At 47.4% G+C, this 135,291-nt stretch overlaps 1 protein-coding gene across 1 annotated transcript; it reads left to right on the plus strand.

The window, feature by feature from the left end:
• Window positions 1-51,206: 51,206 nt before the first annotated feature.
• LOC144685664 (uncharacterized) lies at window positions 51,207-119,284 on the plus strand. Its single transcript, XM_078550430.1, has 9 exons — window positions 51,207-51,349; window positions 53,021-53,187; window positions 69,150-69,293; window positions 72,427-72,705; window positions 75,038-75,123; window positions 96,387-96,544; window positions 99,953-100,694; window positions 111,041-111,232; window positions 118,660-119,284. The coding sequence occupies exons 1-9, from the start codon at window positions 51,216-51,218 to the stop codon at window positions 118,867-118,869; spliced, it is 2,112 nt and encodes a 703-aa protein (XP_078406556.1). The 5' UTR covers window positions 51,207-51,215; the 3' UTR covers window positions 118,870-119,284.
• Window positions 119,285-135,291: the final 16,007 nt, after the last annotated feature.

Raw genomic sequence — 135,291 nt, forward strand, 5'->3', positions numbered from 1 at the left:
GGGGTAGAGTTCCGCACACGCTGACTGCTTAATGTGGTAGAATTCCGCACACCTTGACTGCTTACTGGGGTAGAGTTCCACACACCCTGACTGCTTACTGGTGTAGAGTTCCACACAATCTGACTGCTTACTGGCACAGAACTCCACACACCCTGACTTCTTACTGGGGTAGAATTCCACACTCCCTGACTGGTTACTGGGGTAGAGTTCCACACTCCCCGACTGCTAACTGGGTTAGAGTTCCACACACCCTGACTGCTTACTGGGATAGAATTCCACACACCCTCGCTGCTTTCTGGTGCAGATTTCCAGACACCCTGACTGATTACATGGGTAGAGCTCCACACACCCTGACTGCTTACTGTGCCCGAGCTCCACAGACTCAGACTGCTTACTGGCGTAAAATTCCACACAGGTTGACTGCTTACTGGGGTAGAATTCCACAGATTCTGACTGCTTACTGGGGTAGAATACCACACACCCTTACTCCTTCATGGGGTAGAATTCCACACATCTGACTGCGTACTAGGCTAGAATTCCACACACCCTGACTGCTTTCTGGCGTAGAGCTCCACACACCCTGACTGTATACTGCGCTAGAATTCCACACACCCTGACTGCTTACTGGGATAGAATTCCGCACACCCTGACTGCTTAATGGGGTAGAGTTCCATACACCCTGACTGTATACTGGGATAGAATTCCACACACTCTGACTGATGACTGGGATAGAATTCCGCAGACCCTGACTGTTAGTGGGATAGAATTCCACGTACCCTGACTGCTTACTGGGATAGAATTCCACACACACTGACTGCTTACTGGGATAGAATTCCACACACCCTGGCTGCTTACTGGGATAGAATTCCACACACCCTGACTGCTTACTGGGATAGAATTCCACACACCCTGTCTGCTTACTGGGATAGAATTCCACTCACCCTGACTGCTTACTGGGGTAGAACTCCACACACCCTGAATGCTGACGGGGGTAGAATTCCACAAACCCTGACTGCTTACTGGGGTAGAATTCCACACACCCCGATGCTTAATGGGGTAGAAGTCCAAACACCCTGACTGATTAATGGGGTAGGATTCAACACACCCTGACTGCTTACTGGGGTCGAATTGCACACATCCTGACAGCTTATTGGGTTAGAATTCCATACACCCTAACTGTTTAGTGGGGTGATGCTCCATGCCCCCTGACTGCTTACTGGGGTAGAGCACCACACACCCTGACTGCTTACTGGTGTAGAGTTCCACACATTCTGACTGCTTACTGGGGTAGATTTCCACACACCCTGACTGCTTACTGGGGTAGAATTCCACACACCCTGACTGCGTAATGGGTTGGAATTCCACACACCCTGACTGCTTACTGGGCTAGAATTCGACTCACCCTTACTGCTTACTGGGGTAGCATTCCACACACCCTTCCTGCTTACTGGGGTCGAATTCCACAGACTCTGACTGCTTCCTGGGGTAGAATTCCACACACTCTGACTCCTTACTGGGGTAGAATTCCACACGGTCTGACTGCTTAATTGGGTAGAATTCCACACACGCTGAGTGCTTACTGGGGTAGAGCTCCACACACCCTGGATGCTTACTGGGGTTGAGTCCCATACACCCTGACTGCTTACTGGGGTTGAATTCCACACACCCTGACTGCTTTCTGGGGTAGAGCTCCACACACCCTGGCTGCCTACTGGGGTAGAGTTCCACACATTCTGACTGCTTACTGGCGAAGAACTCCACACACTCTGACTTCTTGCTGGGGTAGAATTCCACACTCCCTGACTGGTTACTGGGGTAGAGTTCCACACTCCCCGACTGCTAACTGGGTTAGAGCTCCACACACCCTGACTGCTTACTGGGGTAGATTTCCACACACCCAGACTGCTTACTGGGGTAGATTTCCACACACCCTGACTGCTTACTGGGGTAGAATTCTACACACCCTGACTGCGTAATGGGTTGTAATTCCACACAACATGGCTGCTTACTGGGTTCGAATTCGACTCACCCTGACTGCTTACTGGGTTGGAATTCCACACTCCAAGCTGCTTAGTGGGGTAGTGCTCCACACACCCTGACTGCTTACTGGGGTAGGATTCCACACGGCCTGACTGCTTTCTGGTTTAGAAATCCACTGACTCTGACTGCTTACTGGGGTAGAATTCCACACACTCTGACTGCTTACTGGGGTAGGATTCCACACGCCCTGACCACTTAATGGGGTAGAATTCCACAAACCTGAGTGCTTACTGGGTTAGTATTCCGCACACCCTGGCTGCATACTCGGGTAGAATTCCACACACGCTGAGTGCTTACTGGGGTAGAGCTCCACACACCCTGGATGCTTACTGGGGTAGAGTTCCGCACACGCTGACTGCTTAATGGGGTAGAATTCCACACACCCTGACTGCTTACTGGGGTAGAGTTCCACACACCCTGACTGCTTACTGGGGTAGGTTTCCACACACCCTGATGCTTAATAAGGTAGAAGTCCAAACACCCTGACTGCTTACTGGGGCAGATTTCCACACACCCTGACTGCTTACATGGGTAGAGCTCCACACACCCTGACTGCTTACTGTGCCCGAGCTCCACAGACTCAGACTGCTTACTGGGGTAGAATTCCACAGATTCTGACTCCTTACTGGGGTAGAATTCCACACACCCTGACTCCTTAATGGAGTATAATTCCACACACCTGACTGCGTACTGGGCTAGAATTCCACACACCCTGACTGCTTTCTGGGGTAGAGCTCCACACACCCTGGCTGCTTACTGGGGCAGAGTTCCGCACACGCTGACTGCTTAATGGGGTAGAGTTCCACACACCCTGACTGTATACTGGGATAGGATTCCACACACCCTGACTGCTTACTGGGGTTGAGTTCCACACACCCTGACTGCTTAATGGGATAGAATTCCACAAACCTGAGTGCTTACTGGGTTAGTATTCCACACACCCTGACTGCATACTCGGGTAGAATTCCACAAACCCTGACTGCTTACTGGGGTAGAATTCCTCACAGCCTGATGCTTAATGGGGTAGAAGTCCAAGCACCCTGACTGCTTAATGGGGTAGAATTCAACACACCCTGACTGCTTACTGGGGTCGAATTGCATACACCCTAACTGCTTAGTGGGGTGGTGCTCCACGCCCCCTGACTGCTTACTGGGGAAGAGCACCACACACCCTGACTGCTTACTGGGGTAGAGTTCCACACATTCTGACTGCTTAATGGCATAGAACTCCACACACCCTGACTTCTTACTGGGGTAGAATTCCACACACCCTGACTGCTTACTGGGGTAGAGTTCCACACTCCCCGACTGCTAACTGGGATAGAGCTCCACACACCCTGATTGCTTACTGGGGTAGATTTCCACACACCCTGACTGCTTACTGGGATAGAATTCCACACACCCTGACTGCTTACTGGGGTTGAGCTCCACACACCCTGACTGCATACTGGGATAGAATTCCAATCACCCTGAATGCTGACGGGAGTAGAATTCCACAAACCCTGACTGCTTACTGGGGTAGAATTCCACACAGCCTGATGCTTAATGGGGTAGAAGTCCAAGCACCTTGACTGCTTAATGGGGTAGAATTCAACACACCCTGACTGCTTACTGGGGTCGAATTGCACATATCCTGACAGCTTATTGGGTTAGAATTCCATACCCCCTAACTGCTTAGTGGGGTGGTGCTCCACGCCCCCTGACTGCTTACTGGGGTAGAGTTCCACACACCCTGACTGCTTATTGGGGTAGAGTTCCACACTCCCCGACTGCTAACTGGGGTAGAGCTCCACACACCCTGATTGCTTACTGGGGTAGATTTCCACACACCCTGACTGCTTACTGGGGTAGAATTCCACACACCCTGCCTGCGTAATGGGTTGGAATTCCACACACCCTGACTGCTTACTGGGTTAGAATTCGACTCACCCTGACTGCTTCCTGGGTTAAAATTCCACACTCCAAGCTGCTTAGTAGGGTAGTGCTCCACACACCCTGACTGCTTAGTGGGGTAGAATTCCACAGACTCTGACTGCTTACTGGGGTAGAATTCCACAGACTCTGACTAATTACTGGGGTAGAATTCCACACACTCTGACTGCTTACTGGGGTAGAATTCCACACACTCTGACTGCTTACTGGGGTAGAATTCCACACTCTCTGACTGCTTACTGGGGTAGAATTCCACACACCCTGACTGCTTACTGGGGTAGAATTCCACACACCCTTACTGCTTACTGGGGTTGAATTCCACAGACTCTGACTGCTTACTGGGGTAGAATTCCACACACTCTGACTGCTTACTGGGGTAGAATTCCACACGGCCTGACTGCTTAATGGGATAGAATTCCACAAACCTGAGTGCTTACTGGGTTAGTGTTCCACACACCCTGACTGCATACTCGGGTAGAATTCCACACACCTTGACTGCTTATTGGGGTAGAGTTCCACACACCCTGACTGGTTACTGGTGTAGGATTCCACACACACTGATGCTTAATGAGGTAGAAATTCCGCACAACTTGACTGCTTTCTGGGGCAGATTTCCACACACCCTGACTGATTACATGGGTACAGCTCCACACACCCTGACTGCTTACTGTGCCCGAGCTCCACAGACTCAGACTGCTTACTGGCGTAGAATTCCACACAGGCTGACTGCTTACTGGGGTAGAATTCCACAGATTCTGACTGCTTACTGGGGTAGAAAACACACACCCTGACTCCTTCATGGGGTAGATCTCCACACACCCTGACTGTATACTGGGATAGAATTCCGCACACCCTGACTGCTTAATGGGGTAGAATTCCGCGCACCCTGACTGCCTACTGGGATAGAATTCCACACACCCTGACTGCTTACTGGGATAGAATTCCGCGCACCCTGACTGCCTACTGGGATAGAATTCCACACACCCTTTCTGCTTACTGGGATAGAATTCCACTCAACCTGAATGCTGACGGGGGTAGAATTCCACAAGCCCTGACTGCTTACTGGGGTAGAATTCCACACTTCCTGATGCTTAACGTGGTAGAAGTCCAAACACCCTGACTGTTTAATGGGGTAGAATTCAACACACCCTGACTGCTTACTGGGGTCGAATTGCACACATCCTGTCAGCTTATTGGGTTAGAATTCCATACACCCTAACTGCTTAGTGGGCTGGTGCTCCACGCCCCCTGACTGCTTACTGGGGTAGAGCACCACACACCCTGACTGCTTACTGGCGTAGAGTTCCACACGTTCTGACTGCTTACTGGCGTAGAACACCACACACCCTGACTTCTTACTGGGGTAGAATTCCACACGCCCTGACTGCTTACTGGGGTAGAATTCCACACGCCCTGACTGCTTACTGGGGTAGAATTCCACAGACTCTGACTGCTTACTGGGGTAGAATTCCACACACCCTTACTGCTTACAGGGGTAGAATTCCACAGACTCTGACTGCTTACTGGGCTAGAATTCCACACCCCTCCCCCCCCGCCACCCTCCTTAAACCAATTTATACTTCTCCCTTCTTCTAACTATGCTTCAGTTCTGCCGAAGGGCCATGAAGGCTCAAAACGTTAACTGATTTCTTCTCCTCCAATACTGCCAGACCTGCTGAGTTTTTCCATGTAATTCTGTTTTTGTGTTTAGAATTCCACACACTCTGACTGCTTACTGGGGTACAATTCCACACACTCTGAGTGCTTACTGGGGTAGAGCTCCACACACCCTGGATGCTTACTGGGGTAGGATTCCACACACCCTGATGCTTAATGAGGTAGAAGTCCAAACACCATGACTGCTTACTGGGATTGAATTCCACACACTCTGACTGCTTTCTGGGGCAGATTTCTACACACCCTGACTGATTACATGGGTAGAGCTACACACCCTGACTGTTTACTGTGCCCGAGCTCCACAGACTCAGACTGCTTACTGGTGTAGAATTCCACAGATTCTGACTGCTTACTGGGATAGAATTCCACATACCCTGACTCCTTAATGGGGTAGAATTCCACACATCTGACTGCGTACTGGGCTAGAATTCCACACACCCTGGCTGCTTTCTGGGGTAGAGCTCCACACACCCTTGCTGCTTACTGGGGTAGAGTTCCGCACACGCTGACTGCTTAATGGGATAGAGTTCCACACACCCTGACTGTATACTGGGATAGAATTCCAGACACCCTGACTGTATACTGGGATAGAATTCCACACACCCTGACTGCTTACTGGGCTAGAATTCCACACACCCTGACTGCTTGCTGGGGTTGAGCACCACACACCCTGACTGCTTACTGGGGTAGAGTTCCACACATTCTGACTGCTTACTGGCGTAGAACTCCACACACCCTGACTTCTTACTGGGGTAGAATTCCACAGACTCTGACTGCTTACTGGGGTAGAATTCCACACGCCCTGACTGCTTACTGGGGTAGAATTCCACAGACTCTGACTGCTTACTGGGTTAGTATTCCACAGACCCTTACTGCTTACTGCGGTAGAATTCCACAGACTCTGACTGCTTACAGGGGTAGAATTCCACACACACTGACTGCTTACTGGGGTAGAATTCCACATGGCCTGACTTCATACTCGGGTAGAATTCCACACACGCTGAGTGCTTACTGGGGTAGGATTCCAAACACCCTGATGCTTAATAAGGTAGAAGTCCAAACACCCTGACTGCCTACTGGGGTTGAATTCCACACACTCTGAATGCTTTCTGGGGCAGAGCACCGCACACCCTGACTGCTTACTGGGGTAGAGCACCACACACTCTGACTGCTTACTGGGGTAGAGTTCCACACATTCTGACTGCTTACTGGCGTAGAACTCCACACACCCTGACTTCTTACTGGGGTAGAATTCCACAAGGCCTGACTGCTTAATGGGGTAGAATTCCACAAACCTGAGTGCTTATTGGTTAGTATTCCACACACCCTGACTGCATACTCGGATAGAATTGCACACACGCTGAGTGCTTACTGGGGTAGAGCTCCACACACCCTGGATGCTTGCTGGGGTTGAATTCCGCACACCCTGACTGCATTCTGAGGCAGATTTCCACACACCCTGACTGATTACATGGGTAGAGCTCCACACATCCTGACTGCTTACTGTGCCCGAGCTCCACAGACTCAGACTGCTTACTGGCGTAGAATTCCACACAGGCTGACTGCTTACTGGGGTAGAATTCCACAGATTCTGACTGCTTACTGGGCTAGAATTCCACACACCCTGACTGCTTTCTGGGGTAGAGCTCCACACACACTGACTGGTTACTGGGGTAGAGTTCCACACTCCCCGACTGCTAACTGGGTTAGATCTCCACGCTCCTGACTGCTTATCGGTGTAGATTTCCACACACCCAGACTGCTTACTGGTGTAGAATTCCTCACACCCAACTGCTTACTGGTGTAGAATTCCTCACACCCTGACTGCTTACTGGGTTAGAATTCGACTCACCCTGACTGCTTACTGGGTTAGAATTCGCCTCACCCTGACTGCTTACTGGGTTAGAATTCCACACTCCAAGCTGCTTAGTGGGGTAGTGCTCCACACACCCTGACTGCTTACTGGGGTAGAATTCCACACGCCCTGACTGCTTTCTGGGGTAGAATTCCACAGACTCTGACTGCTTACTGGGGTAGAATTCCACAGACTCTGACTGCTTACTGGGGTAGAATTCCACATACTCTGACTGCTTACTGGGGTAGAATTCCACACACTCTGACTGATTACTGGGTCAGTATTCCACATGCCCTGACTGAGTACTCGGGTAGAATTCGACACACGCTGACTGCTTACTGGGGTAGAGCTCCACACACCCTGGATGCTTACTGGGGTAGAGTTCCGCACACGCTGACTGCTTAATGGGGTAGAATTCCACAAACCTGAGTGCTTACTGGGTTAGTATTCCACACATCCTGACTGCATACTCGGGTAGAATTCCATGCTCGCTGAGTGCTTACTGAGGTAGAGCTCCACACACCCTGGATGCTTACTGGGGTAGAGTCCCACACACCCTGACAGCTTACTGGGGTTGAATTCCACACACCCTGACTGCTTTCTGGGGTAGAGCTCCACACACCCTGGCTGCTTACTGGGGTAGAGCACAACACACTCTGACTGATTACTGGGGTAGAGTTCCACACATTCTGACTGCTTACTGGCGAAGAACTCCACACACCCTGACTGCTTACTGGGTTAGAATTCGACTCACCCTGACTGCTTACTGGATTAGAATTCGCCTCACCCTGACTGCTTACTGGGTTAGAATTCCACACTCCAAGCTGCTTAGTGGGGTAGTGCTCCACACACCCTGACTGCTTACTGGGGTAGAATTCCACACGCCCTGACTGCTTTCTGGGGTAGAATTCCACAGACTCTGACTGCTTACTGGGATAGAATTCCACAGACTCTGACTGCTTACTGGGGTAGAATTCCACACACTCTGACTGCTTACTGGGTTAGTATTCCACAGACCCTGACTGAGTACTCGGATAGAATTCGACACACGTTGACTGCTTACTGGGGTAGAGTTCCGCACACGCTGACTGCTTAATGGGGTAGAATTCCATACACCCTGACTGCTTTCTGGGGCAGATTTTCACACACCCTGACTGATTACATGGGTAGAGCTCCACACCCCCGACTGCTTACTGTGCCCTAGGTCCACAGACTCAGACTGCTTACTGGGGTTGAATTCCACAGATTCTGTCTGCTTACTGGGGTAGAATTCCACACACCCTGACTCCTTAATGGGGTAGAATTCCATACACCTGACTGCTTTCTGGGGTAGAGCTCCACACACCCTGGCTGCTTTCTGGGATAGAATTCCACTCACCCTGAATGCTGACGGGGGTAGAATTGCACAAACCCTGATGCTTAATGGGGTAGAAGTCCAAACACCCTGACTGCTTAATGGGGTAGAATTCAACACACCCTGACTGCTTACTGGGGTCGAATTGCACACATCCTGACAGCTCATTGGGTTAGAATTCCATACACCCTAACTGCGTAGTGGGGTGGTGCTCCACGCCCCCTGACTGCTTACTGGGGTAGAGTTCCACTCATTCTGACTGCTTACTGGGGTAGAATTCCACACGGCCTGACTGCTTAATGGGGTAGAATTCCACAGACTTTGACTGTTTACTGGGGTAGAATTCCACACACTCTGACTGCTTACTGGGGTAGAATTCCACACACTCTGACTGCTTACTGGGGTAGAATCCCACACACCCTGACTGCTTACTGGGGTAGAGTTCCACTCATTCTGACTGCTTACTGGGGTAGAATTCCACACGGCCTGGCTGCTTAATGGGGTAGAATTCCACAGACTTTGACTGCTTACTGGGGTAGAATTCCACACACTCTGACTGCTTACTGGGGTAGAATTCCACACACTCTGACTGCTTACTGGGGTAGAATCCCACACACCCTGACTGCTTACTGGGGTAGAATTCCACAAACCTGAGTGCTTACTGGGGTTGAATTCCACAGACTCTGACTGCTTACTGGGGTAGAATTCCACACACTCTGACTGCTTACTGGGGTAGAATTCCACAGACTCTGACTGCTTACTGGGATAGAATTCCACAGACTCTGACTGCTTACTGGGGTAGAATTCCACACACTGACTGCTTACTGGGTTAGTATTCCACAGACCCTGACTGAGTACTCGGATAGAATTCGACACACGTTGACTGCTTACTGGGGTAGAGTTCCGCACACGCTGACTGCTTAATGGGGTAGAATTCCACACACCCTGACTGATTACATGGGTAGAGCTCCACACCCCCAGACTGCTTACTGTGCCCTAGGTCCACAGACTCAGACTGCTTACTGGTGTAGAATTCCACACAGGCTGACTGCTTACTGGGGTTGAATTCCACAGATTCTGTCTGCTTACTGGGGTAGAATTCCACACGGCCTGACTGCTTAATGGGGTAGAATTCCACAAACCTGAGTACTTTCGGGGTTAGTATTCCACACACCCTAACTGCATACTCGGGTAGAATTCCACACACGCTGAGTGCTTACTGGGGTAGAATTCCACAGACTCTGACTGCTTACTGGGGTAGTATTCCACAGACCCTTACTGCTTACTGGGGTAGAATTCCACAGACTCTGACTGCTTACTGGGGTAGAATTCCACACGGCCTGACTGCTTAATGGGATAGAATTCCACACACGCTAACTGCTTACTGGGTTAGAATTCGACTCACCCTGACTGCTTACTGGGTTAGAATTCGACACTCCAAGCTGCTTAGTGGGGTAGTGCTCCACACACCCTGACTGCTTACTGGGGTAGAATTCCATATGCCTTGACTGCTTACTGGGGTAGAATTCCACAGACTCTGACTGCTTACTGGGCTAGAATTCCACACACCCCCCCCACACCCCCCCACCCACCTTAAACCAATTTATATTTCTCCCTTCTTCTAACTATGCTTCAGTTCTGCCGAAGGGCCATGAAGGCTCGAAACGTTAACTGATTTCTTCTCCGCCAATGCTGCCAGACCTGCTGAGTTTTTCCAGGTAATTCTGTTTTTGTGTTTAGAATTCCACACACTCTGACTGCTTACTGGGGTAGAATTCCACACGGCCTGAATGCTTAATGGGGTCGAATTGCACACACGCTGAGTGCTTACTGGGGTAGAGCTCCACACACCCTGGATGCTTACTGGGGTAGAGTTCCGCACACGCTGTCTGCTTAATGGGGTAGAATTCCACACATCCTGACTGCTTACAGGGGTAGAGTTCCACACACCCTGACTGCTTACTGGGTAGGATTCCACACACTCTGATGCTTAATGAGGTAGAAGTCCAAACACCGTGACTGCTTTCTGGGGCAGATTTCAACACACCCTGACTGTTTACTGTGCCCGAGCTCCACAGACTCAGACTGCTTACTGGGGTAGAATTCCACAGATTCTGACTGCTTACTGGGGTAGAATTCCACACACCCTGATTCCTTAATGGGGTAGAATTCCACACACCTGACTGCGTACTGGGCTAGAATTCCACACACCCTGACTGCTTTCTGGGGTAGAGCTCCACACACCCTTGCTGCTTACTGGGGTAGAGTTCCGCACATGCTGACTGCTTAATGGGATAGAGTTCCACACACCCTGACTGTATACTGGGATAGAATTCCACACACCCTGACTGTTTACTGGGATAGAATTCCACACACCCTGACTGCTTACTGGGCTAGAATTCCACACACCCTGACTGCTTACTGGGGTTGAGCACCACACACCCTGACTGCTTACTGGGGTAGAGTTCCAGACATTCTGACTGCTTACTGGCGTAGAAATCCACACACCCTGACTTCTTACTGGGGTAGAATTCCACAGACTCTGATTGCTTACTGGGGTAGAATTCCACACGCCCTGACTGCTTACTGGGGTAGAATTCCACAGACTCTGACTGCTTACTGGGGTAGTATTCCACAGACCCTTACTGCTTACTGGGGTAGAATTCCACAGACTCTGACTGCTTACTGGGGTAGAATTCCACACGGCCTGACTGCTTAATGGGGTAGAATTCCACACACCCTGACTGCTTTCTGGGGTAGAGCTCCACACACCCTTGCTGCTTACTGGGGTAGAGTTCCGCACACGCTGACTGCTTAATGGGATAGAGTTCCACACACCCTGACTGTATACTGGGATAGAATTCCACACACCCTGACTGTTTACTGGGATAGAATTCCACACACCCTGACTGCTTACTGGGCTAGAATTCCACACATCCTGACTGTTTACTGGGGTTGAGCACCACACACCCTGACTGCTTACTGGGGTAGAGTTCCAGACATTCTGACTGCTTACTGGCGTAGAAATCCACACACCCTGACTTCTTACTGGGGTAGAATTCCACAGACTCTGATTGCTTACTGGGGTAGAATTCCACACGCCCTGACTGCTTACTGGGGTAGAATTCCACAGACTCTGACTGCTTACTGGGGTAGTATTCCACAGACCCTTACTGCTTCCTGGGGTAGAATTCCACAGACTCTGACTGCTTACTGGGGTAGAATTCCACACGGCCTGACTGCTTAATGGGGTAGAATTCCACAAACCTGAGTGCTTACTGGGTTAGTATTCCACACACCCTGACTTCATACTCGGGTAGAATTCCACACACGCTGAGTGCTTACTGGGGTAGGATTCCAAACACCCTGATGCTTAATGAGGTAGAAGTCCAAACACCCTGACTGCCTACTGGGGTTGAATTCTACACACTCTGACTGCTTTCTGGGGCAGAGCATCACACACCCTGACTGCTTACTGGGGTAGAGCACCACACACCCTTACTTCTTACTGGGGTAGAATTCCACACACCCTTACTTCTTACTAGGGTAGAGTTCCACACTCCCCGACTGCTAACTGGGTTAGAGCTCCACACACCCTGATTGCTTACTGGGGTAGAATTCCGCACACCCTGACTGCTTCCTGGGGTAGAATTCCACACACCCTGACTGCGTAATGGGTTGGAATTCCACACACCCTGACTGCTTACTGGGTTAGAATTCGACTCACCCTGACTGCTTACTGGGTTAAAATTCCACACTCCAAGCTGCTTAGTGGGGCAGTGCTCCACACACCCTGACTGTTTACTGGGTTAGAATTCGACTCACCCTGACTGCTTACTGGGTTAAAATTCCACACTCCAAGCTGCTTAGTGGGGCAGTGCTCCACACACCCTGACTGCTTACTGGGGTAGAATTACACAGACTCTGAATGCTTACTGGGGTAGAATTCCACAGACTCTGACTGCTTACTGGGGTAGAATTCCACACACCCTTACTGCTTACTGGGGTAGAATTCCACTCACCCTTACTGCTTACTGGGGTTGAATTCCACAGACTCTGACTACCCCAGTAAGCAGAATTCCTCACACTCTGACTGCTTACTGGGGTAGAATTCCACACGGCCTGACTGCTTAATGGGGTAGAATTCCACAAACCTGAGTGCTTATTGGTTAGTATTCCACACACCCTGACTGCATACTCCGGTAGAATTGCACACACGCTGAATGCTTACTGGGGTAGAGCTCCACACACCCTAGATGCTTACTTGGGTAAAGTTCCGCACACGCTGACTGCTTAATGGGGTAGAATTCCACACACCTTGACTGCTTACTGGGGTAGAGTTCCACACACCCTGACTGGTTACTGGGGTAGGATTCCACACACCCTGACTGCTTTCTGGGGCAGATTTCCACACACCCTGATTGATTACATGGGTAGAGCTCCACACACCCTGACTGCTTACTGTGCCCGAGCTCGACAGACTCAGACTGCTTACTGGCGTAGAATTCCACACAGGCTGACTGCGTAATGGGTTGGAATTCCACACACCCTGACTGCTTACTGGGTTTGAATTCGACTCACCCTGACTGCTTACTGGGTTAAAATTCCACACTCCAAGCTGCTTAGTGGGGTAGTGCTCCACACACCCTGACTGCTTACTGGGGTAGAATTCCACACGCCCTGACTGCTTACTGGGGTAGAATTACACAGACTCTGACTGCTTACTGGGGTAGAATTCCACAGACTCTGACTGCTTACTGGGGTAGAATTCCACACACCCTGACTGCTTACTGGGGTAGAATTCCACACACCCTTACTGCTTACTGGGGTTGAATTCCACAGACTCTGACTGTTTACTGGGGTAGAATTCCTCACACTCTGACTGCTTACTGGGGTACAATTCCACACGGCCTGACTGCTTAATGGGGTACAATTCCACAAACCTGAGTGCTTATTGGTTAGTATTCCACACACCCTGACTGCATACTCCAGTAGAATTGCACACACGCTGAGTGCTTACTGGAGTAGAGCTCCACACACCCTAGATGCTTACTGGGGTAAAGTTCCGCACACGCTGACTGCTTAATGGGGTAGAATTCCACACACCTTGACTGCTTACTGGGGTAGAGTTCCACACACCCTGACTGGTTACTGGGGTAGGATTCCACACACCCTGATGCTTAATGAGGTAGAAGTCCAAACACCCTGACTGCTTACTGGGGTTGAATTCCGCATACCCTGACTGCTTTCTGGGGCAGTTTTCCACGCACCCTGACTGATTACATGGGTAGAGCTCCACACACCCTGACTGCTTACTGTGCCCGAGCTCCAAAGACTCAGACTGCTTACTGGCGTAGAATTCCACACAGGCTGACTGCTTACTGGGTTGAATTCCACAGATTCTGACTGCTTACTGGGGTTGAATACCACACACACTGACTCCTTCATGGGGTAGAATTCCACACACCTTACTGGGCTAGAATTCCACACACCCTGACTGCTTTCTGGGGTAGAGCTCCACACACCCTGACTGTATACTGGGATAGAATTCCACACACCCTGACTGCTTACTGGCATAGAATTCCGCGCACCCTGACTGCTTACTGGGATAGAATTCCACACACCCTGACTGCTTACTGGGATAGAATTCCAGGCTCCCTGTCTGCTTACTGGGATAGAATTCCACTCACCCTGAATGCTGACGGAGGTAGAATTCCACAAATCCTGACTGCTTACTGGGGTAGAATTCCACACATCCTGATGCTTAACGCGGTAGAAGTCCAAACACCCTGACTGTTTAATGGGGTAGAATTCAACACACCCTGACTGCTTTCTGGGGTCGAATTGCACACATCCTGACAGCTTATTGGGTTAGAATTCCATACACCCAAACTGCTTAGTGGGCTGGTGCTCCACGCCCCCTGACTGCTTACGGGGGTAGAGCACCACACACCCTGACTGCTTACTGGGTTAGAATTCGACACTCCTAGCTGCTTAGTGGGGTAGTGCTCCACACACCCTGACTGCTTACTGGGGTAGAATTCCATATGCCTTGACTGCTTACTGGGGTAGAATTCCACAGACTCAGACTGCTTACTGGGCTAGAATTACACATACCGCCCCCCCCTCCCCACCCACCTTAAACCAATTTATTTTTCTCCCTTCTTCTAACTATGCTTCAGTTCTGCCGAAGGGCCATGAAGGCTCGAAACGTTAACTGATTTCTTCTCCGCTAATGCTGCCAGACCTGCTGAGTTTTTCCAGGTAATTCTGTTTTTGTGTTTAGAATTCCACACACTCTGACTGCTTGCTGGGGTAGAATTCCACACGGCCTGAATGCTTAATGGGGTCGAATTCCACACACACTGAGTGCTTACTGGGGTAGAGCTCCACACACCCTGGATGCTTACTGGGGTAGAGTTCCGCAAACGCTGACTGCTTAATGGGGTAGAATTCCACACATCCTGACTGCTGACAGTGGTAGAGTTCCACACACCCTGACTGCTTACTGGGTAGGATTCCACACACTCTGATGCTTAATGAGGCAGAAGTCCAAACACCGTGACTGCTTTCTGGGGCAGATTTCCACACACCCTGACTGTTTACTGTGCCTGAGCTCCACAGACTCAGACTGCTTACTGGGGTAGAATTCCACAGATTCTGACTGCTTACTGGGGTAGAATTCCACACACCCTGACTCCTTAATGGGGTAGAATTCCACACACCTGACTGCGTACTGGGCTAGAATTCCACACACCCTGACTGCTTTCTGGGGTAGAGCTCCACACACCCTTGCTGCTTACTGGGGTAGAGTTCCGCACATGCTGACTGCTTAATGGGATAGAGTTCCACACACCCTGACTGTATACTGGGATAGAATTCCACACACCCTGACTGTTTACTGGGACAGAATTCCACACACCCTGACTGCTTACTGGGCTAGAATTCCACACATCCTGACTGCTTACTGGGGTTGAGCACCACACACCCTGACTGCTTACTGGGGTAGAGTTCCAGACATTCTGACTACTTACTGGCGTAGAAATCCACACACCCTGACTTCTTACTGGGGTAGAATTCCACACACCTGACAGCGTACTGGGCTAGAATTCCACACACCCTGACTGCTTTCTGGGGTAGAGCTCCACACACCCTTTCTGCTTACTGGGGTAGAGTTCCGCACACGTTGACTGCTTAATGGGATAGAGTTCCACACACCCTGACTGTATACTGGGATAGAATTCCACACACCCTGACTGTTTACTGGGATAGAATTCCACACACCCTGACTGCTTACTGGGCTAGAATTCCACACATCCTGACTGCTTACTGGGGTTGAGCACCACACACCCTGACTGCTTACTGGGGTAGAGTTCCAGACATTCTGACTGCTTACTGGCGTAGAAATCCACACACCCTGACTTCTTACTGGGGTAGAATTCCACAGACTCTGATTGCTTACTGGGGTAGAATTCCACATGCCCTGACTGCTTACTGGGGTAGAATTCCACAGACTCTGACTGCTTACTGGGGTAGTATTCCACAGACACTTACTGCTTACTGGGGTAGAATTCCACACACTCTGACTGCTTACTAGGGTAGAATTCCACACGGCCTCACTGCTTAATGGGGTAGAATTCCACAAACCTGAGTGCTTACTGGGTTAGTATTCCACACACCCTGACTTCATACTCGGGTAGAATTCCACACACGCTGAGTGCTTACTGGGGTAGGATTCCAAACACCCTGATGCTTAATGAGGTAGAAGTCCAAACACCCTGACTGCCTACTGGGGTTGAATTCTACACACTCTGACTGCTTTCTGGGGCAGAGCATCACACACCCTGAATGCTTTCTGGGGTAGAGTTCCACACATTCTGACTGCTTACTGGCGTAGAACTCCACACACCCTTACTTCTTACTGGGGTAGAATTCCACATACCCTGACTGCTTACTAGGGTAGAGTTCCACACTCCCCGACTGCTAACTGGGTTAGAGCTCCACACACCCTGATTGCTTACTGGGGTAGAATTCCGCACACCCTGACTGCTTACTGGGGTAGAATTCCACACACCCTGACTGCGTAATGGGTTGGAATTCCACACACCCTGACTGCTTACTGGGTTAGAATTCGACTCACCCTGACTGCTTACTGGGTTAAAATTCCACACTCCAAGCTGCTTAGTGGGGTAGTGCTCCACACACCCTGACTGCTTACTTGGGTAGAATTCCACACGCCCTGACTGCTTACTGGGGTAGAATTACACAGACTCTGACTGCTTACTGGGGTAGAATTCCACAGACTCTGACTGCTTACTGGGGTAGAATTCCACACACCCTTACTGCTTACTGGGGTAGAATTCCACACACCCTTACTGCTTACTGGGGTTGAATTCCACAGACTCTGACTGCTTACTGGTGTTGAGCACCACACACCCTGACTGCTTACTGGGGTAGAGTTCCAGACATTCTGACTGCTTACTGGCGTAGAACTCCACACACCCTTACTTCTTACTGGGGTAGAATTCCACATACCCTGACTGCTTACTAGGGTAGAGTTCCACACTAACCGACTGCTAACTGGGTTAGAGCTCCACACACCCTGATTGCTTACTGGGGTAGAATTCCGCACACCCTGACTGCTTACTGGGGTAGAATTCCACACACCCTGACTGCGTAATGGGTTGGAATTCCACACACCCTGACTGCTTACTGGGTTAGAATTCGACTCACCCTGACTGCTTACTGGGTTAAAATTCCACACTCCAAGCTGCTTAGTGGGGTAGTGCTCCACACACCCTGACTGCTTACTTGGGTAGAATTCCACACGCCCTGACTGCTTACTGGGGTAGAATTACACAGACTCTGACTGCTTACTGGGGTAGAATTCCACAGACTCTGACTGCTTACTGGGGTAGAATTCCACACACCCTTACTGCTTACTGGGGTAGAATTCCACACACCCTTACTGCTTACTGGGGTTGAATTCCACAGACTCTGACTGCTTACTGGTGTTGAGCACCACACACCCTGACTGCTTACTGGGGTAGAGTTCCAGACATTCTGACTGCTTACTGGCGTAGAAATCCACACACCCTGACTTCTTACTGGGGTAGAATTCCACAGACTCTGACTGCTTACTGGGGTAGAATTCCACACGCCCTGACTGCTTACTGGGGTAGAATTCCACAGACTCTGACTGCTTACTGGGGTAGAATTCCACACGGCCTGACTGCTTAATGGGGTAGAATTCCACAAACCTGAGTACTTACGGGGTTAGTATTCCACACACCCTGACTGCATACTCGGGTAGAATTGCACACACGCTGAGTGCTTACTGGGGTAGAGCTCCACACATCGTGACTGCTTACTGTGCCCGAGCTCCACAGACTCAGACTGCTTACTGGCGTAGAATTCCACACAGGCTGACTGCTTACTGGGGTAGAATTCCACAGATTCTGACTGCTTACTGGGCTAGAATTCCACACACCCTGACTGCTTTCTGGGGTAGAGCTCCACACACCCTGGCTGCTTACTGGGATAGAATTCCACTCACCCTGAATGCTGACGGGGGTAGAATTCCACAAACCCTGATGCTTAATGGGGTAGAAGTCCAAACACCCTGACTGCTTAATGCGGTAGAATTCAACACACCCTGACTGCTTACTGGGGTCGAATTGCACACATCCTGACAGCTTATTGGGTTAGAATTCCATACACCCTAACTGCTTAGTGGGGTGGTGCTCCACGCCCCCTGACTGCTTACTGGGGTAGAGCACCACACACCCTGACTGCTTACTGGGGTAGAGTTCCACACATTCTGACTGCTTACTGGCGTAGAACTCCACACACCCTGACTTCTTACTGGGGTAGAATTGGACAGACTCTGACTGCTTACTGGGGTAGGATTCCACACACCCTAATGCTTAATGAGGTAGAAGTCCAAACACCCTGACTGCTTACTGGGATTGAATTCCACACACCCTGACTGCTTTCTGGGGCAGATTTCCACACACCCTGACTGATTACATGGGTAGAGCTCCACACACCCTGACTGCTTACTGTGCCCGAGTTCCACATACTCACTGCTTACTGGGGTAGAATTCCACAGATTCTGTCTGCTTACTGGGGTAGAATTCCACGCACCCTGTCTCCTTAATGCGGTAGAATTCCACACACCCTGACTCCTTAATGGGGTTGAATTCCACACACCTGACTGCTTTCTGGGGTAGAGCTCCACACACCCTCGCTGCTTACTGGGGTAGAGTTCCGCACATGCTGGCTGCTTAATGGGGTAGAGTTCCACACACCCTTACTGTAAACTGGATAGAATTCCACACACCCTGACTGCTTACTGTGGTAGAATTCCACAAACCCTGACTGCTTACTGGAGTAGAATTCCACACACCCTGATGCCTAATGGGGTAGAAGTCCAAGCACCCTGACTGCTTAATGGGGTAGAATTCAACACACCCTGACTGCTTACTGGGGTCGAATTGCACATATCCTGACTGCCTATTGGGTTAGAATTCCATACACCCTAACTGCATAGTGGGGTGGTGCCCCACGCCCCGTGACTGCTTACTGGGGCTGAGCACCACACACCCTGACTGCTTACTGGGGTAGAGCACCACACACTCTGACTTCTTACTGGGGTAGAGTTCCACACATTCTGACTGCTTACTGGGGTAGAACTCCATACACCCTGACTTATTACTGGGGTAGAATTCCACACACCCTGACTGCTTACTGGGGTAGAGTTCCACACTCCCCGACTGCTAACTGGGTTAGAGCTCCACACACCCTGATTGCTTACTGGGGTAGATTTCCACACACCCTGACTGCTTACTGGGGTAGAATTCCACACACCCTGTCTGCTTACTGGGGAAGAGTTCCACACACCCTGACTGCTTACTGGGATAGAATTCCACTCACGCTGACTGCTTACTGGGGTAGAATTCCACACATCCTGATGCTGAATGGGGTAGAGCACCACACACTCTGACTGCTTCCTGGGGTAGAGTTCCACACATTCTGACTGCTTACTGGCGTAGAATTCCACACACCCTGACTTCTTACTGGGGTAGATTTCCACACACCCTGACTGCTTACTGGGGTAGAATTCCACACACCCTGACTGCGTAATGGGTTGGAATCCCACACACCCTAACTGCTTACTGGGGTAGAATTCCACACACCCCTACTGCTTACTGGGGTTGAATTCCACAGACTCTGACTGCTTACTGGGGTAGAATTCCACAAGGCCTGACTGCTTAATGGGGTAGAATTCCACAAACCTGAGTGCTTATTGGTTAGTATTCCACACACCCTGACTGCATACTCGGGTAGAATTGCACGCACGCTGAGTGCTTACTGGGGTAGAGCTCCACACACCCTGGATGCTTACTGGCGTAATGTTCCGCACACGCTGACTGCTTAATGGGGTAGAATTCCACACACCTTGACTGCTTACTGGGGTAGAGTTCCACACACCCTGACTGCTTACTGGGGTAGGATTCCACACACCCTTTTGCTTAATGAGGTAGAAGTCCAAACACACTCACTGCTTTCTGGGGCAGATTTCCACACACCCTGACTGATTACATGGGTAGAGCTCCACACATCGTGACTGCTTACTGTGCCCGAGCTCCACAGACTCAGTCTGCTTACTGGCGTAGAATTCCACACAGGCTGACTGCTTACTGGGGTAGAATTCCACAGATTCTGACTGCTTCCTGGGCTAGAATTCCACACACCCTGACTGCTTTCTGGGGTAGAGCTCCACACACCCTGGCTGCTTACTGGGATAGAACTCCACTCACCCTGAATGCTGATGGGGGTAGAATTCCACAAACCCTGATGCTTAATGGGGTAGAAGTCCAAACACCCTGACTGCTTAATGGGGTAGAATTCAACACACCCTGACTGCTTACTGGGGACGAATTGCACACTTCCTGACAGCTCATTGGGTTAGAATTCCACAGACTCTGAATGCTTAATGGGGTAGAATTCCACAAACCTGAGTGCTTACTGGGTTAGTATTCCACACATCCTGACTGTATACTCGGGTAGAATTCCACACACGCTGAGTGCTTACTGGGATAGAGTTCCACACACCCTGAATGCTTACTGGGGTAGAGTTCCACACACCCTGACTGCTTACTGGGGTAGGATTGCACACACCCTGATGCTTACTGTGCCCTAGCTCCACAGACTCAGACTGCTTACTGGGGTAGAATTCCACAGATTCTGACTGCTTACTGGGGTAGAATTCCACACACCCTGACTCCTTAATGGGGTAGAATTCCACACACCTGACTGCGTACTGGGCTAGAATTCCACATACCCTGACTACTTTCTGGGGTATAGCTCCACACACCCTGGCTGCTTACTGGGGTAGAGTTCCGCACACGCTGACTGCTTAATGGGGTAGAGTTTCACACACCCTGACTGTATACTGGGATAGAATTCCACACACCCTGACTGCTTACTGGGATAGAATTCCACACACCCTGACTGCTTACTGGGGTAGAATTCCACACACCCTGACTGCTTACTGGGCTAGAATTCCACACACCCTGACTGCTTTCTGGGGTAGAGCTCCACACACCCTGGCTTCATACAGGGGTAGAGTTCCGCACACGCTGACTGCATAATGGGGTAGAGTTCCACACACCCTGACTGTATACTGGGATAGAATTCCACACACCCTGACTGCTTACTGCGGTAGAGTTCCACACACCCTGACTGCTTACTGGGATAGAATTCCACTCACCCTGAATGCTGACGGAAGTTGAATTCCACAAACCCTGATGCTTAATGGGGTAGAAGTCCAAACCCCCTGCCTGCTTAAAGGGGTAGAATTCAACACACCCTGACTGCTTACTGTGGTCGAATTGCACACATCCTGACAGCTTATTGGGTTAGAATTCCATACACCCTAACTGCTTAGTGGGGTGGTACTCCACGCCCCCTGACTGCTTACTGGGGTAGAGCACCACACACCCTGACTGCTTACTGGGGTAGAGTTCCACACATTCTGACTGCTTACTGGCGTAGAACTCCACGCACCCTGACTTCTTACTGGGGTAGAATTCCACACTCCCTGACTGGTTACTGGGGTAGAGTTCCACACTCCCCGACTGCTAACTGGGTTAGAGCTCCACACACCCTGACTGCTTACTGGGGTAGATTTCCACACACCCTGACTGCTTACTGGGGTAGAACTCCGCACACCCTGACTGCGTAATGGGTTGGAATTCTACACACCCTGACTGCTTACTGGGTTAGAATTCGACTCACCCTGACTGCTTACTGGGTTAGAATTCCACACTCCAAGCTGCTTAGTGGGGTAGTGCTGCACACACCCTGACTGCTTACTGGGGTAGAATTCCACACGCCCCGACTGCTTACTGGGGTAGAATTCCACAGACTCTGACTGCTTTTTGGCGTAGAATTCCACACACCCTTACTGATTACTGGGGTTGAATTCCACAGACTCTGACTGCTTACTGGGGTAGAATTCCACACGGCCTGAATGCTTAATGGGGTAGAATTCCACAAACCTGAGTGCTTAATGGGTTAGTATTCCACACACCCTGACTGTATACTCGGGTAGAATTCCACACACGCTGAGTGATTACTGGGCTGGAGCTCCACACACCCTCGCTGCTTACTGGGGTAGAGTTCCGCACATGCTGCCTGCTTAATGGGGTAGAGTTCCACACACCCTTACTGTACACTGGGATAGAATTCCACACACCCTGACTGCTTACTGTGGTAGAATTCCACAAACACTGACTGCTTACTGGGGTAGGATTCCACACACCCTGATGCTTAATGGGGTAGAAGTCCAAGCACCCTGACTGCTTTATAGGGTAGAATTCAACACACCCTGACTGCTTTCTGGGGTCGAATTGCACACATCCTGACAGCTTATTGGGTTAGAATTCCATACACCCAAACTGCTTAGTGGGCTGGTGCTCCACGCCCCCTGACTGCTTACGGGGGTAGAGCACCACACACCCTGACTGCTTACTGGGTTAGAATTCGACACTCCTAGCTGCTTAGTGGGGTAGTGCTCCACACACCCTGACTGCTTACTGGGGTAGAATTCCATATGCCTTGACTGCTTACTGGGGTAGAATTCCACAGACTCAGACTGCTTACTGGGCTAGAATTACACATACCGCCCCCCCCTCCCCACCCACCTTAAACCAATTTATTTTTCTCCCTTCTTCTAACTATGCTTCAGTTCTGCCGAAGGGCCATGAAGGCTCGAAACGTTAACTGATTTCTTCTCCGCTAATGCTGCCAGACCTGCTGAGTTTTTCCAGGTAATTCTGTTTTTGTGTTTAGAATTCCACACACTCTGACTGCTTGCTGGGGTAGAATTCCACACGGCCGGAATGCTTAATGGGGTCGAATTCCACACACACTGAGTGCTTACTGGGGTAGAGCTCCACACACCCTGGATGCTTACTGGGGTAGAGTTCCGCAAACGCTGACTGCTTAATGGGGTAGAATTCCACACATCCTGACTGCTGACAGTGGTAGAGTTCCACACACCCTGACTGCTTACTGGGTAGGATTCCACACACTCTGATGCTTAATGAGGTAGAAGTCCAAACACCGTGACTGCTTTCTGGGGCAGATTTCCACACACCCTGACTGTTTACTGTGCCTGAGCTCCACAGACTCAGACTGCTTACTGGGGTAGAATTCCACAGATTCTGACTGCTTACTGGGGTAGAATTCCACACACCCTGACTCCTTAATGGGGTAGAATTCCACACACCTGACTGCGTACTGGGCTAGAATTCCACACACCCTGACTGCTTTCTGGGGTAGAGCTCCACACACCCTTGCTGCTTACTGGGGTAGAGTTCCGCACATGCTGACTGCTTAATGGGATAGAGTTCCACACACCCTGACTGTATACTGGGATAGAATTCCACACACCCTGACTGTTTACTGGGACAGAATTCCACACACCCTGACTGCTTACTGGGCTAGAATTCCACACATCCTGACTGCTTACTGGGGTTGAGCACCACACACCCTGACTGCTTACTGGGGTAGAGTTCCAGACATTATGACTACTTACTGGCGTAGAAATCCACACACCCTGACTTCTTACTGGGGTAGAATTCCACACACCTGACAGCGTACTGGGCTAGAATTCCACACACCCTGACTGCTTTCTGGGGTAGAGCTCCACACACCCTTTCTGCTTACTGGGGTAGAGTTCCGCACACGTTGACTGCTTAATGGGATAGAGTTCCACACACCCTGACTGTATACTGGGATAGAATTCCACACACCCTGACTGTTTACTGGGATAGAATTCCACACACCCTGACTGCTTACTGGGCTAGAATTCCACACATCCTGACTGCTTACTGGGGTTGAGCACCACACACCCTGACTGCTTACTGGGGTAGAGTTCCAGACATTCTGACTGCTTACTGGCGTAGAAATCCACACACCCTGACTTCTTACTGGGGTAGAATTCCACAGACTCTGATTGCTTACTGGGGTAGAATTCCACATGCCCTGACTGCTTACTGGGGTAGAATTCCACAGACTCTGACTGCTTACTGGGGTAGTATTCCACAGACCCTTACTGCTTACTGGGGTAGAATTCCACACACTCTGACTGCTTACTAGGGTAGAATTCCACACGGCCTCACTGCTTAATGGGGTAGAATTCCACAAACCTGAGTGCTTACTGGGTTAGTATTCCACACACCCTGACTTCATACTCGGGTAGAATTCCACACACGCTGAGTGCTTACTGGGGTAGGATTCCAAACACCCTGATGCTTAATGAGGTAGAAGTCCAAACACCCTGACTGCCTACTGGGGTTGAATTCTACACACTCTGACTGCTTTCTGGGGCAGAGCATCACACACCCTGAATGCTTTCTGGGGTAGAGTTCCACACATTCTGACTGCTTACTGGCGTAGAACTCCACACACCCTTACTTCTTACTGGGGTAGAATTCCACATACCCTGACTGCTTACTAGGGTAGAGTTCCACACTCCCCGACTGCTAACTGGGTTAGAGCTCCACACACCCTGATTGCTTACTGGGGTAGAATTCCGCACACCCTGACTGCTTACTGGGGTAGAATTCCACACACCCTGACTGCGTAATGGGTTGGAATTCCACACACCCTGACTGCTTACTGGGTTAGAATTCGACTCACCCTGACTGCTTACTGGGTTAAAATTCCACACTCCAAGCTGCTTAGTGGGGTAGTGCTCCACACACCCTGACTGCTTACTTGGGTAGAATTCCACACGCCCTGACTGCTTACTGGGGTAGAATTACACAGACTCTGACTGCTTACTGGGGTAGAATTCCACAGACTCTGACTGCTTACTGGGGTAGAATTCCACACACCCTTACTGCTTACTGGGGTAGAATTCCACACACCCTTACTGCTTACTGGGGTTGAATTCCACAGACTCTGACTGCTTACTGGTGTTGAGCACCACACACCCTGACTGCTTACTGGGGTAGAGTTCCAGACATTCTGACTGCTTACTGGCGTAGAAATCCACACACCCTGACTTCTTACTGGGGTAGAATTCCACAGACTCTGACTGCTTACTGGGGTAGAATTCCACACGCCCTGACTGCTTACTGGGGTAGAATTCCACAGACTCTGACTGCTTACTGGGGTAGAATTCCACACGGCCTGACTGCTTAATGGGGTAGAATTCCACAAACCTGAGTACTTACGGGGTTAGTATTCCACACACCCTGACTGCATACTCGGGTAGAATTGCACACACGCTGAGTGCTTACTGGGGTAGAGCTCCACACATCGTGACTGCTTACTGTGCCCGAGCTCCACAGACTCAGACTGCTTACTGGCGTAGAATTCCACACAGGCTGACTGCTTACTGGGGTAGAATTCCACAGATTCTGACTGCTTACTGGGCTAGAATTCCACACACCCTGACTGCTTTCTGGGGTAGAGCTCCACACACCCTGGCTGCTTACTGGGATAGAATTCCACTCACCCTGAATGCTGACGGGGGTAGAATTCCACAAACCCTGATGCTTAATGGGGTAGAAGTCCAAACACCCTGACTGCTTAATGCGGTAGAATTCAACACACCCTGACTGCTTACTGGGGTCGAATTGCACACATCCTGACAGCTTATTGGGTTAGAATTCCATACACCCTAACTGCTTAGTGGGGTGGTGCTCCACGCCCCCTGACTGCTTACTGGGGTAGAGCACCACACACCCTGACTGCTTACTGGGGTAGAGTTCCACACATTCTGACTGCTTACTGGCGTAGAACTCCACACACCCTGACTTCTTACTGGGGTAGAATTGCACAGACTCTGACTGCTTACTGGGCTAGTATTCCACAGACCCTGACTGAGTACTCGGGTAGAATTCGACACACGCTGACTGCTTACTGGGGTAGAGCTCCACACACCCTGGATGCTTACTGGGGTAGAGTTCCGCACACGCTGACTGCTTACTGGGGTAGTGTTCCACACACCCTGACTGCTTACTGGGGTAGAGTTCCACACACCCTGACTGCTTACTGGGGTAGGATTCCACACACCCTAATGCTTAATGAGGTAGAAGTCCAAACACCCTGACTGCTTACTGGGATTGAATTCCACACACCCTGACTGCTTTCTGGGGCAGATTTCCACACACCCTGACTGATTACATGGGTAGAGCTCCACACACCCTGACTGCTTACTGTGCCCGAGTTCCACATACTCACTGCTTACTGGGGTAGAATTCCACAGATTCTGTCTGCTTACTGGGGTAGAATTCCACGCACCCTGTCTCCTTAATGCGGTAGAATTCCACACACCCTGACTCCTTAATGGGGTTGAATTCCACACACCTGACTGCTTTCTGGGGTAGAGCTCCACACACCCTCGCTGCTTACTGGGGTAGAGTTCCGCACATGCTGGCTGCTTAATGGGGTAGAGTTCCACACACCCTTACTGTAAACTGGATAGAATTCCACACACCCTGACTGCTTACTGTGGTAGAATTCCACAAACCCTGACTGCTTACTGGAGTAGAATTCCACACACCCTGATGCCTAATGGGGTAGAAGTCCAAGCACCCTGACTGCTTAATGGGGTAGAATTCAACACACCCTGACTGCTTACTGGGGTCGAATTGCACATATCCTGACTGCCTATTGGGTTAGAATTCCATACACCCTAACTGCATAGTGGGGTGGTGCCCCACGCCCCGTGACTGCTTACTGGGGCTGAGCACCACACACCCTGACTGCTTACTGGGGTAGAGCACCACACACTCTGACTTCTTACTGGGGTAGAGTTCCACACATTCTGACTGCTTACTGGGGTAGAACTCCATACACCCTGACTTATTACTGGGGTAGAATTCCACACACCCTGACTGCTTACTGGGGTAGAGTTCCACACTCCCCGACTGCTAACTGGGTTAGAGCTCCACACACCCTGATTGCTTACTGGGGTAGATTTCCACACACCCTGACTGCTTACTGGGGTAGAATTCCACACACCCTGTCTGCTTACTGGGGAAGAGTTCCACACACCCTGACTGCTTACTGGGATAGAATTCCACTCACGCTGACTGCTTACTGGGGTAGAATTCCACACATCCTGATGCTGAATGGGGTAGAGCACCACACACTCTGACTGCTTCCTGGGGTAGAGTTCCACACATTCTGACTGCTTACTGGCGTAGAATTCCACACACCCTGACTTCTTACTGGGGTAGATTTCCACACACCCTGACTGCTTACTGGGGTAGAATTCCACACACCCTGACTGCGTAATGGGTTGGAATCCCACACACCCTAACTGCTTACTGGGGTAGAATTCCACACACCCCTACTGCTTACTGGGGTTGAATTCCACAGACTCTGACTGCTTACTGGAGTAGAATTCCACACACTCTGACTGCTTACTGGGGTAGAATTCCACAAGGCCTGACTGCTTAATGGGGTAGAATTCCACAAACCTGAGTGCTTATTGGTTAGTATTCCACACACCCTGACTGCATACTCGGGTAGAATTGCACGCACGCTGAGTGCTTACTGGGGTAGAGCTCCACACACCCTGGATGCTTACTGGCGTAATGTTCCGCACACGCTGACTGCTTAATGGGGTAGAATTCCACACACCTTGACTGCTTACTGGGGTAGAGTTCCACACACCCTGACTGCTTACTGGGGTAGGATTCCACACACCCTTTTGCTTAATGAGGTAGAAGTCCAAACACACTCACTGCTTTCTGGGGCAGATTTCCACACACCCTGACTGATTACATGGGTAGAGCTCCACACATCGTGACTGCTTACTGTGCCCGAGCTCCACAGACTCAGTCTGCTTACTGGCGTAGAATTCCACACAGGCTGACTGCTTACTGGGGTAGAATTCCACAGATTCTGACTGCTTCCTGGGCTAGAATTCCACACACCCTGACTGCTTTCTGGGGTAGAGCTCCACACACCCTGGCTGCTTACTGGGATAGAACTCCACTCACCCTGAATGCTGATGGGGGTAGAATTCCACAAACCCTGATGCTTAATGGGGTAGAAGTCCAAACACCCTGACTGCTTAATGGGGTAGAATTCAACACACCCTGACTGCTTACTGGGGACGAATTGCACACTTCCTGACAGCTCATTGGGTTAGAATTCCACAGACTCTGAATGCTTAATGGGGTAGAATTCCACAAACCTGAGTGCTTACTGGGTTAGTATTCCACACATCCTGACTGTATACTCGGGTAGAATTCCACACACGCTGAGTGCTTACTGGGATAGAGTTCCACACACCCTGAATGCTTACTGGGGTAGAGTTCCACACACCCTGACTGCTTACTGGGGTAGGATTGCACACACCCTGATGCTTACTGTGCCCTAGCTCCACAGACTCAGACTGCTTACTGGGGTAGAATTCCACAGATTCTGACTGCTTACTGGGGTAGAATTCCACACACCCTGACTCCTTAATGGGGTAGAATTCCACACACCTGACTGCGTACTGGGCTAGAATTCCACATACCCTGACTACTTTCTGGGGTATAGCTCCACACACCCTGGCTGCTTACTGGGGTAGAGTTCCGCACACGCTGACTGCTTAATGGGGTAGAGTTTCACACACCCTGACTGTATACTGGGATAGAATTCCACACACCCTGACTGCTTACTGGGATAGAATTCCACACACCCTGACTGCTTACTGGGGTAGAATTCCACACACCCTGACTGCTTACTGGGCTAGAATTCCACACACCCTGACTGCTTTCTGGGGTAGAGCTCCACACACCCTGGCTTCATACAGGGGTAGAGTTCCGCACACGCTGACTGCATAATGGGGTAGAGTTCCACACACCCTGACTGTATACTGGGATAGAATTCCACACACCCTGACTGCTTACTGCGGTAGAGTTCCACACACCCTGACTGCTTACTGGGATAGAATTCCACTCACCCTGAATGCTGACGGAAGTTGAATTCCACAAACCCTGATGCTTAATGGGGTAGAAGTCCAAACCCCCTGACTGCTTAAAGGGGTAGAATTCAACACACCCTGACTGCTTACTGTGGTCGAATTGCACACATCCTGACAGCTTATTGGGTTAGAATTCCATACACCCTAACTGCTTAGTGGGGTGGTACTCCACGCCCCCTGACTGCTTACTGGGGTAGAGCACCACACACCCTGACTGCTTACTGGGGTAGAGTTCCACACATACTGACTGCTTACTGGCGTAGAACTCCACGCACCCTGACTTCTTACTGGGGTAGAATTCCACACTCCCTGACTGGTTACTGGGGTAGAGTTCCACACTCCCCGACTGCTAACTGGGTTAGAGCTCCACACACCCTGACTGCTTACTGGGGTAGATTTCCACACACCCTGACTGCTTACTGGGGTAGAACTCCGCACACCCTGACTGCGTAATGGGTTGGAATTCTACACACCCTGACTGCTTACTGGGTTAGAATTCGACTCACCCTGACTGCTTACTGGGTTAGAATTCCACACTCCAAGCTGCTTAGTGGGGTAGTGCTGCACACACCCTGACTGCTTACTGGGGTAGAATTCCACACACCCTTACTGCTTACTGGGGTAGAATTCCACACACCCTTACTGCTTACTGGGGTTGAATTCCACAGACTCTGACTGCTTACTGGTGTTGAGCACCACACACCCTGACTGCTTACTGGGGTAGAGTTCCAGACATTCTGACTGCTTACTGGCGTAGAACTCCACACACCCTTACTTCTTACTGGGGTAGAATTCCACATACCCTGACTGCTTACTAGGGTAGAGTTCCACACTAACCGACTGCTAACTGGGTTAGAGCTCCACACACCCTGATTGCTTACTGGGGTAGAATTCCGCACACCCTGACTGCTTACTGGGGTAGAATTCCACACACCCTGACTGCGTAATGGGTTGGAATTCCACACACCCTGACTGCTTACTGGGTTAGAATTCGACTCACCCTGACTGCTTACTGGGTTAAAATTCCACACTCCAAGCTGCTTAGTGGGGTAGTGCTCCACACACCCTGACTGCTTACTTGGGTAGAATTCCACACGCCCTGACTGCTTACTGGGGTAGAATTACACAGACTCTGACTGCTTACTGGGGTAGAATTCCACAGACTCTGACTGCTTACTGGGGTAGAATTCCACACACCCTTACTGCTTACTGGGGTAGAATTCCACACACCCTTACTGCTTACTGGGGTTGAATTCCACAGACTCTGACTGCTTACTGGTGTTGAGCACCACACACCCTGACTGCTTACTGGGGTAGAGTTCCAGACATTCTGACTGCTTACTGGCGTAGAAATCCACACACCCTGACTTCTTACTGGGGTAGAATTCCACAGACTCTGACTGCTTACTGGGGTAGAATTCCACACGCCCTGACTGCTTACTGGGGTAGAATTCCACAGACTCTGACTGCTTACTGGGGTAGAATTCCACACGGCCTGACTGCTTAATGGGGTAGAATTCCACAAACCTGAGTACTTACGGGGTTAGTATTCCACACACCCTGACTGCATACTCGGGTAGAATTGCACACACGCTGAGTGCTTACTGGGGTAGAGCTCCACACATCGTGACTGCTTACTGTGCCCGAGCTCCACAGACTCAGACTGCTTACTGGCGTAGAATTCCACACAGGCTGACTGCTTACTGGGGTAGAATTCCACAGATTCTGACTGCTTACTGGGCTAGAATTCCACACACCCTGACTGCTTTCTGGGGTAGAGCTCCACACACCCTGGCTGCTTACTGGGATAGAATTCCACTCACCCTGAATGCTGACGGGGGTAGAATTCCACAAACCCTGATGCTTAATGGGGTAGAAGTCCAAACACCCTGACTGCTTAATGCGGTAGAATTCAACACACCCTGACTGCTTACTGGGGTCGAATTGCACACATCCTGACAGCTTATTGGGTTAGAATTCCATACACCCTAACTGCTTAGTGGGGTGGTGCTCCACGCCCCCTGACTGCTTACTGGGGTAGAGCACCACACACCCTGACTGCTTACTGGGGTAGAGTTCCACACATTCTGACTGCTTACTGGCGTAGAACTCCACACACCCTGACTTCTTACTGGGGTAGAATTGCACAGACTCTGACTGCTTACTGGGCTAGTATTCCACAGACCCTGACTGAGTACTCGGGTAGAATTCGACACACGCTGACTGCTTACTGGGGTAGAGCTCCACACACCCTGGATGCTTACTGGGGTAGAGTTCCGCACACGCTGACTGCTTACTGGGGTAGTGTTCCACACACCCTGACTGCTTACTGGGGTAGAGTTCCACACACCCTGACTGCTTACTGGGGTAGGATTCCACACACCCTAATGCTTAATGAGGTAGAAGTCCAAACACCCTGACTGCTTACTGGGATTGAATTCCACACACCCTGACTGCTTTCTGGGGCAGATTTCCACACACCCTGACTGATTACATGGGTAGAGCTCCACACACCCTGACTGCTTACTGTGCCCGAGTTCCACATACTCACTGCTTACTGGGGTAGAATTCCACAGATTCTGTCTGCTTACTGGGGTAGAATTCCACGCACCCTGTCTCCTTAATGCGGTAGAATTCCACACACCCTGACTCCTTAATGGGGTTGAATTCCACACACCTGACTGCTTTCTGGGGTAGAGCTCCACACACCCTCGCTGCTTACTGGGGTAGAGTTCCGCACATGCTGGCTGCTTAATGGGGTAGAGTTCCACACACCCTTACTGTAAACTGGATAGAATTCCACACACCCTGACTGCTTACTGTGGTAGAATTCCACAAACCCTGACTGCTTACTGGAGTAGAATTCCACACACCCTGATGCCTAATGGGGTAGAAGTCCAAGCACCCTGACTGCTTAATGGGGTAGAATTCAACACACCCTGACTGCTTACTGGGGTCGAATTGCACATATCCTGACTGCCTATTGGGTTAGAATTCCATACACCCTAACTGCATAGTGGGGTGGTGCCCCACGCCCCGTGACTGCTTACTGGGGCTGAGCACCACACACCCTGACTGCTTACTGGGGTAGAGCACCACACACTCTGACTTCTTACTGGGGTAGAGTTCCACACATTCTGACTGCTTACTGGGGTAGAACTCCATACACCCTGACTTATTACTGGGGTAGAATTCCACACACCCTGACTGCTTACTGGGGTAGAGTTCCACACTCCCCGACTGCTAACTGGGTTAGAGCTCCACACACCCTGATTGCTTACTGGGGTAGATTTCCACACACCCTGACTGCTTACTGGGGTAGAATTCCACACACCCTGTCTGCTTACTGGGGAAGAGTTCCACACACCCTGACTGCTTACTGGGATAGAATTCCACTCACGCTGACTGCTTACTGGGGTAGAATTCCACACATCCTGATGCTGAATGGGGTAGAGCACCACACACTCTGACTGCTTCCTGGGGTAGAGTTCCACACATTCTGACTGCTTACTGGCGTAGAATTCCACACACCCTGACTTCTTACTGGGGTAGATTTCCACACACCCTGACTGCTTACTGGGGTAGAATTCCACACACCCTGACTGCGTAATGGGTTGGAATCCCACACACCCTAACTGCTTACTGGGGTAGAATTCCACACACCCCTACTGCTTACTGGGGTTGAATTCCACAGACTCTGACTGCTTACTGGGGTAGAATTCCACACACTCTGACTGCTTACTGGGGTAGAATTCCACAAGGCCTGACTGCTTAATGGGGTAGAATTCCACAAACCTGAGTGCTTATTGGTTAGTATTCCACACACCCTGACTGCATACTCGGGTAGAATTGCACGCACGCTGAGTGCTTACTGGGGTAGAGCTCCACACACCCTGGATGCTTACTGGCGTAATGTTCCGCACACGCTGACTGCTTAATGGGGTAGAATTCCACACACCTTGACTGCTTACTGGGGTAGAGTTCCACACACCCTGACTGCTTACTGGGGTAGGATTCCACACACCCTTTTGCTTAATGAGGTAGAAGTCCAAACACACTCACTGCTTTCTGGGGTTGAATTCCACACACCCTGACTGCTTTCTGGGGCAGATTTCCACACACCCTGACTGATTACATGGGTAGAGCTCCACACACCCTGACTGCTTACTGTGCCCGAGCTCCACAGACTCAGACTGCTTACTGGGGTAGAATTCCACAGATTCTGACTGCTTACTGGGGTAGAATTCCACACACCCTGACTCCTTAATGGGGTAGAATTCCACACACCTGACTGTGTACTGGGCTAGAATTCCACACACCCTGACTGCTTTCTGGGGTAGAGCTCCACACACCCTGGCTGCTTACTGGGGTAGAGTTCCGCACACGCTGACTGCTTAATGGGGTAGAGTTCCACACACCCTGACTGTATACTGGGATAGAATTCCACACAAAAACAGAATTACCTGGAAATACTCAGCAAGTCTGGCAGCATCGGCGGAGAAGAAATCAGTTAACGTTTCGAGCCTTCATGGCCCTTCGGCAGAACTGCAGCATAGTTTCAACAAGGGAGAAATATAAATTGGTTTAAGGTGGGTGGGGGGGGGAAGAGACACATTGAGGGTGTGGTGTGAGCAGATAATCAAAAGATGTCACAGACAAAAGGGTCAAAGAGGTGTTGATGGTGGTGGTCTTTGTCTGAGAAAAGTGCTAATTAAGAATGGAAAACAGGATATTCAAAGTACAGCTCTAGTGGGGGTGGGGTGGAAAGACTAAAGGTTTTAGTTTTAGATTTAAAAATAATGGAAATAGGTGGGGAAAGAAGAATCTATATAAATTATTGAAAAAAAAAGCGGGTGGGGGGGGGAAAAGAAACGGGGTGGGGATGGGGGGAGGGGGAGTTTAAGATCTAAAGTTGTTGAATTCAATATTCAGCCCAGAGGGCTGTAAAGTGCCTAGTCGGAAGATGAGTTGCTGTTCCTCCAGTTTGCGTTGGGCTTCACTGGAACAATGCAGCAAGCCAAGGACAGACATGTTGGCAAGAGAACAGGGTGGAGTGTTAAAATGGCAAGCGACAGGGAGGTTTGGGTCTTTCTTGCGGACAGACCGCAGGTGTTCCGCAAAACGGTCGCCCAGTTTGCGTTTGGTCTCTCCAATGTAGAGGAGACCGCATTGGGAGCAACGAATGCAGTAGACTAAGTTAGGGGAAATGCAAGTGAAATGCTGCTTCACTTGAAAGGAGTGTTTGGGCCCTTGGACGGTGAGGAGAGAGGAAGTGAAGGGGCAGGTGTTGCATCTTCTGCGTGGGCATGGGGAGGTGCCATAAGTGGGGGTTGAGGAGTAGGGGGTGATGGAGGAGTGGACCAGGGTGTCCCGGAGGGAACGATCCCTACGGAATGCCGTCAAGGGGGGTGAAGGGAAGATGTGTTTGGTGGTGGCATCATGCTGGAGTTGGCGGAAATGGCGGGGGATGATCCTTTGAATGCGGAGGCTGGTGGGGTGATAAGTGAGGACAAGGGGGACCCTATCATGTTTCTGGGAAGGAGGAGAAGGCGTGAGGGAGGATGCGCGGGATATGGGCCGGACACGGTTGAGGGCCCTGTCAACGACCGTGGATGGAAAACCTCGGTTAAGGAAGAAGGAGGACATGTCAGAGGAGCTGTTTTTGAAGGTAGCGTCATCAGAACAGATGCGACGGAGGCGAAGGAACTGAGAGAATGGGATGGAGTCTTTACAGGAAGCGGGGTGTGAGGAGCTGTAGTCGAGGTAGCTGTGGGAGTCGGTAGGCTTGTAATGGATATTGGTGGACAGTCTATCATCAGAAATTGAGACAGAGAGGTCAAGGAAGGGAAGAGAAGTGTCAGAGATGGACCATGTGAAGATGATGGAGGGGTGGAGATTGGAAGCAAAATTAATAAATTTTTCCAGGTCCCGACGAGAGCATGAAGCAACACCGAAGTAATCATCGATGTACCGGAGAAAGAGTTGTGGGAGGGGGCCGGAGTTGGACTGGAACAAGGAATGTTCCACATACCCCATAAAGAGACAGGCATAGCTGGGGCCCATGCAGGTACCCATAGCCACACCTTTTATTTGGAGGAAGTGAGAGGAGTTAAAGGAGAAATTGTTCAGTGTGAGAACAAGTTCAGCCAGACGGAGGAGAGTAGTGGTGGATGGGGATTGTTGGGGCCTCTGTTCAAGGAAGAAGCTAAGGGCCCTCAGACCATCCTGGTGGGGGATGGAGGTGTAGAGGGATTGGACATCCATGGTGAAGAGGAAGCGGTTGGGGCCAGGGAACTGGAAATTGTTGATGTGACGTAAGGTGTCAGAGGAATCACGGATGTAGGTGGGAAGGGACTGGACAAGGGGAGAGAGAAGGGAGTCAAGATAACGAGAAATGAGTTCCGTGGGGCAGGAACAGGCTGACACGATCGGTCTGCCAGGACAGTTCTGTTTGTGGATTTTGGGTAGGAGGTAGAAGCGGGCCGTCCGAGGTTGGGCGACTATCAAGTTGGAAGCTGTGGGAGGAAGATCTCCAGAGGAGATGAGGTCATTGACAGTCCTGGAAACAAGAATTCCACACACCCTGACTGCTTACTGGGATAGAATTCCACACACCCTGACTGCTTACTGGGGTAGAATTCCACACACCCTGACTGCTTACTGGGCTAGATTCCACACACCCTGACTGCTTTCTGGGGTAGAGTTCCACACACCCTGACTGCTTACTGGGATAGAATTCCACTCACCCTGAATGCTGACGGGGGTAGAATTCCACAAACCCTGATGCTTAATGGGGTAGAAGTCCAAACACCCTGACTGCTTAAAGGGGTAGAATTCAACACACCCTGACTGCTTACTGGGGTCGAATTGCACACATCCTGACAGCTTATTGGGTTAGAATTCCATACACTCTAACTGCTTAGTGGGCTGGTGCTCCACGCCCCCTGACTGCTTACTGGGGTAGAGCACCACACACCCTGACTGCTTGCTGGGGTAGAGTTCCACACACCCTGACTGCTTACTGGCGTAGAACTCCACACACCCTGACTTCTTACTGGGGTAGAATTCCACACTCCCTGACTGGTTACTGGGGTAGAGTTCCACACTCCCCGACTGCTAACTGGGTTAGAGCTCCACAAACCCTGACTGCTTACTGGGGTAGAATTCCGCACACCCTGACTGCGTAATGGGTTGGAATTCCACACACCCTGACTGCTTACTGGGTTAGAATTCGACTCACCCTGACTGCTGAATGGGTTAGAATTCCACACTCCAAGCTGCTTAGTGGGGTAGTGCTCCACACACCCTGACTGCTTACTGGGCTAGAATTCCACAAACTCTGACTGCTTACTGGGGTAGAATTCCACAGACCCTTACTGCTTACTGGGGTAGAATTCCACAGACTCTGACTGCTTACTGGGGTAGAATTCCACACACTCTGACTGCTTACTGGGGTAGAATTCCATACGGCCTGACAGCTTAATGGGGTAGAATTCCACAAACCTGAGTGCTTACTGGGTTAGTATTCCACACACCCTGACTGCATACTTGGGTAGAATTCCACGCACGCTGAGTGCTTACTGGGGTAGAGCTCCACACACCCTGGATGCTTACTGGGGTAGAGTCCCACACACCCTGACTGCTTACTGGGGTAGGATTCCACACACCCTGATCCTTAATGAGGTAGAAGTCCAAACACCCTGACTGCTTACTGGGGTTGAATTCCACACACCCTGACTGCTTTCTGGGGTAGAGCTCCGCACACCCTGGCTGCTTACTGGGGTAGAGCACTACACACTCTGACTGCTTACTGGGGTAGATTTCCACACATTCTGACTGCTTACTGGCGAAGAACTCCACATACCCTGACTTCTTACTGGAGTAGAATTCCACACTCCCTAACTGGTTACTGGGGTAGAGTTCCACACTCCCCGACTGCTAACTGGGTTAGAGCTCCACACACCCTGACTGCTTACTGGGGTAGATTTCCACACACCCAGACTGCTTACTGGGATAGAATTCCACACACCCAGACTGCGTAATGTTTTGGAATTCCACACACCCTGACTGCTTACTGGGTTAGAATTCCACACTCCAAGCAGCTTAGTGGGGTAGTGCTCCACACACCCTGACTGCTTACTGGGGTAGAATTCCACACGCCCTGACTGCTTTCTGGGGTAGAAATCCACAGACTCTGACTGCTTACTGGGTTAGAATTCCACAGACTCTGACTGCTTACTGGGGTAGAATTCCACAGACTCTGACTGCTTACTGGCGTAGAATTCCACACAATCTGACTGCTTACTGGGGTAGAATTCCACACACCCTGACTGCTTACTGGGGTAGAATTCCACACACCCTTACTGCTTACTGGGGCAGATTTCCACACACCCTGACTGATTACATGGGTAGAGCTCCACACACCCTGACTGCTTACTGTGCCCGAGCTCCACAGACTCAGACTGCTTACTGGGGTAGAATTCCACAGATTCTGACTGCTTACTGGGGTAGAATTCCACACACCCTGACTCCTTAATGGAGTAGAATTCCACACACCTGACTGCATACTGGGCTAGAATTCCACACACCCTGACTTCTTTCTGGGGTAGAGCTCCACACACCCTGGCTGCTTACTGGGGTTGAGTTCCGCACACCCTGACTGCTTACGGGGATAGAATTCCGCACACCCTGACTGTTTACTTGGGTAGAATTCCACACACCCTGACTGCTTACTGGGATAGAATTCCACACACCCTGTCTGCTTACTGGGACAGAATTCCACTCACCCTGAATGCTGACGGGGGTAGAATTCCACAAACCTTGACTGCTTACTGGGGTAGAATTCCACACACCCTGATGCTTAATGGGGTAGAAGTCCAAACACCCTGACTGCTTATTGGGTTAGAATTCCATACACCCTAACTGCTTAGTGGGGTGGTGCTCCACGCCCCCTGACTGCTTACTGGGGTAGAGTTCCACACTCCCTGACTGGTCGCTGGGGTAGAGTTCCACACTCCCCGACTGCTAACTGGGTTAGAGCTCCACACACCCTGACCGCTTACTGGGGTAGAGTTCCACACACCCTGACTGCATACTCGGGTACAATTCCACACACCCTGACTGCTTACTGGGTTAGAGTTCCACACACCCTGACTGTTTACTGGGTTAGAGTTCCACACACCCTGTCTGTTTACTGGGTTGGAATTCCACACACGCTGACTGCTAACTGGGATAGATTTGCACTCACCCTGACTGCTTACTGGGATAAGATTCCACACACCCTGACGGCTTACTGGGGTAGAATTCCACACACCCTGATGCTTAATGGGGTAGAAGTCCAAACACCCTGACTGCATAATGGGGTAGAATTCAACACAACCTGACTGCTTACTGCGGTCAAATTGCACACATCCTGACTGCTTATTGGGTTAGAATTCCATAAAGCCTAAATGCTTAGTGGGGTGGTGCTCCACGTCCCCTGACTGCTTACTGGGGTAGAGCACCACACACCCTGACTGCTTACTAGGGTAGAGCACCACACGCCCGACTGCTTACTGGAGTAGAGTTCCACACATGCTGAATGCTTACTGGCGTAGAACTCCGCACACCCAGACTTATTACTGGGGTAGCATTCCATACTCCCTGACTGCTTACTGGTGTAGAGTTCCACACACCCTGACTGCTGACTGGGGTAGAGTTCCACACACCCTGCCTACTTACTGGGGTAGAATTCCACACACCCTGATGCTTAATGGGGTAGAAGTCCAAACACCCTGACTGCATAATGGGGTAGAATTCAACACAACCTGACTGCTTACTGCGGTCGAATTGCACACATCCTGACTGCTTATTGGGTTAGAATTCCATAAAGCCTAAATGCTTAGTGGGGTGGTGCTCCACGTCCCCTGACTGCTTACTGGGGTAGAGCACCACACACCCTGACTGCTTACTAGGGTAGAGCACCACACGCCCGACTGCTTACTGGGGTAGAGTTCCACACATGCTGAATGCTTACTGGCGTAGAACTCCACACACCCAGACTTATTACTGGGGTAGCATTCCATACTCCCTGACTGCTTACTGGTGTAGAGTTCCACACACCCTGACTGCTGACTGGGGTAGAGTTCCACACACCCTGCCTACTTACTGGTGTAGAATTCCACACACCCTGACTGCTTACTGGGCTTGAATTCCGCCAACCCTGACTACTTACTGGGGCAGAATTCCACACACCCTGACTGATTACATTGGTAGAGCTCCACACACCCTGACTGCTTACAGTGCCCAAGCTCCACAGACTCAGACTGGTTACTGGGGTAGAATTCCACACAGGCTGACTGCTTACTGGGGTAGAATTCAACACACCCTGACTGCATACTCGGGTACAATTCCACACACCCTGACTGCTTATGGGGTAGAGTTCCACACACCCTGACTGCTTACTGGGGTAGGATTCCACACACCCTGATGCTTAATGGGGTAGAAGTCCAAACACTCTGATTACTTACTGGGGTAGAATTCCACACACCTGACTGCGTACTGGGTTAGTATTCCACACACCCTGACTACTTACTGGGGTAGAATTCCACACAACCTGACTGCTTACTGGGGTCGAATTCCACACACCCTGACTGCTTACTGGGGTAGAATTCCACACACCCTGACTGCTTACTGGGGTAAAATTCCACACACCCGTACTGCTTACTGGAGTAGAATTCCACACGCCCTGACTGCTTACTGGGGTAGAGTTCCACACGCCTTGACTGCTTACTGGGGTAGAATTCCACACGCCCTGACTGCTTCCTGGGGTAGAATTCCACAGACTCTGACTGCTTACTGGGGTAGAATTCCACAAACCTGAGTGCTTACTGGGTTAGTATTCCACACACCCTGACTGCATACTCTGGTTGAATTCCACACACGCTGAGTGCTTACTGGGGTAGAGCTCCACACACCCTGGATGCTTACTGGGGTAGAGTTCCGCACACGCTGACTGCTTAATGGGGTAGAATTCAACACACCCTGACTGCTTACTGGCGTTGGATACCGCACACCCTGATGCCTAATGAGGTACATGTCCCAACAGCCTGACTGCTTACTGGGGTTGAATTCCGCACACCCTGACTGCTTTCTGGGGCAGATTTCCACACACCCTGACTGATTACATGGGTAGATCTCGACACACCCTGACTGCTTACTGTGCCCGAGCTCCTCAGACTCAGACTGCTTACTGGGGTAGAATTCCACACAGGCTGACTGCTTACTGGGGTAGAATTCCACAGATTCTGACTGCTTACTGTGGTAGAATTCCACACACCCCGACTCCTTAATGGGATAGAATTCCACACACCTGACTGGGGACTGGGGTAGAATTCCACACACCCTGACTGCTTTCTGGGCTAGAGCTCCACACACCCTGACTGCTTTCTGGGGAAGAGATCCACACAACCTGCCTAGTTACAGGGGTAGAATTCCACATACCCTGACTGCTTACTGGGTCAGAATTCCCCACACCCAAACTGCTGAGTGGGGTGGTGCTCCACACACCCTGACTGGTAACTGGGGTAGGATTCCACATACCCTGACTGCTTACTGGGTTAGAATTCCTCAAAACCTGACCGCTTACTGGGTTAGAGTTCCACACACCCTGACTGCTTACTGGGGTAGAATTCCACACACCTTGACTGCTTACGGGGGTAGAGTTCCACACTCCCCGGCTGCTAACTGGGTTAGAGCTCCACAAACCCTGACCGCTTACTGGGGTAGAGTTCCACACAACCTGACTGCTGACTGGGGTAGAGTTCCACACACCCTGCCTACTTACTGGGGTAGAATTCCAGACACCCTGACTGCTTCCTGGGCTTGAATTCCGCACACCCTGACTGCTTACTGGGGCAGAATTCCACACACCCTGACTGATTACATTGGTAGAGCTCCACACACCCTGACTGCTTACTGTGCCCGAGCTCCACAGACTCAGACTGCTTACTGGGGTAGAATTCCACACAGGCTGACTGCTTACTGGGGTAGAAATCCACAGATTCTGACTGCTTACTGGGGTAGAATTCCACACACCCTGACTGCTGACTGGGGTACAATTCCACTGACTCTGACTGCTTACTGGGGTAGAATTCCACACAGGCTGACTGCTTACTGGGGTAGAATTCCACAGATTCTGACTGCTTACTGGGGTTGAATTCCACAGACTCTGACTCCTTACTGGGGTAGAATTACACACACTCTGACTGCTTACTGGGGTAGAGCACCACACTCCCTGACTGCTTACTGGGGTAGAGTTAAATACACCCTGACTGCTTATTGGGGTAGAGTTTCACAAACCCTGACTGCTGACTGGGGTAGAGTTCCACACACCCTGCCTACTTACTGGGGTAGAATTCCACACACCCTGACTGCTTCCTGGGCTTGAATTCCGCAAACCCTGACTACTTTCTGGGGCAGAATTCCACACACCCTGACTGATTACATAGGTAGAGCTCCACACACCCTGACTGCTTACTGTGCCGGAGCTCCACAGACTCAGACTGCTTACTGGGGTAGAATTCCACACACCCTGATTGCTGACTGGAGTAGAATTCCACAGACTCTGACTGCTTACTGGGGTAGAATTCCACACACCCTGACTGCCTACTGGGGTAGAATTCCACAGACTCTGACTGCTTACTGGGGTAGAATTCCACACACCCTGAATGCTTACTGGGGTAGAATTCCACACGCCCTGACTGCTTACTGGGGTAGAATTCCGTAAACCCTGACTGCTTAATGGGGAAGAATTCCACAGACCCTGACTGATTACATTGGTAGAGCTCCACACACCCTGACTGCTTACTGTGCCCGAGCTCCACAGACTCAGACTGCTTACTGGGGTAGAATTCCACACAGGCTGACTGCTTACTGGGGTAGAATTCCACAGATTCTGACTGCTTACTGGGGTAGAATTCCACACACCCTGACTGCTTACTGTGCCCGAGCTCCAGAGACTCAGACTGGTTACTGGGGTAGAATTCCACACAGGCTGACTGCTCTACTGTGGTAGAATTCCACACACCCTGACTGCTTACTGGGGTAGAGCTCCACACACCCTGACTGCTTATGGGGTAGAGTTACACACACCCTGACTGCTTACTGGGGTAGAATTCCACACACCCTGTCTGCTTACTGGGGTAGAATTCCACAGATTCTGACTGCTTACTGGGGTAGAATTCCACACACCCTTACTGCTTACTGGGGTAGAATTCCACAGACTCTGACTGCTTACTGGGGTAGAATTCCACATGCCCTGACTGCTTAATGGGGTAGAATTCCTCAAACCTGAGTGCTTACTGGGGTAGAATTCCACACACCCTGACTGCTTACTGGGGTAGAGTTCCGCACACGCTGACTGCTTACTGGGGTCGAATTGCACACCCCCTGACTGCTTATTGGGTATGTAATTTATGCGCCCTGACTGCTTACTGGGGTAGAATTCTACACTCCCTAACTGCTTAGTTGGGTAGTGCCCCACGCCCCCTGACTGCTTACTGGGATAGAGCAATGCACACTGTGACTGCTTACTGGTGTAGAATCCACACACCCTGACTGCTTACTGGGGTAGAATTCCACACACCCTGACTTGTTACTGGGATAGAGTTCCACACAGCCTGACTGCTTACTGGTTTAGAGTTCCACAAGCCCTGGCTGCTTACTGGGGTCGAATTCCACACACTTTGACTGCGTACTGGGGTTGAATTCCGCATACCCTGACTACTTACTGGGGTAGAGTTCCACACACCCTGACTGCTTACTGGGGTTGAATTCCACACACCCTGACTGCTTACTGGGGTTGAATTGCACACACCCTGATACTTACTGGGGTCGAGTTTCACACACCCTGACTGCTTGCTGGGTTTGAGTTCCACACACCCTGACTGCTTACTGGCTTAGAGTTCCACAAACCCTGACTGCTTACTGGGGTTGAATTGCACACATCCTGACTGCTTACTGGGTTAGAATTCCACACTCCCTAACTGCTTTATGGGGTAGAGTTCCACACACCCTGACTGCTTACTGGGGTAGAGCTCCACACACTCAGACTGCTTACTGGGTTAGAATTCCACACTCCCCAACTGCTTAGTGGGGTAGTGCTCCACGCCCCCTGACTGCTTACTGGGGTAGAGCAATGCACACCCTGACTGCTTACTGGGGTACAGCTCCACAGACTCAGACTGCTTACTGGGGTAGAATTCCACACACCCTGACTGCTTACTGGGGTAGAGTTCCACACACCCTGACTGCTTACTGGAGTCGAATTCCACACACCCTGACTGCTTACTGGGGTAGAATTCCACACACTCTGACTGCTTACTGGGGTCGAATTGCACACACCCTGACTGCTTATTGGGTATGAAATCCATGCACCCTGACTGCTTACTGGGGTAGAATTCTACACTCCCTAACTGCTTAGTGGGCTAGTGCCCCATGCCCCCTGACTGCTTACTGCGGTGGAGCAATGCACACACTGACTGCTTACTGGTGTAGAATTCCACACATCCTGACTGCTTGCTGGGGTAGAGCTCCACACACCCTGACTGCTTACTGTGTTAGAGTTCCCCACACCCTGACTGCTTACTGGGGTAGAATTCCACACACCCTGACTTGTTACTGGGATAGAGTTCCACACAGCCTGACTGCTTACTGGTTTAGAGTTCCACAAGCCCTGGCTGCTTACTGTGGTAGAATTCCACACACTCTGACTGCTTACTGGGTTTGAATTCCGCATACCCTGACTACTTACTGGGGTAGAGTTGCACACACCCTGACTGCTTACTGGGGTTGAATTCCACACACCCTGACTGCCTACTTGGCTAGAATTCCACACACCCTGACTGCTTGCTGGGTTTGAGTTCCACACACCCTGACTGCTTACTGGGGTCGAATTGCACACATCCTGACTGCTTACTGGGTTTGAATTCCACACTCCCTAACTGCTTAGTGGGGTAGAATTCCACAAACTCTGGCTGATTACTGGGGTAGAATTCCACACATCCTGAGTGCTTACTGGGCTAGAATTCCACAGACCCTGACTGCTTACTGGGGTAGAATTCCACACTACCTGATGCCTACTTGTCTAGAATTCCACACACCCTGACTGCTTACTGGGTTAGAGCTCCACACAAAATCAGAATTACCTGGAAAAACTCAGCAGGTCTGGCAGCATCGGTGGAGAAGAAATCAGTTAACGTTTCGAGCCTTCACGGCCCTTGGCAGTTCTGCCGAAGGGCCGTGAAGGCTCGAAACGTTAACTGATTTCTTCTCCACCGATGCTGCCAGACCTGCTGAGTTTTTCCAGGTAATTCTGTTTTTGTTTTGGATTTCCAGCATCCGCAGTAGCTTTTAGCTTTTTGTTTTTATCTCTAGAGTTCCACACACTCTGACTGCTAACTGGTGTCGAATTGCACACATCCTGACTGCTTACTGGGGTAGAATTCCACACACCCTGATACTTACTGTGTTAGTGTTCCGCACACCCTGACTGCTTATTGGGTTAGAGTCCCACACACGCTGACTGCTTACTGGGGTCGAATCGCACACATCCTGTCTGCTTACTGGGTTAGAATTCCACACTCCCCAACTGCTTAGTGGGGCAGTGCTCCATGCCCCCTGACTGCTTATTGGGGTAGAATTCCACACCCCATGGAAGCTTACGGGAGTCGAATTCCACACACCCTGACTGCTTACTGGGGTAGAATTCCACACAACCTGACTGCTTACTGGATTTGTATTCCACACACCCTGACTGCTTACTGGGGTAGAATTCCACACAACCTGACTGCTTACTGGAGTCGATTTCCACACATCCTGACTGCTTACTGGGGTAGAGTTCCACACACTCTGACTGCTTACTGGGGTAGAATTGCACATACCCTGACTGCTTACTGGGGTAGAATTCCACACACCCTGATACTTAATGGGGTCGAGTTTCACACACCCTGAATTCTTATTGGGTTAGAGTCCCACACACTCTGACTGCTTACTTGGGTCGAATTGCACACACCCTGACTGCTTATTGGGTATGAAATCCATGCACCCTGACTGCTTACTGGGGTAGAATTCTACACTCCCTAACTGCTTAGTTGGGTAGTGCCCCACGCCCCCTGACTGCTTACTGGGGTAGAGCAATGCACACCCTGACTGCTTACTGGTGTAGAATTCCACACATCCTGACTGCTTGCTGGGGTAGAGCTCCACGCACCCTGACTGCTTACTGTGTTAGAGTTCCCCACACCCTGACTGCTTACTGGTGTAGAATTCCACACATCCTGACTGCTTGCTGGGGTAGAGCTCCACGCACCCTGACTGCTTACTGTGTTAGAGTTCCCCACACCCTGACTGCTTACTGGGGTAGAATTCCACACACCCTGACTTGTTACTGGGATAGAGTTCCACACAGCCTGACTGCTTACTGGGGTTGAATTCCGCATACCCTGACTACTTACTGGGGTTGAGTTCCACACACCCTGACTGCTTACTGGGGTTGAATTCCACAGAATCTGACTGCTGACTGGTGTAGAATTCCACACACCCTGACTGCTTACTGGGGTAGAATTCCACACACCCTGACTGCTTACTGGGGTAGAATTCCACACACCCTGACTGCTTACTGGGGTAGAATTCCACACTATCTGATGCCTACTTGTCGAGAATTCCACACACCCTGACTGCTTACTGGGTTTGAGTTCCACACACCCTGACTGCTAACCGGGGTTGAATTGCACACATCCTGACTGCTTTCTGGGGTAGAATTCCACACACCCTGACTGCTTACTGGGTTTGAGTTCCACACCCTGACTGCTAACCGGGGTCGAATTGCACACATCCTTACTGCTTACTGGAGTAGAATTCCACACACCCTGACTGCTTACTGGGTTAGAGTTCCACACACTCTGACTGCTTACTGGAATCGAATTCCACACATCCTGACTGCTTACTGGGGTAGAATTCCACACACCCTGACTGCTTACTGGGGTAGAGCTCCACACACTCTGACTGCTTAATGGAGTCGAATTCCACACACTAACTGCTTTCTGGGGTAGAATTGCACACACCCTGACTGCTTACTGGGGTAGAATTCCACACACCCTGATCCTTACTGGGGTCGAGTTTCACACACCCTGACTGCTTACTGGCTTAGAGTTCCACACACCCTGACTGCTTACTGGGGTCGAATTGCACACATCCTGACTGCTTACTGGGTTAGAATTCCACACTCCCTAACTGCTTACTGGGGTAGAATTCCACACACCCTGACTGCTTACTGGCGTAGAGCTCCACAGACTCAGACTGCTTACTGTGTTGGAATTCCACACTCCCCAACTGCTTAGTGGGGTAGTGCTCCACGCCCCCTGACTGCTTACTGGGGTTGAGCAATGCACACCCTGACTGCTTACTGGGGTAGAATTCCACACACCCTGACTGCTTACTGGTGTAGAATTCCACACATCCTGACTGCTTGCTGGGGTACAGCTCCGCACACCCTGACTGCTTACTGGGGTAGAATTCCACATACCCTGACTTGTCACTGGGGTAGAGTTCCACACAGCCTGACTGCTTACTGGGTTAGAGTTCCACAAGCCCTGGCTGCTTACTGGGTTAGTATTCCACACACTCTGACTGCTTACTGGGGTTGAATTCCACACACCCTGACTGCCTACTGTTTTAAATTTCCACAGACTCAGACTGCTTACTGGGGTACAATTCCACACACCCTGACTGCTTACTGGTGTAGAATTCCACCAGCCCTGGCTGCTTACTGGGGTTGAATTCCGCACACACTGACTACTTTCTGGGGTAGAGTTCCACATTCCCTGACTGCTTACTGGGGTAGAATTCCACACACCCTGACTGCCTCCTGGGGTAGAGTTCCATACACCCTGACTGCTTACTGGGGTCGCGTTCCACACACCCTGACTGCTTACTGGGGTCGAATTCCACACTCCCTGACTGCTTACTGGGGTAGAAATCCAAACACCTTGACTGCTTACTGTCGTAGAATTCCACACACCCTGACTGCTTACTGGGGTTGAATTCCACACATCCTGACTGCTTACTGGGGTTGAATTCCACACACCCTGACTGCTTACTGTGGTAGAATTCCACACACCCTGACTGCTTACTGGGGTTGAATTCCACACACCCTAACTGCTTACTGGGGTGAAATTCCACACTCTCTGACTTCTTACTGGGGTCAAATTCCACACACCCTGACTGCTTACTGGGGTCGAATTCCACACACCCTGACTGCTTATTGTGGTAGAGTTCCTCACATCCTGACTGCTTACTGGGGAAAATTTCCACACCACCTGGCGTCTTACTGGGGTACTGTTTATCAGACTCTGACTGCTTATTGGGGTACATTTCCTTTGGAACTGACAATGCCATATGACTTTGTCCAAGTTTGTCGTTTCTGTTCTGCTGTTGATGTGGGTGTAATTGTAGGGAACCTGTCTTATTCAGTCTTCTATTTCTAAATGCAAATTGCTGCCTGGCACACACTGGGAATTAACTGTGAGACCTGCTGTTTAGTATAGCTCTATGCTAATTTATTGCATACATATATGATTGGATTTGCTCCCCGAGAGAGCCTTCGTTGGCTTCTATAGAAAAGGCAGTGAGCTGGGCCGTTAGCCGGACAGCATCCCCACATCAGACTGGACCTCTCTATATAGAACAGAAACACAGTCTGTCAAATTCATTTAGCAGGTCAGGCAGCCTGTATGGAGGGAAGTGGGGAGTTGATGTTTCAGGTGTCACTTCCATTCTGCAGTCGATGTGGGTGTAATTATAAGATTCTATTAAGGTCGAGGCACAGAACAGAACATACCAGCTTTCTACCCCATTGCTCAAGTGATAGCAAATTCAACCCTGGGTGAGAGGGGAAGAAGGTGCTCACCCCCACCAAATCCCAATAGCTTGAAGGGGCACAGGTAATCCTGAGCCATCTTATGAACCCCACCAGATACAACATCACTAGACTCAGAGCCTGGACTGCAGAGTGCAGGCCCCACATTGTTCGGGGCTGCAAATGAGCATTCCACAGTTTCCAGTGTCATTCAACCCTGAGGCCTGCAATTGGTAAAAGGTCACATCACCTGACATCTTCAACCTTACTCTGGCTTATGTCTGTCCCTTGAAGTGGCAGCTGTGAGATTCTGCTCAGGGGAGAATCACTGCCAATAGCCACAGCTCCCTATCTCATTTGTGTCAATGATCCATCCATGAGACAAAGCAGGCCAAGATTCCATCCCCATTGGGGTGGAAGGGGATGGGTCAGGGGGTGGAGGGGAGATGCTGCCTGTTTCTGACGAGGGTCTCAGTGCAGGATAACAGGCCTAATAATATGTCAGGTTGAGGGTGGATAAGTTTTCTGCTGTGTTACTCCATTATTTTTATTCATTCTCGGGATGTGCACATTATTGGCAAGGCCAGAATTTATTAGCCATCCCTAATTGCCCTTGATCCGGTGGTGGAAAACCACCTACAATTAAATGGTTTGTTCAGCCATATTCAGTGGGTAGTTAAGAGTCAACCACGTTGCTGTGGGTCTCGAATCACAGGTAAGCCAGACCAGGTAAGGATGGCAGATTTCCCTCCCTGAACATAAGAACATAAGAAATAGGAGCAGGAGTAGGCCATTTGGCCCCTTAAGCCTGCCCCGCCATTCAATAAGATCATGGCTGATCTACCCCAAGCCTCAACTCCTCTTTCATGCCAGCTCCCCATAACCCTCAACTCCCCGATATTTCAAAAATCTATCTACCTCCTCTTTAAATACTTTCAGTGATCTAGCCTCCACAACTCTCTGGGGTTGAGAATTCCAGACATTCACTACACTCTGAAAGAAGCAATTCCTTCAGCATCTCAGTTTTAAATGAGTTTCCCCTTATTCTGTAACTATGTCCCCTAGTTCAAGATTCCCCCACTAGTCAAAACACCTTCTTAACATCTACCCTGTCAAGCCCCCTCAGAATGTTGTACATTTCAATAAGATCACCCCTCATTCTTCTAAACTCTAATGAATAAAGGCCTAACCTGTTTAGCCGTTCTTGATAATTCAACCCCTTCATCCCAGGAATCAGCCTAGTGAATCTCTCTTGAACTGCATCCAATGCCAGTATATCCTTTCTTAAATACGGGGACCAAAACTGTTCACAGTGCTCCAGGTGTGGACTCACCAACACCCTGTACAGTTCTAACAAGATTTCCCTATTTTTAAACTCCAACCCCCTAGCAATACAGGCCAAAATTCCATTTGCCTTTTTAATTAATTGCTGTTACCTGCATGCTAACTTTGTGTTTCATGCACAGGAACACCCAGATCCCTCTGTGTTTCACTTTTTTGGAGTCTCCATTTAAATAATAGTCTGCCTTTTGATTCTTCCTACCAAAGTGCATGACCTCACACTTTCCTACATTAAACTCCATCTGCCAAGTTTTTGCCCACTCACTCAACCTGTCTATATCCCCTTGCAGATTCCTTATATCCTCATCACAACATGCCCACCCACTTATTTTTGTATTGTCAGCAAATTTGGATACATTACACTCTGGCCCCTCCTCCAAGTCATTAATATAGATAGTAAATAATTGAGGCCCTAGGACTGAACCTTGTGGCACTCCACTAGTTATGTCTTTCCAAACTGAAAAAGACCCATTAATCCCAACTCTGTGTTTTCTGTTGAAGTTGATCAGTGAACCAGGTGGGTACTTAGAACAGTCCGGTAGTTTCATAAATATCGTTACGGAGACTAGCATTTTATTCCCAACTTACTAATTAAATTTAAATTCCCCTACCTGCTGTGGTGGGATTTGAACCCATAGCCAGAATTTTTCCCACACGGCAGGAGTGGGCGGGAAGCCGTCCGCCGCCCGCGATTGGCTCTGTACCGCGACTTCACGCCAATTAAGGCCCGCCCTGTGTGGTTCACGAGCGGCAGCGCTCAGTGCGGCCTGTGCGGGCGGGGGGAGGAGGGAGAGGGGGCCTGGTGCGCAGTTCATGCATACGCACGAAAGAGCGCTTCAATCTCCCTGAGGCAGCTCCGTGCCTCAGGGAGATTGAAGCACTTTTTAAAAAATGAATAAAGGCAGTAAAAATTTTAAAAAACATGTCCCCTCATGTGACTCTGTCACATAAGATGGGACAAGTTTTTAATTCCAAAATAAAGTTTTTATTTAATGCTGATTTGCTTTAGGAAATCTCATCGCGCTCGTGGATGACGTTTCCTAAAAAATGTAAAGGCCACTTGGCCTTTTCGCCTGCCCACCAACCGTAAGGTTGGACGGGCAGCGTTAATTTGAATTTAATTAGCTTGTTAATGGCCTCAATAGGCCTTTCAATTGTCAGCGCGCACACAGCCGACTCCAGCGCCCGCCCGCCAAACAAAATATCGCGCAAGTGCACAATGACGTCGGGACGCGCACCCAACATCATTGCGCATCATTTTACGGTCGGGGGTGTTGGGTGTGCACCAGCATGCCGAGCATGAAATTCTGCTCCATATCTCTGGAGGATTACTCCAGGCTTCTGGGTTACTAATCCAATAATATTGTCACCATGCTACTAACCCCTTATCCCTTCTTTTGAGACGTGAGGGAAGTTTTATCCCTCAGGAGCGTAGGGTACATGATAGAGCGGTTTCTACATAACAGGAGGCGTCAACAAGCTATGACTCCTATTGATGCCCAGTGCTTGCTTATCATTAAATCCTGTGATAAACCAGTCAATCAGTGTGGGCAGGAACACTCAGCCCCTACGTATTAAACCTGTCTCTCATCTTTCAACAGGGGCTTCTTCTGTGATGATGCAGATTAAACCAGTTCCAGTACAGGCCTCGCTTACCTTCTATCACCACTTCTACATCGCTCTGTGGAGTGGCTGTTACATCACTAGTGCCATGGAATATGCAAAGTACCAGATGCAGAATGATGCCAGGTAAAAGCTAGCTGCTTCAGGTTACTGAGCTGAAAGCCCCACCACTGGATTCAGTCTTCAACCAGATCCCGAACATTGCCCCATCAGCTTAGCATGAGGTGCAAGGCTCATCATAACTCGAACATCAGAGACCCTCTTTCACACTGGTGCATTCTTGGGAAGGATCACAGCTTCAATAAGGGGCTTCTCACAGCCTCCATTCAGAAACCACAGCCCTCTGAGTTTCCTCTGCCAGCCACCATTGCAATGCACAGATGCCCCTTAATTCATCATTCACTGTTCACACTCACTCCATCTACACTCAGTAAGTCCGTACTCACTCCCCATCCCCACTCAGCCCCCATCCGTACTCCCTCCCCATTCGCACTTTATTGGTTTCCATTTGTAAAATTCTAAGTAAGGGACAGGAAGCCTTGCTGCAATCTTGAAATGCTTTTTACATGATCTTCAGTAACAATGTCTTTGAACACAACACCTTCACTGACTTCTTGTTCCCACACTTCAGGGCCTGATAACAGGATCTCCTGGTTCTGTCACTATTACTCAGTGGCTACCTGATGACCCATTGAACCCATTGCCTTCGGTTCTGGTGGCTCATTGATAGTTTCTACCTTGTACCCATTCCGGTGTAAGTGAGATTACCCAGCGGGTCACTCAACATCTGTGAAGGTAGAAGACAAGATCAAATTTCAGATGTGATCCCTTGGTCAGAAAGTGAGCTGAAGTGTTACCTTTTGTTCTTATTCATTCTTGGGATGTGGGTGTCACTGGGAAGACCAGCATTTACTGACCATCCCACATTATCCTGAGAAGATGGAGGTGGCACCTCACAACTGGCTAATTTTCTAGAGCATTACAGGACAGCTAGGAGACAACAATGTTAGTCAGAGTCACAACAGCAACAACTTGAATTTATTTAGCCCCTCAACATAGTAAATGCCCTAAGGTGCTTCACAAGAGTGTAATCAAGCAAAGTTTGAGGACAAGCCACATGAGGAGATCAAAGGCCAGATGCCCTCAACTTGGTCAAAGAGGTCAGTTTTAAGAAGAATCTTAAAAGGGGAAAAAAGAGGCAGAGAGGGGAAGAGGTTTAGAGAGGAATTCCAAATCTTGGGGCCATGGCAGCTAAAGGCACGACTACCAATGGAGCAAATAAAATTGGGAATGCACAAGAGACCAGAATTAGAAGGGTGCAGACATCTTGTAGGGTTTTAAGATTGGAGGATGTTACAGAGAAAGGGAGCGGTGAAGCCATGGAGGAATTTGATGACAAAGATGAGAATTTTAAAACGAAGATGTTGCTCAATCGGGAGCCGATATATGTCAGTGAGCAAAGATTGATGGATGATTAGGATTTTGGTGCAGGTTAGGATATGGGCAGCAGAATCACATAGAGGCTAGAGCATTGAGAACAGCAGGTTTCTTTCCCTGGAGGGTATTAGTAAACTAGGTTGGTTTTGACAACACCTGATTGATATCAGATTTTCATTCCCAAACTTTTATAACTGAATACAAATTCTTAGGGTGCCATTACATGATTTTACTTCACATTCTCCAGATTACCAGTTCAATAATAGAAACACTGTACTAGCTAGAGTTGCCTGACCTGTGCTTGTTTCTGATTTCTAACTTTGTTTTGCTGGTGTAAGTGGAATGTTTGTATCTCTGCAGATTCGGGAGATACTGGTGTAACTTTGTATTACTCGGATTGGACACGTTTGTCAATTTACTGGATATCAAACATAACATGTTGCACCAGAACATGCAGAATGTTGAAGAAGAGATGGCTCAAAGTAGCAAACAGGACTGGCTGAATCCTGCACCATACACCTCTCCAGGTAACAGCACACCGAGACTGTGGCACTCAGCCTGCACATGTGCTTTAAAGCTGAGAAGGTTAAGAGGTCTGATAAACAGTTTTGATAGAATAAACAAGGAAAAACTGTTTCCTGAGGAGGATTGAGAACCTGAGGATACAGATTTGAGGCAATTGGCAGAAGAACCAGAAGCGACTTGTGGAAACATTTTTTTTACAGCGTGGATTGTGGTAATCAAGAACGCTCTGCCTGAAAGGGCGGTGGGAGCCGATTCAATAATGCATTTCAAAATGCAATTGGATAAGTACTTGAAAAGGAAAAATTTGTAGTGCTGTGGGAAAGAGCGGGAGAGTGTGATTAATGTGTAGGGCTCTGGGGAAAGAGCGGGAGAGTGGGATTAATATGTAGGGCTATGGAGAGTGAGCGGAGGAGTGGGATTAATGTGCAGGGCTATAGGGAAAGAGCGGGGGAGTGGGATTAATGTGTAGGGCTATAGGGAAAGAGCGGGGGAGTGGATTAATGTGTAGGGCTTTGGGGAATGAGCGGGGAAGTAGGATTAATGTGCAGGGCTATGGGGAATGAGCGGTGGAGTGGGATTAATGTGTATGGTTCTGGGGAAAGAGCGGGGGAGTGGGATTAATGTGTAGGGCCAAGGGAAATGAGCGGGAGAGTGGGATTAATGTGTAAGGCGATGAGGAAAGAGTGGGGGAGTGGGATTAATATATATGGCTCTGGGGAAAGAGCGGCGGGGGGTGGGATTAATCTGTAGGGCCAAGGGGAAAAAGCGGGGGAATGGGATTAATGTGTACGGCTATGAGGAAAGAGTGGGGGAGTGGGATTAAAGTGTAGGGCTTTGGGGAATGAGCGGGGGAGTGGGATTAATATATATGGCTCTGGGGAAAGAGCGGCGGGGGGTGGGATTAATCTGTAGGGCCAAGGGGAAAAAGAGGGGGAATGGGATTAATGTGTACGGCTATGAGGAAAGAGTGGGGGAGTGGGATTAAAGTGTAGGGCTTTGGGGAATGAACGGGGGAATGGGATTAATGTGTAAGGCTATGAGGAAAGAGTGGAGGAGTGGGATTAATGTGCAGGGCTATGGGGAATGAGCAGGTGAGTGGGATTAATGTGCAGGGCTATGGGGAAAGAGCGGGGGAGTGGGATTAATGTGTAAAACTATGGGGAATGAGCGGGGGAGAGGGATTAATGTACACGCCTATGGGGAATGAAGGGGGCAGTGGGATTAATGTGTAGGGCTATAGAGAACGAGCAGGGGAGTGGGATTAACGTGTACGGCTATGGGGAACGAGCAGGGAGAGGGATTAATGTGTAGTGCTATGTGGAACGAGTGGGGGAGGGGGATTAATGTATATGGCTACGGTGAATGAACGGGGGAGTTGGAATAATGTGTAGGGCTATGGGAAACGGGCGGGGGAGTGGGATTAGTGTGTAGGGCTATGGGGAACGAGCGGGGAGTGAGATTAATGTGTAGGTCTATGCAAACAGAATGGGAGAGTGGGATTAACGTGTTCGTCAATGGGTAACGTGCAGGGAGTAGGATTAAGGTGTAGGACTATGGGGAAAAATCGGGGGAGTGGGTTTAGTGTGTAGGGCTATGGAGAATGACTGGAGGAGTTGGAATGATGATGGGATTAACCTGTAGTGCTATGGGGAAAGAGCAGGGGAGTGGGATTAATGTGTAGGGCTGTGGGGAAAGAGCGGGGGAGTGGAGTATTGTGTAGGGCTATGGGTAAAGAGACGGGGAGTGGGATTAATGTGCAGGGCTATGGGGAAAGAATGGGGGAGTGGGATTAATGTGTATGGCTATAGGAAAGAACTGGGGAGTGGGATTACTGTGTAGCGGCTATGGGGAATGAGTGGGGCAGTGGGATTAATGTGTAGGGCTATGGGAAATGAGCGGGGGAGTGAGATTAATATGTAGATCTATGCAAACAGAATGGGAGAGTGGGATTAACATGTTCGACAATGGGGAACATGCAGGGAGTGGGATTGATGTATAGGGCCATGAGGAACGAGCGGGTGAGTGGGTTTAGTGTGTCGTGCTATGGAGAATGACTGCAGGAGTTGGAATGATGTGCAGGGCTATGGTAAATGAGCGGGGGAGTGGGATTAACCTGTAGTGCTATGGGGAAAAAGCGGTGGAATGGATTATTGTGTAGGGCTATGGGGAAAAAGAGGGGGAGTGGGATTAATGTGCAGGGCTCTGGAGAAAGAGCTGGGGAGTGGGATTAATGTGTAGGGCTATGGGGAACGAGTGCGGGAGTGGGATAAATATGTAGGGCTATGGGGAGTGAGCGGAGGAGTGGGATTAATGTGCAGGGCTATAGGGGGAAAGAGCGGGGGAGTGGGATTAATGTGTAGGGCTATGAGGAACGAGTGCGGGAGTGGGATAAATATGTAGGGCTATGGGGAGTGAGCGGAGGAGTGGAATTAATGTGCAGGGCTATCGGGGGAAAGAGCGGAGGAGTGGGATAAATGTGCAGGGCTTTGGGAAAAGAGCGCGTGAGTGGGATAAATATGTAGGGCTATGGGGAATGAGCGGAGGAGTGGGATTAATGTGCAGGGCTTTGGGGAATGAGTGGGGGATTTTGATTAATGTGTAGCGCTATGTGGAACGACCGGGGAGGGGGATTAATGTATATGGTTCTGGGGAAAGAGCGGGGGAGTGGGATTAATGTATATGGTTCTGGGGAAAGAGCGGGGGAGTGGGATTAATGTATATGGCTACGGTGAATGAACGGGGGAGTTGGAATAATGTGTAGGGCCAAGGGAAAAGGGCGGGGGAGTGGGATTAAAGTGTAGGGCTTTGGGTAATGAACGGGGGAGTGGGATTAATGTGTAAGGTTATGAGGAAAGAGTGGGGGAGTGGGATAAATGTGCAGGGCTATGGGGAATGGGCAGGTGAGTGGGATTAATGTGCAGGGCTATGGGGAATGAGCAGGTGAGTAGGATTAACGTGTAAGGCTATGGGGAAAGAGCGGGGGAGTGGGATTAATGTGCAGGGCAATGAGGAAAGAGTGGGGGAGTTGGATTAATATGTAAGGCTATGGGGAATGAGCAGGTGAGTGGGATTAATGTGCAGGGCTATGGGGAATGAGCAGGTGAGTAGGATTAACGTGTAAGGCTATGGGGAAAGAGCGGGGGAGTGGGATTAATGTGCAGGGCTATAGGGAAAGAGCGGGGGAGTGGGATTAATGTGTAAGGCTATGAGGAAAGAGTGGAGGAGTGGGATTAATGTGTAAGGCTATGGGGAATGAGCAGGTGAGTGGGATTAATGTGCAGGGCTATGGGGAAAGAGCGCGGGAGTGGGATTAATGTGTAGGCCTTTGGGGAATGAGCGGGGGAGTGGGATTAATGTGTAAAACTATGGGGAATGAGCGGGGGAGAGGGATTAATGTGCACGCCTATGGGGAATGAAGGGGGCAGTGGGATTAATGTGTAGGGCTATAGAGAACGAGCAGGGGAGTGGGATTAACGTGTACGGCTATGGGGAACGAGCAGGGGAGAGGGATTAATGTGTAGGGCTATGGGGAATGAGGGGAGGGAGTGGGACTAATGTGTATGGCTACGGTGAATGAACGGGGGTGTTGGAATAATGCGTAGGGCTATGAGAAACGGGCGGAGAGTGGGATTAGTGTGTAGGGCCGTGGGGAACGAGCGGGGATTGAGATTAATGTGTAGGTCCATGCCAACAGAATGGGAGAGTGGGATTAACGTGTTCGTCAATGGGGAACATGCAGGGAGTGGGATTAAGGTGTAGGACTATGGGGAACGAGCGGGAGTGTGGGTTTAGTGTGTACTGCTATGGAGAATGACTGGAGGAGTTGGAATGATGTGCAGGGCTATGGTAAATGAGCGGGGGAGTGGGATTAACCTGTAATGCTATGGGGAAAGAGCTGGGGAGTGGGATTAATGTGTAGGGCTGTGCGGAAAGAGAGGGGGAGTGGGATTAATGTGTAGGGCTGTGGGGAAAGAATGGGGGAGTGGGATTAATGTGTAGGGCTGTGCGGAAAGAGAGGGGGAGTGGGATTAATGTGTAGGGCTGTGCGGAAAGAGAGGGGGAGTGGGATTAATGTGTAGGGCTGTGCGGAAAGAGCGGGGGAGTGGATTATTGTGTAGGGCTATGGGGAAAGAATGGGGGAGTGGGATTAACGTATATGGCTATGGGGAATGAGCGGGGCAGTGGGATTAATGTGTAGGGCGATGGGGAATGAGCGGGGCAGTGGGATTAATGTGTACAGCTATGGAAAATGAATGGGGGAGTGGGATTAATGTGTAGGGCGATGGGGAAAGAGCAGGGGTGTGGGATTAGCGTGTCGCGCTATGGAAAATGACTGCAGGAGCTGGAATGACATGTAGGGCTCTGGTAAATGAGCTGGGGAGTGGGATTAACCTGTAGTGCAATGAGGAAAGAGTGGGGGAGCGGGATTAATGTGTAGGGCTATGGGGAAAGAGAGGGGAAGTGGGATTAATGTGTAGGGCTATGGAGAATGAACGAGGGGGTGGGATAATTGTGTAGTGCTATGGGGAATGAGTGGGGGAGTTGGAATAATGTGTAGGGCTATGGCGAATGAGCGGGGGAGTAGGATTAATGTATAGTGCTATGGCGAATGAGCGGGGGAGTAGGATTAATGTATAGTGCTATGGGGAATGAGCGGGGGAGTTGGAATAATGTGTAGGGCTATGGGGAATGAGCGGGGGAGTGGGATTATTCTGTAGGGCTATGGGGAAAGAGAGGGGGAGGGGGATTAACGTGTAGGGATATGGAGAATGAACGAGGGAGTGGGATTATTGTGTAGTGCTATGGGGAATGAGTGGGGGAGTTGGAATAATGTGTAGGGCTATGGCGAATGAGCGGGGGAGTAGGATTAATGTGTAGTGCTATGGGGAATGAGCGGGGGAGTTGGAATAATGTGTTGGGCTATGGGGAAAGAGAGGGGGAGGGGTATTAACGTGTAGTGATATGGAGAATGAACGAGGGGGTGGGATTATTGTGTAGTGCTATGGAGAATGAGTGGGGGTGTTGGAATAATGTTTAGGGCTATGGGGATTGAGCAGGGGAGTGGGATTAATGTGTAGTGCTATGGGGAATGAGTTGGGGAGTTGGAATAATGTGCAGGGCTACGTGGAACAAGTGGGGATGTGAGATTAACGTGTAGTGCTATTGGGAATAAATGGGGAAGTTGGAATAATGTGTAGGGCTATGGGGAATGAGCGGGGGAGATGGATTAATATGTAGGGCTACGGGGAATGAGTGGGGGACTGGGATTAGTGTGTACGGCTATGGGTATCGAGTGTAGAGTAGGACTAATGTGTCGGGCCATGGGGAATGACCGTGGGAATTGGAATGATGTGTAGGGCTATGGGGAATGAGCAGGGGAGAGGGATTAATGTGTAGGGCTATGGGGACAGAATGGGAGAGTGGGATTAATATGTTCGTCTATGGGGAACGTGCAGGGAGTGGGATTGATGTATAGGGCCATGAGGAACGAGCGGGTGAGTGGGTTTAGTGTGTAGTGCTATGGAGAATGACTGGAGGTGTTGGAATGATGTGTAGGGCTATGGTAAATGTGCGGGGGAGTGGGATTAACCTGCAGTGCTATGGAGAAAGAGCTGGGGAGAGGGATTAATGTGTAGGGCTATGGGGAATGAGCATGTGGGTGGGATTAATGTGTAAGGCTATGGGGAAAGAGTGGGGGAGTGGGATTAATGTGCAGAGCTATGGGGAAATAATGGGGGAGTGGGATTTATGTGTACGGCTATAGGGAAAGAGTTGGGTGTGGCATTAATATGCTGGACTATGGGGAATGAGGGGGGGAGTGGGATTAATGTGTATGGCTACGGAGAATGAACAGGGGAGATGGAATGATGTGTAGGACTATGGGGAACGAGCAGGGGAGTGGGATTTATGTGTAAGGATATCCAGAAAGAGTGGGGGAGTGGGATTAATGTGTAGGGCTATGGGGAATGAGCAGGGGAGTGGGATTAATGTGTATAAGTATGGGGAATGAGCGGGGGAGTGGGATTAATGTGCTCGCCTATGGGGAATGAAGGGGGCAGTGGGATTAACGTGTAGAGCTATAGAGAACGAGCAGGGGAGTGGGATTAATGTGTACGGCTATGGGGAACGAGCAGGCGAGAGGGATTAATGTGTAGGGCTTTGGGGAATGAGTGGGGGAGTTGGAATAATGTGTAGGGCTATGGGGAAAGAACGAGGGAGTTGGAATAATGTGTAGGGCTATGGGAAACAGGCGGAGAGTGGGATTAGTGTGTAGGGCCGTGGGGAACGAGCGGGGAGTGAGATTAATGTGTAGGTCTATGCAAACTGAATGGGAGAGTGGGATTAACTCTATGTGTAGGGCTATGGCGAATGAGCGGGGGAGTGGGATTAATGTGTAGGGCTATGGGGAATGAGTGGGGGAGTTGGAATAATGTGTAGGGCTATGGGGAAAGAGAGGGGGAGGGGTATTAATGTGTAGTGATATGGAGAATGAACGAGGGAGTGGGATTATTGTGTAGTGCTATGGAGAATGAGTGGGGGAGTTAGAATAATGTGCAGGGCTACGTGGAACAAGTGGGGATGTGAGATTAACGTGTAGTGCTATTGGGAATGAGTGGGGAAGTTGGAATAATGTGTAGTGCTATTGGGAATGAGTGGGGAAGTTGGAATAATGTGTAGTGCTATTGGGAATGAGTGGGGAAATTGGAATAATGTGTAGGGCTATGGGGAATGAGCGGGGGACTGGGATTAGTGTGTAGGGCTATGGGTATCGAGTGTAGAGTGGGACTAATGTGTCGGGCCATGGGGAATGACCGTGGGAATTGGAATGATGTGTAGGGCTATGGGGAATGAGCAGGGGAGAGGGATTAATGTGTAGGGCTATGGGGACAGAATGGGAGAGTGGGATTAATGTGTTCGTCTATGGGGAACGTGCAGGGAGTGGGATTGATGTATAGGGCCATGAGGAACGAGCGGGTGAGTGGGTTTAGTGTGTAGTGCTATGGAGAATGACTGGAGGTGTTGGAATGATGTGTAGGGCTATGATAAATGAGCTGGGGAGTGGGATTAATGTGTAGGGCTATGGGGAATGAGTTGGGGAGAGGGATTAATGTGTAGGGCTATGGGGAATGACCGGCGGAGTTGGAATAATGTGTAGGGCTATGGGGAACGGGCGGGGGAGTGGGATTAACCTGTTGTGCTATGGGGATAGAGTGTAGGGCTGTGGGGAACGAGCGCAGAGTGAGATTAATGTGTAGGTCTATGGGAACAGAATGGGAGAGTGGGATTAACGTGTTCATCTGTGGGGAACATGCAGGGAGTGGGATTAAGGTGTAGGACCATGGGGAACGAGCGGGGGAGTGGGATTAGTTTGTCGTGCTATGGAGAATGACTGGAGGAGTTGGAATGATGTGCAGGGCTATGGTAAATGAACGGGGGAGTGGGATTAACCTGTAGTCCTATGGGGAAAGAGCTGGGGAGTGGGATTAATGTGTAGGGCTGTGTGGAAAGAGTGAGGGAGTGGGATTAATGTGTAGGGCTGTGGGGAAAGAATGGGGGAGTGGATTATTGTGTAGGGCTATGGGGAAAGAATGGGGGAGTGGGATTAATGTGTACGGCTATGGGGAATGAATGGGGGAGTGGGATTAATGTGTACGGCTATGGGGAATGAGCAGGGGTGTGGGATTAATGTGTACGGCTATGGGGAATGAATGGGGGAGTGGGATTAATGTGTACGGCTATGGGGAATGAATGGGGGAGTGGGATTAATGTGTACGGCTATGGAAAATGAATGGGGGAGTGGGATTAATGTGTACGGCTATGGGGAATGAGCAGGGGTGTGGGATTAATGTGTACGGCTATGGGGAATGAGCTGGGGAGTGGGATTAATGTGTAGGGCGATGGGGAATGAGCAGGGGAGTGGGATTAATGTGTACGGCTATGGAAAATGAATGGGGGAGTGGGATTAATGTGTAGGGCGATGGGGAATGAGCAGGGGAGTGGGATTAGTGTGTAGGGCCGTGGGGAACAAGCGGGGAGTGAGATTAATGTGTAGGTCCATGCGAACGGAATGGGAGAGTGGGATTAACGTGTTCGTCTATGGGGAACGTGCAGTGAGTGGGATTATGATGTAAAGCTATGGGGAAAGAGCAGGGGTGTGGGATTAGCGTGTCGCGCTATGGAGAATGACTGGAGGAGTTGGAATGACGTGTAGGGCTCTGGTAAATGAGCGGGGGAGTGGGATTAACCTGTAGTGCAATAAGGAAAGAGTGGGGGAGCGGGATTAATGTGTAGGGCTATGGGGAATGAACGAGGGAGTGGGATTATTGTGTAGTGCTATGGGGAATGAGTGGGGGTGTTGGAATATTGTGTAGGGCTATGGGGATTGAGCGGGGGAGTGGGATTAATGTGTAGTGCTATGGGGAATGAGTGGGGGAGTTGGAATATTGTGTAGGGCTATGGGGATTGAGCGGGGGAGTGGGATTAATGTGTAGTGCTACGGGGAATGAGCGGGGGACTGGGATTAGTGTGTAGGGCTATGGGTATCGAGTGTAGAGTGGGACTAATGTGTAGGGCTGTGGGGAATGAGCGGGGGACTGGGAGCAACGTGTAGGGCTATGGGTATCGAGCGGAGAGTGGTATTAATGTGTCGGGCCATGGGGAATGACAGTGGGAATTGGAATAATGTGTACGGCTCTGGGGAATGAGCAGAGGAGAGGGATTCAACTGTAGGGCTATGGGGAAAAAATGGGAGAGTGGGATTAATGTGTTCGTCTATGGGGAACGTGCAGGGAGTGGGATTGATGTATAGGGCCATGAGGAACGAGCGGGTGAGTGGGTTTAGTGTGTAGTGCTATGGAGAATGACTGGAGGTGTTGGAATGATGTGCAGGGCTATGGTAAATGAGCGGGGGAGTGGGATTAACCTGTAGTGCTATGGGGAAAGAGCAGGAGAGTGGGATTAATGCGTAGGGCTATGGGGAAAGAGCTGGGGAGTGGGATTAAAGTGTAGGGCTTTGGGGAATGAGCAGGGAAGTGGGATTAATGTGTAAGGCTATCAGGAAAGAGTGGGGGAGTGGGATTAATGTGCAGAGCTATGGGGAACGAGCAGGGGATAGGGATTAATGTGTAGGTCTATGGGGAAAGAGCTGGGGAGTGGGATTAAAGTGTAGGGCTTTGGGGAAATAGCAGGGAAGTGGGATTAATGTGTAAGGCTATCAGGAAAGAGTGGGGGAGTGGGATTAATGTGCAGAGCTATGGGGAACGAGCAGGGGATAGGGATTAATGTGTAGGTCTATGGGGAATGAGCGGGTGAGTGGGATTAATGTGTATGGCTACGGAGAATGAACGGGGAAGTTGGAATAATGTGCAGGGCTATGGGGAACGAGCATGGGAGAGGGATTAATGTTTAGGGTAATGGGGAAGGAGCAGGTGAATGGTATTAATGTCTAAGGCTATCGGGAAAGTGTGGGGGAGTGGGATTAATGTGTAGGGCTTTGGGGAATGAGTTGGGGAGAGGGATTAATATGTAGGGCTATGGGGAATGACCGGCTGAGTTGGAATAATGTGTAGTGCTATGGGGAACGGGCGGGGGAGTGGGATTAAACTGTTGTGCTATGGGGAAAGAGTGTAGGGCCGTGGGGAACGATCGCAGTGTGAGATTAATCTGTAGGTCTATGGGAACAGAATGGGAGAGTGGGTTTCAAATAATCATCCAATGCCTTCTTGAATGTCTTGATTGGACCTGCCTCCACCACACTTCCAGGCAGTGCCTTCCAGACCTGAACCACTCGTTGTGTGAAAAAGTTTTTTCTCATGTCACATTTGCTTTTTTTGCAAATCACTTTAAATCTGTGCCCTCTCGTTCTTGATCCTTTGACAAGTGGGAACAGCTTCTGATCTGCTCTGTCCAACTCCCTCATGATTTTGATCACCTCTATCCAATCTCTTCTTAGCCTTCTTCTCTCCAAGGAGAACAGCTCCAAACTCCCCAATCTATCCTCATAGCTGAAGTTTCTCATCCCTGGAACCATTCTTGTAAATCCCTTCTGCACTCTCTCCAGTGTGCTCACATCCTTCCTATAGTGTGGCACCCAGAACTGTACACAATACTCCAGCTGATGTCTAACCAGCGTCTTATATAAATTCATCATAAACTCCCTGCTCTTGTACTCTATGCTCCTATTCATAAAGCCCAGGATACTGTATGCTTTATTAACTGCTCTCTCCACCTGTCCTGCCACCTTCAATGATCTATACATATATACACCCAGGTCTTTCTGCTCCTGCACCCTCTTCAAAATTTCATCCCTTATTTTATATTGTCTGTCCATGTTCTTCCTACCAAAATGCATCACCTCACACTTCTCCGCATTGAACTTCATCTGCCACCTTTCTGCCCACTCCACCAACTTGTTTATGTCCTCTTGAAGTTCCCACACCATCCTCCTCACAGTTCACAACATTCCCAAGCTTCGTATCATCTGTAAATTTTGAAATTGTCCCCTGCACACCAATATTTAGATCATGAATATATAGCAAGAAAAGCAAGGGTCCCAATACCGACCCTTGGGGAGCTCCACTACAAACCTTCCTCCAGCCCGAAAAATATCCATTGGCCATTACTCTCTTCTTCCTATTTTTCAGCCAATTTTGTATCCACGTTGTGACTGTCCCTTTTATTCGATGAGCAATAACTTTGCTCACAAGTCTGTTGCGGCACTGTATCAAATGCCTTGTGAATGTCCATGTACACCACATCAACAGCATTACCCTCATCGACCTTTTTTGTTACCTCTTCAAAAACTCCAGCAAGTTAGTTAAACATGATTTCCCCTTTAGAAATCCGTGCTGGCTCTTCCTTATCAACCCATATTTTTCCATGTGACTACTAATTCTATTCCAAAGAATTGTTTCTAGAATCTTGCCCACCACTGAAGTTAAACTGACTGGTCTGTAATTGCTGGGCTTATCTTCACAACCTTTTTTGAACAAGGGCATAATATTTGTAATATTGTCCTCTGGCACCACCCCTGAGCCTAAGGAAGACTGAAAGATTATGGCCAGTGCCCCTGCAATTTCTACTCTCACTCCCTTCAATATCCTTGGATGCATCTCATCCGGTCCTGGTGCCTTGTCAACTATAAGCACCGACAGTCTATTCAACACTTACTCATTATCCATTTTGAACCCTTCTAGTGACAGAGTTCCCTCCTCTGTCACCATGGCCTGGGTAGCATCTACGTCCTTGGTAAAGACGGATGCAAAGTATTAATTTAATACCTCAGCCATTGCCCCTTCGTCCATGTCTAAATTCCCTTTTTGGCCCCTAATGGGCCCCGCTCCTCCTTTTACCACCCTTTAACTATTTATATGCATAGAGAAAGCTTTGCAATTCCCCTTTATGTTGGCTGCCAGTCTTTTCCCATAATCCCTCTTCGCTTCTTTAATATGCTTTTTCACCTCCCCTCTGAACCTTCTGTATTCCTCTTGGTTCTCAATTGTATTTTCTATCTGTCACCCATCATAAGCACGCTTTTTATTCTTTATCTTAATTTCTATCTCCTTTTTCATCCAGGGAGCTCTGTTTTTTTTCCCCCACCTTTCCCTTTTGATGGAATATACCTTTTATTGTGACCTAACGAATTTGTTTTGAAGGTAGCCCATTGTTCAGCGACAGTTTTTCCTGCCAATCTTTCATTCCAGTCTATCTGGCCCAGCTCCGTTCTTGCCCCATCAAAGTCGGCCTCGTCCAGTTAATTATTCTTACTCTGGATTGCCTATCGTCCTTTTCTATCATCATCCTAAAACGTACAATACAATGATCACTGTCTCATAAATGTTCCTGCTCTGATACTTAGTCTACTCGGCCCACCTCATTCCAAGAACCAGGTCCAACAGTGCTGCCTTTCTTGTTGGATTGGACACATATTGCTGTAGAAAATTCTTCTGAACACAATTTAGGAACTTTTGCCCCTCTCTGCCCTTTACACTACCACTGTCCCAGTCTACATTCGGGTAATTAAAGTCACCCATTATAACCACTCTATAATTCTTGCATCTCTCTGTAATTTCCCTGCAGATTTGTTCTTCTACGTCCTTCTCACTATTTGGCAGTCTATAGACTACACCGAGCAATGTAATTGCACCCTTTTTGTTCCTTAGCTCTAGCCAAATTGACTCTGTCCTGAACCCTCTGGGACATCCTCTTTTTCCAGCACTGCAATGCTCCTCTTTTCCTATCTTTCTGAACACTTTATACCCGGGAATATTTAACACCCAGTCTGCCCTTCCTTGAGCCAGGTCTCAGTTATCACCACAACATCATGGCCTGAATCTCCTGGTTGTCGTGCGGGGGCGGGCCCCATTCACCGACGCGTAAAATGACACACGGTGACATTGGGCATGCATCCCGACATCACCGCACGTCATTCCGATCTTCAGTTCACCGGAGTCGGCTGCGTGCCTGCCGAACAGACAAAGGCCTGTTAAGGCCATTTAAAAACCAATTGAAATCATTAAAAGGGCTGCTCGTCCAACCTTAAGGTTAGTGGGCAGGCGAAGAGCCCAGGCAGCCTTTGCATTTCTCATGAAACCTCATCCACGGGCGGGATGAGGTTTCATGAAGACTTTATAAATTAAATAAAAATTTTTATTGAAATACATAAACATGTCCAAGCTCATGTGACACTGTCGAGGGGACATGTCTGAGTAATTTTTAAAATTCTTTTTATCCATTTTTCATAATGAAATTAATCTCCATGAGACAGCTCCGTGCCTCAGGGATATTTCTGAGCTCCATTGCGCGTATGCGCGAAAGAGCGCAGGCCCCGACTCTACCTTCTCTCCCTGCCCGCATACGGAGCGCTGAGCATTTCAGGGTACATGTCACGCTGGGCAGGTCTTAATTGGACCGCCCACGTAAAATGGTGGCGCACAAATGATCGGCTTCCGCCCAGCCCGCACGATGGGGAGAAAAATTCTCCCCCATATTTCCACATGGCAATCTGCAGCTGTAACTCCGTGCATTCACACACATGCATAGTCACCCTGATTTAGACTTCATGGACTGAATTTTTAGCTCAGCAGGCGGGTGCGATCGGCGGGCCAGGATCGGCCGGGAAACAGACCGGCGACGATGATCAGCCCCCGACTGCGATTTCACGCTGGCTGGACAACTAACGGCCAGCCAGCATGAAGCGCGCGCTGAGAAGCTCAGCACTGCCGGGGTGGGGGTGGGAGGAGGGTGGGCGATGACATCAACATGGGCATGGGCGAGCACTGAGTAAAAGCTCCCTGAAGGTGGAGAGATGCCTCAGGGAGCTACAGACCCGAAAATGTTCCAATGAAGGTTTAAAAAGCAAAAAAAAAATCTCTGAGCATCACAATCAGGCACCTGAAAATAAAGATGATAAAAATGCTGCCCAAAGATTTTTATTTTTATTTTATTTCATAACAGAAACCCCATCCCGCCCTTGGATGAGGTTTCATGAAAAATGTAAAGGCCGCCTGGCCGATTTGCCCACCTGCCAACCATAAGGTTGCACCATTAATGGGTTTAATTGCCCTCTTAATTGTCGGCGGACACGCTTCATACTTTTGCGCATGCCCGCTGAGCGAAATATCGCACAAGTGCATGATGACGTCAGGATGCTCGCCTGACGTCATCTCGCACGATTTCGCACCTGATCAGGTTGGGCACGCGCCCTCCCACTCGACGTAAAATTCAGCCCATGATGACTTTCTCCCTTACCTCGACTTTACCTATTAACTTACCATTCTCTATCCTAGTGCTATCTGCCCCTCCCAGTATTTTGTGCACCCTGGTGTTCCTCTCTAATATTTTCTCCTGGTTCCCACACCCTTGCTAAGTTAGTTTAAAGCCCTCCCAGCAGCACTAGCAAAACGGCCCACAAGGAACTCAGTCCCAGCTCTGTTCAGGTGCAAGACTGGCTTGTACAGGTGGCATCTCCCCAGAGCCAGTCTCAGTGTCCCAGGAATCTAAATCCCTCCCTTCTGCACCATCTTTCCAGCCATGCATTCATCTGCCTTATCCTCCTATTTCTGTACTCACTGGCACGTGGCATTGGGAGTAATCCGGAGATTACTACATTAGAGGTCCTGCTTGCTAATTTTCTACCTAGCTCCCTAAATTCTGATTGCAGGACCACAACCCCCTTCCTACCTAAGTCATCGGTACCAGTGTGGACCACGACCTCTGGCTGATCACCCTCCCCAAGAAGCTCCAAGGCATCCTGCTCAAATCTTGTTAGGATTAGGAGGTTTGGGGGGCCTTTACCTGTCTATGACCTCTCAATATTGTTATGGTTCATCTTCTCCTGAAAGGACAGAGGAGCATTGATTAGTCCACTCTCTACCTTCAGCGCCATTGCAGCCTGGCCAACCCGACCCGAAGAACACCTTGCAGGGCACATCCGAGTCGTGGACCTCAAGCTTGGCTTGTCCAAGCTCACCCACTTGGCCAGCTCTGGTACCCCTGACAGTTGGAACCCAGACTTTAATGCCCCTGAGCTCCACAGGGGGGCAGCCAGCCCTTAACACTTCACCACACTGATCCATGCCAACACGGTACTCACTATTCCCGAGCGCAGCAGGTCATTGAACCTTTAGTGGCACTGCACCCATGTGCGCCTCACAATGTTGTGGCTGCTGACCTTGGCTGCCACCTCCTCCCAATCTTTTTGTGTCAGGTGCATGGCCTCCTCCTTCCATCTCTGGGGATGAGGGTGTCCCTCCTGGCAGCCACCTCCTCCAATAGCATCGCAAGGCACTTATCTGAAAACCAGAGGTGGGGGGATGGCTGAGTGCCCACCCGGCCTGGCATCACCAGCCGCAGCTGAGGCCATAGCTTCGGTCTCCAGAACGCAGAAGATATGTTCTTCCCTGGCAGCCTTCAAGGTGCTGCCTGTGCCGTTTTTAAACCACCGCCAGGTTGCCATTGGACCCGGTGCCCGACAGGGCCCCACCCCCATCCAGCCCTTCCCGGCTATTGAGAAGATGTGTTTCATGCTGGGCAGGCCTTAATTGGCCAGCCAGCATGAAATTGCAGTCGTGGGTCCATTTCGGGCAGGGGCCTATTTCCCAACTGGTCCCAGGCCCGCTGATTGTACGTGCACACCAAGGGTAAAATTCAGGTGTGTGTTTATATGTGCATGTCTGTGTGTGTGTCTCTGTGTGTGAGTGTGTGTGTCTCTGTGTGTGCCTCTGTGTGTTTGTGTGTGTGTGTGCATGTGTGTGTATCTGTGTCTGTGTGTGTATTTATATGTGTGTATCTGTCTGTGTGTGTGTGTTTATGTGTCTGTGTGTGTGTGTCTCTGTGTGTGTGTGTGTGTCTCTGTGTGTGCCTCTGTGTATTTGTGTGTGTGTGCATGTGTGTGTATCTGTGTCTGTGTGTGTATTTATATGTGTGTATCTGTCTGTGTGTGTGTGTTTATGTGTCTGTGTGTGTCTCTGTATCTGTGTGTGTATCTGTGTCTGTGTGTATATCTGTGTGTGTGTTTACATGTGTGAGTGTGTGTGAGAGTGTGCCTGTGTGTGTGTGTGTCTCTGTATATGTCTGTGTGTATGTAAGAGTGTGTGTGTGTGCGTGTGTGATTGTGTGTAAGTATGTGAGTGTGTGTGTCTGTGTGTGTGTGTTTGTGTCGCGTCTTTCTTAGTTTTCTTCGGGCTTTAGTAACTATTAAACTTACTCTTTCTTTGACTCATAAGCTTGGTTAAATTGGCTCCTTACAAAAAGTAAATACATTTGGATTGGGAAAAGGTAGCCACAGGAGAAAGGATTTTAACTAGATCTTTGTTGCGACCAACCAAGGAGGTTGGAAAAAAGGGGAGCCAGCTTATTCCTCCTCACACGGTCGTAACATAGTATGGCCATGTTCAATTTAACAGGACTTGAGAGGAACCCCAATTCCACTATTCCAGCTCTAATGAGATCTCTGCTGCTTCAGTTCCAGATCAGGAAGCTCTTCTGCTAGAGATACAGAAAAGTCTTGAGGAACTCATTGTGAATCAAGGCTCCATGTCATCAGTGCTCAAGCTGCTCCATCTGCTAATGACAGAAGCAATCAAACGGCTTTCTCCCACTAACACAGGTAAGCATGTGTTGGAAGGACCCTCTGTGACCAGAAGACCACACTAAAGATCAAATCTTCCACCTCTTCAGTTAGGATCTGTGAGCTGGAGAGGATGCTTGTCATTAAACTGTAGAGTCACAAAGCTGAATAAACAGTAACTCTGTACAGTTATACAGTGAGTAGTCTTTACCCTGCTGAATAAACAGTAACTCTGTACAGTTATACAGCGAGTAGTCTTTACCCTGCTGAATAAACAGTAATCCTGTACAGTTACATAGCGAGTAGTCCTTACCCTGCTAAATAAACAGTGACTCTGTAGTTACAAAACGAGCAGTCCTTACCCTGCTGAATAAATAGTAACTTTGTACAGTTACACAGTGAGTAAGTCCTTACCTTGCTGAATAAACAGGACTTACCTCATCATAGGTAACCAGACACATTAGTTGTAGCTCACCTGACATACTGAGGTGTTTTTTTTACCCTTTACTCACAAGGCCATGTTTATTTATAGTCACGGTCTAAAATCAATTTGTTGACAGTTCTAAAATGATTCCATAATTTCAGATTTACAAAGCAAATATCAAAAAACTCTAACCCTGTACAAATGCTGCTTTCCAAGTCTTGTCTGTGTTCCATTAAACAGCCACAGTGTTAACCCCAGAGCCTGACATGTGCTGGGTGCTAATATTGTTTCAATGTACTGTATCATATAGCCAGTTATTCCCTGCCCCTCCTGAGAGATCTGACTCTTGCTGATCATGTTTGCACCCATCATAGAAAATAGTTTCCCTATCTACTCTCTCAAATCGTTTAATCATGCTAAACACCTCAATTAGATCACCTCTCCAGCCCTAATGTTTCAGAGCAGCAACACTGGCTGGAAATGAGGAAAATGTAGCACCCATCCTGGCACATTAGCAATAATTCGGCACTGACTGGAAACCAGTTAGAAATGACCCAGCATCGCTTTTCTTGTCGGGGGAGTACAATTAAAAGCTGAATTGTGACATCTGAGAAGCAGTGGTAAGTGACAAAGGTAGAGTGGCAGTAGGTGAGGGGCAATGGGTGAGGGGCAGTAGGTAAGTGGGAGTGGGTGAGCGGCAGCAGGGGAGTGGTTATGGGGAAGTGGCAGTGGGGGAGTTATAATGTGGGAGTTGTAGTGGGCAGTGGAGGAGTGGCATTGGGGGGGCTGGCAGTGGGGAGCGGCAGTGGGGAACTGGCAGTGGGAGAATGGCAGTGGGGGAGCTGGCAGTGGAGGAGTTGCTCTGCGGGAGATGCAGTGGGTGAGTTGCAGTCGGGGAGTGGCAGTGGGGGAGCTGGCAGTGGGGGAGCTGGCTGTAGGGGAATTGTAGTGGGGGAGTGACAGTGGGGGAGCTGGCAATGGGGGAGCTGGCAGTGGGGGAGTAGCAGTGGGGGAGCTGGCAGTGGGGGAGTTGCTCTGCGGGAAATGCAGTGGGTGAGTTGCAGTCGGGGAGTGGCAGTGGGGGAGCTAGTAGTGGGGGAGCTGGCAGTAGGGGAGTTGTGGTGGGGGAGTGACTGTGGGGGAGCTGGCAGTAGGGGAGCTGGCAGTGGGGGAGTGGCAGTGGGGGAGCTGGCAGTAGGGGAGTTGTAGTGGGGGAGTGGCAGTGGGGGAGTGGCAGTGGGGGAGATCGCTGTAGGGGAGTTGTAGTGGGGCAGTGACAGTGGGGGAGATGGCAGTAGGGGAGTTGTAGTGGGGCAGTGACAGTGGGGGAGATGGCAGTAGGGGAGTTGTAGTGGGGCAGTAACAGTGGGGGAGATGGCAGTAGGGGAGTTGTAGTGGGGCAGTGGCAGTGGGGGAGATGGCAGTAGGGGAGTTGTAGTGGGGCAGTGACAGTGGGGGAGATGGCAGTAGGGGAGTTGTAGTGGGGCAGTGACAGTGGGGGAGATGGCAGTAGGGGAGTTGTAGTGGGGGAGTGGCAGTGGGGGAGTGGCAGTGGGGGAGATGGCAGTAGGGGAGTTGTAGTGGGGCAGTAACAGTGGGGGAGATGGCAGTAGGGGAGTTGTAGTGGGGCAGTAACAGTGGGGGAGATGGCAGTAGGGGAGTTGTAGTGGGGCAGTGGCAGTGGGGGAGATGGCAGTGGGGGAGTGGCAGTGGGGGAGTGGCAGTGGGGGAGTGGCAGTGGGGGAGTGGCAGTGGGGGAGTGGCAGTGGGGGAGCTGGCAGTGGGGGAGTGGCAGTGGGGGAGTGACAGTGGGGGAGCTGGCAGTAGGGGAGTTGTAGTCGGGGAGCTGGCAGTGGGGGAGCTGGCAGTCGGGGAGTGGCAGTGGGGGAGTGACAGTGGGGGAGCTGGCAGTAGGAGAGTTGTAGTGGGGGAGTGACAGTAGGGGAGTGGCAGTAGGGGAGTTGTAGTGGGGGAGTGACAGTGGGGGAGCTGGCAGTGGGGGAGCTGGCAGTGGGGGAGTGGCAGTGGGGGAGTGGCAGTCGGGGAGCTGGCAGTAGGGGAGTTGTAGTGGGGGAGTGACAGTGGGGGAGCTGGCAGTGGGGGAGCTGGCACTTGGGGAGTGGCAGTGAGGGAGCTGATAGTGGGGATGTGGCAACGGGGGAGCTGGCAGTAGGGGACTGGCAGTGGAGGAGTTGCTCTGGGGGAGCTGATAGTTGGTGAGTGGCCGTGGGGGAGTGGCAGTGGGGTGTTGTTGTGGGCGAGTGGCAGTGAGGGTATAGCAGTGGGGGAGTTGTTCTGGGGGAGCTTGCAGTGGGGGAGTGGGATTTGGGTAGTGGCATTAGGAGACTGGCAGTGGGTGAGTGGTAGTTGGCGAGTGGCAGTTGGGGAGTGGCAGTGGGTTAGTGGCAGTAGACGAGTTGCTCTGGGTGAATGGCAATGGGGGAGTGGTAGTATGGGAGTAGCAGTGGGGGAGTTGCAGTGGGGGAGTGGCATTGGGGGATGGCAGTGGAGGAGTGACATTGGGGGTGGCATTAGGGGAGTTGCACTGGGGGAGTTGCTCTGCATGAGTGGCAATTGAGAAGTGGTAGTGGGGGAGTGGCAGTGTGTGATTGGTGGTGGGTAGTGGCAGTGAGTGAGAGGCAGAGAGTGAGTGGCCATGGGGGAGTATCAGGGTGTGAATGGAGTGCATAACAATGATTGATCTGACTCGAAGCTTCTCATTCTGATAATTTTTCTGTTTCTCTGCAGACAATATCACAGTGAAGTTGACTGCAAATATAATCAGCATCCCAGGTGTATCTTCCATGTTAAATTTACTGGGATTTCAATTCCAGTCTCTGGCACCTCATCCATCCAAAATGGGAGGCAGGACCGTCCAGAGGGCTTGTGAACAAGCAGCAATGGGTGATGTTTCAAATCATTCTCCACTCCCCATTTCCCACGCTCACCCAGTGGCTGTAATCTTCCCGCACTGGAATCCAGACAGGCTGCTTGGTGTCGCACAGCAAGCCATTGCTGCTCTTATTGGTCAGTATCAGATATTTTATAGTAAAACCATAGTCGAATTGATTTGTCTGTGTTTTACCAATAGCTAGTTCAATCTATGACACCCCAAATACCCTCTAAAACCTACCAATATCCCCCACTGTACCCTCTAAGACACCCTAAATACACTCACAATATCCTCTAAAAACCACCAATATCCTCACTTTACCCTCTATGACACCCCAATACCTTCTCTCTACCCTCCGTCACCAAGCAAAACTCTGGGTTAGAGTTTCCACTTTGCTCGTAATTGGCCGTCTGAGTGTATATGTGCCCAAAATTGCACTAGTTTTGAAAAGATTTTTGTCGTCAAGTTTCCATTTAAACACATTTACATATTACCAAACGCATAATCTGGCATGAGCCTGAGTGTAATCAGGCAGTGTTTTAAATGGTAATTTTTAAAAGAAAATATTCCTTGATATATTTAAGTGATAAGTCAGTAAGGTTTGATCAATACCTTGTTCATTTATTTATCAGAAAAATATGCATTTCAAATCACAGCGTGAATCCACCACCTGTCAGTACCCAATTTCTAATTACTGAAATGACTTTTAAAAAATGTACAGAAACATTTAAGAACATGGAAACATAAGAAATAGGAGCAGGAATAGGCCATTTGGCTCCTTGAGCCTGCTCTGTCTTTCAATACAATCATGGCTAATCTTCTACCTTATAGCTACACCTTCCTCATACTACCCCCATAATTCCCATAATGTCCAGAACTCTACACTCAACGACTGAGTATTCACAGTTCTCTGGGGTAGGGAATTCCAAAAATTCACAATCCTTTGAGTGAAGAAATTTCTCCCTAATTCTAGATTCCCCAACATCCTCCCAGCATCTACCCTATTAAGCCCTTTAAAAATGTTATGTTTCTATGAGATCACCCTTCATTCTCTGAACTCTGACTAATATAGGCCTACTCCATTCAAACTCTCCTCACAAGACAATATTCTCATTCCAGGAAGCTTTTGCTAGTTATATTGGGGTGCAATGGTCAGTTTCTTAGTAAATTGAAGAAAGCATTTAAAATGTTCCTATTAATGTTCTTGTGCTCAAAAGAACCAGTTTACCTTTGAGTGGCTCCAATGACGTCTGCAACCGAGCACAGTTAGTGGGAACTTGCCATGGTGAATAATTCAGTCTGGCATCGAGGCCATTTTTGTGGGCATGGCTGGCTTCTATATTAATGTTTTTAAAGTAGTGTGGAAGATCGCGGAAACTCAATTTGCACTGTGCTTAAAATTCCACGCTCTCTTACACTGCTTACACCAATTTCAGGTGAATTGCATCAAAAACAGCCGGCACAATCAGAGTGAAGCTCTACCCTCCAGACTACCTTAGAGTCATGGAGTCATTAAGGTACAGAAGGAGGCTATTCAGGCCCATTAAGCTCACAATCTTCTATTGTGCACAGGAAGATCCTAGCTTCATTTCCAAACCTGCTGAGATAGTTGATCTCTGGCTTTGCACTTTGGCAGAATGATTGTTCCCTGCAACTCTTTGCTCGGGAGGGTAAAATAAGCCAATTGCTGTTGCTACAATGTTAGTGCCATGTGGTTCGACGCCATATTGGTGTACCCTGGAAAGTTTGTACATGTGGGATGTTGGTTGAAGGTAGGATGGGACTCAGCTTTGATGGTCCTGTGGGCAGATTACCACTTGCTGTGCCCTAGCACAGGACAACTGGGGGCTCACAGGGTACTATACCCCTGCCTGAGTCAGCACCTTCTGGGGACAGAAGGATAAAATAAAAGTTTCAGGTTGAAGGCCTTTATCAGAACTGGAAGATGTTGGAGATGAACAGATTTTAGACACGTGCGGAGTCAGGGAAAATGGTGGAGAGGGGGAGGACAAAAGAATTAAAGGGAAAGGCCATGAAAGGGTGATAGACAGAAGAGATTAAATGACAGAAGGGATGATAATGATGGAAGGCAAGGGGGTATTAATGGGACAAATAAAGAAAATATTGAAAGAATGAAAATATCGCTTGATTGATTTTTCACTGCAGGGATTATCTGCTGAGTGATCAGCTCTCTGTTGTAATCTTGAGCTTCCAGCCTGCTCACTTCCCACTGGTTGTAAATTCCAAGCCCCTGTCCTGGACATGGGCAGGTGACCCAGGCTGACAGACATGTGCACTACCAAGGGAGTGCTGCATTGTTGGAGGCACCGTCTTTCAGGTGAGATGTTAAACCAAGGTCCTGCCTGTGCAGCTAGCCTGGTCAAGCAGCACGATTGGTATTCTGAAATGATGAAATTAAATGAGGCAATGGGCCTCTGTCTGAGTTTATGTTTGTGTTGGTTTCAGATCTCTGTGCCTGCTCTCAGTGTGTGAACGCCTTGATCTGGATTCTACCATTGACTTGTGACAGACTGGAACAGCTGATCAATTTAGTATGTACCATCTCATTGCTTGTTTAACTGACACTGGGCAGAACTAGTAGGAGGTCACATGTCCCTTCCCACTACCCCATTTTACCTTAAATTAAAATAGACAGTTTAGAACATAAGCATCTTATAAAACCTCACTTTTGTAACAAATGGTTGAATTCAGTGCTGAGTCTGGAAGACTGTAAAGCGCTTAATTAAATGATGAGGAGATGTTCCACTAGATTACGTTGAGCTTCATTTCAACAGCGCAGGAGGCTGAGGGCAGAAAGGTCCGAGTGGGAATGGAGTGTAAAATTAAAATGACAAACGGTGGAAAGCTCAGGGTTGTGCTTGCAGACTGAATGGAGGTGTTCAGCAAAGCGATCATGCAATCTGTGTTTGGTCTCCCCATTGTAGAGGAAGCCACATCATTAACAGCAAGTACTGTATACAGAATTGAAAGAAGTACAAGTAAATTATTATTTTAAAAGCAAAATACTGCAGATGCTGGAAATCTGAAACAAAAACAAAAATTGCTGGAAAATCCCAGCAGGTCTGACAGCATCTGTGGAGAGGAAGACAGAGTTAACGTATTGAGTCCGTATGACTCTTCATCAGAACTTATTCATCTGATGAAGAGTCATACGGACTCGATACATTAATTCTGTCTTCCTCCCCACAGAAGCTGTCAGACCTACTAGATTGTTATTTTGCCTGGAAGGCGGGTTTGTGGCCTTGGACTCCATTCAGTCCACAAGCGTGATCCTGAGTTACTGGTCACCTGTCATTTTAATTCTGTGCTTGACTCCCAGTCATCTTGGCCTCCTACATTGTTGCAGTGAAGCTCGAGAGAAGCTTGAAAGCAATATGCCATCTTTTGATTAGACATACCTCCAGCCTCCAGAGCCAATATTGAATTCAACAATTTCACATCATAATCTTTGCCTATTTTTTTCAGCCAGCTGCTGCTGGTGATGATTCACGTTTTCCCTTCCAGCGCTCCTCTAGACATGTTTTGTTTCTTTACTTGGCCCTTGACCACATCTTTTGCCTTGTATCATCACCCCTTTTGTCATTGAATCTCTCCTGCCTTCCATCCTAACACAGACCCTTCTTTTCGTTCTTTTCCCCGCTCCTTTTCCCCCTGCCTCTGTACTTGTTTATAATGTGTAATATTGGCCTGCAACTTCCGTATAGTGGCAATCAGAGGCCGAGTGAAATGCTGCTCCTGGTTTCTTACCTTGAAATCCAGCCACTCCTTTCTTGCCAGACCTCCAACTCAGGCCAGGCAAGAGCTGTGCTGTGCAGCGCGCTCCTGAGGCCTTCAGTCGAGGGCAGCAGTGTCGAAGGTAAGGAAGTCATGCCTCCTTTTTTACAGCACTAGCTGCCGTAAAGCAAGTAAGTTTAAAGGTCCAGCCACTTTGAGAAGCCAGGGAGAAGGTAAGTTTTATAAGGTAAGTGGGTAGGATCAGAGGGAGGGGGGTTAGTCAGGTGGTCAGGTGGGGGTAGGCTGGTCAAGGGAGGGGTCAGTCAATCAGTGGGGGAGTCAGTTGGTTGATGGGGATCGGGTGGTCAGTGGGTGGCTGGTCAGTGGGGGGTGAGGGCCTGGTGGTCAGTGGGTGGTCAGTGAGAGGAAAAGGGTAGTTAGTGGAGGGGTGGTGATTGGGTGGTTGGAGTGTGGTGGGTGGTCAGTGGGGGGGGGGGTGTCGTGTGGTCGGGGGTGTCAGGTGATCAGTCGGGGTTGAGGGTCAGGTGCTCAGTGGGGTGGGGGTTGGGTGGGTGCGGAATTGTTACAGTGAAATCAAACAACTTGGAGACTCGGGTACAGTTTTCGATCGTTTATTCAAGCGAACACAGGGAGAGCTTGCCTTAGTCAATCTAAGTCAGTATTCTGCCCTCTGAGTTGTTACATTGGGCGGAATCAGCCCAGATTTGCACTAAGTGCAGTAGAGGGCAAAAATCATTGCCAGAAATAAGTTCTACGGGAATGAAAGATAGATGAAGTAACCAGATATATAGGAGGAAAAGAGAGTTTGATCCTTTCAGGAGAAAATTGGTATGTTCCAGGGCAGGGCATTTATGTAATACTCATTGGACCAAGCTTATCTTTAGCTGCTGTAATTATTTGAAAGTTTATACAAGTTTCTAATACACACTTGAAACTGCGGAGAGTATGATAGCTCTCCTCACAATTTTATATACAACAACCAGGGGGCAACATGGATTTAACTTGTCACTCTTTCATCTCCATTTTCCATCATCAAGCTATTGGAACCATAAATGTTCCAAATGGCACAGTTAGCCATCTACTCAGTAGAGCCACAATGGCAGCTTTTCGTGCCATATCATCCCCTTCCCGGTGCCTCATTAATTATGCATTCCCAGGAAACACGCCAGGTCGCTGGTGGCGTGGCCTCTGATTCACCCACCCCGCCATCACCTCAGGCCATCAGTAATCTAGGCGCCATATTTAAAGGCCATCCCTGCACAGAGCCAGCACTCCTCAAGGGATAGGAAGTTGCTGGGAACTGATGGCTGCCAAAGGGAGGAGACATGCTGCCCCCAAATTTAGCAATGCCTCCCCCAAGTGCCTGCTGGGCACAGTGGAGGCCCGCCGCGAAGTCCTCTACCCCTGCTCTAGGCAAAGACCAGCGAGCAAGGTCATCAATCTGGTATGGGAGGTGGTGGCAGCGGTGGTCAACGCCAACGCCCTGCAAAAGAGGACAGCCACCCAGTGCTGAAAAAGGATGAATGATCTCCTCTGTTCCACCAGAGTAAGTCAATCTTCTCATCACTCTCAACTCACACACTCACAAACCCATCACACATCCACAGGGTTCTCAAACACTGCCAGTTCAAGGGACATCACCATTCACTCTCTTACACACACACCCTCATCAGCCCCACGGATTGTCACCTCATCCCATCCATGGCACCATTCCCCACCACACATGCCAGGCATCCTTATCATCTGGCCTGGCAGGTGTCCTGCTTACACTCTCTCCCTCTGTATTCATTCAGGACAAGCTGGCACACAACAAAAGGGAGAGGTTGCAGACTAGTGGATGAATGCCTGAAATTAAGGTCCTCACAGGCTTTGAAAATAGAGTCATCCAGCTGGCAGGTGATGATCTGGACCATTCCCATTCTGACGGTGAGGTCAGTGGTGCTCAACCAACTGAGGATCCAGCAGTGCAACATCCATCAGACAACCATGCTGTCAGTCGGTTCCCCTGTTCTCCAGTCCCCTGCCTTGCACTAATTATCTCTCCTTGCTTTTGCAGGTATATCTGGGAAGTAGCCAAGAGCATCCACGACCCAGGGCCCCCAGTCAAGCCCTGAAGACACCTCGGAAGAAGAATTTGATGGCACCCTAATTGAAGACCCGTCACAGCGCTCACCCACACCCTCCACCAGTACAGAGACACACACCTCGGTGGAGCCTAGCTTTAGAATAGCCTCAGGGTCACAATCTGGTGACCACATCACACTTTCTGATCCACAGCAGGCGGCAGCAGGGACTCCCCAGGTTTCTGGCAGAGTACTGCTGGAGGCCAGAAATCTGCTGAGTCCGAGTCAGATGAGGAGCCTCTCGACTCAGTCATACCTCAGTTGCAGGAGCTACAAAGGCAAGCTCGGGAACATCAGGAAGGGATGTTCACTCCGCACCTCAGATTGCAAGGCATGATGGAGGAGTCCATCCACCATCACTCTGAGGTGATAGCGCCGGCATGGCAATACACCGAGGTCAACACTAGTAGAATAATGGCTGCCATGGAGACCTTGGTCCAGGCCATCGCTCCTCCACTGCTGCATGAGCTAAACTCCATCGCTGACGCCATAGTTGGCCTCCAACAGTGTCAATGCGAGAGGGATGGGGGCAGCCCGATCTCACTCCAGCTTCCTTGTCTCCTCAAGGAGTCAGCCAGGGGCCCTCGGGCACCCATAGGGAGAGGATCAGCAGGTGCACACCCCGGGGCCATCCACCCAAGTGACTCTGGGAGTGTCCGGCCCATCCGGCCATCATACTCTGACCCCAGCAGTTCCAGTTCCACAGGCCCAGGAGGGTGCCACTGCCACACAGCAGGACCCCGAAAGCAGGACCCCGAAAGCAGGCCAGGACCCTCCAGGTCTTGGCCCTCCAGAGGATGCCCATCAAGGTCATCACAGACAGGGCATAGCAGTCAGCAGGCTGCATCCACCTCTGCTGTGGATGTTGGGGGAGCACCAAGACATAGTGACAGGGTTAGGATGGTTAAGTAAATGTAGTTTCACTGTGTGGGCACAGGCGTTAATCACTTGTACATAAGATTGACTATTGTAAATAAGCTCCCAACCATGTCACCCTGTCTATGGCTCCTTATTATGATGAATAGTGATCGTGCCACTTTGAAGTGAAACTTTGGTTCCTGCACAGGATAGAGGCAGGCGTCTCAGTTCAGGGCCTCACCCCTGTGCTTTGTGCAACCTTCCCAGCACACTGATGGTGCGCCTTCACAGTCACTGGACACATCAGTCACACCTGCTCCTCAATGGGGCTTATCATTGCTACAAGAATATCCTGGACCGGCGGCACAGAGTTCCATCATTTTCTCTGTGTGCTCTCAGCACCTTTAAGGTGCGCTGGCCCCCCTATCCCATCAGCATCTGTGTCCGGTGACAGTGTGGTCCTAAAAGGTTCAGCTCACGAAGGATGCCATAGGATCAGGAGAAGTTAAAGTTTCTCTGCTGCATCTCCATGGTATGACCCTGTTCACAGAGCACAAGCGAGCTGTCATCAGCCAGACAGGAGTCAGACATTCACAATAAGCTTTGTGAGGATCTATGGAGTGTCCCAACCACATGTCGTCACCATCCTCCTGGAATGTAGGGACTATGGGCATCCGCTGCGTCTCCATGACAGGAGCCTTATCACAGAGGGTATGTATGGTGCCATCAGCCAGACAGGAGTCAAACGTTCACAGATGAAATGTGAGGATCTATGGAGTGTCCTCACTGCCTCTCATCATCATCATCCTCGAATCTAGCGGCTATGAGGGCCACCCAAGCGCGCTTGCCTCATCTTGGGCAACGTGATGGCCTCATTGCCATCACCCTCGCCTTCGGGGACCTCCTCACCCTCATCCTCGTCAACGTCCTCCTCATTGGAGCAGACGTGCAGCTCCCTAGGCAGTTCCTCTCCCCGTTGGAGCGCCAGGTTGTGAAAGGCGCAGCAGGCAACGAGGCTGTCTGACACCCTCTATGGACTGCATTGCTGGGCTCCAACAGACCGGTCCAGGCACTGGAACCTCATCTTCAATATCCCAATGGTTTTCTCCACCAAAGTGCGAGTTGCAGCATGAGCCTCGTTCTACCTTCGCTTTGCTGCAGTCTGAGGCCGCTGCATGGGCATCATCAACCACGTCCTCTATGGGTAGCCCTTCTCCCCGAGGAGCCAACCCTGCAGCCTCCGTGGACTCGTCAGGAACCTGAGACCTCCTGAGAATGTAGGAGTCATGGATGCTCCCAGGGAATCATGCGCAGACCTGCAGAATGCGTTTGCTGTGGTTGCAGACCAGCTGAACATTCAGCGAGTCCCTATGGTTGACATAGTTGACTACTTGTTGCCATGGCGATCTAAGCGCCACGTGAGTGCAGTTGATGACACCCTGCACCTGGGGACAACCAGAGGTCTGTACAAATCCCAGCGCTCTTGCTTCCTGGCTTTCCTGATCCTGGGTGAAATGCACAAAGTTCGGTGCCTTCGCAAATATTGCGTCCGTGACCTGGATACACGAGTGCATGGAGGCTTGCGAGATCCCGCACAGGTCACCTGTGGAGCCCTGGAAGGAGCCACTGGCATAAAAATTGAGCACCGCAGCCACTGGCAGTGGATGCCCTCCAAGTCCTTAAGGCACCAGATCCTACAGCACATGGCTTATGTGATTGACCAGTTCCCTGGACATGCAGTCTTCGGTGACACTGGTTCTCGGTCATCTGCAGGAATGACAAGCGCTGTCTATAGCCCCTGGTTCTAACTAGGCAGTGACCCATGATGGCTCACTGTGGTTCTTCAGTCTTCATACTAATACAATATCACTATGCCACCACCTCCCTCCTACCTCTGCCCAGCCAGGCGCCTCCGTCGCTCTCTTCTCCTTCATCTCCGCTCCTTGTAAGACATGAGGCATGCAGCTAGGTCACCAGGCTCCATGCTCCTGATGCACTCCCCCTGCAGGATGAAAGAGAGAGATGTGTGGGTTAACATGGGTGTACTAAGAACCTCTATTTGTTAAGTCTGAAGCCCTTTAACGCATCCCAGAGAGCACTGGCCACCACTTGGATGGGCAAGAGTTTAGTGCGCTGCATGGCTGCCTGAAACCCCACCCACCTCCGCCCCACTCCACCCAACCGATTGGCAACAGCTTTGCCCATTGGTCTGCATGCTTTGCTCTCAGCTCAGGCGCAGGCATTCTCCTAACCCACATTGCAAAGCTGCACTGTTAGCTTGAACCATGGGGCAGACTGGTCCAAACCTGAATGAAGACATTGCAAGGGGCTGTGAGCACCTCCACCAGTGACTGCTCCATGGCCAGCTTTTATTAGGAGATTGTACAAATTGTCCAGTCGTCCAATCATTCTGCAGTCCACTAAAACGCTCATTTGTTTGCAGTCTTTGCCCAAGGGATGAAAAGTTCAGGAGCATTTGGTGGAACTTTCATGCCTCTGTATTGCTTGAGTGGGCGGATAAGCTAGAGACCCGACTCCACACATGTCAATGTAGCAACACCTGAACTGCCTCAGCTACAAAAGAATGCTCACTTAATGCAAGGTTTCCATAATGCATGGCTGCTTCCCTTCCCCATTTCCGCATGTGCTTATGCGATACCTTCAGACCATGCTGCCTTGCCCCCTACACCTCGCCCCAAACACAGTGTAGCCCTGACCCCAGCACTGCATTGAGAACCAGCCAGGAAAAAGCGACTTACCTGTGCCCCCACCTGAATGGGTGTCACTTCTTCCTTGAAGTCAAACGGGCGTCCTCGTGAGCGCTGCACAATGTTAGTGTGCACTCACCTCCGAGTTCACCTTGAAGTGTAGCTCACCAGATGTATGCCTTTTAAATGCTGTTGTGTAACACATCAGTTTTGCAATCACACCGACTTGCCCAGATGATCCAGCCTGGGTGGATGATTCCAGCGGCAAGCAAGATGATGAGATGCAAATGCATTGAAATTAGGTTTCTGATGTTGGACAGTGGGAAAGGTGGCCCGCCATTGACGGTCGGAGCGGACAATCAAAAACTGGCTTCATGACGGAGTAAAACCGATTTTTGGCCTTCTCGCCATATTGTCCGCTCACACCTGCCATGAAACCCGGCGCCAACAGGGTAGAAAATTCCGGCCATTGTCTTTTATAAATTTCGTCCCTGTCCTTTCATGACTGAATATGTGTTCTTGGTCACGTAGGCGCACAATCTTTTACAATAGGTGATAAGTACCTTAGACCAACTGTCCCATTTTGCTGTGTACCTTGGCATTCCAGCGCCTGACACCTCATCTGCAATTGCTGTCACAATAAGTGCTAAATGTTGTAGACCCCCTGTCTCATCTTGCTTAGCATTCTAATGACTGGCACATATCTACCCATAATCACTGGGTTCACACCTGCTCTGGGCTAGTCTGGGCTAGGTTTTGCTGTGTCCTTTATCTAGGCTAACCTCTGTCAATTATCCCAGCATCCTTTGCTTTACAGGCTCCTTCCTAAATTTTTTCATGGCTATAACTACTACTGCTGACATGCTCTGCTACCAAATACCTATGATACCTTTGCTAATAAATGAAAAATGCCTTGTACACTCTAACAAGGCTTTAGTGGGGCCAGGGGGTGGTGGGCAATTGGAGGCTCCCATAGGAGGTCGGGGAGGGGGAGGGGTAGGTCAGTACTATAGTTACCCAGGAGTTAGACGTGGTTTTAATTCTTCTAACTTTTTCTGGGTAACTATTGCTGTAAGACATTGGGAACCATCCAGTTGGAGCTTTGGATGGTTCCCAGCGCAGGGCAGTTGCCCAGTGGAAGTTTGAACTTCCCAGCAACTGTTGTGTAATCCTACTCTTGGGACTTCCGCAGGGGCTTCCCCAGTGCATCTTTGGGGTAACCACCCCCCCCACCCCCTGTAATGACAACCCAGAGCTCGGAGGTTGTGGGCCACTATTTCCAATTCTGATGGAAGGTCACAGGCCTGAAACGTTAACTGTTTCTCTCTGTACAAATGCTGCCAGATCTGCTGAGAATTTCCAACATTTTCCATTTATATTTCAGATTTTTAACATCTGTGGAATTTTGCTTTTGTGGAACCCAGAATGAATGGTTCTGTGGGAGCCACCACCCCCTGCACCTCAACAGCTTTACAATCCCTCACCTCCCCTTCAATTTCCTGATGTTAGCTGTCTGTGCATTCCCTTTATTCTGCTCCAGCATTGATGACAGAGCGCTCTCCCACCGAGGCCCAGACTGTCAAACGCCTCCCCCACCTAAAGCCTCCTTCATTGCAAGTTCTTTGACCAAGGTTTTGATCGTCTTTCTTACCTTTCCTACCATAGCTGATTATCATTCCTCCCACAGCCTGTGAAGAGCATGTGATGGTTTTCTATACGAAAGGCTCTATAGAAATGCTAGTTGTTGTTGTTCCACTAAACCCCAAGACATATGCCATTATGGTAGCTCATTTATCCAACCAAAGGTGACATTCTCTACACAACTTTCTATTAGAGGAGCTCATCATTTCAATTATTGACTTAGATAAAAATACAAATGGCATTACTTTTAATTCTGCAGATGACACAAAATTGTGTACAGGGTGAGGTATTTGGACTGGCCTAGACAGCTTAGGTTATTAGGCCGGTGTAGAAGTCGTGCCTCTGCATGATGGAGCTGGGCTCTGGAGGCATGCTGCTGTCATGCAGTGGGTGCTGGTAAGGGTAAAGGATCAAGAAGGTGACTCAAGGTGAGGGGTGAGGGGGTAATTGTTGATGATTCATTAGAGGCGCACAATCGCTGTGAGGGAACAATACAGACAATGGGACGGGTTTGAGAGTGTACTGTTTGGACCAAGTATAAAACAAAGAGATTAGGTTATATAACCACTGTGTACAGTTTTGGTCCCTGCATAAGTTAAAAGATGCTGAGCCTCTTAGAGGCTCCAAAACAGGGCAAGCTGGATGTTACCCAAGGAACAAGGGAATAAAATTCAACTTCAGCAGGGGGATAATTCAGGCAGTAATGGATCAGCCGCGTTACACAGGCAATAGAAAAGAAATTTGGGTAGAGTGTAGAACGGCCCTGGTCCCTAAACTACCCATACACCCTCCCATTGAAGTTGAATCTCACCGCTCAGACTTGAAGGCCTTTCTAGTGAGGGTTCCAAGAGTTTGGGCCCCTTAATTTAGAGAAACAGAATCTTAGAGGGGATGTGACTGAAATTTATATAATGAATAAGATTTTGTTTTATTCCTTCATGGAATGTGAGTGTTTCCAGCAAGGCCTAATTGCCCTTGGACATAGTTAAGTTGAATAGGTATTGAGATAAATACGAATGGTAAAATTAGGGAGTGTGCATGTTGCATACAAAAGCAAGAGTTAGGTTACATGTCAAAAAATATCTCTTTACTCAGAGTCATTGCCCTGCAAACCAGATTACATTTATGTCTCCTGGAAAAGGAGTCATTGCAATCCTTTACAACAGGTCTTAAGGTTCCTGAGTGAAGAGGATAAGTTGCTAGTTAATTACAATTTGGAGGAATTACAGGTTACAACGGTCAGCTTTGTATTTGGCATGATATTCCTGTGTGCCACAAGCTCAGTGCATTCACCTGCAGAGGCCTGGACCCACCTGTACTTCTTGTTTTTGTTCATTATCCTTTTCCCATGACCCCTGGTGAGGGCCGACTTATGATAGTGCCTTGAATCAGGAGACTGGGAATGGCCAAGGATCCAGGAATTCCAGCTGCTCCAGTGCTGTTCCCTGACGCTCAGAAAAAGAGTAACATATCTGATCTTTGCTGCCTCCCTTATTTTGATTGGAGAAGGAACATCAATATGTTTCAAGGGTGCCATCTATTTTTTAAACATTCACTCTCAGGATGTGAGTATTGCTGGCAAGGCTGGCATTTATTGCCCATCCCTAGGTGACCTGTGAATGTGGTGACAGGCCTCTTCCTCTTTGAAGAGCGTTTGAACTGAGTGTATTGTTAAACTGTGTAAGAGAACAATTAAATATCAACCACATTCGTGTGGGACTAGAGTCACATTTGGCCCAAGGGCAGCAAATTTTCTTCCCTAAATTAGTGAACCAGTTGGGTTTTTACAATTCAGCAGTTTGACAGTTACTTTTATTGCTGGAAGGACATCAGGAGACAACATGCCAGTAGCAATCAGAGTCACCTCCTACCTCAACTCTTCTGCCTTCATATCCTCCCATTTTAGCAGAAAGCTCATTTTTATCCACATCAAACAGGTGACTGAATTGAAAAGCAACAGGAGCTTAATAGTGCTGTACTGCACTACTACACTTTTCAAATTATAGGAATCATTGGAGCTACGGTAGCATAGTCCTGTTACTGGACTAGTGTTACGGACGGGAATGAGAGAGAACTGAAACCCCTGTTCTGATGAAGAGTCATATGGACTCGAAACATCAACTGTGTTCCTCTCCGTAGATGCTGTCAGACCTGCTGAGTTTTTCCAGCTATTTTTGATTTTGCCCCTGTTCTCTTCCCTTACTGTCCGTAATCAGTGTGTTTTTGAAAAGGAAGATGTGTATGTTTCTTAACCCCTGAGTGTGTGGACAATTCGAATAATCAGCAGCAAGATTTTCATGGGTTTAGATAAAGAGGATTGTCTATTCATGCGTACGCGTTCACCTCAAAAACCTAATGCTAGGTCACTCACTCACTCACCCACTCACACACACACACGCACACAGAGGAGCAAACTACAGTTCAAGAGAATAGTACACTTTTACAAGTTATAAGAAAAGAATAGTTTGTAATTCACATGCTTGACTCATCTTGGAAAACAAAGGGTGCAGGCTTAATGAAGAAGAGGTTTTTCACTCCTGGTATATAGTTAGGTGAACTCAATAGCTGAAGTTGTATAGCCAAGTCATTGTAAAATTCTCTCGAAAAGATGGACTTGCTGCAGGTCATGGAGTTAGCTACTTGTGGTCTTGTTACCAGGAGATCTGGTTGCTGTATTGGTGGACTTGGTGGATGTTATAATCTCCAGCTTTGCCCTTTCTGCTGTGCTGTCTTTGCAGTTGTCAAAGGTTTAAATAGGGAGACCAACATCACTGCCTTACCATGTGGCTTCTCACAGTTTCCCTTTCTAAATATGGCGCTAGGTTTGAGACAATCACTGCCTTGTTTCCAGAACGACCTATTGCATTCAGGGAATACTGTTTTGTTTGGAGTGTGTCCTTTTGAATTCACAAACTGAGTCAGGTGACCCTTGGTGACCATCTTTTGCAGCCCATCATTGTCCATTTTAAGACGAAAAGTCAGTTTCAGAAGCTTCCACACTGAGTGCAGTTTATGTTTTAAGAGTTATGAATTTGACATGCCTTTACTGGGTATGAAACTAGTAATCTAGAGGCCTAGACTAATGATCCAGAGAAAGGATTTAAATCCCACCAAGGCAGTGAAGGAATTTAAGTATAGTTAATTAAAAACATTTGGAATAAATAACTTGTCCCAGTAATGGTAACCACGATACTACCAGGTTGTCATAAAAATCCATCTGGTTCACTAATGTCCTTTAGGGAGGAAAACCTGCTGTCCTTACTTGGTCTGACCTATATGTAACTCTAGACCTAAAGCAACGTGATTGTCTCTTATCAACTCTCTGAAATGGCCCAGCAAGCCTCTTAGTTGTAAAACAAAGAAAGTCATAATAAGAATAAAGCAGGACAGATCAACCTAGACTTTGGACCTGGATATGACAATGGCACGCCCAGCCCAGATAACACTGCAAACTTCTCATCAGTAACATCTGGAGGCTTGTGCTAAAATTGGGAGAGCTGTCCCACAGGCTAGTCAAGCAACAGCTTGATGTAGTCATACTCATGGCGTCATACCTTACAGCTTATATCCCAGACACCACCCTGCATATGTCCTGTCCACTGGCAGGCAGACACACTAGAGCTAGCAGCAAAGTGGTATACAATTGTGAGGGTATGGTACTGGGAATCCTCAACATTTATTCCAGGTCCCATGAAGTCTCATGGCATCAGGTCAAACACGGACAAGGAAATCTCTTACTGATTACCACCCACTGCACTCCCTCAGCTGACGAATCAGTTCTCCATGTTGAACACCTCTTGGAAGAAGCATTGAGGGTGTCAAGAACATAGAATATGTGCTGGCAGGGGGAGTCGGGGGAGGGGGGGAACTACAATGCTCGTCACCAAGAGTGTCTCAGTAGCTCCACTACTGACTGAGATGGACGGGTCCTGAAGGACCTGTCTGCCCCATGTTGTGTTTTCTACCTTACACAAAAACACCAACCGCACAAAGAGGATTGGTAACTCAGTTAGGTTTGTTCTTTTATTTGAAGAGATGAAACTATAGATAACAATATCTGAGAGGCTAGTTAACACACCTGGTCTCGAGAACTACTCCTATCATCTTCCCGATGATTACATGAGTATCTACATCACATCCTGTCTGGTCATGCACAGCGGCTTGAGATATGCTCCTTAAAGCTATACCACAACACTGGACTGGGCCTGCGACAATTGGCAAGGGAACAAACAAGAGGGAAAAACCAAATTAATCTTGTCCTCACCAATCTACCTGTTGCAGATATATCTGTCCATGACAGTATGGATAGGAGTGACCACTGCAGTCCTTGTGGAGACGAAGTCCCATCTTCACATTGAGGATACCCATTACAACACAGATTCAAAATAAATCCAGCACTTTAAACTGGGCATCCAGGAGGCACTGTGGGCCATCAGCAGCAGCAGAATTGTATTCAATCACAATCTGTAAGCTCATGGCCTGGCATATCCCCCACTCAACCATAACCGTCAACCCTGGTTTAGTGAGGAGTGTACAAGAGCATGCGAAGATCAGCAGCAGAATAAAAATGAGATGAAGCTTGGCAAAGCTACATCACAGGACTGCATGCGTGTTAAACAGTAGAAGCAACATGCTACAGACAGAGCTAAACGCTCCCATAACCAACAGATCAAATCTAAGCTCTGCAGTCCTGCCACATCCAGCCATGAATGGTGGTGGACAGTTAAACAACTAATTGGAGAAGGATGATCCACAAATATCCCCATTCTCAATGATGGGGAAGCCCAGCACATTAGTGCAAGATATAAGGCTGAAGCATTTACAACCATCTTCAGCCAGAAGTGCTGAGTGGATGATTCATCCTCCTCCTGAGGTCTCCAGCATCGCAGGTGCCAATCTTTAGCCAATTCAATTTACTCCACGTGATATCAAGAAACAGCTGAATACATTGGATACAGCAAAGGCTATGGGCCTTGACAACTTCCAGTTGTAATGCTGAAGACTTGTGCTGCAGAAATAGCCATGCCCCTAGCCAAGCTGTTCCAGTACAGGAGGATATAGGATGACAAGAGGATATAGATGGGCTGGTCAGATGGGCTGATTAGTGGCAAATGGAATTTAATCCGGATAAGTGTGAGGTGGTGCACTTGGGCAGGACAAACAAGGCACGGGAATACACGATGAATGGTAGGACCCTGGGAAGTACCGAGGATCAGAGGGACTTTGGTGTGCATCTCCATTGGTCCCTTAAGGTAGCGGGACAGGTAGATAAGGTGGTTAAGAAGGCATATGGGATACTTGCCTTTATTAGCCAAGGCATAGAATATAAGAGCAGGCAGATTATGTTGGAACTGTATAAAATGCTGGTTAGGCCACAGCTAGAGTATTGTGTGCAGTTCTGGAATCCACGTTATAGGAAGGATGTGATTACACTAGAGAGAGCGCAGAGGAGATTTACCAGGATGTTGCCTGGACTGGAGAGTTTTAGTTATGAGGAGAGATTGGATACACTGGGGTTATTTTCCCTGCAGCAGAGGAGATAGAGGAGGACATGATTGAGGTGTATAAAATGATGAGGGGCATAGATAGGGTAGACAGGAAGGAACCTTTCCCCTTGGTGGAGTGATCAATAACCAGGAGGCATAGATTTAAGGTAAGGGGCAGGAGGTTTAGAAGGGATGTGAGGAAAACGTTTTTCACCCAGAGGGTGCTGGGAATCTGGAACTCACTGCCTGAAAGGGTGGTAGAGGCAGAAACCCTCATAACATTTAAGAAGTATTTGGATGTGTACTTGCGATGCCATGGCATACAAGGCTATGGGCCTAGTGTTGGAAAATGGGATTAGAATAGTTAGGTACTTGTTTGACCGGCGCAGATTCGATGGGCCGAAGGGCCTTTTTTTTGTGCTCTATGACTCTATGAGTACAGCTACAAGAATGGCATCTACCTAACAAAGTGAAAATTACGCAGGTATGTCCTGTCTGCAAAGAGCTGGACAAATCCAATCTAGCCAATTACTACTCCATCAGTCTACTCTCAATCATCAGAAAAGTGATGGAAAGTGTCATAGAAAGTGCTATCAAGCAGCAGTTACACATCAATAATCTGTCCACCAATCCTCAGTTTGCATTCTGCCAGAACCACTTGGCTCCAGAGCAGGTGAGGTGAGATCAAGACAGCATTTGGTCAAGTGCAGCGTTTAGCAGCCCTAGCAAACTGGAGTCAATGGGAATCAGGGGGAAAACTCTCCACTGGTTGGAGTCATATTTAGGAAAAAGAAGGACGGTTATGATTGTCGGAGGTCAATCATCTCAGCTAGACCATAAGACCATAAGATGTAGGAGCACAAGTAGGCCATTCAGCCCATCAAGTCTGCTCTGCCATTCATTGAGACCCTGGCTGATCTGATAATCTTCAACTCCACTTTCCTGCTTTTTCCCCATAACCCTTGATTCCCTCACTGATTAAAAATCTGTCTATCTCAGCCTTGAATATACTTAATGACCCAGCCTCTACAGCCCTCTGCGGTAAAGAATTCCACAGATTCACAACCCTCTGAGAGACAAAATTCCTCCTCATCTCTGTTTTAAATGGGGTCCCCCTTACTCTGAGATTATGCCTTCTGGTCCTAGACTCTCCCACAAGGGGAAACAACCTCTCAGCATCTACCCTGTCAAGGCCCCTAAGCATCTTATATGTTTCAATAAGGTCACTTCTCATTCTTTTAAACTCCAGTGAGTACAGGCCCAAGCTACTCAACCTCTCCTCATAAGAAAATCCCTCCATACCCGGCCTCCAGTGCCAGTATATCTTTCCTTAGATAAGGGGACCAAAACTGTTCACAATATTCTAGGTGTGATCTAACTGGTGCCTTGTATAGTTTTAGTATGACTTCTTTATTTTTATACTCTACTCTCTTTAAAATAAAGGTCAACATTCCATTAGCCTTCACTATTATCTGCTGAACTTGTATGCTAGCTTTTAGTGAAGCTGCAGCACATCGCTGCAAGAGTTCCTTAAGGCATTTTCCTAGGTCAAACCATGGAAAGCTAGAGAATTCACAGCACCTAAAGAGGTCATTTAACCCTTTGGGCAGGATTTTTAGGTCAAAACAAAAAATAAAAAATACCTGGAAAAACTCAGCAGGTCTGGCAGCATCGGCGGAGAAGAGTACAGTTGACGTTTCGAGTCCTCATGACCCTTCAACAGAACTAAGTAAAAATAGAAGAGGGGTGAAATATAAGCTGGTTTATTGAGGGTGGGGGGGGGGGGGGGGGGTGGAGGAGAGAGAGAGAGAAGGACTGCATGAGAGTTGAGAGACCAGCTTGAAATATTGAAACCGCAGCGACACTTGATGACCAGATTCTCCAGCTACATCATGAGAGTTCAGATAGTAAAACTGAATTGGAAATGTTGACATCGCAATTTATAAGATAAATATTGACACAAATAGAATGATGAATAGGAAGTGAGATTTGTGAACAGAAAGTGTGTACCCTACTCAATGATTTTTGTTAATAAATAATACTATATATACAGCGTCATGGACAGAATCATCTGCTCTCTTACTGCCCATGATCAATATGTTTTGTATGGAAAGAGGTGTGTCTTTTCTTACGTTTCGAGTGTGCATCAAAATAAATAACTAAGCAGCAACTTTTAGTGAGTTTAATATAAAGAAGATTATTTATTCTCATACATTTACCCCAAATTAATGTGTTGTGGTGTCTTTGATGAACGGACCACAGGAGACGCAGGTACAGGTTACGATCGTTTATTCGAGCAATTGCAAGGAGGGCACCATCTCAATGCAGCTTGAGACAGTACTCTGCTAAACTACAAGTGTTCATCATATTTATACATTATTGGTCACATACAAGAACAGTTTCCAGATTTCGATCTTGTAAACATATAGGTTTACATTAAACAGACACGTCTCTGGTACAAAGGTACATGCATCATCTGCCGACACCTTCACCCAGGCAGACACCTGCCTTCCTATCTAAGCTGGGACCATCTGTCCATCCCCTATCTGTTGAAGAGCACACTTAATCTATGTTATTGCCATCCTCTGACTCCAGCCTGACTCCCAAACTCCTAATCTATCATATTTACATTCTTCTTTGTCCAATATGGCCTTGCTGATGCTCGCAAGCCCTGAGAATGTGCAAGGTTCAGCATTCTCTCTGTCACAGCCTGAACTTTAAATGTTAACTACTTAGCAATTGTGGTTTTGCATGCTGGGATATTTTAAGTCAAGTCCCTTGACCATTACTGTATTCCTTTATTTCCCCCTAACAAATGCAACCTTACACACTTGCTCTCGTACACACACACAGACACACACACATGCACACACACACACACACACACATGCACGCTCACAAAGATTGAATTCGAATAAAGATAGTGCACTTTTGCAGATTACAGTTAATTCAGCCTCTGATTTACAATTTCCGATCTCCAACATGGCAGGCCTGTAGTTTCTTGAATGAATTAAATTTGAAGTGATAGTCTTGTAAAGCGAATGGTTCACAGCAGGTTACAATGTTTCTTAGTCAAATACCTAGGAGGTTGGTTCTCAGGTGAACTTTGAAACTGGAACAGGTTAAGTATTTTGGCTGCTTGATGACTTGCAGCTGGTTTCAGAGTTTGGTTCTCAGAATCTTAAACTTAAAGCCAATTACACAGGTATGAAAGGAGAATCAGCTAAGGTTGATTGGGTAAACAGACTGAAAGCTATGGCGTAAATGAACAGTGGGGAGACATTCAAAGAAACAATTCAAAATGTCCAACAAAATTACATTCCACTGGAAAACAAAAACTGCAAGAAAGAACATAAGAAATAGGAGCAGGGGAAGGCCATTCAGCTGCTCAAGCCTGCCTCGTCATTCAATAAGATCATGGCTGATCTGCCCCAGGCCTCAATTCCTCTTTCATGCCAGCTCCTCACAGCCCTCAACTCCCCAATATTTCAAAAATCTTTCTATCAGTGATCTAGCCTCACAACACTCTGTGGTAGAGAATTCCAGACATTCAGTACCCTTTGAGAGAAGGAATTCCTTCATATCTCAGTTTTAAATGAGTGTCCCTTTATTCTGTAACTATGTCCCCCACTAGTGGAAACTCAGGGTGTTAAGGATGTGTTAGATTGAAAGGAGAGGCTTACAACTTTGCAAAAAATAATAGCAAGACTATGGATTGGGATTGTTTTTGAAACCAACAAAGGGCCACCAAAAAATTGACTTAAAGGGGAAAAATACACTATGAGAGTAAACTAGCCAGAAATATAAAAACTGATTGTAAGAGCTTCAATACATATACAAAAAGGAAAAGAGTAGCTAAAATAAACATTGGTCATTCAGAAGCAGAGGCAGGAGAAATTATCATAGGGAATGAGGAAATGGCAGAGCATTGAACAAATATTTTGTGTATATCTTCACAGTAGAACACACAAGTTTCATACCATGAATTGACTTAAACCTAGGGGCTAAAAAGAGTGAGGAAATTAATATCAGCAGAGAAAGCATTAGATAAACTTAAGGGACTAAAATCCAACAAACCCCCAGGACCTGTTGACCTACGCTCTAGGATCCTAAAAGAGAGAGTTGCAATGATAGTGGATGCGCTAGAAATGATTTTCAAAAATTCCTTAGATTCGGGAATGGTCCCATCAGATTGAAAGTTGAGAAATATTACGCTGCTTTTCAAGAAAGGAGGGAGAGAGAAAACAATAAATTACAGGCTAGCTAGCCTAACATCAGTTGTTGGAAAAATGCTGGATTCTCTTATTAAGGAAGTTTGAACAATGCACTTAGAAAAGCAGAGTATGACTAGAACAAGTCGACGTGGTTTTACTCAAGGGAAATCCTGTTTGACAAATTTATTAGAATTTTTTGAGGATGTAACTAGCAGGGTAGATAAAGGGAAACCAGTAGATTTAGTATATCTGGATTTCCAAAAGACATTCAATAAGGTGCCACATAAAAGGTTAATAGGCAAGATAAGGGCTCGTGGAGTTGGGGCGTCGTACACTAACATGGTAGAAGACTGGTTAAGGTATAGAAAGCAGACAGGGGGCATAAACAGGGCATTTTCAAGTCAGCAGGCAGTGAATAGTAGATTGCTGCAAGGATCAGTGCTGGAGCCTCAGCTATTTACAATCTATATCAATGACTTAAATGAAGAGACAGAGAGGAATAAATTTATCTAAATTTGCTGATGATAACAAGCTAGATGGAAAGGTAAACTGTGGAGAGGATATGGAAAGAAATGTTGCAAAGAGATATAGACAGATTAAGTGAGTGGGCAACAAGATGGTAGATGAAGTATAATGTAGGGAAGTGTGAGGTTATCCACTTTGGTCGTAAGAATAGAAAAGCAGAATATTTTTTAGAAAGGTGAGAATCTTGTAAGTGTTGATGTTCAAAGAGATTTGGGTGTGCTCAGACAAGAAATGCAGAAAGTTATCATGCAAGTACAGCAAGCAGTTAGGAAGGCAAATGGAATGTTGGCCTTTATTTCAAGGGGACTTGAGTAGAAGAATAAAGAAGTCCTGCTACAATTGTACAGGGTTTCAGTGAGGCCACATCTGGAATACTGTGTGCAGGTTTGGTCTCCACATTTAAGAAAGGATATTCTTGCATTGGAGGCGGTACATCAAAAGTTCACTAAATTGATCCCTGGGGGAAAATTTTCTCCCTATCGGGGGGGCTGGGCAGGAGCGGGCGCACTCATGCGCATAGCCGATTGCTACCCGCAATTGGCTGCGTGCCGCCATTTTACGTGGGCGGGCCAATTGAGGCCCGCCCAGCGTGATGCGCACCCGGAAGCGCTGACGCTCCCTGTGCGGGTGGGGGGGAGGTTGCCTGAGTCGGGGCCTGCGCGTGCACACGAAAGAGCGCAGAAATCTCCCTGAGGCACAGAGCTGCCTCAAGGAGATTAGTTTAAGTGCAAAAAAATTTAATAAAGGGAAAAAAAAAATTAAGACATGTCCCCTCATGTGAAACTGTCACATGAGCTGGGACACGTCTATTAATTTTATTTAAAATTTTTACAAGACTTTAAAACTTTCATGAAATCTCATCCCACCCGTGGATGAGGGTCCATGAAAAATGCAAAGGCCGCCTGGGCTCTTCGCCTGCCCACCAACCTTAAGATTGGATGGGCAGCTCAGTTTATTGATTTAATTGATAGTTAACTGGCCTTAATAGGCCTTTGACAGTTTGGTGGGCGTGCATCCGACTCGGGCGTGCGCCTGCCAAACTGAAAATCTGAATGATACGTGGTGACGTCGGGATGCACACCCGACGTCACCACGCGTCATTTTACACCTCAGTGAGCGGGCCCCGCCCCCGTTCGCCGAACCGAAGATTCTGCCCCTGGGATGAGGGGGTTGACCTATGATGAGAGGCTGAGTAAATTGGGCCTATATTCTCTGGAGTTTAGAAGAATGAGAGGTAATCTCAGTGAAACATACAAGATTCTGAAGGGTTTGATAGGGTGGACACTGAGAGGTTGTCTCTGCTGGTTGGGGAATCTAAAACAGTCTCAGGATAAGGGTCTGAACATTTAGGACTGAGATGAGGAGAAATTACTTCATTCAGAGTTTTGAATCCTTGGAATTTTCTACCCAGAGGGTTGTGGATGCTCTATTGTTGAATACATTTAAGGCTGGGATAGATAGATTTTTGGTCTCTCACAGAATCAAGGGATATGGAGAGCTGGCAGCCAAGTGGAGTTGAAGATAAAGATCAGCCATGATCATATTGAATGGTGGAGCAGGCTCGATGGGCCATGTGGTCTCCTCTTGCTCCTGTTTCTTATGTTCTTGTGTTCTAAAACAGGTAACTTATAAGGCTACATAAATTTGACTTTGAGTATAGGAGATTGAGGGGTATTTAAAATTATCATTGAGGTGTTTTAAATCACAAAAAGATTCAATAAAATAAATGCAGAGAAACTGTTTTCTAGGGAATCTGGAACAAGGTACATAATCTTAAAATTAGAATTTGGGTATGCAGGAGGGAAATCGGGAAGCACTTTTTCACACAAAGGATAGTGAGACCTGAACTATCTCCCCCAAAAAACTGCAGACGATGTGAGACAATTGGTGCTCTCAAGGCTAAATGTGATAGATTTTTGTTAGCTAAGAGTATCGATCAAAGGTAAATGGAGTTGAGATAGAGAGAAGCCATGATCTAACAGAATGTCAGAACAGGCTTGTATGGACTGAATGGCCTCCTTCTGTTTCTATATATTATCCAGAGCTGCAACATACACATTGCCTTTTGTAGATCACTTCTGATAACTGGGTCCTAGCTGCTCTAGCTCCCCCACCTGAATTGTACTGTTTCAGTATGATCCAAAGGTGATGGTAGATGAAGAATTAAGGAATTAAGAATGATTATACATCCTCTACATACCCATCTCTCTGCACAGGTTTGTGGTGTTTATCAGGGAGGGGCTTAGAGGCCTGTGCCTATGTTAAAATGAGCTGATATGATGGTGCTGGGTTGATTGATGATGGAGGGTGGGTGGGGAACTGCTCATCTGCATCTCAGGTATCTGCTAAGCATGTTGTCTCCCAGAACCAGCTCGGTTTAATTCCAGTAGTGTGAGGAGGACGCTTCCCATCAAAAGAGTGAAGGCAGCTCCTAGCAGGTTAATGATGTCTCTCTGTCTCTTTGATTCTCAGCAGTTACCCTTCTGCTCTTTGTTCTGTTGCAGCTGGAAAAGTGTCAATCACCCCCTACGGTGTGCCCTAAACTGACGGAAAAAGAGGTGGCAAGTCTCTGGAACCAGCCTCATCTCAGAGACTTTCTGCAGATTATCGGATACGAGCAAGCTGGACTCTACCTGTTCCACAACCCCAGGGACCTCAACAAGTGCGTACACCACTCTGGCTAGACAGAATCAACCTGACAGCATTTAACACAGAAATACACTGAGCACTGAAGCTGGAGGGGGTGGGGGGGAGGGTGGGGGCGGAGGGCAGGGGCAAAGGGTTGGGGGCGGTTGGTTGGCTCCTATGTGGGCAGACTGGCACTTTCTGTTGACAGTTCTGGTTGTAGTCAGTGAACTGCAGGGCAGAGCCATCCGCATCTAGCTCCCCACACAATCTGTCACTGATCTCAACCATTCCGTCAATCAGAGGCAAATAGAGAAATGCCCTTAGGTCACTCTTGACTATCTACTCATGGTTCACACTACAAAGCAATAGCAGGAGCATGAGAGACACTGTGGGTCCACTGCCTTGCCCATCGAACGGAGGTGGGGAGGTGATGAATGTAGAGAGGAGGACTGAGAGTGTCAGTCATGGGGGCCTTGGTTCAAACTCAGTTACGCTATAAAAGATAGACATAGCAGGGCTAGCAATCTGTGCTGGTCTGCTGGAATCCAGCGCTCCCAGTCCTAAACCTTAACTGCACATCCCCAGAATAGGTCTGGGTGAGTAGAGCCTTCAGTCACCCTGAAAAGGCCATGAGTGGGAGGGGAGCATGGAGACTCCCTAATTCAGGAGTTGATGCGCTCGGTGACACTGAGTGAGAACCTTCTGCAGAGTCTTCACAGGGGCAGCTGATGTCACCATGTGTGCCTCACTGATGATCAGTGGATGTGGACCTATCTTGGGGCTCCAGGCCCGGACCAGGGCCCTAACCCTGAAGTTCGGGGCTCTAAATCCCTTCTTACTATATCTGGAACAGAATTTTCACCTTTCCAGGGTTGGGTACTGACACCAACCCGTGTCTATTTGCTCCCAGTTCTTGACACCATGAACTTTGACAGGGTCAGTGGGGGGGCACTTACATCAGGGTGCCTCCCACCTCCTCCAGCTTTGGACCGTTAGGATCGCCATCTCTACTCAAAATCATTAACCCAATAGTGTGCTTAATGAGTGCACTGTCAGTGTAGCGCACAGCCATATGGGGCACAAGGCCCCAGGTTTAATTCCTGTTCTACACTGAATCGTGGCTGGGACAATGATGGGGAAGTTACAGCTAGCCAAGGTATCCCCGAAAGATAGTGGAAATAAATAAATAGAGTTGAATCTCAGGAAAGATATGAACCTGGGCAGGCTGCAGTGCAAATTCAGCAGAATGATACCAGAGCTGTGCGATTAAATAATGAGGACATGTTGCATAGGTTTATATTCCTTTGAGAGTAAGGGCCAATGTAATTGAGGTGTTTAAAATGATTAAAGGCATTGCTAGGGTAAATAGAGAGGAATTATTTCTTCTGGTGAGGGTGTCCAGAATAAAGGGGAATGATCTTAGAATTAAAGCTAGGCTGTTTAGTGCTGATGACAAAAAGCAATGTTTCACACAAAGGGTAATGGAACTCTGGAACTATCTCCCTCCAGAAAGTTCTGGATGCTGGGTTGAATGTAATTTAGAGATTTTTGTTAGGCCGGGTAAGCGAGGGATATGCATTAAAGATGGGTGAATGGAGTTGTGGTGGATGATCAGACTTGATGTAATTGAATGGTGGGACAGGTTCAAAGGCTGAACAGCCTGTTCCTGCTCCAATCAGACCAGGTTCATGATCTTAGCTGCAATCCAGTCACCATTGGTGAATGTGTATGCCAAGAATGGCCAAGGACAGCTTTGGATTCATGGGATTCTATTGTCCATTGACACAGTGAGGCCAAAATGACCAAACTTCCTAATCGCTTTATCCATTGAAGCACTGCTGGTGTGCCAATATTCAGGACATGGCTCCAACTGTGTAACCCAGATGGTGTGCCCAGGAACTACCAGTCAAGTAACAGACCAGAGATGAGAGGAGAGGAGTAGGTCATCAACCCTTTGAGATTGTTTCACCATTCCATTATACCTTGGCTGATCTATATCTAAATGCCATCTACCTTCCTTGGTTCCATGACCCTTAATACTCTTGCTTAACAAGAAAAATCTATCAATCTCCATTTTGAAGTTTTCAATTTACCCCCAGACTCAGCAACTTTTTGAGGAAGTAGATTTCAAAATTTCCACTATACTTTGTTTTTTTTATTCATTCATGGGATGTGGGCATCGCTGGCTAGGCCAGCATTTATTGTCCATACTTAATTATCCTTGAGAAGGTGGTGGTGAGCTGCCATCTTGATTTTCTGCAATCCCTGTGGTGTAGGAACATCCACAGTGCTGTTAGGAAGGGAGTTCCAGGATTTTGACTCAGCGACAGTGAAGGAACGGCAATATATTTCCAAGTCAGGATGGTGAGTGACTTGAAGGGGAACCTTCAAGTGGTGGTGTTCCCATGTGTCTACTGTCCTTGTCCTTCTAGTTGGTAATGGCTGTGGGTTTGGAAGTACTGTCTAAGGAGCCTTGGTGAGTTCTTTTTTCATTCATTCATGGGATGTGGGCGTCGCTGGCCAGGCCAGCATTTATTACCCATCCCTAATTGCCCTAGTTCAGAGGGCATTTAAGAGTCAACCACATTGCTGTGGGTCTGGAGTCACTTGGGTTTTTATAATAATTGACAATGGTCATCATTAGACTTTTAATTCCAGATTTTTTATTGAATTCAAATTCCACCATCTTCTGTGGTGGAATTCAAACCCAGGTCCCCAGAGCATTACCCTAGGGTCTCTGGATTACTAGTCTAGCGACAATATCACTATGCCATCGCCTCCCCTTGCAGTGCATCTTTTAGATAGTACACACTGCTGCTATTATGCGTTAGTGGCGGAGGAGTGAATATTTGTGGTTGGGGTGCCAATCACGTGGGCTGCTTTGTGTGAAGAAATGCTTCCTGACATCACCCCTGTACAGCCTGGCTCTAATTTCAAGTTGTTCTGAACTCCTGCAAAATGGCTTCTCTGTGTCTACCCTGCAAAATTTGTTAACTATCTTAATTTACCCTTTAATCTTCCATACCCAAGGGAATACAAACCTAATATATGTAATCTGATGCCACAAATGAACCCTTTAAGTCCTGATATCATTCTGGTGAATCTGCGCTTCACCCTCTCCCAAGGCCAATATGATCTTCCTGAGGTGCAGTGCCCAGAATTGAATGAAGTTTTCTAGATGGGGCCTCAACAGACATCTGATGGGTTCAACCATATCTTGTGGCCATTCAAGCTGCAAGTTTAGTATCAAGTGAGGGGGTGATCTTGTTATTGCCCCCTCGTTGCATCACCAGTGATGGCCTTTGCTGATTGTCATGAAATTAAGGTTCAGGTGCAGAGGCCTGGCAGTCCCAGTTTGGGAATCAGAACATTGAAACAGTGAGAAACATCCAGCTTATGTCCAACTATCCAGTCCAACTATGGAATCTGATCTATTCCACAGGTCACTGCTGCTGGGGAGTCTCAACCTCTTCTTAGCCCTGCGCCCACAACCGTTACAGAGCATTGCACTCTCTAAACCGGACCCTCAACAAAACTCCTCAAACAGCATGAGAGACCAGGAACCTCCGAAAACTTCGGCACAGGGAGAGGAACAATCCAAACAGGATCTTCAGGAAACATCAAGACCAGGAGTAGAGGAATCCAGGCAGGACCCTCAGGAAACCTCAGCATTGAGAGAAGTGCAATCCAGGCACGATCCTCAGGAAGCTTTGGCACAGGCAGATGAACAATCCAGACAGGATCCTCAGGAAACTTCAGCAGACACCATGAGGGACAAGAAAACCAGACAGGGTATTCCAGAAAGTTTGGTCGATCCTGGGAGAGACAAGAAAACCAGACAGGATCTTCAGGAAAGTTCGGTAGATTTTGCAAAAGATAAGAAATCTAGACAGGGTCCTCAGGAAAGTTCAGTAGATACCATGAGAGATAAGAAAAATAGACATGGCCCTCAAAAAACCACAGCAGCAAGAAACAAGAAAAATAGCCAGGGCCCCCTGGAAACTGCAGCAGCAAGAAACAAGAGAACTAAACATTGTCTGCAGGAAGCCTCAGTACTGAGTGATAAACAAACTGAACCGGATACTCAGGAAACCACAGCAGGCCATGAGACAACAGCATGTCCGTCTGGAAAATCAAAAGTCCGTCTAAGCACCCTGAATCCATTGCTGGTGCTGAGACGCCAGGTAAAGATCGACACACCAGAGAAAATGAACACTGGGCAGAATCCATTCTCCAATTACAACATAAACAAAATCCATAGACATTTACATAGAATAATAATCATTGGACATAGAATAATTATCATGGGAGGTTTCAACTACCCCCAAGTAAACTGGCAAGAAAAGGTAGTGCAAGAGAAAAAGGGAACTGAGTTTTTACAGTGTGCACGGGACCTCTTTCTTACCCAGTATGTATGAAGCCCAACAAGTGAAGAGTCACTGCTGGATCTAGTGATATAGGAAGTTAGCCAGAGCAGATAAGAGAAGTGTAGGGAAGCATCTAGGCAACACCAATCACAACATAATGGTTTGGATTTTGAGGTCAGTGGCGACTGAACAGTGCTCGCCGCTGACCTCGAGAGAAGCTACACATAAAGATCTCTGTAGCATAGATTTCCCATTCCTGATGTTAGTTTGAATCTGGTGCCAAGTCAAGGAGATCTCCAGGCATCCAGCAACAGTGATGTCATCAAGCAGGGTAAGCAGCTAATTCACACTGAATTCTTATAGACAGCAAGCCAGGAAGTAAAATGCACTAATTATCCTTCACTTTTCGGTAAATTTTACAGAGAGTGAAATAAATGATGGGAACATCATACACATGGGATTAAGATAGAAGCTGAAATATCATAATCAAACTTATAAAAAATTAAAAATAGGTGCTTTTTTCCCTCATAATTGAGAAATTTAACATTCCACAAATAAAAAATTAGTTTTTGGGGTCAGTGAGGCTGCTCATCAATAATTATGAGCATAATACATTGTTAAAAACCCAGTTAGATTCCTTTACTAAGCTGTCACATTTTCAAGGGTTTTTGCAGCGCGACAGATAATGTAAAAGGGCAAGGTCTTGTTAGTCCAGCAATTTCTAATTGATAGTAGGTTGTTGGGCGGGGGGGTGGTACTTCAACAGTAAACCCTCTGGAGAAGCACAGAATCACTAACAGCATCTTCTGGATTTCCATATTTAACTGCACATGTGAGCTCCAGATCTTGCTGACAGTTTCAGAGGAATAAGGACGGTGAATATTGACAGTTTCAACATCATTAGTACCGCAAAATCCAGGCCAGTAATGTTTAAGATCATGATTGAGAAAGTTATAAGTAGAACAAAGACACAAGGGAAAGTCTAATTTTGAGAGAGATGAGAGTGAAACTGGGGGAGGTAAACTGGGAAAAAATATAAACAAAGGGATTGAACAGCAGTAGAGTAGGAAACTTATGGAAGAATGATCAACACAGTTCAGGAAAAATACATTCTTTAAAAGACAAGAACGAGCTGATGACACACTGTGAATGGATAAAGAGATATGGGCTAAACTGTATCTAAAGGAAAAAAATATACATAAACAACCTGGACAGGAAAAATGGCAAAGAGATCAGGAATAAGTCAAAAAATAGGAAAGAAAGGAAGAACTTCGGAATTGAATTATCAAAGAATATGAAAAGCGATAATATTCTACAGTCACAAAATTAAGACAAGGAAAATTAAGATAGGAATAGATAGAAGCCACTAAGGGTTGCACAAGATAAACTCACAGGTAGTGGCAGTCAAATGGCAGAAATATCAAATAATTACTTTGCCTCATTATTTACCAGGGAGACTGGCATTGTAGACGTGACATTTGAAAAAAGAGATATTTAAGATAGAAGGGGTGGGTTGGAGGGGAGATAATTGCTAAACTCTGGAAGGTTAAATTCTCTGGTTCGAATGGATTGCAGCCAAGCATATCAAAAGAAGCAAAGGATGAGAAAGCAGAGGCCCTAACAGGTAGAAAAGGCTCTTCTATTTTTACTTAGTTCTATTGAAGAGTCATACGGACTCAAAACGTTAACTGTGTTCCTCTCCGCAGATGCTGCCAGACCTGCTGAGTTTTTCCAGGTATTTTTATTTTTGTTTTGAGGTAGAAAAGGGCATTGTGCCAGAGGACTGGTGGAAGGCTAATATTATTCCTAAATTTTAAAAAGGAGAAAGAACAAGTCTAGGGAACAATGGACCAGTTAGTTTAATGTTGGCGACAGGAAAGATGATGGGGCCTTTAATTAAAATTGTAATAGAAAAACATTTAATAAATAAAATAATAATAAAGAGTAGTGAGCACAGATTCCAAAGGGAGGATCATGCTTAATCAGCCCTGTTAAACTCTTCGAAGAGTAACTGAAAGAGTAGATAAGTGTAATGTAGTAGATGGTATTTGAATATTTTGGGATTTTAGACTCATGTCTAAGGTCAGAACATGTGGCTGATCACAAAATGAAAAGCAGAGGGTAGTTATTTAGACTAGCAAAAGGTCAAAAATTGTGTTCCACAGGGATTGGTGCTGGGACCATTTCTGTTTACCATTTCCATAAACTATCTGGATCCAGGAGCCAGAAGTAAAATTTCAATGTTGCAGACAATACAAAATAGTTAATACTGTGAAAAAATGTGATTGAATACAGGAGGACATTAATAATAGGTGTAAATGCATTTCAATATAGTTAAATGCGAGGTAATGTATTTTTGTAAGAGAAATTAGAAGACCACTCATGCCTTAGAAAATAAGAACCTAACTGAGGTAAAGGAGCAAAGGGATCTAGGGGTACAGATTCACAAATCATTAAAAGTAGCAATGCAGATTAACAAAGCCATAAAAAAGCCGTAACATAGAACAGTACAATTTTAAAACACTAATTTATATGAAATTTATATACAACTCCTGGTCATGCTACAAATCTGGTATCCATATTATGAAAAAACACACAGGAGCACTGGAGAAGGTGCAAAACAGATTCACGAGAGTAATACAGGAACTGAGAGGTTATAACTATCAGGATAGATTGCAGAGACTGGAGCTTGATCTTTCTTGAGATAAGAGAAGGTTGAAAGTTCTTTAAAATAATGAAGGGAATTGATAGCTGGATGTTCCAGCCATGGGGGAATCCAAAATTAGGGGCCATAAATTTAACAGACATTAATAAATCCAATGAAGAATTAGGCAGAAATGTCTCTATTCAGAGAATGGTTAGAATGTGGAACTAGCTACCACTTGGAATAGTTGAGGCAAATAGCATCGATGCATTTAAGAGGAAGCTCATTAAACATGAGGGAGAAAGAAAATGAAGAATATACTGATAGAGTCGAAGAAGATAGGAAGAGGCTTGTGTGGTGCATAAACACCAGTATAGACCTGTTGGGCTGAATGGTCTGTATCTGTTCTGTAATTACCAAGTAACTATGCATTACTCTTTCATTATAGCAACACCAACAGGATCCACTCTCCCATTACATCACATTTGCGATATGCTCTCCCAACAATAGCATTTATACCAACCATTAATGTGGTAAAATGCCCCAAGGCACTTCACAGGAGTGAAGTTAGCAAAAAATAACAACTTTGGTCAAAAACATAGATTTCAAGGAAGAACTTAAAGCAGGAGACAGAAGTAGAGATGCAAGGAATTTTAGGAAAGGAATTCCAGAGCTAAACACTGAGGCAGCTGAAAACATGGCCATCAATTGTTGAGTCTTTAAAATCAGGGATGCTCAAGAGGCGTGGGCTGGATCAGGTTACACAGTTAGGAAGAGGTGAGACCATGGAGGATGACAGTTATAACAGTGAGGTGTTGCCATATCAGGAAGCACTGTAGGTCTATGTAGCCCGTGTCTTAACTAGCACTAAATCCTGTTTAGCCACCAAAGCTGTGCTCAGAGTTTTGAATGAGCTCAAGTTTAGGGAGGGAGGAAGATAGGAGATTAAGCAGGATTGCATCGGAATAATCAAAAAGCATGGATGAGGTTTGCAGCAACAGAATAGCTGAGGCATGGCCAGAGTTGGGTGATGTTACGCTCTGTAACAGACATGGGCCAGGATTTTTAAGATAGGGGGGTTTCCCTTCCTGCTGACGAGTTGGCAGAGAACACATCCCTGCCGATAATGCCGGCCCTACAGCCATTTCACAGTCCAACAAGCGCTAATTGGCTGAAGGTGGGACTTCCGTCCCTCACTTGGGACGAAGTCCCCCTTCAGAGAGTTGCTGGCTAATCTGACTGGCCAACAGCTCTCTAGTCCCTGCAGTGCCAGAAGCTGCAATGAACAGGACTGGGACTGCAAGCTGTTCCCAGAGCCGAAGTTGCGGATTCCAGAACCTTTAAGTTTTGTGGGTCTCAGGGCGGGAATGGAGGTGAGGCCCAGGGCAGTGGGCAGAGGAGGGTGGGGGTGTTGGTAGAGAGGCTGGCATTGAGGTTCGACCTGCAGAGGTCGGACCTCTGGGTTGGGTGGGGGTGGGGGTGGGGGTGGGGGGGCTGAAGTTAAAAATAAGCTGCTGATGGTGGCACCCATTCCCCCCACACCGTACTTCCTGCCCAAGGCCTCAATACGGTAAATTTTCAGGTATTCCCCCACCCCTGAACTCCTTCCCCCAGCCTGAAATTTGAGACTGAGTGGGAAACGGCCCTTAAATGGTCATTCAATGGCCACTTAAGGCCCTCATTTGGGACAAGAGCGGATGGGCTGGCCCAAGTGTAAAATTGTGGAGGGTTAGAGGTGGGAGGGAGGCCGGTGGGAAGGCCATCTGAGAAATTTTGTGGTCATCCCCAGCCCCGCCACTGCCTGCAAACCTGCCAGCGGGAGAACATAAAATTCTGCCCATGAGGTCAGAAACTCCTCTTGAGGTCAGAGACAACATCAAGGTCTAAACTTGTCTGGTTTCACTACAGACACTTACCAGGGTGAGGGATAGAGACCAGGGAATGGAGTTTGTTGATGAGGCAGAACCAAAGAAATTAGCTTTCCAATGTCTTCCAAATATTTAGTTGGAGAAAATTTCTTTTTTTCTTTATTCGCACACGGGATGTGGGTGTCACTGGCTAGGCAGCTTTTATTGCCCATCCCTAATTGGCCTTGAGAAGGCGGTGGTGAGCTGCCTTCTTGAACCACTGTAGTCCATGTGATGTGGGTACACCCACAGTGCTGTTAGGGAGGGAGTTCCAGGATTTTGACCCAGTGACAATGAAGGAACGGCGATATATTTCCAAGTCAGGATGGTCTGTGACTTGGAGGGGAACTTCCAGTTGGTGGTGTTCCCATGTGCCTGCTGCCCTTGTCCTTCTAGATGGCAGTGGTCGTGGGTTTGGATGGTGTTATCTAAGGAGGCTCGATGAGTTCCTGCAGTTCATCTTGTAGATGGTACACACTGCTGCTACTATGGTGGAGGGAGTGAATGTTTGTGGATGGGGTGTCAATCAAGCGGGCTGTTTTGTCCTGGATGGTGTCAAGCTTCTTGAGCGTTGTTTGAGCTGGACCATCTAAGCAAGTGGAGAGTATTCCATCACAATCCATACTTGGGGATGAAAATAAGGGAGGCGGTGGCGTCGTGGTATTGTCACTGGACTCATATTCCAGGGATCTGGGATAATGCTCTGAGGGACCCAGATTCAAATCCCACCACGGCAGATGGCGAAATTTGAATTCAATAAAAAAAAAACCTGGAATTAAAAGTCTAATGATGACCATGAAACCATTATTGATTGTCATAAAAACCCATCTGGTTGACTAATGTCCTTTAGGGAAGGAAATCTGCCATCCTCACCTGGTTTAGCCTACATGTGACTCCAGACCCACAGCAATGTGTCTGAGCAAGGGCAATTAGGGATGGACAGGACAATAAATGCTGGTTTAGCCAGTGATGCCCACATCCTGTGAATAAATGAATAAACTTGTGCCTTGTAGATGGTGGACAGGCTTTGAGGGGGTGGGGGTGTCAAGTCACTCTCACCTCACCTCTGGAGCTCAGCTCTTTTGCCTGTGTTTGAGCCAAGGCTGTAATGAGGAGCTGAGTGACCCTGGTGGAACCCAAACTGTGCAGGTTATTGCTAAGCAAGTCCCACTTGATAGCACTGTTGATGACTTTACTGATGATCGAGAGTAGATTTGTAATTGATGGAGTTGATTTGTCCTGTTTTTTGTGTACAGGACATACCTGAGCAATTTTTCACATTGCCGGGTAGGTGCCAGTGTTGTAGCTGTACTGGAATGCAGTAAGTTGTCCACCATAAACATTTAAACCCATGTCCTTGGACTTAAGGGGAGATGAGTGCTGTACTGGAGGAATGACGAGGGTGAGAGGAAGTAATGTTTTAATGGGTTCTAGGTCAGCAAAGGTGATGGTGAGAGTGTGATTAAGCAGATTGGTATCTGTAGAAATATCATAGTGCATGGTGGGCCAGAATTGGGAATTTAAAACTGTAGTTTTAATGGGGAGAGTTTTCTCCAGGGGTGGACACAGAAGGAAGTGGTTTGGGAGGGGAAAAGGGGAAAAGTATGTGGGCGGAGGGCGATACAGGGGCATTATCAGAGATAGCCTTATCTGTGATTGACATGATGGGAGTAGCAAGAACATTTGAGATAGAAAGATCAAGGGGCTGGCCTTGAAAATGGTGTGGGTGTTTATATGGAAAGAGAGATTAATGGAGGAGAGGAGGGCATTTAACTTAGAGGAGAGAGAGCATGATAATCAGACAGTTTGAAATCATCAAGGATGAGAAAGTTGTTCCGTACAGAGGCTGAGGAAGGAAAAATGAAGATCTCTTGGTGAGAAATGTAACGTGTCGCTGCTGGGTGTAGAGAACAAGGATTTAAAAGGAGAGGCAAGAGGAGTGGAACCACAACAACGTGTAATTATATAGTGTCTTTAATGTAATGAAACACCTCAGGCATCACAGGAAACATTATCAAAGAATAAATGACAGTAAACACATAAGATGACATTAGGGCAGATGACCAATAGCTTGGTCAAAGATGTAAGCTTTAAAGCATCATAAAGGATGGAAAAGAGATAGGAGGATGGAGGGATTTAAGGAGCGAATTCCAGAGGTTAGCACCTTGACAGGTGGAGGTATGGTCACTAATGCTGGAATTATTAAAATTTGGGTCCTCAAGAGGCCTGAATTAGAGGAAAGCAGATATCTTGGAGGGTTAGATGAGACTAAATGAGACTAGAATGAGATTACAGAGATAGGAAGGGGAAAGGCCAGGTGGGATTTGAGAACAAGGATGGGAATTTAAAATTTGATGTGTTGCCAATTTGGGAGACATTGTAGATCAGCGAGCCCAATGGTGACATCTGAACAAAACTTGGTGCCTGTTAGGTTATGGGCTGTAGAGTTTTTGATGAACTTGAGCTGATGGAGGGTGGAAGTTGGGAGACCAGCCAGGAGTGCATTGGAATAATCAAGTCTAGAGTTAAATAAAGGCATGGATGAGGCAGGTGAGCTGAGACAGGGGCGGAATCAGGCAATGTTACGGAGATGAAAATAGTCTGTCTTGGAGATGATGCAACAACAAGGTGAGATGCTCAAAAGAGGAGAAGATGCAAAAGGATTAAGAGGACAGACCATGGATTTAGTGATAAGAGCCACATGGCCCACAACAGTCTGAGTGGGGCAAGAAGTTGCAGCTATAGCCAACCCGGCAAGCTTCATTTATACTGAAGGCATCGTCATCCCTCAGCCAAGTTTCCCTAAAGGATATGATGCCAATGCTATCATTCTCAATAAATTCATGGATGGCGCGGACCTTATTCACAAATGAAAGGAGGGAGATATGGAGATGTGATAGCTGATGCACTGGAAGAGTCCAATGAGTCTCCATTGGGACTGGTGAATGGGATGAAAAGGAGGGAAGAAAAATTAACTCCCAGTGATTGTACTGGGCAGTAAGTTTGGTGAGAATAGGATGGGGCAGTTGAGGTCGCTGCTTATAAGAAGGTGCCTCGATGGGCCCTTTAAAGGAGGCCAAGAGAGTCACAGAGGGTGACTGAAATGGAGTTAAGCCTGGGACAGAGATAGCTGAAGAGCTGAGATGGGAATTTAGGAGGGTAAAAGGGGGGAGAAATTAAAACAAGCATTATAACAGGAAAGTGCAGCATTGGAGGGAAAAAGAGAAAAGCAGAAAAAAACGGGGAAATAGGAGTGATGGACTTGGACAGCAGCCAAAACCCACATGCAAATGGGCACAGGAAAGCTCAAATTACAAATAGGCAATATGCAAGATTAGGATACTCCTGGTAATAAATGGGGAATAGAGAGGAGACAATAGCTTAGAGTCGGAGTTAAAGTAAGAAGTCCCATGGTAGGATAAGTTAACATAGGCAGGGTAGAGTCAGCTAGGAGCATTGAAGAACTGATGGCCAGCTGTGGAGGCCATTACAACACTGGCAGGATCCACTCACCAGTTACAGCACAGGTAGGATCCACCGTTCCGATTCAATACAGACAAGATCTACTATTTCATTATAGCACAGTTAGGCTCCATTCCTCAATACAATGGAAGACAGGATCCACTTACACATTGTAACACTCAAAGTATCACTTCTTCCATTTTAAGGCATGCATAATCCATTCTCGCATTACAACAATCAGAATCCACTCTCCCATTACAGCACAAGACTGGATCCACTCTCCTTTTACAATACTTGACAGGTTCCACTCTCTTTTGCAACATATGCATAATCTACTTCCCTATCACAATACAGACAAATCCAGTCTCCCTTCACAACACAAATGGAATCCCTTCTCCTGTTACAGCACAAACAGGATACACTCTCCCATTACCTACTGTAGACCCTTCCACTGTCCCTCATCTGTCTCATTGTGTTATCTTCACTCCTGGTGATTCCTCCACCCTCTGTCTAATTGTGTTACCTCCAAATCCAATGTTCTCATACTCCTCTGTTTCACTGTGTTACCCTCCATATTTAGCAGCGCCTCCCCCTCTGTCTCAATTTGCCTGTAGTTTAGAGCCAGTTTTGTTCCAAAGAAAACAATCCCAGCCGATTCAATCTTGCCTCTTAGCTAAAATTTTCCATTCTTGCCAACATCCTGGTAAATCTCCTCTGTATCCTCTCTAGTGCAATCAAATCCTTTCTATAATGCCATGACCAGAAAGGTATGTAGTACTCTAGCTGTAGTTTCACCAGTGTTTAATACACTTCTAGCATAAACTCTCTGCTCTTGGTTAATAAAGGAAAGTATCCATATGTCTTCTTAACCACATTATCTACCTACTCTGCTACCTTCTGGGATCGTGGACATGTATTTGTTGAGGGCAAACAAGGCATGCTCAATAAATGATAGGATATGGAAAAATATAGAGCTTAATATGCAAGGTGACCACCGGCAGAAATGTGCTATCCACAGAGTTCTCAACCTTGCAGATACACCACAGTGATGACAGTTGTTGCTTGAGCTCCGAAACCCGGAATTCAATCTCCTTCTGTTGAGGACACTTCCTGCACATATGATTGCCTACATTACAAGTAGCTTCTACATGGCAGAGGGTGTGCATTCAACAGGCCTGAGGTACCCTGCCGTGCCTCTATTTATTAGGCAACTAACTAAACTTAAGGCTTGTCACTGATTTGGTAAAAAAAGCTCATCAGTTTCACACCAATTGCCTCATGCTCCCTTACCCTTGTATTCTCAGATTGAAGGCTGTTAGAGAAAGAAATTACTTGTTGTTTACTCACCTGATTTACTCACCCTCAGAGCTCCTCCTCCATGGTCACAAAATCTTAGGCAGAGATATAACTTGAAGGATGTTATAGCTTCAAACATTTGTCCTCCATCTCACTGGTGTCAGGAACAAGGAAGACTTATATATTTATAACGCCTTTCATGACCACAGGACATCCCAAAGCATTTTACAGCCAATTAAGTACTTTTGTTTTAAGTGTAGTCACTGTTGTAATGACATGGTGGCTAATTTGTTCACAGCAAATTCCCACAATCAGTAATGCAGCAATCTTTTTTTGTGATATTGAGGGACAAACACTGGCCTGAGCACCAGGGATGACTCCTTTGCTCTTTGAAATAGTGACATGGGATCTTTTGTATCTACCTGAGAAGATAGATAGGGCCTCAGTTTAACATCTCATCTAGAGGCGAACACTTCTGATAGTGCAGCACACCTACAATATTGCATTGTGATGTCTGCTTAGATTATTGTACTCAAGTCCTGGAATGTGACTTGAACCCACAGCCACCTGACTGAGAGGCAAGAGGGCTACCAATTGAGCCATGCCTGACACAGCTCGGGCCTCTTGTGGTTTTATTTAGGGTAATATGGCATTGGGTGACTTCCAGCTACATCACCCATGATAACTGGGCTGTTACCCCAATCCTATCACTCAATATTACACCATGGATACACAACAGACACACTCACTAACACTGTCAGCATTTCACAACCAGGTTGCAACAGGATTAGTTCATTATTCCATGGGCGATGAGTGCATTTTTTTTGAATCTCTTATTTGTCCCCGTCTCTCAGATCATGATGCAGGCTCCTTGGCTTACTGTCAAACCAACTCCAGAGGAAGTGCGGGTGAAGCATGATCTGGCAAAGAAATTAAACTCTCTACGTTCTCAGCAGCAAGCTTACATGCATCGCATAGACCTGTGGCACAAGAAAGCTCTGTCAGAACTGGAGAGGAAACCAGAGAATCGAGGAGACAAGAGACAGGTATGATACGAAATGGCAGCAATAGGCTGACCTCAACAATCAACACTCTGTTAGGGGCAGTGAATCTACACACTATCACAGTGACACCAGCAATAAAAGTGATTACCCCAGTACTGCTTATGACATCCCCTGTGGCAGTGGCACCCACACGATTCACCAGGGGTGCTAATATAATTGAGCATCCCTATTGGGGATATATCTGCCACCGGAGGGTCACTGTTATAGGGGATATCACTGTCATTGGTGGATCACTTTTATTGGAAATATCACTGCATTTTGAGGGTCACTATTATCGGGGATTTCACTGCCACTGGAAGGTCACTGTTATCGGGAATATCATTGCATTTGGAAGGTCACTAATTAATGGAAAAAGATTGCAATTGGAGGGTCACTGTTATTGGGGATATCACTTCCACTGGAGAATCACTGATAATGGGATATCACTTCTACTGGAGGATCGCTGTTATTGGGGATATCACTGTCATTGAAGGATCACTGATTTGGCCAGAGTGCACTGGGAGCAGCTACTTTTAGGTAAATCTGCATCAGAGCAGTGGGACTCATTTAAGAAGAAAATAGGGAGAGTACAGGGCCAACATATTCCAGTAAAGATAAAGGGTGGGACCAACAAATCCAGGGAACCCTGGATGTCGAGGGATATACAGGATTGGATAAAGAGAAAAAGGGAGGCTTATGGCAGATACTGAGGGCTCAAAACAGCAGAAGCCCTAGAGGAGTATAGAGTGTGTAGGAGATCTTTAAAAGAAAATTAGGAGAGCAAAAAGGGGGCATGAAAAAACATTGGCAGGTAAAATAAAGGAAAATCCAAAGTTATTTTACAAGTACATTAAGAGTAAGAGGATAACTAGGGAAAGAGTAGGGCCCATTAAGGACCATAGTGGGAATTTATGTGTGGAGCCGGAAGACGTAGGTAGGGTTCTAAATGAATACTTTGTGTCAGTCTTCACAAGTGAGAGGGACGATGTGGGTATGGAAATCAGGCAGAAGGACTGTGATATAATTAAAGAAATTAGCATAGAATGGGAGGAGGTTCTAAGTGGTCTGGCAGGCTTAAAAGTAGATAAATCTCCAGGCCCGGATGAAATGTATCCCAGGTATTGAGTGAGGCAAGGGAGGAGATAGCCGGGGCGCTGGCAATAATTTTCAATACTCCTCTGGCCACAGGAGAGGTGCCAGAGGACTGGAGGACAGCCAATGTGGTACCGTTATTCAAGAAGGGAGGAAGGGATAAGCCAGGGAAGTACAGGCCAGTCAGTCTAACCTCAGTGGTGGGGAAACTATTGGAAGCAATTCTGAGGGACAGAATTAACCTACACTTGGAGAGGCAGGGATTAATTAAGGACAGTCAGCATGGTTTTGTTAAGGGGAGGTCTTGTCTGACCAATTTGATTGAATTTTTCAAAGAGGTGACCAAGTGTGTAGATGCATGTAGGGCAATGCATTTGACGTAGTCTACTTGGACTTCAGCAAGGCTTTTGATAAGGTCCCGCATGGGAGACTGATAATCAAGGTAAGAGCCCATGGGATCCAAGGTAATTTGGCAAATTGGATCCAAAATTTACTGAGTGGGAGGAAGCAGAGGGTGATGGTCGAGGGGTGTTTGTGTGACTGGATGCCTATGTCCAGTGGGGTTCCACAGGGATCGGTATTGGGTCCCTTGCTGTTTGTGCAATATATAAACGATTTAGACTTGAATGCAAGAGGGTTGATCAGTAAGTTCACGGATGACACGAAAATTGGTGGGATGGTAAGTAGTGAGATTACAGGAGGATATAGATGGGCTGGTCAGATGGGCTGATCAGCGGCAAATGGAATTTAATCCGGATAAGTGTGAGGTGATGCACTTGGGCAGGACAAACAAGGCAAGGGAATACATGATGAATGGTAGGACCCTGGGAAGCACTGACGATCAGAGGGACCTTGGTGTGCTTGTCCACCGGTCCCTTAAGGTAGCGGGATAGGTGGATTAGGTGGTTAAGAAGGCATATGGGATATTTGCCTTTATTAGCCGAGGCATGGAATATAAGAGCAGGGAGGTTATTCTGAAACTGTATAAAACGCTGGTTAGGCCACAGCTAGAGTATTGCATGCAGTCCTGGAATCTGCATTATAGGAAGGATGTGATTGCACAATAGAGAGTGCAGAGGAGATTTACCAGGATGTTGCCTGGGCTGGAGAGTTTTAGTTATGAGGAGAGATTGGATAGACTGGGGTTATTTTTCCTGGAGCAGAGGAGATTGAGGGGGGACATGATTGAGGTGTATAAAATGATGAGGGGCATAGATAGGGTAGACAGGAAGGAATTTTTCCCTTTGGTGGAGGGATCAATAACCAGGGGGCATAGATTTAAGGTAAGGGGCAGGAGGTTTAGAAGGGATGTGAGGAAGAATTTTTTCACCCAGAGGGTGCTGGGAATCTGGAACTCGCTGCCTGAAAGGGTGGTAGAGGCAGATACCCTCATAACATTTAAGAAGTATTTGGATGTGCACTTGCGATGCCATGTTATACAAGGCTATGAACCTAGTGCTGGAAAATGGGATTAGAATAGTTAGGTACTTGTTTGACCAGCGCAGACTCGATGGGCCGAAGGGCCTTTTTCTGTGCTGTGGACCTCTATGACTCAATGACACTGTGATAGGGATATCACTGACACTAGGGTATCACTGTTATTGGGAACATCACTGCCATTGGAGTATCACTGTTATTGGGAATATCACTGTCTTTGGAGGATCATTGTTAACAGGGATATCACTGACACTGAAGGATCACTGATAATGGGCATATCACTGTCACTGGAGGATCATAAATAATGAGTATATCACTGCCATTATAGGGTAACTGTTATTGAGGATATCACTGATACTGGAGCGGTCACTATTATTGGGGATATCACTGTCACTGGAGGAGCCTCTGTTATTGGGGTGTTACTGCCCTTGGAGGAACAATATTATTTGGGATATCACTGCCATTGGAGAATCACTGTTAATGGGGATATCACTGCCACTGCAGCAATCACTGTTATTGGGGATATCACTGTCATTGGTGGATTACTTTTATTGGGGATGTCACTGCGTTTGGAGGATCACTGTTAATGGGGTATCACTGCCACTGAAAGGGTCCCTGTTGTCAGAGATATCACTTTATCTGGAGGGTCACTATTGATGGGGATATCACTGCCATTGGAGGATCACTGTTATTGGGGATATTGCTGGAAATGAAGGAGTCACTATTATTGGGATAACATGGTCACTGCCGCATCTCTGTTATTGGGGATATCACTTCCACTGGGCGATAACTGTTATTAGGGTAATCACTGACACTGGAGGATCACTATTATTGGGAATATCACTGTTAATGGGGGCATCACTGCCATTGGAAAATCACTGATATTGGGGATGTCACTGCCACTGGAGGATCACTGCTATCGTGGATATCACTGCCACTGGAGGAACACTGTTATCAGAGATATCACTGCCACTGGAGCAATCATTATTATTGGGGATAGCACTGTTATTGGAGGATCACTGCTCTTGGAGGGTCACTGTTAATGGGGATATCACCATCAGTGGAAGGGTTACTGTTATCAGAGATATCACGGTAGTTGGAGGGTCACTGGATATCACTGCCATTGGAGGCTCACAGATAATGGGGATATCACTGCTACTGGAGGATCACTATTTTTGGAGATATCACTGCTACTGGAGAATCACTGTTATTGGAAATATCAAGGATCACTGTTATTGGGAATATCAGTGCCACTGGAGGATCACTGATAATGGGGATATCACTTCCACTGGAGTATTACTGATATCGGGGATATCACTGTCATTGGAGGATCATTGTTACTGGCGATATCACTTCCACCTGATGGTCACTGTTATTGGGATATCACTGTCATTGTGGTCATTGTCAATGGGGTTGTCACTGTCATTTGAGAATCACTGTTAATAGAGATATCACTGCCACTGGAGGAGTCACTGTTATCGGATATATCACTGCCATCGGAGGTTTATTGTTATTGGAGATATCACTGCCACTAGTGGATCAATGTTATCAGGAATATCACTCTATTTGGAGGATCACTGTTATTGAGGACATCACTGTCAATAGGGTCACTCTATATCATATCAAGAAACGGCTGAATGCACTGGATACTGCAAAGGCTATGGGTCCTGACAATATTCCTGCAATAGTACTGAAGACTTGTGCTTCAGAACTTGCTGCACCCCTGGCCAAGCTGCTCCAGTACAGCTACAACACTGGCATCTACCCAGCAACGTGGAAAATTACCCAGGTATATCCTGTACACAAAAAGCAAGACAAATCCAACCCGACCAATTACCGCCCCATCAGTCTACTCTCAATCATCAGTAAAGTGATGGAAGGGAGTCATCAACAGTGTTATCAAGTGACACATGCTTAGCAACAACCTGCTCACTGATGCTTAGTTTGAGTTCCACCAGGGCCACTCAGCTCCTGACCTCATTACAGCCTTGGTCCAAACATGGACTAAACAGCTGAACTCTAGAGGTGAGGTGAGAGTGACTGCCCTTTACATCAAGGCAGTATTTGACTGAGTGTGGCATGAAGGAACCCTAGCAAAACTGGAGTTAATAGGAATCAGGGGGAAAACTCTCCGCTGGTTGGAGTCAGACCTAGCACAAAGGAAGATGGTTCTGGGTGTTGGGGGTCAATCATCTCAGCTCCAGGACATCAATGCAGGAGTTCCTCAGGGTAGTGTCCTCGGCCCAACCATCTTCAGCTGCTTCATCAATGACCTTCCTTCCATCATAAGGTCAGAAGTGGGGATGTTCACTGATGATAGCACAATGTTCAGCACCATTCGCGACTCCTCAGATACTGAAACAGCCCTGGTGCAAATGCAGCAAGAACTGGACAATATCCAGTCTTAGGCTGACAAGTGGCAAGTAATATTCATGCCACACAAGTGTCAGGCAATGACCATCACCAACAAGAGGGAATCTAGCCATTCCCCCTTGACATCCAATAGCATTACCATCTCTGAATCCCCCACTATCAACATCCTGGGGGTTACCATTGACCAGAAACTGAACTGGACTAGCCATATAAATACTATGGCTACAACAGCAGGTCAGAGGCTAGGAATCCTGCAGCTAGTAACTCACCTCCTGACTCCCCAAAGCCTATCCATCATCTACAAGGCACAAGTCAGGAGTGTAATGGAATACTCTCCACTTGCCTGGATGAGTGCAGCTCCAACAACAATCAAGAAGCTTGACACCATCCAGGACAAAACAGTCCACTTGATTGACACTACATCCACAAACATTCACTCCCTCCATCACCGACGCACAGTGACAGCAGTGTGTACCATCTACAAAATACACTGCAGGAATTCACCAAGGTTCTTTAGGCAGTGCCTTCCAAACCCACGACCACAACCATCTAGAAGAACAAGGGCAGCAGATGCATGGAAACATCACTGCCTGGACGTTCCCCTCCAAGTCATTCACCATCCTGACTTGGAAATATATTGCCGTTCCTTCACTGTCGCTGGGTCAAAATCCTGCAACTCCCTCCCTAACAGCACGATAGATACCTACACCACATGGATTGCAGCAGCTCAAGAAGGCAGCTCACCACCACCTTCTCAAGGGCAACTAGAGATGGGGAATAAATGCCACCTAGCCAGAGACACCCCCATCCCATGAATGAATAAAACAGAGAGGACATTGCTGCCACTGGAAGGGTCACTGTTATCAGGGATATCACTGTCATTAGAGGATCACTGTTATTGGAGATATCTCTGTCATTGGAGGGATACTGTTAATGGGATATCACTGACACTGGAGGATCACTGTTATTGCGGATATCACTGCCACTGAGGATCACTGTTACTGGGGATATGACTGATACTAGAGGATCTCTGTTATTGGGGATATCATTGACAGTGGAGGATCATTGTTACTGGCAATCTCACTTCCACTGGATGATCATTGTTACTGGGGATATCATTGCCATTGCGCTCAGTCAATGGGGATGTCACTGCAATTGGGGAATCACTATTAATACGGATATCAATGCGACTGGAGGGGTCACTGTTATTGGGGATATAATTGCCACTGGAGGATCACTGTTATTGGGGATATCACTGCTACTGGAGAATCACTGTTATCAAGAATATCACTGTATTTTGAGGGTCACTGTTATTGGGGATATCACTGTCACTGTAGGGTCCTTGTTAATTGGGATGTCATTTCCACTGGAGGATCACTATTAATGGGAATAACACTGTTATTGGAGGGTCACTGTTATTGGGGATATGACTGTCATTAGGGAGTCACTGTTAATGGGGATGTCACTGCTATTGGAGAACACTGTTAATAGGAATATCAGTGCCACTGGAGGGGTCACTGTTATCATGATAGCATTGCCACTAGAACAATGTTATCAGGAATGTCACTGTATTTGGAGGATCACTGTTATTCGGGGTATCACTGACACTGGAGGATCATTATTATTGGGGATATGACTGACACTGGAGGATCATTATTATTGGGGATATGACTGACACTGGAGGATCACTGATATTGGGGATATGACTGACACTGGAGGATCACTGATATTGGGGGATATGACTGACACTGGAGGATCACTGATATTGGGGATATGACTGACACTGGAGGATCACTGATATTGGGGATATGTCTGACACTGGAGGATCACTGATATTCGGGACATGACTGACACTGGAGGATCACTTCCTAGTGCAGAAAAAAGTGGAGGAGATTTGATAGAAGTATTCAAATTCATGAAGGATTTTGATCATGTGGATGGGGAGAAACTGTTTCCACCGACAGGAGGTTTGGTAACCAGAGAGCACACATTCAAAATAATTGGCAAAAAACGTCAAGAAGGAGATGAGAATATTTATTACACAGCAAGTTGTTCTGACCTAGAAAGCACCATCTGAAATGCCAGATTCAATGGCAACTTTCGAAATGGTATTGAATATACACTTGAAAAGGAAAATCTGCAAGGCTGTGGGGAAAGAGCAAGGGAGTGGGACTAATTGCGTAGCCCATACAAAAAGCCAGAACAGGCATGATGTGGTGAATAGCCTCCTATGCTGAATTGCTTTCTGATCCTTTAGTTTAATCCTTGTCCACTGCTCTTTATCTTCTTTGAGAGGCCCATGGTTCTGGTTTGCTTTGGATGAAACCCAACCCTACCTAACATTTATTTCACTACTCTAAAAATCTGAGGCCTTCTTTACTACGCCATCTTTACTACGCCATCTTTCAAACCATGCATCTTAACTGCTTGTTCCTAACTCACTGTCATCAGAGGTATATCACTTACCTTCAGGATAAGCTGAATATTTCCACCTCTCTCCCTGACTCATTATGTTTTTCTTTAAACAGGATTTCTCTCCAAAGAAGGTGAAGGTGAAAGTGCCCCAAACCCCCAGTACTGCTAAGATCCCCTTTGACATGCCTACACCTGCTTCACAGAAAGTGGCACTGCGTTCATCTGCACAGGAGATCAGAAAAGAACAAGAGGAGAATGTGCGGCATCGACATAGAGCTGCAGTCAAAGACCTCTTCCTACCTTTTATTGATCCATTGCCTTGACACTGTGCATCTGTACATGTGCGTGTCACACTGTGCTTGTTTATGCTGCACACAGTGCTGATATGCGACGTGATGTCTTTTAGCAAGAACCCCTGCATACACAGATATCTTCATCTAACAGATGCTGGTAAAATCTCTCAGATCCCAGCACCTCACAGACACTGGCATAAAATGATCTGACTATTTGAATAAACTCAGCAACCAATTCCCCAACCGAAAGCAATGGCCTCCCTTGATGACTGAATGTGTAACACAGTTAATGTACATGGTGGGAGGGGAGGCTGCCTGCAGCCTGGGTTGCCAATGATTGGCAGAGACCGCCAATTGTAGCAATTGCGCAGGTATCTGGGATGGGGTCAATACTGACACACATAGGATGTTAATTGCAGCGAAAACAAAAAATGCTGGAAAAGTAGGTCTGACAGCATCTGTGGAGAGAGACAGAGATAACATTTCGAGTCCGTATGACTCTTCTTCAGATCTAAAAGGAGGTAGAGATGTGGTGAAATATATACTGATTAAGGGGAGTGGAACCAGTGAAGCTGGATAGAAGGCCAGCGATAGGTGGAGGCAAAGGAGAGATGTCATAAACAAAAGGTCAAAGAGTTGTTAATAGTGGTTGTACTGGCTAAAGGAGGTGCTAATGGTGACATTAAGAAAGCAAAATGTGATAATGGCCAGACCAGGGTAAGCACTCCGGAAAGTGACAGATGGCACGAGTAGGGGTAGGGTGGGGGAAGAAAGATTGAAAATAGGCTAAAAGCTGGGAATGAAACAATGAACACTTATTTTCATTATTATTACTTTTTAAATTTATTTCCATTTTCATTCATTGTTTTATCCCCAGCTTTTAGCCTATTTTCAATCTTTCTTCCCCCACCCCACCCCTACTCGTGCCATCTGTCACTTTCCGGAGTGCTTACCCTGGTCTGGCCATTATCACATTTTGCTTTCTTAATGTCACCATTAGCACCTCCTTTAGCCAGTACAACCACCATTAACAACTCTTTGACCTTTTGTTTATGACATCTTCTGCCATCTTTCCTTTGCCTCCACCTATCGCTGGCCTTCTATCCAGCTTCACCAGTTCCACTCCCCTTAATCAGTACATATTTCACCACATCTCTACCTCCCTTTAGATCTGAAGAAGAGTCATATGGAATCAAAACGTTATCTCTATCTCTCTCTCTCCACAGATGCTGTCAGGCCTGCTGAGTTTTTCCAGTATTTTTTGTTTTTGTTTCAGATTTCCAGCATCCACAGTATTTTGCCTTTATGCTAATTGCAGCCTTCTTCCCTACACCACCTGGAGAAATGTAATGAAAGAAGGGCTTGATTTTGAAATCAGTGTGATCGGCCCTGTCATTGTGGAACATATGCGTGAGGTTGTAAAATTATGCAGGGAGTTAAAGGCACAAATATTACTCTAATAAAGGACAATTATGAGATGAGCAAAATTGAGCCTAGCAAGGAGCTGCAAAGCTAGAATTTTCATTGCTGCAACCTAAATTTATTGGCTGGGTGCTGAATCAAATACATCTCTTTTTATGACTTTTGCAAGGGAGAAGAGTGTGAATCTCTCTCTCGGTCCCTCAAAGTGAGAAGGACACTTGCCACAGAGTCTGTGCAAGAGCTTGCACATGAAGTACTTTAACGTGAGGAAGGCGTTTGCACTGCAGATACCACATGGTTCTGGCTGACCAGGAGACTCTCCCACTCTTACTGTCTGCCATAGGCATACTGGAAGGACTTATAGGTTAATGATCAACCTGTTTAGCCACACCACAAACTCACCTTTCATGGTCATCATGTCTTGGGGCGGGACTTGAACCCAGAGCTTCTGGTTTAGAGGTAGGGACATGACTAACCTTGCAAGAGGGTGAATAGAAGATTCAGAGCTCCCTGGATGACTAAAGATTTTGGGGTAAAGTTTCTGCTGGTTAATTTGTCTGGAATCAGCCAAACTATTGCAAAAAAATTGAGGAATTTCAAGCACAAGTTACGTCTGGGGCAAATTGAGTGTCTGCGATTTCTTGTGCTGGTTTAAAAAGATCAAATTGGAAGCAGGCCTGGCCCACTGTAATGGCCATGTCCTCAGTTTGAATTCATCACCACTGTGACTTTCTGCTAATTGTGCCTGTTTACAATCCTTCAAGGGGCCTCCTAAACTGAAACTGGTTTGTTAGGTGCAAGGACTTGGATAGACACCTTTGAAACATTTTTAAATATTTAAAAATGTATGACTTACTGAAAGTATTCTTGTAAGCACCAATGAGACTAGCAAATGGTTCAGTGTAATTTTTTAAGTCATTTTCAATTATTTAAAATTGGGTTAGTCACAGGTGCTGCATTAGACACTGATTATTTATGCTTTTTTTTGCGATAAACTCATATCTAGCTGTATTTTGATAAAACTGCATCAGATTTATCACTCTTAAATATTTTATCAATAATTTTTAATGCAAAAAAATAAGTAATTATGTTCAAAAACACTGCACTGCCCAATTGCGCTGGTTCATAAAAGATTTCATATTTGTGATTATACAAACAACCTTGAGCGAAACCACTTCAGAAAACTAGTGCAGTTTTCAGTGCAATCTACACTCAGACTACCAATTGCATCTAAAACAGAACAGCAACCAACATAAAAGGGAACCCAAAAATGTATTTTATAAACACATAAATGTATGGGGAAAAGGGTCATCAAAGGAACTGATTCAGGAAAAAAATAATTAGATACTCCTGCGGAGGCAGATGGCATGGCTGAGGTACTAAATGAGTCATCATCGGCAAGCCGGCATGTCAAGGATGATTCTTCCTTGTGGATGGCTAGGCGGAAGTACAATGCCAGTGTTGGTTTTGTGTTTGCAGATGTCCTATGAGCCCCATCTTAGCCTTACAGAGTCTCCCACATTGAGATCGTCGGTTGTCTGCCAGTAAAGGTGGTGGCAGATTGTTGGCTTGAGCAGCTGCTCTTTCCGTCTCTTTCACCATTCTCTCTCAGTGGCCGCTCTTGTTGACGATGATGAACTGCCATTTTGGTCATCTGCTTCCCATGTGTTGATGTTAAAGTTTTCTTTAGCCTCTGTATGAACAGGCTTCTTGGTGCAGTGTTGAGTAGGGCATCTGTTTGGGCAATCTTGAGTTGGGCATTCTGACAACATATCCTGTCCATCTCAGCTGATGTGAGATTATCATGGCCTTTATATGTATGTCTACGTCTTAGAGGACTTTCATGTTTGTTCTTTTGTCCTCCCACTAGATTCCCAAGACCCTTCAAAGACAGTGTTGATGATGGTTGTCTAGAAATAGTCCAAGCCTCATCACTGTAGTGAAGTGTGGGGAAAAGCACTGCCCGATATACTTTGAGTTTAGTGTCAGGTCTGATATCACAATTCTTGAAAACCTGAGTATGTAATTTACCGTAGGATGAACTGGCACATTGGATTCAGTGATGTACCTCTTCATCAATGTCAACTTTATGGATAGGTAGTTTTCAAGATACTGGAGGTGAGGGACATTTTCCAACACTTTCATTCTCTAGCCTTTGGATAATAGAGAATGACCACATCATCTCTCCATCAGTGTTTCCACTTCTTGAAAATCATGGATGAATCGACTGCTGCACAATCAATGCATCATGGCTACATCTCAGGTCAGGGCCACTCACGTGCATAGACTTTCTATGTCCTTGAACATTAATTCTGGGTGAACCCTTTCTATCTATCAGGATTGCAATGAGGAGTCTTTCAGCCAATGCAAATTATGTTAAGCAGAAAAAAAGGTCTTGCATTTATATAGCGTTTTTCATAACTTCACGATACCTTAAAGTGCTTTACAGCCAATTTCATACATTTGAAATGTAGGAAATGCAGCAACCAATTTGCACATAGCAAGCTCCACAAACAACAATGTGACAATATTCAGATAATTTGTTTTAATGATGTTGATTAAGGGATAAATGTTAACCAGGACACTGGAAATAACTCCCCTGCTCTTCTTCAAAATAGTGTCATGGGCCCTTTTACATCCACCTGAGAAGGTAGACGGAGACCTGGTTTAATATCTCATCTGAAATCAACAGCTCTGACAGAGCAGCACTTCCACTGTACTACACAGGACTGTCAGCCTAGATTTTTGTGTTGATGTCTTGGATTGAGACTTGAACCCACAACCTTCTGTCTCAAAGGCAAAGGTGCTGCCAACTGAGCAACAGCTGATGTCCTTAAGCCCCCCACAACCTCCCCCCCCTCCCCCTCCCCCTCCCCTCCCCTCCCCTCCCCAGGATTGTGATGAGCCTTTGTTGTTACGTTCCAATTAGCGACATTAACATTTAAATGGAAACCTGAACAGCTCATTTTACACAATAGAACTACACCACAAGACTTCACGTTCTTTAAAAAAACCCACAAACCTCATCATATATAGGACAAATTAAACTAAGCAAATACAAGTAAGTTTACACTATAGCTAATAACTATATATGGTTTACTTCTTATTTCCCCAAGGATTCTTTTATAAGACACACCAATTTTAAAGTTATCTACTTCTGTAGGGACCACCCATAAGTATATCACAGTCCTCTGGAGAATTCTCCTCAGTTCCAACTATTACTCTAGGTAAAACTTTCATTTACCCTCTCTTAACTTGGATGTCCCAGTCCCTTGTTCTGGGTACTTTTCAATACTTCTAAGCTAGTTCAGCTGCTGACTTTCATTTGCAATAAGACATGGTGAGGCCCACTGTAGATTCTACCATTAGCTTTAAACTAAGCAATCTTCCAGCTTCTGTTACCTCACAAGATTCAAACTGAGAGTAAACCTCACTGTGATCCACATGGCTAATTATGTCATTTTCTTTACTCTGCTTACAGTGCAGGTCTATCTAATGGTCATTTATTCTGGCTAACCTCTCTGCATGAGCTGCAAACCACACATGAGGCAGAATTTTATGGCCCCTCCCACTGGTGGGATTTTCTGGTCCTGCCGTAGTCAGGGGACTTTTGAATGGCTCATCGCATTTTCCCGATGGGGATGTAAAATTCTGCCCATGGTCTAAATTGCAACTAAAAACACTCAGAAAAAACAACCGGGTAAATTGAAACCAGAGAGCCTTCCTAAGCTCCACCCATCTCCATGATAATGAAGCCTGCTCTGAGCTATCCTCTAACTGACCTTTAGATTAATTATCCCTCATTGACAATTTCCTCTTTGATCTGATTAAGTAAATGGGTTTCACAAGCTTTCAATGTTTACTGAATGCTTTTAAATTAATTTAGCTCTAACTCTTAAAACAAAAATATCTCTCTGGACAGCCATTACTGCAAGCTTTGCAGACACCATGTCTCCAGCTCTTTAGCTAAGTAAGCCACCAACTTTTTCATAACTCTGTCTCTTCTGACTTAGACAAACATGAGTTACCTTTTGATCTGTAATTTCTTGAAGTTTTCTGGCAATCTCTAAAGCCCATCATTTTAATTACCTTACCTTTCTAGTTGTTAACTTCACAAAGCAACGTGGCCCCATCCTTCTATGTGTAATGGACTCCAGGCTTTTGCATTTATCTCATTTTCTATACTTAAGACTTTAATCCCTAAAACTAAAAATTACATACTAAAACTCACTTGATATCCGCAACATTTTGTCCATGGGAATTGCACTGAACAGTCACCCTGCCCATAAGATCTTATCTTTGATTCCTCATGTGTAAGGGAATCCATTGGAAGCTCTGCATCATGTCTAGTGGATGCTTCTATCCACAGGGAACTATTTGTTTAGTTCATGTGTGCACTCTAGGTGGCCAGGTGTGGCACTTATCCCCTGTGACAGGCTGGAAGGTTGAGGGCATCTGAAATCCTCATACTGATGTAACCTTCTGTCTGCAAATGGGGTAGTAAAGTCTGTGGTATCACTGAGTCAGAGTCAATAAAGACTGATCCAAGCACATGTGGATGGGGTCAATATGGGCAGGTTCCAGAGTGGGTTGTCCATCTGGACAAAGGGCCTTGGGTTTGTCCCAGCGACGGTTATGAACTTCTCAAGAATGCACTAAAAGGATCTGGCGCATACAGGGTTAATGTGGGAGTGAATACAGTTCTGCCTAGATAGTGATGTAAGAGAACATGTGACCCACACCTAGGGGTCTGTCTAGTGTTGGACAGAGCTGTGTGCACATGCAAGCATGGAGATAGCTCCTAGCTTGAATCCTTTATGTATGTACGAAGTTAATAAATACATATTGTTATCTTACTTAAGACTACTAAGACTTCATTAGGACCTACCAAATGGTATCCAACACCCTACAACATCGTGGCTATGAATGGAAAAAACAAAACCTCACAAAAAATGCAGAGAAAAACTAAAATCCTGCAAGACTAAAGGAAAATTTGAAGAAGCATTCTGACCTGAAGGAAAGCTCGAGAAGCAGGCGCACAGAGGTAAATTTCCAGAGAAAACCTCCAGGGTGGGGCTTGGAGGCTGAAGGCAGGGATTTGAGGTTCCTCGCTGCAGCAGAGGACTCCATGGGGTCTCTTGGAAGTGCAGCTTCAGTTTTCAGAGTGCAGAGTCAGCAGACCCAGCAGGGTTGATCTAAAGCTTTTAACTTCCAGGATACAGCAAGTCCTGAGAAACTTTTAAATAGTTCCATGGTCAGAAATTGCCATTTAAAAACTCTACCAGAGGGACCAGATTCCTGATTCGTACCTGAACACCTGGCATCTGAGTTTGCTCGGAAAAGGGTAAAACATATTAACTAACTCTGAAGAATCACGACTAAAGAATGAGCTTTAAAGACCAGCAAAGGTGGGGATTCGACGCCTTCGTGACCCTAAAACACAGCGCTGAAACAGAGAAGTCAGAAGCTGTTCAATCCAAGCAGCCATTGTTGAGAATTTTTTCAAGGCTGAGCACAAGCGCCATTGTAGCAGGAGCCCGCCAAGGCCAGCAGGCAGGGATAAACCCTTTACCTTCAAATGAACAGTGGTGTCATCTTGAATTTCAGCAACTTCTCAAAACTGAACCTCCAATTTAAAATATTTTAACCATGGATCAGAAATTCACTCTTCCAGATCAACTTGGACTTTTCCAAGGCCCAGATCAATCACATAATTGAGAACTTTGGAGAAAAAGGTTCCTGAGATACATGATTGCTTTAAGTATGGATAAAAAGATAGAAGCTCAACAAGTTAACACACTGCTTTACTCAGTGGGTTCGATAGCAGACAACATTATTGCTAGACAAGGAATCAATGAATCATCTGCTAAATTTGAAAATGTACTAAAATCATTTAATGTTTATTTTAACCTAAGGCTTAACAAAATCCTCAAAAGGGCTGAATTTAATGAGCGTGTCCAGCAGCCGGGGGAACCTGTCGACTCATTCGTTAATAATCTATACAGGTTAGCTGAAGGCTGCAAATATGGAGACCTCAAATCTGAATTTATCAGGGATAGAATAGTTGTAGGAATAGCAGGCAGTGCACTCTCAGGCATGCTTCAAGCAAAGGAAGATCTAACTCTCGAGAAAACTATCCAGGTTGTTAAACAGTCTGAACTCTGTGTGCAACACAGGTCCATTATAAGAAAAGAAAGTAAACCCTGAGGAAACCCTCAGTCCGGTTAATTAAACAGCACAGAAACAGGGACACTCCAGGCCAAGGGAAGCAATACCCTAACTGAGCAGTAAAGTGACCATGCCCACGCTGTGGAGAAAAGCACCCCAGCAGGCAAGATTAATGCCCTGAAATTTCGGCCCAATGCTCTCAATGTGACTGAATTGGACACTTTGGCAAACTGTACAAGGCCAAAACATCTAAAAGCACAGAAAACCCAAAGATGATTCATGAGATTGAGGCTGCACACCAAGGGGACACACAGCCATGCTTCTTGGGTGAGGCCAAAGATCCTGTATTGGATTTTTGTGTTGGAATATGGACATTTTGGTTAATAGCCATCTCATAAGAGCCAGTGTTACGATCATTCGGACAAAGAATCGTGGCTGAGAAACCTCTGGCTACGAACAACAGACACACCACTCAATGGGCCCGGAGGAATCCAACTTCTAGTCATAGGCATGATTCTGAAACCACTAAGGTCTGGTGGCAAATAAATCTTCACGCTGATGTACATCATCCCTAACCAGTCTTTTTCTCTTTTGAACAGCGATGCCTGTGTATCCCTGAATCTCCTTAAAATGGCAGAAGATGTCAGAACAACCACTGTCAGAAATTATACAGAACTCCTAGTTTCCGAGAGCTCAAACAAGGAAGAGTCTCCTGGCTGGGACTTCAGCTCTGAACTGTCTTCTCTCTTTGCAAAGCAGGTTTGTCCATTTTCGTTACAGGTGCCGGAAAGCCCTCATTGGTCAGAAAAGCCAACCATTCAGACTGTTATCATGACGCCTCCAGTGGAGGATAGACAAGAGAACAACCAACAACCAGAAGAGCCTCAACCTCCGGCTCTGACGACTTGATGAGGTCAACACTCTGACCACAGAGCAAACACTGCAACTCCCGGCCAGCATAACATTGCCACAGATGACACTAGAACAAAGTAGCGGCCATCCACTGCCAACAGCACACCATACAGTCGAACGCCAAGGTGTGCTTATTAAAAAAAAACACGTCCTCATTACAGGAATGGCCATCTTCCGTCACAGAGGACATTGCAACAACCCACAAGATGAAAGAAGAAGAGGAAAAAACGACATGGAGATGAACACAATGTTCGTCCAACCCACAAGAAATGGGATGGAGCAACAGCCACCTATCACTACAACTGCCAAATCAACAAAGAGCGGTTCGATACTAAGCAATGGAAAAAGAGGATAAAAGATACCCAGATGCCAGAACAACCTCCAAATCAACAGAGTTTACCTGCAGTGACAGAGCCTACCATTCCTCTGAGAGTAGTGCAAGCAAGACATGGAAGGGTTGGTTATAAGGTCTCCAAACTGCCTAAACCTATGAACTCAGAGGGAAAAATGTGTGGTAGCGGGCGCGCCTCTTATCGGCGCCAATTAAGGCCCACCCAGCGTGACGTCCACCAGGAAGTGCTATGCGCTCCCTGTGTGGGCCGGGGGGGGAGGGGGTGGTTCCCTCAGCCGGAACCCACGTGCGCAAAAGAGCACACTGATCTCCCTGAGGCTAAGTGCTGCCTCAGGGAGGTCAGCTCCGATTTAAAACTTTTAATGAACGTGTTTAAAAATTTTCCCTGTCATGTCCCCTCATGTGATACTGTCAAATGAGTTGGGACATGTCCATAAGTTTTATTGAAACCTTTCTTAAAAATTTAAATACCCTTATGAAACCTCATCCTGCCTGTGGATGAGGTTTCATGCTTTTTCCGAAGTCCGCCAGGGCTCCCGGCCTGTCCGGCAGCCTTAAGGTTGAACGGGCAGGTCCATTAACAACCTTAATTAGTTTCCCAATGGCCTGAATAGGCCATTGACAGGTTGGCGGGCACACAGCTGACTCGGCTGCGCCCCTGCCGACCTGAAAATAGAAATGACGCAGGGTGACGTAGGGAATTCCACCCGACGTCATCCCATGTCACTTTAAACGTCGGCGAGTGGGCCCCGCCCCCGCTCGCTCACCGGAAGATCCTGCTCACAGACTTGAAGGGGGGATGGGATAGCAATAATGATGTAATCTAAACTAACTTGAAATAAATTGGATAAAGACTTGGGGGGTTGTAGTATAAGGGTTTGGCACATATAGAGTTAACATGGGACTGAGTACAGTACTGCCCACGCAATGATGTTAAGAAAAAAATTTTTTTTGAAAAATATACTTTATTCTTAAAATATCTGGAAGAACATTACAAAACATTTCTAAACCGCCATCACAAAAAGTGCAATCAGATTCAACTTTTACACATGGATCACAAGGGGCTTCAATACAATCAATGAATATTACAGTCATTTCAATATGGTCATTACAGACAGTCAGACAGTGCAATGGGATTGGAGTTATCAACATACATCATGTTGCACTCTGGGGTGCTTCGATGCATTTATAATACAATTAGTATTCAATGCATACATTCATTGTGAGCCTTACAGCCCGAGGGGTCTATACAATTCCCAGTCCCTCAGTGCACTATGGCAGAAAGGTCTTAGACAGCGACCTTTCCCCATTGTGCCTTTGCGGCAGCTGCCCCAAGCTTTACTGTGTCCCTCAGCACATAGTCCTGGACCTTGGAATGTGCCAGTCTGCAACACTCGGTCAGGGACAACTCTTTGCACTGGAAGACCAACAAGTTTCGGGCAGACCAAAGAGCATCTTTCACCGAGCTGATGATCCTCCAGCTGCAGTTGATGTTTGTCTCGGTGTGTGTCCCTGGGAACAGCCCATAGATCACAGAGTCCTGTGTCACGGAACTGCTCGGGATGAACCTCGACAGAAACCACTGCACCTCTCTCCAGACCTTCTTTGCAAAGGCACAATCCAAAAGGAGGTGAACAACGGTCACTTCCCCACCACAGACACCTCGAGGGCAACGTGCAGAGGGGTTGAGACTCCTGGCGTGTTGGAATGATCTGATGGGGAGGGCCTTTCTCACCACCAGCCAAGTTACATCTTGGTGCTTGTTGGAAAGTTCTGGCGATGAGGCATTCTGCCAAATGACTTTGACAGTCTGCTCGGGGAACCATCCGACAAGATCCACCATCTCCTTTTCCCGCAGGGCCTCTAAGACGTTATGTGCCGACCACTGCCTGATGGACTTGTGGTCAAAGGTGTTTGTAAGAAAACACATGATCCGCACCTATATACATACATACATATATATATATATATATATATATATATATATATACACATAGTTCTTGTAGTTAATAAATAAATACAGTTAACCTATTTACAAAGAACAAAGAAAAGTACAGCACAGGAACAGGCCCTTCGGCCCTCCAAGCCTGCGCCGATCATATTGTCCGTCAACGAAAACATTTCACACTTCCTGGGTCCATATCCCTCTATTCCCATCCTATTCATGTATTTGTCAAGCTGCCTCTTAAACACCACTATCATACCTGCTTCCACCACCTCCTCTGGCAGCGAATTCCAGACACTCACTACCCTCTGCGTAAAACACTTGCCCCGCACATTTCCTCTATAGTTTTCTCCTCTCACCTTCAATCTATGTCCCCTAGTAATTGACTCTTCCACCCTGGGAAAAAGCTTCTGACTATCTACTCTGTCCATGCCACTCATAATTTTGTAAACTTCTATCAAGTCGCCCTTCAATCTCCGTCGCTCTAGTGAGAACAATCCGAGTTTCTCCAACCTCTCCTCATAGCTAATAACCTCCAGACCAGGCAACCTCCTGGTAAACCTCCTCTGCACCCTCTCAGTGCCTCCATATCCTTCTGGTAATGTGGTGACCAGAATTGCATGCAATATTCCAAGTGTGGCCTAACCAAGGTTCTATACAGCTGCAGCATGACTTCCCAGCTTTTATGCTCAATACCCCTGCCAATGAAGGCAAGCATGCCATATGCCTTCCTGACTACCTTATGCGTTGCCACTTTCAGTGATCTGTGGACCTGTACACCCAGATCCCTCTGCCCGTCGATGCACTTAAGGGTTCTGCCATTTACTGTATAATTCCTGCCTGTATTAAACCTTCCAAAATGCATTACCTCGCATTTGTCCGGATTAAACTCCATCTGCCATTTCTCCACCCAAGTCTCCAACCGATCTATATCCCGTTGTATCCTTTGACAATCCTTTTCACTATCTGCAACTCCTCCAACCTTAGCGTCGTCTGCAAATTTACTAATTAGCCCAGTTACATTTTCCTCCAAATCATTTATGTATACTGTGGGAGAATGAAATACATCTACAGGATAACAAAGGGTTAAGTGGTTAAACCATAGTGGAATACTACAACGAAGTCTCCTTGCACCAGTAGCAGACAAACCTATGCTTTTTGTTACTGTGAAGGAAGAAAAACAAGTATCATAAACAAACTACCAAGAGTCCTTGAAACAAAGTTAGGATGTCTGTTATCAGCACATGAGACAGGGTCTAGTCATGCTATCTGTTGTCTGTCTAGATGACTAGTCGCCAGATGGGCTACTCAAGGTTTTGTGTAACTACTCAAGGTTTTTGCGTAATTATAAACTAAGACAGAACAATTGTATGCATGCCAAAGATAAAATTTCAATGTTATTAATTACGCACGCTTTTACTATAACTATGTGTGTACTCTGATGCTTCCTCAGAGTGCCAGCTAGCTCCATTGTATGCTGCTGGGCTCTCCGTGATATCATGATTCAATAAAGACTTCTGAGACAAACCTCCTGGGTCTGAGTGTTCACTCCGTTTTCCGCGACATATACTACAAACAGCAAAGGTCCCAGCACTGATCCCTGCGGAACTCCACTAGTCACAGTTCTCTATTCAGAAAAGTACCCTTCCACTGCTACCCTTTGTCTTCTATGACCAAGCCAATTTTGTATCCATCTTGCCAGCTCACTTCTGATCCTGTGCGACTTTACCTTCTGTGCCAGTCTGCCATGAGGGACCTTGTCAAAGGCCTTACTGAAATCCATGTAAATAACATCCACTGCCCTTCCATCGTCGATCATCTTTGTCACATCCTCGATACAGTCAATCAAGTTAGTGAGACACAACCTCCCCTTCACAAAACCATGCTGCCTCTCACTAATACGCCCATGTGCTTCCAAATGGTAGTAAATCCTGTCACGAAGAATAAGAATAAGACTATGGAGACTTCATTATGACCTACTGAATAGTATCCAACACCCCACAACAAGGAACCCGCCTTCCTTATCCAAATCCTGTATCACTTTCTCTGAAAGAAATTCTCATCCTCACCATTTGAGGATGGCGTGATTTAAATAAAGAGAGTACACAAGGTTAACAGAGGAACAAAGTGAGAGATATTCTGAAAAAGGAGATAAATAGAATTAAATCTGTCAGATGAAATTCAGGACAGATGTTGTGCTCTCCTTTCCCGAGCTTTACCATTCCCAGTTATTTGTGATTAGATGTTGCCACATGATACCGAGCAGCCATTGACTGTCACAGGCCTAGTCGTGCTAGCAAGTTCAAGTGTACAGCAGATGGTGCTGTGGAACTGTAGACTCAGCACACTGTCACAGTGCAGCACTTCAGGCAAGTTTAATAAAATAAAAATTCAAATAACTCAGCACAATTTAAGGTGTTGTAAAACATTGAGCAGGATCTTCCGGCTCCGCCAGTGGTGGGCATTATTGTCGACGGGATGGGAAAATTTGGAGACTGGCCAAAAGTTGGCTGACGATGTCCGCTACTGCCGGGACCGGAAAATCCCGGCCATTGTCTTGCATGTTTTTCCTACCTAAATTAAAATTTAGCACTTTACACATTCACTGGATGCCCCAAACAGCCAATGAACTACTTTTGAAGTGCAGTCATTGTAATAATGCAGGAAAACGGGGCAGCCAATGTAGGCACAGCAAGATGATAATGACCAGAAAATCAATTTTAGTGATATTGGTTCAGGGGTAAACATTAGTCAGGACACTGGGAGAACTTCCTTGCTCTTCTTTGAATGGTGACTTTGGGATCTTTTACATCCACCTGCAACATTTGTAAAGATGGTGCCTCTGACAGTGCAGCATTCCCTCAGAACTACAGTGCAGTGTCAAACTAAATTTTGTACTTGACTCTCTGGAGTGGGACTGGAACCCCTGACCTGCTGGCTCCGAGAGAAGAGCACGTGACCACTGAGCCATAGCTGACACCTTTTAATTTCCTATCAGCCTCTTCCTGCTCTCTGGCAAATTCAAACAAAGCCACTACCCTCCTCCTTTCTTCTTAATCCAACAACAACTTATATTTATATCGTGCCTTTTAACATAATAAAACATCCCAGGGTGTTTCACAGGAGCATTATAGAACAAAAAGAATGCTACTGAAATACATAGAGATATTGGTTGAATGACCAAAAACTTGGTCAAAAAAGTAGGTTTTAAGGAGTGTCTGGAGGTAGGAAAGTGAGGTAGAGAGGTCTAGGGAGGGAATTCCAGAGCTTAAGGCTTAGGCAGCTGAAGACATGGGGCGATTAGAATTGGGGACGCACGAGCAGACAGAATTTGAGCAGCGGAGTTATCTCATTAAGTGGGTGCTGGTAGATAGGTATTTTCGGATGAGCTCTGACGCCATGTGCTCAGACTTTGACTTGTGGGATCGGGTTTTAGTGACTGGTTTCTTTCAAACTGCAGTTCTGACTCTGAATTACTTTAAAGATTTCTCAGGCCTTGCTGCAGCCTGGAATTTTAAAAGATTTAGCTCATCCTTGCAGGTTGTGTTGACTTTACTCTGAAACTGGACTTTCAAAGGAGATTCAATGGAGTCTTCTGCTGCAGTAATTGTAAATCTCTGCCTTCAGATTTCAAGCTTTTCTCTGGAGCTTTTTCTGGTTATTTTTCCTCTGTGCTTCTGATTCTTTACCAGCTCCTTTTCAGGTCAAAATGCTTTGTTGAATTTTTTTCTCAGCCTTCCAGCATTTTGGTTTGTCTTGGCATATTAGCAAGGTTCTACCTTTTTATCCTTCTCCATCATGTTGTGGGGTGTTGGTTACAGATCAGTATGTCTTTAAAATGTCTCCATAGTCTACTGTGCATTAACTGTAAGTCTTTATTAACTACTAAAACTATTTACAAATATACAGTAAAGGGTACAAGCTAGAAGCTATCTTCATACTTAGGTCTGCACATGACTCTGTCCAACACCACACTGACCCCTGGGTGTGGGCCATGTGCTCTTTTACATCACTGTGTGGGTGGTGCTGTACTCAGTCCCACATTAACCCTATATGTGCCAGGTCCTTACACTACACATACAACAAAGACAATACTCCCTCTTGACTTTGTGGGCAATTTATTAAGTGTCAATTCTAATCCTCTGGTAGCAGTGCCCAGGGATTGTGACTTGAGGAACTGAGAGTGGGAAAACTAACTGATAGGTTTCATACAGCAGATATTTTATCAAAAGACAAAATAGGCTCACACCTCCATCAATGGAATGATTTAACTTTCCTGTTGACTGGTCATGCTTACAGCTGTTTCAGCACATACCAAGTTGGATTGCGAACTTTCAGTTAAAGTTTGGACAGAACCTGCACACTCCAGCAAGAAACGCTTTAGCTATGATCAGCTGTTAGCAGGACCCAGTTGTGACTTGGTGATTTACAATATTCCTGACAGGCAGCAGTAATCATGGGCATAAACTTTGGGCTGAGTCAGCCTCTGCCCTAACCCTCTGTCCCTGAGCCTCTGATGGGACATGAGGGGGGATGTGATGTATGACTATCCATTGCTCCAATACATAGACCGTGTGGCACTCCTGTTGATAAGGAAGGATTATAGTGAATTTGACAGTTCATTGTGTTTAAGCACTAAGCACAGAATGCTTACAACCTCAGAAGCCTAGAATTCCACAGAACTATGACTGAACACCAAAGTATGAAAACTATTCTTATTCATCCAACCCTGTTCCAGAAGAATTAAGAACCATCTACAAATTGGACTTTAATTGGATGTTGATTTAATTGTTTTGATTCGAAAATGCTATTAGACTGGTGAGAGTTCAGTGACCTTATAAAGTTTGGACCTATTGCTTTACAAGGAAATGTCCCTCAAACTGGGATTGGACAGAAGATTTGTGAACACTGAAAGGCTTTGATGGAATAAATAGTTGAAGATGGATCCCCTTTGGTTGGAATGCCAGCAACAAGAAGTCATCAGTTTGAAACTGTCACCATGAGAGAGAGAGGGCAGAGATTTCTTCACAGCATTGCTGAATGAATGAGTGGTCTATTCAGGGAAACATTCACTGTCTTTTAAAGGAAAGAGTAAACCGGGATTCAAAGTAAAGAATATAAAGATTAAAAGACTTGCATTTATATAGCACCTTTCACAATATCAGGATGTCCCAAAGCACTTTACAGCCAATGGAATCCTTTTGAAGTGTAGTCACTGTTGTAATATCAGAAACACAGCAGCTAATTTGTGCAAAGCAAGATCCCACAAATAGTGATGTGATAACGATCAGGCAATCTGTTTTAAGTGTTGGTTGAGGGATAAATGTTGGTTAGGATACCAGGAGAGCTCTCTGGCTTTTCCTGGAATAGTGCAGTGGGATTTTTGATATCCACCTGAGAGGGAGACCAACAATTTACTAATCTGAGGTGAGTACATTACCCAATGAGCCAAGATTGACACCCTGCAGGACCATGGGATTTGTTTTGTACTAACCAAGGCAAAATACAGAAACAATGGGCTGAATAGCCACCTACCATGCAGTAATAAACATCTATAGCTCTAAACATGTCTCACACCCTGGTTAAACAGATCCAGAGAATGTGCAGCTCTTACATGTTTAAAGAAGTATTGAAAGCTAAATATGATGCCAAT

Source organism: Cetorhinus maximus, chromosome 10, assembly GCF_964194155.1.
Source record: "Cetorhinus maximus chromosome 10, sCetMax3.hap1.1, whole genome shotgun sequence".
Classification (NCBI taxonomy): Eukaryota; Metazoa; Chordata; class Chondrichthyes; order Lamniformes; family Cetorhinidae; genus Cetorhinus; species Cetorhinus maximus.

What these genes read in the sequence shown, in the direction of transcription:
- LOC144685664 (XM_078550430.1), top strand. Translation starts at nt 51,216, where the DNA reads ATGATGCAGATTAAACCAGTTCCAGTACAGGCCTCGCTTACCTTCTAT. An exon ending in GCTTTCTCCCACTAACACAG is followed by an intron (nt 69,294 to 72,426) that starts GTAAGCATGTGT and finishes GTTTCTCTGCAG; the next exon opens with ACAATATCACAGTGAAGTTG. An exon ending in AACCCCAGGGACCTCAACAA is followed by an intron (nt 96,545 to 99,952) that starts GTGCGTACACCA and finishes TCTATTCCACAG; the next exon opens with GTCACTGCTGCTGGGGAGTC.